This window comes from Anolis sagrei, chromosome 2, assembly GCF_037176765.1.
Source record: "Anolis sagrei isolate rAnoSag1 chromosome 2, rAnoSag1.mat, whole genome shotgun sequence".
In the NCBI taxonomy this organism is placed as follows: Eukaryota; Metazoa; Chordata; class Lepidosauria; order Squamata; family Dactyloidae; genus Anolis; species Anolis sagrei.
In genome coordinates, this window is record NC_090022.1 from 243,572,087 (window position 1) to 243,716,265 (window position 144,179).

Sequence of the window (144,179 nt, forward strand, 5' to 3'; positions counted from 1 at the left end):
TTTATAACCAGAATCATAGAATTATTGACTTGAAAGAAACCTCATGGGCCATCCAGTCCAACTCCCTGCCAAGAAGCTGAAAAATCATATTTAAAGCACCCTGACAGATGGCCATCCAGCCTCTGTTTAAAAGTCTCCAAAGAAGGAACCTCCACCACAATCTGGGACAGAGAGTTCCACTGCTGAACAGCTCTCGTAGTTCGGAAGTTCTTCCTCATGTTCAGGTGGAATCTCCTTTCCTGTAGTTTGACGCCATTATTACGCGCTCTAGTCTCCAAGGCAGCAGAAAACAAGATTGCTCCCTCCTCCCTATGACTTCCCCTCACATATTTATACATGACCATCATGTCTCCTCTTAGCCTTCTCTTCTGTAGGCTAAATTTACCCAGCTCTTTAAGCCGCTCCTCATAGGGCTTGTTCTCCAGACCCTTAATTAATTTAGTTGCCCTTCTCTGGATACATTCCAGCGTGTCAATATCTCACATCAATTGCATTGCCCAGAATTGGACACAGGATTCCAGGTGGGATCTGACCAAGGCAGAATAGAGGAGTAGCATGACCTCTCTGGATCTAGACACTAGACTCCTATTTATGGAGGCCAAAATCCCATTGGTTTTTTGTTTTTTTTTTGCTGCCGCATCACATTGTTGGCTCATGTTTAATTTGTTGTCCACAAGGACTCCAAGATCTTTTTCACACATACTGCTGTCGAGCCAGGCGTCCCCTGCAAAGTAGATCAGACTGTGTAGGTTGCATAATCACTGAAGGCTTATCTACACTATTTTTTTTAAAAAAATGTACTCACCTCATAGCAGTCTGGATCCTGACACACAAAGTACTGCTGCTTTAGCAATGAAAATGTTGCTTTTAGGCATTATTGTGATACACCAAAACTCACTCAACGAGGGTGAGATAAAGATATCAGATGGGTTCCTTAGGTGGGTGAGAGTGTCAAAACTGGGTCCCACTATGACACTAATACTAAATCTCTCCACATACCAGTGGTGGTCCATGGCTTCCCTATCAGAGGGTATATGCATCCACTCTGGGTTGTAGTCTGAACTTTGAAGGGGTTATTCAAATGCTGAACCCTTCCCACCACCCCCAACAAATGAGATCTATTTGGAGGATTCAGCATCTTGCATAGCTCCACTGAAGGCCAGACTAAATCACAGAGCAGATTCATTGCCTGTATGACATGGGAGCCATCATTCTCCATTGCATCTCCTTGAAGTTAGCTTTTTTGGAGTGTAAGATCAACCAGGTCATCTTAGTCCCAACAATTATTTTTATTTATTTGTTTATTTAAAACATTTATATTCTGCCCTTCTCACTTCGAAGGGGACTCAGGGCAGAGCACAACATACAAACGGCAAACATTCAATGCTGGGACATGAATAAATTATATGCATACATAAACATTGCAACAGTGAGCAAATATCAGTATTTTCCCTATTATATGTTTCTTTTTTTTATCTCACAACTTTTTTAAAGAAAATCAAGAAAGTTATTGATAGTGGAATGGTTTGCTTCATCACATCTAAGTATGCTACATGAGCCTTGCTTGCCAAAAAACAAAACAGAAACATATATATGGATTGAAATGGGACGTAAATTACAAACTACTTTAAACTTGTCAAATATTAGCTTACATTATCTTTTCTCAGTTCAATTTATTCATTCAAGCCAGACTCCAGATGGTCTTGAACAAAAATGCCAGTTGTTATGTATCATCCAACACGTCAGTCCAGATCAACCACACTGGTCCTAATAGAGATGCACTTACGGAAACTGAGCATTCAGTATGGCTGTTTACTGTCATTTCTGAACCACAGACACCTCCTCTCTCCTCCCACATTCAGTATGGTGTGAGCTCCTTTTCAAAAGGCCTAGAACTTAAAGAAGCCATTTATAATGGGCGACAAGTATACCGCTGTTTAGTGATGGTGGCTGTAAACTGTCCTGTGACATCTGTGAGTAAAGAGGATGTCTAGACTAGGGACCACTATGATGAAGTAGGACTTAGTTCTATATACTATCATGTGCCTTAGATGCTGCCATGCCGAGTATCTTTTTGTTTTAAAATATCTAGATGGCAAAGCATGGGACTGTTACTTCTTACGTTCAACTTCAAAAATTGCCTAATCTTTGACAGTGCTAGCTGGTGATTCAGTAAGTGGTGATTGAAGAGAATACAAGACAAATCTTATTAGGTCTCCCTCCGAAAGCTCGATGTCTTAGCCAGTATGTGGTCAATATGAGTCGGTATTATTGATGTGTCTCAGTATCAAGCATTAATCTCACTTTTTAATCTGGGTGAATACAAAAGAATATTACTAAATACTTGTAAGGTTTCCAATGCTGTTCTGCCTGAGGCTGATATTGGTGTTGTATTTTGCAAAAACAAACAAAAACAAAGCATTTCTTAAACTCAACAAAAGCTTATGGAAGGATGACCACACATATATCTGTAGTTTACGGATCACTGCAAAAATATCTCTGTATGGCAAAACTAATGGGAAATCTTTATCTTTATTCCAGGGCCCCTTTCTGGCAGAACATCCAGCCTTAGTCATCTTGATGCTTGAGACTGCTTGCAAATTTAATGCTAATTGATCATTTGGAGGAATCTTCTTTGCTCCCTCATTGAGCTAAACATGCTTATTTTTTATTGTTACAGTGTAAAGACCATTGATGCTCCTTCTGCATGTTAATGTTCTATAGCTATTATCTTATATAGAAGAGGATTTCATCCTCTCGAATGTGTTCCTCTTCTGAGGTTTGGATATTTCTAAAGTAAACTTCTTATTACCAAGAAATCCTGTTTTGGTTGTGTTTCTAATTTGCTCTTGGACTCCAGCACATCATCTTTTAATTTCTTTTTCTGCCTCTGTAGTTGGAGCATACATGTGAATTGTGGTTACATTGATGGGTTTTCCTTGATTTCTTGTTGACATGATTCAGTCAGACTGCATTATATCCTTCAACTGCTGCTCCATTTCTTCTCAGATTTTAATTTATTGAGAAAAACACTGTGCAATTATCTGACTAAAAATTTTCCATTTCTATCCTCTTTAGCTCACTCATCCCAGTATTGCCATATTTGTAAATTTTATTTTTTTTTTGTCTTGCAGTGTCTAACTTCCTCTGATTCATGCTTCTCACATTACATGTTCCTGTGTGTTTTGCATCTTAAACCAGGTAGGTGAAATGTTCCTCACACATTTCATTTATATCTTTACTTCTGTAAAGCAGTGGTTCTTAACCTGTGGACCATGGACCACCAGTGGGCCATGAGGACAAAAATCTGGTCTGTGAACCTGTATCCTCTTTATTGGTTTATTTTATTTATTTCCTCTCCTTTTGTGCTGCTTGCCACTCATTCCCTGTCGCTGATAATGCCATATATTCTGTATCAGAAACAAGAGCAGATGTGGTCTATCCAATGCAATTTTCTGAATCAGCACCCCAAACTGAATCTAAAGTTGACCAAAAACCTATTCATAACCCTTTTGGTACTAATGTTGGAGAGTGGTCCCTTGTCAAGTAGTCCCTAGTCAAAGTGGTCCCTTGTCCAAAAAAAAAAAGAGGTTGGGAACCATTGCTCTAAAGAGAGACTATCTTTAGACTCCCCTTGGGGAAAAAAAAAACCCCTTAGTGATTAACATGGAAAAGTGTAACAGAATGCCCGATCATGTATTCTGTTAGCCACACAGAGAAATAAATTCCCTTCATATCTTCTTTTTCTCACAAACACTTGGCTTGTTTGTGAATTGAACCTTTTCTCTGCCAAAATTATTCACTGGTGTTGATTTTCCATAGCAAAAGAAGAAAAAGTAAAAGGAAAGTGCCTGAAGATCAGAAACAGTCTTTAGGATTCTGAGAGTGATGTAAGTGATGACAATGATGAGCTGTTCGAATGTGGAATATGCTTCCATGAAGTGATGGAGCCTCCTTCTCTGGAGGCTTTTAAAGAGGCTGGGTGGCCATCAGTTGGGAATACTTCAATTGTTTATGCTCAGTTGGCAGGGGGTTGGATTGGATAGTCCTTGCACTCTTTTCCAACTCTGATTCTTTAACTTTTTGCCTGGATGTAAGGAAATAATTTATCACTCTATTTTGCACAATGCCACAGTTAATTGGCTTGTTCACATTTTGTGTGCCTGGTGATAGCTCCCAATTCCCTCATCCATTTCAGGTCTGTTTATAGAGTGTCTCAAGCCTGAAGAGCTCTGCCCATATGTTTGTATGGGGAAAGTTCTAAGACATTGCAATTATATCTGTCACTATATTGTACCCTTGCCATTGTTTAGCTGGTGTCTAGCTCGAAGCACAAACAATTAAAGTTTCCTCAAAAGGCAGCCATCCAATATTTATTACAATACTATGTTCACGGGTTTCAACAGCACTCAGAGCAATTTGGGAAAAGGTGATTTGGGTGAAGAAAACTGTTTTAAAAAACATCTTTTTCTCTCTCTGGGTGTTTCACTAGTAAAACATGTCTTACTTCTAATACAAATTAAAGAGATGACTGTGGTCTCTCAGCTCTCTCCTCCAGACCACCAGCATTGGAAAAATGAGGAGTAATGTCAAGGTAACCCCTACTGTAAGCAGAAAGGGACAGCTGCCTCCGGTAGTTGATTTCCAATGTCGCAAAAAGGCAGCAAATTGATTGTTATGAAATCTTATTGGGCTACGTCCAGTGTTTTGTTGGCAATGGCCACAGAACATTCCTTTCTTCCACTCTTTCCTACAGTTTTCTCCATCATGCCAAAACAGTTCTGGAGGGCTTCCCAGTTCTCCAAAGCTGGGGCAGAGTGTGAGATGTGGTAGACCTGCAGTGTGGAGGGGACACTCCCTCCCTGATTTTTCTGGAATCTGCTATTCCACCAGGAAAAAGTCCAGCAGTAGATATTGCTCACTATTAACTATTTTCACTGCTAAGGAGGGGAAGAGGTGCTTGTGGAGTATTCAGCTCAGCTGCTAAAATAACTTGACCAGTCTTAGGCAGGAGACACCATTAAGTCAACAGGACAAAGAGCAGGAAAATTGCTTGAGCCACATTTTGTTAACAGTACTTACTGAAAGTAGAAGCAGGGTGTACTTACTTAGGTGATCCCTCATAGCCCAATGGTGATGTTCTTCCAAGCGTAGTATTTTGCAATAAGTCCTTCACACATAGACCTAGTGTCTATGTGTGAAGAAAAACCTAATGAGTGGTAATTATCTTGTTCAGCTGGCTAAGTAGGTCAACCAGTAATCTTGTACCACATCCAAGGGGCTATAACTGTTTGAGTTTCTTTGAATACATTCTGGTTCACCAGCGTAGAGTTCCAGCAGGAGATGCTGAAGGAGAGAACCTGAGGGAGAGGTTCTGGAGAGCCTTTTCTCTGAGAAGACCTAAGGACAAAGGCTTGGCTCTGGGGAGCAGTTTGGAGAAACCACTCTGAGGAGGCTATGGTGAAATAGCTGTTTACTTCAGGTTTATTTTGATCTCTCATTTGCTGTAAAGATGAAGATGCCTTATTTTATGTTCCTTACAAAGACCTTGTAAATCTATTGCATACAAAAAACCAAGCAGTGCATCATTGCCAGCTTTTGTTTCAACTCTGTAAAGTAAAGAGTAAAGATATTACTGTTCACTTTGATTCCAGTCTGTGAGTCTTTTGCGTTTCGACTTTGGGTGCTGGGACGTCTGGCTAAAACACACGCTGTGTAACAGTTCCATAGGTGGCTGTGGAGACCTATTCTTGATCTGCAAGTTCTCTCAGTGAGAACATCAATTTCCAGGTGGAAGGCTGTCCCAGTCAGGATTGGTTTGGTGCGCCTTCCTCTTGGCATGTTTCTCCCTTTCATCCTCCATTCGTGCCTCTTTGAATTCTGCAGCACTGCTGGTCACAGCTGATTTCTAGTTAGAGCGCTCAAGGGTCAGGGCTTCCCAGTTCTCAGTGTCTATGCCATATTCCTTTTTCTGTTCTTGAGTTGGGAGTACAGTAATTGCTTTACTCCCAACTCATGATCGGGCATTCAGACAACGTGGCCAGTCCAGCGGAGTTGATGGTGTAAGAGCATTGCTTCAATGCTGGTGGTCTTTGCTTCTTCCAGCACAATAACATTTGTCCACCTGTCTTCCCATGAGATTTGTAGGATTTTTCAGAGACAAAGCTGATGGAATCATTCCGTGAGTTGAGTGTGACATCTGTAGACAGTCCACGTTTGACAGGCATATAGCAGAGTTGGAAGGACAATGACTTTGTAAATAACCTCCTTGGCCTCTGTAGTCCATAGGCTACATCGGTGTTTCTCAACCTTCTGAATGCTGCAGCCCCTTAATACAGTTCCTCACGTTGTGGCGACCCTCAACCATAACATTATTTTTGTTGCTACTTCAGAAGTGTAATTTTGCTACTGTTGTGAATCGTAATGCAAATATCTGATATGCAGGATGTATTTTCATTCACCGGACCAAATTTGGCACAAATACCCAATGCATCCAAATTTGAATACTGGTGGGGTGAGGGGGGGTTGATTTTGTCATTTTGGAGTTATAGTTGCTGGGATTTACAGTTCACCTGCCATCAAAGGGCATTCTGAACACCAAAAACTTGGCACACAGAACCCCCATGATCAACAGAAAATACTGGAATGGTTTGTTGGGCATTGACCTTGAGTTTTGGAGTTGTAGTTCACCTACATCCAGTGAGCACTGTGGACTGAAACAATGATGGATCTGGACCAAACTTGGCACGATTACTCAAGATGCCCAATTGTGAACACTGGTGGAGTTTGGGGAAAATAGACCTTGACATTTGGGAGTTGTAGTTGCTGGATTTATAGTTCACCTACAATCAAAGAGCATTCTGAACCCCACCAATGACAGAACTGAGAACTCCCACACAGAACTCCCATAAGCAACAGAAAATATGGTCTTTGGCGATCCCTCTGACACCCCCTTATGATCCCCCCCCCCCCAGGGGTCCTGACCCCCAGGTTGAGAAACTCTGGGCTACATGAAATTCACAGAATGTTTTCGGGGCCTTTGCATTCTCCAGACTTCCTGGATCATTCTTTGCCTGCTTAGGAAAAATAATGTTTTGGTGCAAATAATCTTAAGAGCAACCACTTAAATACTTGTCTTTGGTAAACAGATTAGGCACTTTTAAAGTGCAACTGTTGCACTCCAGGCCTGGAGCCACCTATGACTACACTAGCACACAAGAGTCCAGAGTATAAGCAAACCATTTGTTGTAAAAACTCATACAATATATGAAAAAAGCAAGAACAAAGAAAGGAGAGGAATAAAAAAGGTTAAACAATAGGTGATAATCATATAGGAATCCAAATGTCTCATAAGAACCCAAAGATAACACAGTCCAAGAATAGCTAAAACTCACAAGTACAGCAAAAGTCTATAAACAAAAGGTATACTTGGAAAACGTGAACAAGAATCATAAAACTTCCAGGATACTTGACTCCAAATCCCTTGACTTGACACAAGAACACAGGCCTGACTTTTTACTTGAAAGCCAACATTGCCTGAACTAGCTAGAATGTAAACTGTTAATAAGCAGTCATGAAATCATGTTGTTTACCATGGAATTTCTCTGTCTCTTTCCCAAGACGTCTCTCAGACCTATGGGACAGATTCTCTGCTCTAATCTTTAAACAAAGAGTTTTGCTTATTTCCGTAACTCCAGGTGCTTTCCCTTGAGAGTTTTCTGTGTCACTTAATACCTCCTCAGACCCCTTATCTAATGATATTGTTTCTGGCTCCGGTGACTGATCTTGGAGCTCAGTTTCATTTCTCTGGCCTGAATCTTCAATGTTTTGAACCTTGCCTGCATCAACACTTTGAACCGGGCTTGAATTTGCATCACTTTGAACCCCAGGAAATCCCACAATTCCTTCTGAATCATCAGTGAACTCATCAGCCCCTGGCTGAGCTACAACAGTAACTCTTCTCGTGGCCCACTCCTACCCCAAAGCTAACATTTAATTTTTTTTTCAAAAGCAGAAGTATACTTATAATCCTATCTGATTTGGATTGTTGGAGACCCAAGAGCCATTGCAGCTGCCCACTCTGCATAGCAGATTGCTGTAAGGATTATAGCCGCATAATTTAAAGTACTTAATGTTATACTTGCAAGCTCTATATAAATGCTAAACATTTTTTATGTTTCTACCACCCTATCAAAAATATGCACCAGCTTACCTCTGCATTAGTAGGGATCAGTTCACTCATCTCTCTGAATACAAAGTGCTGAGCATTTCCCTGTAGTATTTCTTTTCATCTTTCTAGCCCTCTTTTCCATGAAAAGTCCTAGATAGCAGTTTTGTTATAAACAACTTTAGTGGATTTGTGACTTTGGACAGAATAGAAAGAGATATCTACACTGAAATGTATGGATAGTTCAACTACCTTGGCTGCTGCATGATTCTCTTTTATTTTATAAACTACTTTGAGAAAGAACCATGGCATTCAGTAACTGCCAAATTATGTAGTCCATAGAGTTAAAAGCTATTAATTCTCCATTATGAATCAACAGTACTCCTTTGTTTGGTTTGAATTAAAAGCATATGATGAATAGAAATGGGCAGATGTTCACAATCTTTCCAAGGTTATTTTTCCAGCTGGAAATCTGTTGTGCCAATTCTATGATGATTTGCAGAAGAATGTGAGGGAAATTTATAAATTAAAAATCCCAAGCACCTGAACTGGTTTAACATAGACTTATGGACATGTAAATAAAAGCTTGGATGCAACTTTAAATAATCATAGTCACCTCAAAGATGTAGAGCCAGCAGACTCAAAAGGCTAAACGTAATGTTCTAGCTAAAGCAGATCCATGGATATAAACTATGATTAACAAATCTCATGCTCTAGACAGCATTGAGATTTGTCAGTCACAACTTGTATCCCAACTTGTCTACTTTTGCTCCAAACTCATGTTTTCTAGTTTTGTTAGTTTTTGACAGTAATGGAAGTGAAAGATGGGGAGTGGTCAGGTATGCTTATTTATATTCCAGATGTTATTTGGCAGCAGGTTTCTCCATCTATGCTGACAATCAAGCCATCACCACTCAAGCAGGGAGCTTTGAAATGGTTGAACAGAAGCTCTTTGAAGCTTTAGGTGCTCTTACTGCTTATTACAGGAAAAACCAACTGATTGGTAATCCATCTAAAATGCAGACGTGTGCTTTTCATCTTAAGAACAATCAACTCAAGCTCTGAGGATTACTTGGGAAGGAATCCCACTGGAGCACTGAAGTACACCAAAATATCTGGGAGTTATTCTGGACGGTGCTCTGACTTATAAGAAGCACTGCTTGAATACCAAGCAAAAAGTGGGTGTTAGAAAATCATTGTATGATAGCTGACTGGCACAACCTGGGGTTCACACCCAGACACAGTGAAGACATCTGCCCTTGCACTTTGCTAATCTGCTCCTGAGTATGCATGCCCAGTGTGGAATGTATTTCACCATGTTAAAAAAAGTGGATGTGGCATTTAATGAGACCTGCCACATTATTACAGGATGTCTATGCCCCAATACTGTTGGAGAAATTATACTGTTTAGCAGGTATTGCATCACCTGATATCTGTCAGGAAGAAGCAGCCTGTAATGAAAGGACCAAGGCATTGATATCTCCGGCCCATCCTCTGTTTGGATATCAGCCAGCAAGCCAATGTCTTAAATCAAGAAATAGCATCCTAAGATTTACAGAGACACTCGCAGGGACACCTCAGCAAGCAAGAGTCCAAAACTGGCAGACAAAAACCTAGAACCTCAATCAGTGGCTGATACCACATGAGAGACTCCTTCCTGGGCATACAGAAGACTGAGAAACTTGGAAGGCAAAAGATGCAAAGCTAACCTTAAGAAATGGGGCTACAAAGTGGACTCCACGACGTGTGGAGTCCACTTTGTGGAAAACAGCAAACCATAGACCACATACTACAATGCAATCTGATCCCTGCTACATGCTCAATGGAGGGCCTTATGACAACAATCCAGAGGCACTCCAAATGGCCAGCTTCTGGTCAAAGGACATTTAGCATGATGTCAAGTTTTTAACTTTGTTTGTGTTTTTAAATACATTATAACTGCATCCTCAATTCGCTTCTGACATAATAAAAAGTTTTTTTCATCTCTAATAATAAACTTCTTTTGATTTAGAACTGCTCAGAATTGCAGACTAACAATCCCTGGAAGATCACACTTTGCTCACCCTCTTTACAACTCCATCCCAAAGTTTTTCAGGTTCTGGGAAAACCTAACCAGAGCATAACCAGAGTATCAGGTGATATGAGCTTTTATTGCTGTACTTTAGAATTTGTACTGCTCTGCTTTCATTCATATGTTGCTGATCATTGCATGTATCTTGTTTCCCCCTCTCCTTTTCCAAGATATTTTGTCCCCAAGCGAAACTTCTTAAAAGAAAAGATGGAGACATTTGCTTATCACTAGACTTTCTTACTAATGATCAACTGTCTCACTCCAGTCCAGATGCTGAAGGGAAAGGGCATGAGGTGTGATTACTGGATTGCTAATCTCTCTGACGCCAGTTGCTGGATCCCTTCTCCATCCCATGGTAGATATCTAATCTTACAATCTCTTTCTCTGATCTTTCTTTCTTTCAGACCTCAAGAAATTATCTGCCATCCTCCTCCCTCCACTTGTCTCTCTCCCTCCTTCTCATCTGCACATTTGCCTCTCTCCTCTCCTCTTTCAATCCTCCCCTTATCTCCCTCTCCTCTCTCATATCTTTCAGTTATTGAGCTGCATTGGTGCAGTGGGTTAAACTCTTGTGCCAACTGAACTGCTGAACTGAAGGTCAGCAGTTTGAATTTGCAAGACGGGATGAGCTCACATCTGTCAGCTCTAGCTTCCCATGTGGGGACATGAGAGAAGCCTCCCAGAGGATGGTTAAACATGCAGGCGTTCCCTGGGCAATGTCTTTGCAGACAGCCAATTCTCTCACACCAGAAACAAGTTTCTCAAGTAGCTTCTGACACAGAAAAAAATCTTTCAGTTGTCCTACCTTTCACTTCCTCCCTCCAGTCTCTGTCCTTCTTCCCACTGATAGTAAGATTGTTGCATTTAAGGAGCAAACAAAGGCTTTGGAAGGAAAGGCTCTTTGGATACAGGAGGAAGCATTCCAAAGCACCATACTGTAGGCTGGTACAAGTCAGTTCAGAACAAATTCATAACTGGACGATCCAGAGAGAAAGAACACCAGCCTCTATTTTCTAGATTTTCTAGTTGAAATTCTAGAAAATACTGTAATACACACAGCTCCGCAATGTATACTATAGTATTCCATTATTACATGAAAGAACTACAGTGTGTTAATTGCAGAACTTGAAAGCAACTAATTACAAATAGAAGTTGCAATAAATTCAATTTTCTCATTTTAAAAGGTCCTTTTTGAATAACGTTTAGTAGTAATTGAGGGATAATTTCCACTCCTTTTTTTTTTTATGTGACCAGCATTTAGTGTAGCTCAGAATCATGATTATCATCAGGATTTCTTCTCTGCTCAATTGTGGTTTTGGGATGCTTTCAAATGTGTTGCTCATGCTTACTAGCCCAGTTTGTTTCTGAATAGGTGACTTGTAAACTCATAAATTTGATTTTGATAATGTCCTTTATTATTTCTTCTGAGTAAACAGATATGGAAAGAGTTTATTTTTTTCAACATGCCTTTTCTGAGTGAAAATATAGTTTTGAATAAACTAAAGAATAGACTTACAGCAAAAAAAAAACTATTCAAAAAGGTTTGTTTTGTTTTGTGTGCAGTGCTGTATTTCAAAAGCAGTGTTTGAACTATATTTTCACAATTTAAAAATATTTATGAAAATTATTCATAAGTATTATTACTAGCATGGGAAGGCAGTAGTTATGCCATTCTTTTATCAATTTGATTGATTTTTTAATATATTCTGTCCTAAAAGTACATTTTTATGTCTCATTCCAGCTATATTCCACTGTTGAAATGAAAAAAGTTTGCAGTAACTAGAAATGGAATTTGCTTAAGGACACTTAAAGCCAATTAGTGTATAAGGTAAAGGTATCCCTTGATATTAAGTCTAGTTGTGTCCAACTCTGGGGGCTGGTGCTCATCTCAATTTCTAAGCCGAAAAGCCAGAGTTGTCAGTAGACACTTCCAAGGTCATGAAGCAAGTATGACTGCATGGAGCACCATTACCTTCCTGCAGAAGCGGTACCTATTGATCTACTCACATTTTCATGTTTACGAGGTGCTAGGTTGGCAGATGCTGGGCCTAACAGCAGGAGCTCACCCCGCTCCCCAAATCTGAACTGCCAACATTTCGGTCAGCAAGTTCAGCAGCTCAGCGGTTTTGTGTATATGTTACACATTTATATTTGGAAGATCATGGTTTACTAATATGCATTCTCTTGTTTTCTTAGACCTTTATCTAATTTTTCATTTTAAGAGAAACATTAAACTGAGCAGCCCAAGTAGGCCTGTTTTTGGCTGAACATATTGATTCGCAGGTTAACATTTCTTGGGATCCACTAGTAGGTATCTTTTCTTCTTTGGCAGAAAACTGTATTGCATAACAAGAGGATCTTAGACCACATTGTTCTACTCATGATAACCAAACTAAACACAGACCGGGTGCCAATTCAGGGGATTTATTGAAAATAGCAGGGCATACTGTTTTTCCTTAACTATGAAAGAAAGATGTGATGAAAATGCTATTTTTATACTCCCCAAAACCAGAGGAATAACTCAAGGATCTGCAAACAAAGAAACGTAATTTTAGCTTTCTGCATTGCAGCCATTAATCTGTTTGGATTTCCGAACAAGAAATCTAAGGATGTTATTCAGCTCCGTGCATTCTAATTGGTTTCCTGTTCCAAATGAAAACAAACGGGAATGAAACACTTCCAATTTAGTTGAAACTAAAATGTTTGAAAGAATTATTATTCATTCTATTTGCTCTGCTATAACATCAGAAAAGAAAAAGAACCATACGATATTATCTTGTTTCTTAAAGTATTTAAATCTTTCACTGGAGAACCTACAAATCTTTTGGTGGGACCAAATCAGGCCCTGACACGGAAATATATATTTTCTCCTCATTCATTTAGCTGTTAGTTTGGAAGGATGATTAGACCCAAGAGCACTGGACCTTTTCATTTTCTTCCCAGAAAGAATTACTAAATCTCTCCAAATAGGGTTACAGCCTGTGTTGGATGGGGTTACACTCCCCCTGAAGACGCATGTTCGCAGCTTGGGTGTGATCCTGGACTCATCGCTGAGCTTGGAACCCCAGGTTTCAGCAGTGACCAGGGGAGCATTTGCACAGTTAAAACTTGTGCGCCAGCTGTGCCCGTACCTTGGGAAGTCTTACTTGGCCACAGTAGTCCACATAGTTACATCCCGTATAGATTACTGCAACGCGCTCTATGTGGGGTTGCCTTTGAAGACTGTCCGGAAGCTTCAAATGGTCCAACAAACGGCAGCTAGATTGGTAACAGGAGCAGCGCTCAGGGAGCATACAATCTTCTGTTGCGCCAGCTCCGCTGGCTGCCAGTCTGCTACCGGGCACAATTCAAAGTGCTGGCTTTAGCCTATAAAGCCCTAAATGGTTCTGGCCCAACTTACATGTCCGAACGCATCTCCCCTTATGAACCATCTAGGACCTTAAGATTGTCTGGGGAAGCCCTGCTCTCATTACCACCTTCGTCACGAGTACGTTTGGAGGAGACAAGAGACAGGGCCTCCTCAGTGGCGGCCCCTCAGCTATGGAACACCCTCCCTATAGATATTAGATTGGCCACCTCCCTTTTAACATTTCGGAAAAAGTCAAGACGTGGCTTTTTGAACAAGCGTTTGCAAATGCAGAGTAACCAACATAGGAAAATGGAATGATGAGACAATGAGTCCAGACAACAAGGAGACACTATGAATTTATATTTTATTGATTTGTTTAGTTTTCATTATATATATTTTTAGTTTTTATTATGTTATTTTTTAATTGTATTTATGACATTGTAAGCATTGAATTTTGCCGTTAACCACCTTGAGTTGTCTACGGGCTGAGAAAGGCGGTATATAAATACACTAAATAAATAAATAAATAAATAAATCAACATCTATTTATAATTGTCCTGTTTAAACCATAATGTTTTACGAATTAAGGCATGTTAAGAATTCACTTAAAAGCATTAAGGGAGGAAAACTATAAATGAAAAGGAAGCAAAATGGTAGTTTTCCTGGTAAGGAAGATTATTATGGAACTGATTGTGGCCAGGTTGTGGATGGGCCTTGAACAATCATTACCTCCCTGTTACTTACCTTACAGAGGAGTTGTAAGAAGATGATCTTGACTGCTACGTTGAGCACATTTGAGCAAAAGTTTGATTATTTCTTCTTGCTACTGAAATCCACACGGATATTATTTAGCCTGTTTCAGATTCTAACCTGTCCTGTTGTTATCCATTGGCATTTTTAAAACAACTTACTCTTATATAGTAGTAATAACAATAAAACAAAAACAAAACTCTTCCATTGGATAATCCAATGAGAAAAGTGGTTCTTACAATGCTGATCTTTCTACATGCTTTGGGTGGACACTAGTTTGGTACTAAGATTGACCCAGGATTTTAAGGCTGCCAGTCTGAAGATCTCTTTCCCTCCAAGGGCCCTTCCACACAGCCCTAAATCCCAGAATATCAAGGCAGAAAACCCCACATTATCTGCTTTGAACTGGGATATATGGCAGTGTGGATTCAGATAACCCAGTTCAAAGCAGTTATTGTGGGATTTGCTGCCTTAATGTTCTGGGTTATATGGCTGCATGGAAGGGTTGTAAGGCAGTCAGGTCCGTAGCCAGGCTGAGTCCGAGTGAAAGAGGGTCTACCCTAGCAAAACTTTTGTATCATTACCCCAATACCCCCATGCATATGGGATATATTGAGTAGGGTGATCAGATCATGATATGAATAAACATAACAGTTTAAATAATGCACCAGTAAGGCCTTTTCGCGAACCACCATGCTACTGCCTGAAGGCAGTGGTTCCCAACCTGTGGATTCCCAGGTAGTTTGGTCAACAACTCCCAGAAATCCCAGTCAGTTTACCAGCTGTTAGGATTTCTGGGAGTTGAAGGCCAAAACATCTGGGGACCCACAGGTTGAGAACCACTGCTCTAAGGGCCCTTCCATGCAGCCATATAAGCCAGAATATCAAGGCAGATAATCCACAATATCCGCTTCGAACTGGGTTATCTGAGTCCACACTGCTATATAATACAGCTCAAAGCAGATAATGTGGGATTTTATACAGCTGTGTGGAAGGGGGCTAAGAGGCTTATCTTGTTGATTCAGTAATGAAATAATAGATATCCAGAACATGCTCAAAATAGCCTTATATTCAGAGGGCTGCACTTCCTAACAATATGCAGAGAGAGATGTTAACTGGATTCCAGTCTTGAAATTATCAAACTAGTACCTTACATTTGGCAATAAGTATAACTCTTGTCCATTAGCCATGATTGATCTGGCATAAAACTAAGTAGGGGTGTATTTTGTTCTTTGTTGCAGAATGAATACTATCCTGTTTTATAATTCCCCCTTTCTCAAATTTCTGTCATTTTTCTGCTGTTTTCGACCTTCTACGTAGCTCTCCCTGCTTTATAAGTACCGCTGTGTATTTCTTCTTAGAAACTAGTGCAGAACCAAGTATCTCATCTGTCTGATTGAGAGTTAGATAATTTTGAACATTTGTCAGTAGGGACTGTGTTTGTTATTTGAAACACTTTAACACACTGATCACAAGACTAAATAAAATATACAATTATGGGTTCTGTTTAACAACCTAGGATATTATAGGATACTATACACATGAATTGTATATTCCTTTGTATTCAGGGTGGGCGGCAAAGCAAAAAATGTGATGGTAGCCCTTAGAAGTTTTACCAACAAGGGAAACAAATATAGCCGCAATGTAAATAGGAAAAGGAAGACAAGCAAAGCGGGAGTATATAATGTTCCCATTAGGCAAATCAGGGTAGGTTTATGATTCTGACCACCCACTTAGCGATAAAATTCATGAAAATAGTGAAAGAAGAAATTGCTAGGGATAAGACATCCAGGAGGTGATTAATGAATGAAACAGAGAAAGATGAAGAAAGAGTTTTGGCAAAAGTCTTGCGAAGAAGCTTAGCAGACAAGCTGGACAATATAAACAACGAGACAAGATCTTAAGCTTGTAACCAAACTGATCCACAGAATAACAATGCATTACACACTAACATGTTGACTTATAGAAATGTGTTAAAACAAAACCATCATGTGTAACTGATAACAACAGCAACAGCAAAAACAACAACTTTATTTTTGTATCTTGCCTCCATCTCCCCGAACGGCCTCGGGGCAGCTTACATGGGGACATGCCCATTCAACATAGTTAAAATCTAACACACTAAAATTCATAAAACAACATCCTAAAACAGGATAAAGCAACCACAACATAATATAGTATCAAACAACCATCAAACAAACCACCAGTGGCCTGAGTAGTAAACAGTTCCTGAGCTCGGGTGGGTGGTTTGGTGAAAATCAGTTGCAAGGACAGGGCTGATGGGTAAAGTGCAGACCCAGATAACAAAATTAGGAATGGAGGGCAATATGAAGTAGTACACTATATCTCTGGTTAGGAAACAGTGTTTCTTAATAAAGTGCAAGGACTAGATTTTGGGACATGGCTGGAGCCAAATTTGTCTGAGGGACTGTCTAATCAAAATATGCACATTTTTAGATCTTTACGGAAGATCTTTAGATCTTTACGGAAGGTGGACAGGGTGGGTACAAGTCTAATCTCCCTGGGGAGAGTGTTCCAGAGCCAGGGGACCACCACCAAGAAGGCCCCCTCTCTTGTCTCCACCAACCATGCTTGTGACAAAGGTGGGAGCAAGAGAAGAACCTCCCTAGAAGATCTTAGACATCATGCAGGTTTGTAGGACAAGATGCGGTCACGAAGATAGGCAGATCCGAACCGTTTAGGGCTTTATAGGTAATAACCTGCACCTTGAATTGAGACCGATATTGGCAGCCAGTGATGCTGTTTAAACAGGGAGGTTGACTGCTCCCTGTAATTCATTCCAGTTAACAACCTGGCTGCAGACCTTTGCACTAATTGCAGTTTTCAGGCTGTCTTCAAAGGCAAGATGAACTGTCCAGAATGGTTTCCAATAGGATAGTGCATTTGCTATAAAACGTAAGTTTAAAAACTCATAACTATTTTTGACAAAATAAAACAGATATTCGACCAGAGCAGTTCAAACCTAAACCAACAAAAGTCCTGCTAAGATTAAAAAATACAGCAATACAACAAATTCTATTTTAATGCGTAGGTGCCAAAGACTAGGTAGAATACAAAGATTGTAAGTGTAAAAAGAATTTAATTTTGTTACCTATTGAAAGGGGTCAGGGAGATCTGAATGCAAAAACATTTGGATGCAATTAAGTATGTATGTGGTTAGGAAACCATCTGGCCACATTTTATGGGGAAAGTTTGTTGTTACAGCTGAGGCATACAGACACCATTGCTTCAGAGATACAACTAGCTTGATGATTGGTAAAGTTTTGCCCTTGATGGTTATTACGTTTAGTAGTGAGGATTTATGGCTGGATTACTCGCAATGATGGAGTGAACGGAAAGTCAGACAACTGTTTGTGAATTAAGTCAATGGCTAAGAGGAGTTGAGGACGGCACTTGAAGCGGGAAACTGGGTGTGAAGAATACAAAAGATGTAAAAACTGTCCTTTTCCCTTTCTCATTCAGCAGAACCCTTATGATTCCACTGTGTATAGAAGTAAAACAGCCAGTTCAGGATTAGTACTGAGCCTCAAGTTTGTGTTTGAAAAGCTTTATTTGAGGATGGCTCAAGCCCTAAATATGACTACTAATTTCAAGAGATAAAGGTGTATTTGTGGTTTTGTGCTGGTCTACTTGTACAACCTTATATCCTTGATTTATCTTCCATTTGAACTTATACAGATCTCCTTCCTCTTCTTTACAAGGCTCTTTCATACCATTTCATATTTTAATGCAGGCATGAGGAAAAATACATCTTTTCTGAATTTGTTTATGTTATTATACGATTAAGTCAAGGAGCTTTCCAAGGCTTCAGAATATACTTTATTAACATAAGTATAACCAGGATGTTAAAACAGATATTCTGCCAACCTAGATAATATCTGCCTATCTTTCATGAAGTCGGCAATAGTCCACAAAATCATCAGGCAAATAACTTGTGTTAATATTCAAAGCATACTTGGTTTCCAGATGTTGTTGTACACCAGTTCTAGAGGCCCCGAGATTGGGAACCAATGTTTTTTGTTTATTTTTCAGTACCAGTCTACCATGGTTAATGCTACCTTTATCAACATAAAACTGAATCGATAGCATACCATACCAGCTGGATTCTTATAATTAATCCTGAAATAACATTTGTAGATTTATATCAGGGGCAGGTTTACATGATACTCTAAATAAAGCAAAGTATAGTTACTGATTGTGACAGAAAGCAGGTGAGAGGTGCCATCACCCCCCATGCAGGACTTGGGGCTGCTTCAAGGGTGAAGGGTAATGGGCAGGCTAGCCGAAGAAGCAAGACATGCAAGTAGGTTATTCTCTCATTTGGCCTTTGCATTGGTACTGAAACACCAGCACACTTTGAATGTTGGACAAAGTTCTTGGTGAGCTTTGTCATGTAAGAAGAATGGTCCAATCAAGGAACATTTTACAACGAGAGACAAACCATCTTTCGATAGGTATTATGTACATACCAATTTAAGACAACCTCCTGTTGTTCAGAGGTTAAAATCGTGTTAAAAGGCAAAGTTTATTTAAGTTCCAAGTGAAGAACTGATAAAAATCTATGCAATAAAAAACAAGTGTAATAATCCCAATGAGCACATTTTTTTTTAAAAAAAAGTGTTATCAGAACAAATTAGTTTTCAAATGTGCAAACGCTTTCTTGATAACGTAAACACACACTCAACACTTGTATTTCAAAATGTATTTATCTCAATCTGATGTTTAATAGTGGACTGGCAGCATTTCAACTGCTTATTAAAGAATGTAATTTCCCACTAATGCAATTTCCCCTCCTTGGTTTAGAGGATGAAGCCAGTGTGCTTGCTATCCTGGAACTATATGACAAGGATTGTGGAGTGAGGGGGTGTAATTCCAAGCCCATTTAGGGCAATTCAACCCCCACTCCTCCTTTTTGGATCTTGCTTGTCCCCTATTTACGGCTAGTTTTTTGGGGGGTGGGGCAGGGGGAGATACGAGTCGGTGAGCACCTTCCAGCACATATGATAAACAATGGGGATGCCCCAGAGTATCAACAATGGGAAATGCCCCAGAGTATCATATGATCAAGATGTTGTGGGTAAATTTCCTGTCCTTGAGGCTGGTCTCTGTTCCTCGCTAGGGGTCACATGCTGTGAGGGTTTACACCTCTGGCCAGCCTTCCTGTTTTCATAGCTGGTCTGGGAGTGTTCTGGGAGTGTTTTGCCATGGGGATGGCTGTAGTGTGTGTATAGACCTGCCACTCCCAAATCAGTTTTCTCCCCCCATTTAGCTTTGTGCATCATCAATAAACCTTACATAGGTATCAATGAATAAAGTTGCCCTTATTAGCCCAAACCTCTCATCTTGTGTCTTTATTCCTTTAGTGAGGAAGCAATCTCAGTGTATCAGGACAAGGCATTTTAGTCTCATAGAAACACATTTTGTTGTTGACACCATACAGAATGAGACCTACAAATGTAGGCACTTTGTAGTCTTGTTATCTGGGTAGTTGTAAATGATTCACCCCCAAACTTCCTAACATGCATACTTTTTAACAGAAAAACAAACAATGAAGACAAGCAAGGTTCAAAGCAAAGCCCTTGGCTACTGGGATGCTTTTTTGTCTGAGCTAATGCAACACACTGAGACTATAAAAAATCTATTGTTTTCCAGCACATCATGTTGCAGCAAAGTAGTTGATAAAAACATGGTGCCACTTAGGGCAAAGAGGCTTGGAATTCTCACTGTGAACAGTTACACCACAACATTAGCCCTAATCGTCTGTATACGGGAATTTTCATTGGGTTAGACTACATACCACAAATTACCATTGATTTTTTTTACAATCCTGATGCATAAGGATTAAATTATTTGAAGATTTGTGGTGTGAACGTCAACTGGAAACAATGTTTTATGTACCCAAACCCCCCAATAGGTCATGCAACAGATTGCTCAATCACAATGAACTAAGCCAGTGTCTGGTACTGAAGAAAATGCTTTTGTTTACAAGTGTGTGGGGAGGAAAAGAAGAAGAAAAAACATTTCAGAAGACCTTTGTATGCAGTCAAAATCCAGCCAGGAAAGCTTTATTTGAAACAGACTCTGAGACTAAGACATTTTACGCTTGTTTTTAATTATGCTCATCTAATTAAGCTCATTCCAGCTTTATCGAAACAGCTAGAAGAGTTTTTCAGTTATTGAACTTTTAGTTTTTCACCCTAGTACTAGAAATGCACCAAGAAACTCTACAGCATGTTCACTAAAGGGATTCCAGGATGTTTTCTCTTATTATTGTCTGTGCTTAAATAAACTTTACTAGGCTATAAAACTGCAAGTAAGAAATATACAGTAATTTACCTGTAACATAACTTGATACTTTATCATATGCTATCAAGATTGCAAGAGCTCATCACAAACAACAATTAAAAGAACGCCTACAAAAGTGCTTCAGGATTAAAAATTATAGACGCATAAATTCATTCCCAGATATAATCTGGTTCTTTAGGTTAGTTTTATGAAAGAACATACTAGTCTACTGACATGAATAACAGTGTGGCCCAAACAGATTAATCTGTATTTTTCACCTTTATGAAGTACTTAGTCAACAACCAAAAATGAGATACAGTCAGTGGAGAAAACGGGCACAGAATAGTTCAAATTGGAGTGATATGACATCAAAGCTGAAGAGTGTGACTGATCCCAATGCTAGATAAAAGACAACTAAGGTCTGTGAAGAAACCTGGCAAATCTGTCCAGAAGATAATTTGTAAATCCTTCTGAGGTTAGTTTCATAATAGTGGAAGAGAGAAAAACAACTTGAAGAAAGTTAAACAAAGAGGAAAAAGAAAGAGCAAAAGAACCTTCTAAAGGACAGAACATATTAAACACTTTAGGGACAGAAACTACAGAAAGGATGAGAAATGAAGACATATAAGAAAGTGATAGAACCAGAGACACAGGGTGTCTTATGAGAGTGGAGAGGATAGATGTAGGGAAGGAGGTCAAGTGATGAAAAATCACAATAGATTATTAGCTTTATGCTTAAAAGAAATACTTAGTAACAATTGGAAGAAAAGGCATGAAAGGATGTTGAATTTTATGTGGGAGAGGACAGGGCAGTGATAACCTATTGCACAGTAAAGTTTCTGGTGGTCAGGGTTTTATTACCAGTAGAATTATTTGCTAGTCCTCATAACTAGCAAAAGAAAAAAATATGCAAAGTATCCGTTCTGTTCATGATTCAACTATTCCTTGATGGAATATGGATTGATGTGTTATGAAACTTCCATTTATTTTCAAATATAAACCATCCTGGACTAGACAAGGGCATACCCGTTAAAGCAGTGGTGGGTCATGGACCACCAGTGGGCCACAAGGACAAAAACGTGGTCCACAAGTCCTTCCTATTTATTTATTTATTTTATTTCCGCTCCTTTCATGCCGCTTGCCACTCCTTCCCTGTTGCTGACCATGGCATATATTCTGTATCAGAAACAAGAGCTGATGTGGTCTATTCAATGCAATTTTCTGAATCAGCACTCCAAATTGAATCTAAAGTTGACCAAAACCTGATTCGTAACCCTTTTGGTACTAATGTTGGAGAGTGGTCCCTGGTCAAAGTGGTCCCTAGTCAAGTAGTCCCTGGTCAAGGTGGTTCCTGGTCAAAGTGGTCCCTAATCAAGTGGTCCCTGGTCAAAAAAACCACTGTGTCAAAGGAAAGGGAATTTATTCCTAACAGTGTAGATATGAAACAAATGCTTAAAGTCTAATTCATTACATCTTTATTGAAAAAGTACAGTTGAATACTATTGTGCAACATATACATATATTTTATGCATGACATATATCTGGATCTTAAATGTCCCAAAGAAATAGGATCAGGACTGCTATATTAATTACAGAACTTGTTCTATACAAAGAAAAACATGTTTCACAAACTAAAGAAATATTTTGAATTATTTTCCAGAAAATTACATGATTGTTTTAGACGTGATATGCTTAGTCGGACATTGGAATGTTAATGAGAAATCACAGATCATCCACTCTCTTTCAGTTCACTAATCAAAACAAAAATAATTACACATAGTTTATTTAAAGAATTCCTACACAGTACCTTCATCTTTTATTCAAATGACAAAACATTGGTTTGGTAAACATTTATGCAATCATCTTCTAGTTATTTTTCTTTTTTTTTACCTGGAGTGCACAAATTACTTAAAAGAGGGTAGGTTTGGCACTTTTATACTGATGTCACCAATATTAATATTTCTTGGGATCTCTGGAAGGTTCATATTCTTTACAGCTGAAACTGCCCGGGCTGGGGCTCCTGCTAAACCAGCCTGTATACAGAAGAAAAAGATTCTGCTAAAAGGATGTCCAGTGTAATCAACAATGTGCTACTAAGATATAGCTTTACTACAATACATCTTATAAGAAAGACATCAACACTAAGGTTAGAAAAACAGATGACATTTTGGGTTGGGATGAAATGAGATTATTCGGAAATATTTAACCAGAACAAGAGAAAAAAAGCAGTTCACACATTCTCTAAAATATGGTTAACACATGCAATGGTAGCTTGATAAAAAAAAATTAACATGTAGTCTGTAAAACAACCATACTGAGATTAAACATAAGGAAAGGCTCATGCTGACTTTGATTTCTACTGTTTCCAGGTTGCCTACATAAAGTATACCTGCCCCTAGCCTGGACTTGTACCATCTTAAAGCCATTGTGTTTAATCAGATGCCAAAATTGTATTACCATATATACTCAGGTATAAGCTGACCCTAATAAAAGTCAAGGCACTTAATTTTACCACAGAAAATTGGGAAAACCTATTGACTCGAGTGTAAGCCAAGGATGGGAAATGCAGCAGCTACTGGTAAATTTCAAAATAAAAATAGATACCAATAAAATTACATTAATTGAGGCATCAGTAGGTTAAATGTTTTGGAATATTTACATAAAACTGTAATTTAAGATAAGACTATCCAACTCTGATTAAACCTTTATTCTAACTTTCTTCAATGTTAATGTGCTTACGTATGCTTCCAATAATGAGTAAAATAATAAATACAACAATAATAACAATAATAATAATACAGTAAAATAATGGAAATGTAACAATAAAAATAAAAATAAATAGAGTAATATAATAAATGTAATAATAATAATAATAATAATAATGTAAAATGATAAATAACTTTGACTCAAGTATAAGCCAAGGGGGGCTTTTTCAGCCTAAAAGGGGGCTGAAAAACTCATCTTATACTCGCGTATATATGGTACATAAAAAAGCAAAGTTTTAACATTGGTTATTTAATGCCTATTTAATGCCTATTGTCTTACATGCTTTACAGAGGTGAACGGTGCATTCTCTTTAGATCTTTCCCCCATGCCATCTAGTACAAGGGACTTTCCAATAAAGAAACACTGAAAAACCTCAAAAGCTTATATACTAGATAGTGTTTTAAAATTATCTGAGTCTGCAAATAAAGAAGGCATACATTAAGTGTTTTCTTGGATAAGTTAAAGACAGACAAAAAGACACCTGAGTTTCCCACCTCCATCTTAGATCTGTTCTTTAGATTTAGAGGGGGAAATGCTCTAGAGTCTAAATTTATTAGATTGTTGTTGTTTATTTGTTGAGTTGTTCCTGACTCTTTGTAATCTCATGGACCAGCCCACGCCAGAGCTCCCTGTCGGCTGTTGCCACCCCCAACTCCTTCAATGTCAAGCCAGTCACTTCAAGGATACCATCCATCCATCTTGCCCTTGGTTAGCCCCTCTTCCTTTTTCTTTCCATTTTCCCCAGCATCATTGTCTTCTCTAAGCTTTCCTGTCTTCTCATTATGTGGCCAAAGTACTTCATCTCTGCCTCTAAATATTCTTCCCTCCAGTGAGCAGAAATTTATTAGATTGATAATCTCAAATGTAAAATGCTTCTCACACCCTCAATCCCCTTTTGGTCTTATGAACCTTACTAGATTATAAATCACATGCCCTACGTTTCTAGGAAGTAAAGGGATTTTCCTTTCAAAACTATCATTTTGAGAACACAAGGACAAAAGACAACCAAATATATCTGACACTAAGCTAGTATTTAGGCTAGGAAACATATGACACAAAAGTATTGTAAAGCCAGTACATTCAAGGGTCTTTTTTTGTATTTTTCCTGGAATCCTGAGAATTTCAATATTCACTAAAATAAATTGCTAGGTTTAGCAATTTATTTTATATTTAGCGAAATTTTTGAAAACATGTACAAATGCTAAAGCAAAAGATCATTAACGTTTTCATAATTAAATATTATAAATATATTTCTTTTACTTGTAGTTTGCTCTCTGGCACTTAAAATATGCAAATAATCCTATAAATTCAATTATATACTTTTAAAAGTCAGAGATCAGCTACAGATCTACAAATAGATTATACCCGCACTTGTCCATGATTTTAAGCAATGTTTATTTACTATTTTGCCACCATTGTCTCTTCTGTTAAATAGCAATATTGTATATAACACACTTTATGGGAGATCAAAGAACTTGGTACTGAATAGTTTTGGACCTTTTCACCCCCAGCTGCATTCTTGTATTTTGAAATAATGGATTCCAGAGGTTAACCAGGATTATGCAGGATTTTGAGTCTCTTCAAACAAAACTGTCTAGATTGCATAATCATTTCACTTACAGGCAGAGCAATCCAAGGGAGGGATAGGAAAGCCTGTAATGGACAAACCACAACTTCAAGAACAAATGTCTTGCTCTTTAAAAAGTTTGTTACAGATTTTACTCTATTTGGCAGGTATCGGCTACAAGCCATTTCAAGTGAACTAAATAATTTAAATGGAGTTGCTTGAATTTTAATCACACAAATTCTCAACACATTCCAGTAACATAATGTTCAGTAATTAAGAAGGATATTTGGCCCACATGCAGCCCATGGGGTTTCTGTTGTCTATCCCTGTCTTACATTGTCCTAGAATATTTGGATTACATTTTGTTTCAAAGAATAATCCACTGCATGCTTTCTCTTGAGTTTTTGTAGCAATGAGAAAGTTCATAGAACCATGAAATCATAGATTTGAAAGGGTCATTTAGTTCAAACCACTGCTATGCAGGAATACACAATCTGAGCACTCCTGACAGATAGTCTGTTTAAAAACTTCCCAAAAAGAAGATTCAATGCTTTGAGGCAGCAGATTATTCAACTGCCGGACATGTACAGAGTTAAATAAATATGAAGAATTGCTAAGTAAACTTAAAAAACAAGAAATATCTGGGGAAAGGATTAACTGGGAAAATATATAATGGATTAATAGGCGAGGATATAGAGTTGAAGTTGTTAGAAAAGGTATGGGAAGGAGACCTAGGGCCTCTGATGGATCTAGAATGGAAAAGGGTTCTAAAGTGGAGCGTGGTTAAGAATCTGTCAACAAGATTAAAAGAAAACTTGCATAAAGTCATAAAGAGATGGTATACCACACCGATTAAATTACACCAGATGGATAGGAAGCAAAGTAACCTCTGCTGGAAATGTGGCATGCACAAAGGGACATATTTCCATTTATGGTAGGAATGCCCAGAGCTGAAGAGTTTTTGGAACAATATATTTATTGAAATAAGTAATGTTATAGAATTAAACATTGTCCCAGATGCTAGGTTAGCATTACTAATGGATGCCACAAAGCTGAACTTAGAAATGGGGAAAAAAAACAACTAGTGATTATTTTACACAGTAGCGAGACATAATTGCAAGGAATTGGCAGATAGTAACCAATCTCATGCTGGAAGCATGGTATGCGGAGATATAGAACGTTGCCTTAAATGATAAAATATCAATGGAAATGAGGATGTTCAGGTGGGAAATTAAAAGATCAGAATTTGATTCATACTAGTCAGATTTCATTAAATATATTTTAGAGACTGATAAGGGAAAGCAATACAACCTTGTCTGGGTTTGACATTTGTTTACTAGTTGTCTCATAAATTTATGGCAAATGAAATGATACTTGTTCAGACCTTGGTGGCGGGATTATGTGTTTGTAAAATGTTCATTGCTTTGTGTTCTATTTACACTGTGTGGATTTGCTCTTTGATATAAATATTAAAACCTTTCTCTGCTTAATCTATAATATTTCTAAATATCCTATAGTTTTAAAAATTATCCAGGTTAAGAAAACAAATGCTTATTTGAATGCCAATGAACTTTCTATAAAGAAAGTTATTGGAAAGGACTGTACATTCCCACCTTTTTCCTAATCAGCTCTGCTTGAAGACAGGGCACATTGAATCAGCAAGTTTAGCTTCTGAGTAAACATACTTAGGATTGGCTTGTTAGTTAAGAACCATGTTAGGAAAAAAATACAAATGCTTTTCCGTTTTTATCTTCTGCTACTAAAATTATTTTTCCAAAAGCAACTTTGACATTTTAAATACACTCAACTAAATAAATACTCATTTTTGGCAAGGACAATTTAGTCCTTACAAGTTTCCTTTACAAAAGTGCATAAAAGCAACATAACACTGCCTAGATTTAACTGGAAGCGATAAACAAAGGAAAATATCTACCTTTTAATATGGGAAGGAATGCATATTTAAATCTAGGTCCTCCAGCATTATGGTTAACTTCTGCTGGAGCTTGACCATATAATGTTTCAATGAAACCCATAAATAAATCTACAAAAGTCAAACTTGTAATTATGGAGGGCCAACTGTAGTGCTTTTGCAGCATTTGACACTTCTGGCCCTATAGTCAGTTTTAGGGGCCGGGGGAGCTATTTTCCAGAAAATATAGGAAGACCCTTGTTTATATAATGCCATACATAAACAAGAAAGCCAGAATGTCCTTTATATATATTATTTTACTACTAAGCTTCAAAAGAGTATAATCTATTGTAAGGTGGAGGATTTCCCACCCGCATTTCATTTTCTCTATAAACCTCTAGATGAGGGCTGGAAAACTCTTCAGATTCTATTTTCAGTACTAGAAAGATCTATAGACCAAAATAACGTAATGCTGCCATGAGCATTATAGTACTTTTAAAAAGTCAATGTAAAGGCCCGTAGAGCATTTAAAATGCTTATACTTATTCAGATAATTCCACGGCACATGTAATAAATACTGGCATGTAATGGGGAGTAATATAGTATAGGTAAGATTCATTTTTGCTGGGATAACTTGTGTAGTGAGTCTGTGGTGCTAAATGTCCAACCAACCAAGTCCAATGTGCAAATTATTGACACACAGGACTACAGTCTTAAGAATAGAATTATGATGATGTCAGACTTATAAAGTGGGCCCATAATATCCATGGGCTCAGGGTCCATGGATTTGACCAACTGCATTACCGAGCACAAGACTTTGCACAGCATGAGCAGTACTTTGTTGTGATTATGTATCTTCAAGTCATTTCTGATTTGTGGCAAATCTACTACAAGGTTTTCTAGGCAAGACTTGCTTTTACCTCTTAGACTGTAAACTGTGTGTCATGCTCAAGGCTACTCATTCACTAGCCTGGCTGAGTAGGGATTCAAGCCCTGGTGTTGAGAATCTTGAGCTCTATTCACACTGACAGTTTAATGCAGTTCAAAGCTAACTTCAAACTCTGGAGGAGGCCAGACAACAAACTCCCTCAAAAAAAAAAAAAAAAAAAAAGGAAAGAAGGCCCTTAATGTGCATCCACTGTCTGCCATTTGTGTAATCACCATCCAGGCCTCAACCTGGTTCCATTCCTGAAGAATGTGACCGGGTCTTGCTGCTGGCCTATGCCATTTAATTAACATGGATCCCAGTATCTGCATTTTCTGCTATCTCTGGAGGGTCTGGAGACCAAACCCAAAGAACTGCCAAGGACCCATACAATCACTTATTGAATCAAAAAAATGAAGAAAGGATAGCTTCTTTTGCTACAAATGGGACATATATTTTGTAAACGATGAGAACTTAAAAATAAAGTATAGTACCTCACCGCTCCTTTATATCCAAAACAGGATAAATGTTTTCAATGTGAAAGTATAGTGAATTTGTATCTGTTAAAACCAGGGGTCCTCAAACCAAGGCCCAAGGGCAGGATAGGCCTTCCAAAATCATTTACCCGGCCCTCGTTCAGGGTCCACCTAAGTCTGAAATGACTTGAAAGTACACAACAACAACCCTATCTCATTAGCCAAAAGCAGACCCACGCTTCCCACTGAAATACCAATAAGTTTATATTTGTTAAAAATGTTCTTCATTTTAATTATTATATTGTTTTTACGTGGGTTTTTTTGCACTACAAATAAGATATGTGCAGTGTGCATAGGAATTCATTCATGTTTTTTTCACATTTTAATCTGACCCTCCAACAGTTTGAGGAACTGTGACCTGACCCTCTGTTTAAAACGTTTGAGTATCCCTGGTAAAAACCCTTTGTCCATTAGTTTAATGGCTGACAAGCCTTCTCCAGCCTTTATTTTGATGAAGTCTATGGATCTTCTCACTTCACCAGTGGTCTCCTTGACAGCAGACACTTTCTGCCAGTGCAGGATTTGAGGTAACAGTTGGAAGTTGCTAGAAAGCCCAAAATATATGATGATTCATGCACTCAAGACATATGATTCTAAAGAACTAGAGGCAAAAAACTGATAAAATGAAAAGAAAAGAAAAAGCTGCAAACAGGACCAAATGAGGCTCCAAACTGATCTATCAATGCAGTGGAAGGGGTGGTAATCTGATTATGAATAGAAAGAAAAGGCAGACAAGGGCCAGCCAATACACTTATGGTTAAAAACATAATTTGATAAGGTACTTTGCAAAGGATAGCTTCAAGACAGGTAGTAGAGTGAGAATTATGAAGATGCCCTATGTGCACCAGTTATCTCAAACGTAGCACTTGATACCATAACATCAATAGCAAAACACTTCACACTTTCAACTGCTGGCTTCTGACTACAAGCCTGATCATGTCAACATTTCAAGGATTTTCTTGAACTATAAAGTCAATCTCTATTCCAAAATCTGCCTGGTTTTTGACATATTAGTGGTAAGCACTGGCTTAATCAGTTTATTAAACTCCAAAACAATATATTCCCCTCCATATTAAGATGACAAACAGGGCATGTGAAGGCAAAAGAAGCAAAGCGTTTTAGAGCTCCTTTTAGTGATGTTAAAACACCATTTTAACATAAGAAGTAAAACTCTTAAATTCAACTTATAAATATGTATTTTAGCTTAAGAAAATAGCATTCTACATTTTTAAAAGAAAACAAATCATGAGGAATTACTGTGGCTAGACACCATAATTACACTTCAGTTAATAAAGACACTGGGTTTATTTTATGATTTTCGCAACAAGACCTTAATGGAAAAATACTTATTTTTTGTTCTTCCCATTTTCCACTATGGACAATATATTTATCTATATATCACTATTAGAAAAAAAAAATACAAAAACCTTATTTTAGTTTGGTGAACATATCATCAAAACATTTAAATTTAAATACCCGATTTATCAAACATCAAAACTTTAGGCACAAAATATAAATCACAGAGTACTTCTAAGACACAGTGAACATTTTCAGAATGATACTTTAAATTCTCTTTAATCTAATTTTTTTTCAATTCCCAGTTCACATCTGACACAGCCTCTGCCTATGATTCCCCAAATCCCCCAGTTACAACAAAAATGAGAACACTACCAAGCACTCTGTTCTGATATTAGAGCAGAAACAGCTAAAGAAACAGTCAAGGTAGATAAGGATTATTATTAGCGCGGGGGGGGGGGGGCGGACAGACATATCTCTTATCTATGCATTTCTTGTAATGATAGATAGATCTCATCTACTCTACAGGTTTCTATGTCAAATAGTTATGTAGAAAAAGATTCTCCCATCTTGTTGCAGCACAAATTCTGTGAGCTAAAATAATTGATAGTATGCTTACATCAAAAAGTAATCACTTTCCTTTCATATTTTACAAAAGAAATTAATCATAATCCATGGTGTTTCTGAAATCTAATCACCCGCAAACAACTGAAGAGCTTATTTCTGGGATTCTTGGTCACCTCAATAAGGAACAATCAGTCCTGATACTTCGTACAGAGTACAAGAGGACAAGAATGTCCAGAAGGTTTTAGAAGTACAGTATGAGCTCACAGACAGCTAGAATTACAATTAACCAGACAATACATTGGCCCAGCTGCTTTGCAATCTCAGTTTAAATGAACACACGAGTTGTATGAGTCACTGAAAGGCATTGGGTTAGATCCATTGTAACACCTGCAGAAAAAGAAGATTGATAGAAAACTAATTTTTTTCGCAACCTCTTCTCTACAGCAACTTTTCTTGGATGGATATGTGGGTTCCTCTGACTTAATTTCTACAATCCCACATTTACATTCAGCCATCCACTCAAAACAGCCCTTTTCCAAGCCCCCAAAAAGCTTTTGAAGAACCTCAGGCCACTGCTGGTTACAGGAATATAAGGAAAGCCATTTTCTATTGACCTCTTTTTGTGGGTGTTCCTCTGGATCTAACCTATACTCTTAAGGCCTTCAGCGACACTGGCTTGTGGCTACAAATTGAGAACTCCAACATATACAGATATATATGCTGTGGTAACACTTAATGTTAACTACATTCACCCAGTTAACAGCTGTCAGAAAGCCATGTTCCTTCAAGTTACCAAAAAAAGCAGAAATAGAAAGTATATTTCAGGACACGATTTAGTAATATGGAAGCTCTACGTTTTCCTTTGATTATCAAAAGTGCTTTAGTTGTGGTCTCTTATGAAACCTTAAATTATTCTCCAAATGACAGATAGTTGAGCTTCCCAAGAGACCGTGCTCATTATAAAAGGCAATTTCTTTTATATGCACCTATCTTCCAGTATATATTTAATGTGTGGCTAACATAGCTGCTGGTATTTTATATCAACCCTTCTTCCTAGAACAAGTATGATTCAAAGCAGCAGGGTTATGAATAGGATGGGAGGATGCAGTACAGAATATAAAAAATGGTCATGTTCTCTTCTCATGAGGGTAAATAAATGAACAGAATTAGAGAAAAAACAAAATGAGGTCTGCAAGTATATCAAAATGCCAAACAGATAGAAGACTTAAGACATACTTTTTGAAATTTCAAGCACTTGGATCACAGCGATAATAATGGATGGGCATGATTTCTCAGAATTTGTTTATTATAGTCTTTAAATTGCCAGACCCAAAAATAAAAACAGAATATGTACAAGCAAAACGTAAAATAGAGCAATACTACTTTAAAAAAAAGAAACACAAATTTAAAACCCTTTTCTTACACTTTGAAACATTTCTGTAGTTTGGGGAAACAGGCAAAGAGAAAGACATGAACTGATCGGACCACTATTCTGTACATTATGGTTCCTGTAAGAATCTAAAACCATTATCTAATTTTGTCACTGAACCCTGAATAGTATAAAATATAATGCCATTCTAACTGGAAGCAACATTTGGCTTCCTGGGACATTTTTGGTATACTCTAAAAATTATATGTTCAATTCTTTATATAATTTCATTCTATTAGAACATAGTGTAATCTGAAGTTCATTTCCCTTCATAGCTAGTGATGACGCAATAGACTGCTATGTGATTTTATTGCTTACCAAATTAGCCAAGGTTTACAAAGCATGTAATATATAGAGAGCTATGGATGCAAACTTCTGCTTTCTGGGCTCTTCTGAACACTGCACTCCTAATTTGTTAAGTTTTTTTCTAAAGTCTTCTAAGGAGTGCCAAAGAGGGACACAAAACCTTTCTGGACAACTATAACACCATCCATGTGAGACACACTGTGTGCCAATTTCCCTTTCTACTTTAATTAGAATATTCTAATTAACTGGCCCCTAAAAGGTGGTGCAGCTAGGTTATTTGGTGTCTTAGACCACCCCCACTTTTACACAATGATTCATAGCACTTGAAATAGTGTCCATCCTTCTTCTCTTCCCTCCTATTCCATTCTAGAAGCTAACACACATAAAGTCTTATCCTGCCAGCATGGTTTGTCAGCCCTGCCAAGGAAAACAAAATTATGTGCATATGTAGCTTTACTTTACAAAGTTACACAAATCCTTCATGGTTACAGGAATAAAATAGACCTTGCTACCCTTATGCTGCTTAATTTCATTTAATAATAAGCATATTAGAAATATGCTTATTAGTAAAAGGATGTAATAGTAAAGAATATAATTTATAATTTTCAGAATAAATGAACATCTGCACACATACAAATGTCCACAGATTACTAAACATTTTTTAAATAAGATGGAAGCTACAAGCGTCTGTCTGAAAAGTATCTGTCTCATAATTTGCTATTCTCTGTGTGATCATCTGGGGACTCTGGACTTTGGCCTCAAGGTCTAACCCTAGCTGCACCACCAAGTATTCTCTTAATGATTTTTAACTTTTGGAGATTTTGACTGCTTGCAATGCCCACAAATATCTATCTAGAGACAATTTTAGATAACACGCAGTTAAATTTCAAGTCTTCTTCTGATCCTATAATAACTTCATGGAACTATTTCCGAGTATAAAATAAAAATAAAACAGTTGTACTATGGAGAATTCTGATAAATATTCTGTTCATTCCTATTCTAAAAATCATTTTTGGGAGAATTCCTAGATGAAAGGTTGGCTGACAAAACTGAGGAAATCCAAGATGTCAACTCCTTGCATAACAAGAAATTGCCTTTGGTTGCACAAAATGTCATTAGTCATGTCTTTGGAGTTACCCGTGTTTATAGACCATTAAATTTTCTGCAGTTTTTATTAGTGTAGTGGTTCTCAACCTGTGTGTCCCCAGATGTTTTGCCTTACAATTCCCAGAAATCCCAGCCAGTTTACCAGCTGTTAGGATTTCTGGTAGTTGAAGGCCAAAATATTTGGAGACTCACAGGTTGAGAACCACTGTGATTAGTGCATCCTTAGCCAAGGATACATAGATCGATAGCCCTATGCCACAACAAAGCAAATGGAAGTGGGTTATGGGATGATTACTCCCTTCTTCTTCCCCTTCTGAAGCATGCTATCATCTTCCTCAGTTTTAAATGTTACATTGACAATGATGTTTCCTGCATTTAAGAATAGCCAGGGTTTCTACTTCTCCAGGATTCGCAATCGAAGTGGAAACATATTTTAAAATCCTGGTGAAGAAAAACTCCTAGAAAGCATAAACTACTTGCAACGAAATTGTTGACATGACTTAATTATCGTTTAGCCTAGTTGTAGGGGCTTATGTCTCAAGAGAGAACTGAAGGAGAAGGGAGGTGGGGAGGCCAACAAAGCCCTATACACTTTGCTGAAGTGCAGTTCTGCATTCTACCTGTACCAGCTAAATGAGATTTTTTTCATAATGCATTTTAAAGATATAAATCTCAAAGCTGAATGCTAATGAAAGGAAGAAAAAAATGAAATATAATGAAGTTAATGACAATCTAGAAAATACACTACAGGCAATAAAAGATGAGGGAAACTATCACAAAAAGTAGGCTACAAAGACTAGTATGGGTTTATCAACACATAATTTTTGAGTCTGGCCTAATATGTTTATTGCCTTTGACATCATTTTGCTTTCCCTTTATTAAATAGAAGCACAAATTGGCAATACCTGGATCTACCTGTCCTGTCTGGGAGACTGAAAGATAAAGGTCTGTAAAGAGAAGAATGGAAAGAACTAGAAAAGATCAGGTGGTTTGAAAAAATGAGGACTGGCTTAAACAACCAAAATGACACCCATCTGAACACTACACAAACACCACAGTTTTTCCAGAGGACACCTTCCATGTCACTTATAGTGCCTGACAAACCCACATCCATTTTTTCCTCTTTCAATCCTTTTAGTAAATGCCTAGAACGTTAGCTTTCTTTTTTTTCTTTTTCTTTTTTTGCATGATTGACACATCTTTAATTGTAGGAGCTAAAACTGTTCATAGTTTGCAATGAAAGAAATCAAAGTTGGGAATGCTTCATATCCTACAAATTCATTTTGTAGATACTATCTCTTGAGTAGAAAAGAACAATGAATCATTTACAGTAGCATGGGTCCGTTCACGTTTGTCAAAGTCATTGATAGATGCATAGTCTCTGTAGTAGAGTAAAACTGCCTAAAATCTGTTGAAAGTGCTCTGGAGTTTCTTGGAACTTTTGTGTTGAAAATGAACATACAATCCACAGAGCCAATGCCTTGCTGTCCATGTTTTAGAAAGCATTATGTGTACATTAATTTGAGCTAAGGCAAATTCACAGAAAAAGAAGTTAACTGGGATCCAAAGAACCACATATACTGCTCTTTGTGTGCACCAAGGCTTTCTCACACACTTCTTCCCACCCTGCAAATTCTTGATGTAGTATCTTTGAGTGATGGATGGCCCTAGAATAATGTACAACCATGAATGGGGAGTTATGGTTAAAGATGGAATTAAGTAGGCATACACCATGGACACAAGTAGAGGGGAAACTTTGGATCACAGCCAACATTTGGGATTAGAAGTTCACATGGAAACGTTCAAAATGTCCAAACAGCTTGAAAAGAGCCAATTAGTGTACTCAGATACACTTTGTCTTGCTTCCTTTTGGTTCTCTAATATGAAATGATATCCCAGCACGCACAGCCCAAGTCACAATGCCCACTACTTGTCTGTTACCTATCTTTAAAGTTTCCTGTTAAAAAACCAAGAAAAAAAATTCACCAAGGAGATGATTTAATGGAAATTGAATTTAACTTGATCTATTTCACTGAAGTAGCCTCCTCATTTGAAATCTCAAGGTGTAGGTTAATCATTCAAACCAGAAGTTTAAGAAGTTTAAGATTTTTAAAATTTAAAAAAAATTGTGATAAATAGCCTATTGAGTTGGGTTGCTGTGAGTTTTCTGGGCTGTATGGCCATGTTCCAGAAGCATTCTCTCCTGATGTTTTGTCTGCATCTATGGCAGACATCCTCAGAGGTTGTGAGGTCTGTTGGAAACTAGGTAAGTGTGGTTTATATACCTGTGGAATGTCCAGAATGGGAGAAAGATCTCTTGTTTGAGGCAAGTGTGAATGTTGCAAATGGCCACCTTGATTAGTATTTAATGGCTTTGCTGCTTCAAAGCCTGGCTGATTGCTGTCTGGGGGATCCTTTGTTTGGAGGTGTTCTCTACACTGAGAATCCAATGAAATCCACAAGCATGTGGACAATTTTAACAGAAAGGAGAAAACTACAAAAATGAACAAAATCTTGCTACCGTTTTTTAAAAAAACGGTCTAAAATCAGGACAGTAAATAAAGAGCAAACCTCAAAAAGCAGAATTCCAGACAAGAGTCAATCAGAGCAAGCTAACCCCTCCCAACACAGGATCCCCCAGGCAGCAATCAACCAGGCTTCAAAGCTGCAAAGCCATTAAATGCTAATCAAGATGGCCAATTACAACATTCACACTTATCTCAAACAGACAAGAGTTCTTTCTCCCATCCTGAACATTCCACAGGTATATAAACCCCACTAGCCTAGTTTCCAACAGACCCCTCAACGTCTAAGGATGTCTGCCTTAGATGTGGGCAAAACGTCAGGAGAGAATGCTTCTGAAACATGGCCATACATCCTGTAAAACTCACAGTAACCCAGTGATTCTGGCCATGGAAGCCTTCGAAAAGCCTACTGGGTTCTTCTGAACGTTTTACAGTTCAAGTTGGTTTCCAATTTTCTTTCATATCTTTATTGATATTATTGCACTAGCATATTGCCATGCATCGTTTAATGTGCTATACCATTTCTGTACTTCTCAGCCAATGCTGTCCATATTGCAAATTAGAAAAAAAAATATTGTGAAGATTGAGTCAAACAGCAAATTTTAACAGCATATTAACTGGCAAAATCGATTTCCTTTGTTGATAAAACATGAATGAATCATATTCTATCTTCTTATTTGGGAGAAGTAAAATGGGACATGAAATTCAACATTAACACTACAATTGCTCGAGAAAAGAGTCGCATTTACAGTAGTGCTCTTGCTGGATCATATACTAACCTGGGGGGGGGGGGGGCAATGAACGAAGGAAAGTTTCAAAACTCAATTGCCTATGGCTAACTGCTTTTTATTTAAAGTAATACTCCAAAATAATTTGATGAACTCATTAAATTTTATTTTAAGAGCTTAGAGTTGTGATAATTTATAGGACCTCCAATACTCTCAATCATTTTATGTGTGGGGAAAAGGTCATATCAGTTTCTAAATGCCCTCAGTACAAAAAAGTTATTTTAATAACCCCAGAAATACTGGTTTATTTTGTTAGGAATGAAACACTCATTCTAGGACATGATGGCACCAGCTCCCAAATTCATCAGTTACAAAGAACCAAGAGAGGTACTTAAATTATTTGAATTTTGGATTAGACAAAGTTTTTCATTTCTTACCCAAACTTTGGCCGTTGTATTGCAAATTACACATATATTTTCTATTTATAACTCTTCATAGGTGTGCTATAAAGTAAACACTAAATAAAGATCCTCTGAGAGTAAAGACATGCTGCAGAAGACAGAAGCCTTGACTGAAGGAAGCTCAGAAATGTCTCTAAACAGATGCCAATGGCAGATGTGAGTTTGACAGAAGGGGAATGTTGAGCTAATTAAGCAATCAAGGAAGGCTTTTACATGCCACACACTACATGTTTTTTTTTAGCAATACAGGTAGCGGAATATAAAGCAATACTAAAAGATAAAGGACGATTTCACGTCATGCAGGTTCCATGATCATGCTCTAGTTGGCTTGAATGCTTGTCATTCTTACCTCAGATTTTTCCAGTTTATTCTGAGCATCAATTTGGGTGACAATTTCATTCATATTAGTCTCCAAAACCATTCCACCCATCACCATTTCAGCCAGAATATTATGAACCTAAAAAAATAACAAAATAAACTAAAAACATATCAATTAAAACAATACATCACAAACATCAACTAAGGGACATTTTTCTTAAATTAGCTTCTTCAATGTAAAATCAGTAACACATCAAATACTTAAGTGAGAGATGCCTAAGACTTAATCAGGCCCTCGGTGGTGCAGCAGATTAAACCACTGCTGCTGCACTTGCTGACCTAAAAGTTGGCGGTTCAAATCCGGGAGGCGGGGTGAGTTCCCGCTGTTGGCCCCAGTTTCTGGCAACCTAGCAGTTCGAAAACATGCAAATGTGAATAGATCTATAGGTACCGATTCTGAGGGAAGGTAACAGAACTCCATGCAGTCATGCTGGCCACATGACCTTGGAGGTGTCTATGGACAATGCCAGCTCTTCGGCATAGAAATGGAGATGAGTCTGGCACGACTAGACTTAATGTCAGGGGAAACCTTTACCTGTACCTTCTAACACTTAATACTTGTCAATGCTCCATAGCTGTAAAAACCTATGGAGCATTGACATTGAGGATGAACTGACTTTAATTCCAGTCAGTTCATCCTCAATAGAAATGTGTAGCTATTATGAGATTTATAATATGAATGGCAATCCTAATCATCTACAGTGATTGCATTATGGTTACAGACATCATTTTTATTTTTACAAGCTTTTCTACTGCTGGAAATGTTTTTCATAGTTGCATAAACATCAGAGCTTGTATAACACTGAACACTGTTTTTCTAACAGCATTTGACAGCACAATGGAAACAATCAAGGAAAGAACAACTTTTAAAAATACTTTTTTCCAGTTCAAGAAACTGCTGTGCTGAAGATTTTCCAACAGAGTAAGGGCCTCACATTGTAGAGTAACAACTATAATTATGTTAAGTCTTCATAATTATAATCAAGAGCCTTAAAAGCTTTTACCCAAGGACAATATAGTACATACATGAATAGTTATGTGAGCTGTCGTATCTGCTTTCAGTGCTATTGTACAACATATGCATATGCAACTGAACACGTAATCCATTTAGAGCAGTGGTTCCAATCCTTTGGGCCTCCAGGTGTTTTGGACTTCATCTCCCAGAAATCCCAGGCAGCTTACCAGCTGTTAGGAATTGTGGGAGCTGAAGTCCAAAACACCTGGAGGCCCAAAGGTTGGGAACCACTGATTTAGCACATTCATGTGCCAAGGCTTTTGCTTAGGGTTTTATGTTCAGAAATGATGCAAATCTACATATATGCACTTCTCTACATGATGCACCCTATCAGCAATGGTTTCTTATATTTCAAAATAATTTGGCAAAAACCCTATTTGTAGAAATCTAGAAGGTGCAAGGTATAAGCTATGGACGGAGGTTTGGCCTATAAGGTTAATGAATCTCATGACAAAAAGCATCTCAGCTTCAAGGAAGAAGCAAGTTCATATTTCAAAAAGCCTTTTTCAAAATAATAATAATAACAATAATAATGTACAAGGGCAAAATTCACTCATTTATTCACCCGCCTCAAAATCCAGATGTGGATCAGTACTTTGTAAGAGGAAAAAGACTTTCCTTGGGAAAATGGGAGGGGGGCAGGAGGAGGAGATTTTCTTGTTTGCCTTTATAAGTATTCAATGTTCCAGTCAAAGCGTGCATTCTTGGAAAAAATTACAATAGTCCCCAAGCAACCTTCAGAGGTGTCAAACAGAGAAGGGGTTGCACATACAAGGGGAAAAGTTCAGCTAAGGTTTCCAGAGAAGTTGTTTCTGGTTTCTCTAACAAATCGCTCCTCCACAACAAAATCATTATAAACTTGGCAACAGAAATTCTTCACAAAGCCACGCACATATGGGAGGAAAATTCCTTCACAATCATTAAAAGTGGCTTTTCTGTTCTTTATACAAACATGTGGCTTGCATCATTTCCTAATGAAGACTGAAGCTACTTACTCCCTCTAATGACTTGTTCTCTAAGCATCTATCAAGCCGTAATACTACTGAGGGGCAAGCATTTCTGAACTTATTTCCATATAATTTGCCTTAGGTTTCCCGTTTTAACTGTGTAGCTTGTTTTCACTGAACTCATCCGCATGGTCTGGACACATGTGTTATTGAAGGCTTTCATGGCCAGAAACAATGTTGTGAGAAGGTACTTTTTAGAAATAGACCCAACCAAAATTAAGTAGTTTTTCCAAATTGCCAGTTTCCAAGATAGTCTAACTATGTCCAGACTGGGTTGCTGTGAGTTTTCCGAGCTGTATGGTCATGGTCCAGAAGCATTCTCTCCTTAAGTTTCCCCCACATCTATGGTAGGCATCCTCAGAGGTTGTGAGGTTTGTTGGAAACTAGGCAAGGGGTGTTTAAATCCAACAAAGGATTCCCCCAGGCAGGAAGCAGACAGAGTTTGAAGCTGCAAGGCTGTTCAATGCTAATCAAGGTGACTAATTGCAACACGCATACTTGCCTCAAACAGGCAAGAGTTCTCTCTCCCACCGTGGACATTCCAGACATATAAACCCCACTTGCCTAGTTTTCAACAGACCTCACAACCTCTGAGGATGCTTGCCAGGAGAGAATGCTTCTGGAACATGACCATACAGCCTGGAAAACTCACAACAAATACACTACATTAATCTAACAGAATTGAAAGCACGAAGTCACCTACAATTTTGAAAAGCCATTTATATTTCAGAATAAGGAGGGTTTCTTCTTGACACTGACCTAGGCTCTTTATAGAATTATTCACGCTTACTAAGAAATTACAATGTGTTCCATAGATTACTGGAAGAAAGGTATACACCAGATTGCAGACTGAGGTCTAAATCCAATGTGATGCTGATGCTACATACACCACAAGTGTGGTGGAACTTGCTTCTATTCATCTTATTAGTGGTCTCCTATCTGCATACTTACCGGAGCTGTTTATCTTCCAATATCAGGCAGGATCAGGTGGCTTCAGACCATTTAACCCATGTCTTGAATACTACACTTACTTTTACTCCTTGTAATTTAACAATTGTTAAACTAAAAACAACTGGTTGGTTTATTGACAACAAAATAAACTCTAGTACAAATATTTTTGCCTGCAGAATAATTTCAGTTCACAGTACAGCAGATAACCCAAGTACCTTGTCTACATGGAAAATTAAATCCAGTTCACAGACGTTCTCAAAACACTTGTCTAATGTCTCTACAAATACCTGTGGGGAGAAAAGATTGCAAAAAGTCAAAGATTAATCAACCATTTTGTTAAGGAAAACTGAAATGTGTCACACAGAACACAGACAACTCCTGGGAATCCTGGAAATCTTATGTATCTGCACAACATGTGGAGTTAATTCTGGGGATTATCTAGCACAATCCAGCTGCACTATGAAATATCAGATTTTGCTGACATGCTTGGCATTCCTTCTCCTTCGAGTAACGTAACATATTTCTAACGAAACTCACATTCTGACAATCCTTTTATCATCTTAAATATTTTATACTCCAAGGCACTTTACAACTCCTCATTAGTAACCATGGGATAAGTGTGAGCCATTTTCTTCTAGATTTATTAGACACTCCTCTCTTCATGGAACAGGATTAATGGAAATAAAGTAATGGAATCAAGCTGTTTCTGTTGTATTTTAATTACATTTATTTTAAGCTCCAAAGATGAAATCTTAGTAAACAACATTATAAATTAGGATTTGTTTTTTTTTTTTAAAAAAAAGTCACAGTTTATTGTTTACAAGGATAAACTGCTGGGTTCATATACTCCCCTTTTCCTTCTTCTCTTTCACAATGGCAGGAAACATTTCTTTTATATTAGCAACAGTTTAATATAACATTAGCATTAATATTCTGAGCTATGTTTAACCTTAACCATAGCTTGATGAAACCGATTTGTCAGTGTTGGGTGGCAAAGCAAATCAAAAACAAAAAGGAGTTCCCCTTTGCCACCCCCACAGCATGGAGAAATATGAGCCTATCTTAGCTCATTTTTCTAGAGATTTAATTCAAAGTTGAAGCCAGCCTATAACATGATGATACAAGAATCACCATATTTAAAAGTTTCACTGACCAATAACTGTCCTTTAAAAGCAATCTAGAAAAAAATATGGCCTATGAAATCACATACAGATTGTGTGTGCAAGTACCTTGAAATCACCTGTTGACCTATGATGACCGAATGAATTTCATAGGGTTTTCTTAAGTAAGGGATATTCAAGGGTGGTTTTCTCAGTTCCTTCCCCTGAAATATAGCACACAGCATCTGGTATTTTTTGGCAGTCTCCCAACAAAATCAGGATTGACCTGGCTTAGCTTCCAAGATCAGAGGGGATCTACTGCTGTTGGGGCACACACGTATCACAGCCCTAATTCGCTTTACACCAATTTCAATGCCATTTCAAATTTATACACTTGAGTAACAAAAGCTATATTTGGATTTTGCTGTGGAAAGCCCTTGTCTTGTGAAATGTGTCCCTTGTGTTATTTATTGCATCTCACTTATCTACCACAAAGTTCAGGTGGGTATTTTACTCTTTTAACAGCTTTGCAGGCTAGAACATGACTTTCACAAACCTACCCTGTGAGCTTCATACCTACTGCTTTTAACTTTCATCTCTCACATGAATTCTTTCTTTCCGTAGAAATAGTGGAAGATGAAGAAAACGTAAAAGCAATAGTCTTGCGCTCTAGAAAGTGCATTCAATGGTTCTTATTCAACCTCCAGGGAAGTGTAATTATAGAAATCAAAAAGAATAAATAGCAAGTAAAAAATAAGATTCAATTTTTAAAAACTGCATGAGCTACTAAACATTCTCTGATACAGTTACACAAAATGTTCGTCAGCTAGCAGACTGATCAGTGTCAAATAGACACGTCTTCACTTGAATATTTTTAAAACACAGATATTAATGGCAGATTAAGTGATGGCATACAAGAATTTGATTTCAGCTGGAATGGCAGCCACAGAAAGCTTTGTGGTAAGATTTTTACAGGAAAAAAACATTAAATTTTGCTGGCACCATTGAATTAAAAGGAGTATTTGTTTTTGACGATGGAAACTTTGATATTTTTAAATATTCAAAAAAATTGAGTGATTTTATAGCTCCCTCTCCTGTTGTATTTTGAGATTTACACAGTGATATTTTTATGCAGGAAAATAGCTTTCATCTCAGAATCCAGTTCTTCTGAGCCTTACATAATTCTCTTATAGCCCATTGTTGTATATATTAAACTAATAACGCACTGTCTAACATATGCCCTGAACAGCTGAAGTATTTGTGAAATACATAATGTCTAAAGATGTTGGGTTGAGTTTAGAGTACAACAAAATTCATAACATTAGTTTCTCTTCTTTTGATGGGAATCACATCCAATTTAGTTTGGTTTTGACTCCTCTGTTATCTTAATGTTCATAAAAACAGCTGAAAGTTCAGAAGTTTTGCTGCTGTTCCTAATTGAAAATTGAAAAAGAATTCAAGACCATTGGTGTTATCATTTCAGAGAAACACCATGGCAATTGCCCAGTTCCTCTGCATTAATTTGAGATGTAATGGAACAGACACAAGACAAAGAAGAGTGGATTATTTATAGTTAAGGTAAGGAACCTACGGCTATCATATCAGATCCAGCCTGCAAAGTTATGATTCTGAAAAACAACAATAAATATTACATATTATCTGGAAATTTTACTTTTTCATATAACTTCCACAGCCAACATAGTAGCTAGTAAGTGTTAAGAAAAAACTGAAAATATTTTCCTCACATTTTTTAAAAAATATATTTGAGTAGATTCACTGTATGATTTCGGACAGCCTACCAAAACACACCAAATATCCCCAAGAAGCCTTTTGCAATCCAAATAGCATAGTCTCTAGTGATTGTTATCTACTTTACACCCCAGTGACAGATATTTTGAAGTATTACTTTACTTGCTCTTGATGTAAAAACATATCTCCTTCTCTTACATATGTTTTGCATTGTACAAATGGATGTTTTCTATCCCTCAAGCCATTATATTAGATGTTCACAAGCTGATCGTCTGACTTCATTTTATATACATGTTCATTGTTACGAAAAGTGAAAGGACAGTGAAATCGTACGCATGGTCATTCAGAAGTATGTCCCACTGAATTCAGCACTGCTTATTCCAAATGGGCATATCTGTTTTAGCAAAAAGTTTGTTGAGAGCAAAAGCATCTACACTGCAAATGATAGTAACTCACACCAAATCCAATATTACAGATTCTCTGTGTGCACAGCAGAAAGAGGTTCCTCTCATAAAGAATTTGCATATTACTTTTGTCTAAAGCCCAACAATCATTGACTAGTGCAATTTTTCAGTGGGAAATCTTTTCCATATTGTTATAGCTATTAAACATCACCAGTCTATAATTACTAGAAAGATTTTGTCTAACAGGTCGCTTTCTAAACTGTGAGTCTAGCCTACAGAGAAAAGTCCATGCCTCCATTTGAAGCACCAAACAGAAAACTTGGTAGTCATTTACATATACTCCTTGATGACTGTCATTGTTTAAAAATATATTATGCTTACATTAACACTGAGAATTATGTAGCATTAATACTAAAAAAATGTTCCATGGCTAAAAAGCAAAAATACAATGATAGGTTTAAGGATCGCTCTGATAAAACTCTCTTAGCAAAAGAAATATTTCTTTCAAGGTCTCATTAGTTTGCATGAGAAAGGATAAAATGCAGTCTCAGATGTTGCTGGGGTACAACTTCCACCAGACTTAGCTAGCATAAGGGGCATTCTGGAAGCTGCACTCCATCAATCTCAGGAAAGGCTATGCTGCCCTCTGTGGCTTACATCTAATAAGATTAGTCTGCTTCACTAAATAATAACAATAAAACCTGAATAAGCAACCGTTCAAAACTGTACGAATTCATCTATAGATTACTTACTTGTATTAAATCTAAAATGCCAAGTTCACTTTCTGAAGAATCAACACAGAAGACAAAATACAATGTAGCATAGTGTCGATATATCAATTTGTTATCGGAGCCACCTATTAATCTAAAATAGAACAAAAAAAGACAAAACAATCAAAAGCAACATTCCAATTTGACTTGGTTAAATCTACATTTAAAAAAATAGGGAAGAAATGTCATTGTGACAAAGAACAGTTATGCAACCCATTTAAATTAAAACTATTTAAGTCACATCAGTAGATAATGAATTTCTCTTAAATAAGCCGATATATAGCATAGCAGTACATGATGTGCAATGATTCACCCGTACTGCTGCTGAATGGGACAGTTCGAGATCAAGTATGCTGATCATAATTACAGCACTGAAATAAATATTACTATAGAATGATGTGGAAAAATAATTTAGCTAATGATAAAGGCACAAATACTACTTGAATGGATAAGAAGTTTAATAATATGAACATTTATCTTTGTGGTAGCAGGCTTATTTACAGTTACAAGCTTCTTACATGCAGGTTGTGGTAAATCAAAGAATTTGTCATTTTGCTTCTTTGCAAACACAGTAAGGATTGTTAGGCACTTTTATTTTTTCTCTGTTAATCTTCAGATATTTCTCACCGAAGAAATGCAACTGGTGCCAAGACATCACTGACGATTCCAGCAATCAACAACTACCGTATTTACATAATTCTAATGTGCACCTTTTTCACAAACTTGCTTAGCCAAAATTGGGGTGCACATTATATTCGATGGCACACTAGAATCGCGCCTAAACTGGGGATGAGCAAGGCAGCAAGGAGATGAGCGAAGGAGCGAGCACACAGACAAGGGAGCAAGGGAGCCAGTGAGCGAGGGAACAAGCAAAGGGGCAGGTGAGCTGGCAAAGGAGCCTACGAAGGGGTGACTAAAGAAGGGGCAAGGGAGCCAGCGAGGGCCGAGCGGATGAGCAAGGAGGCTAACAAAGGGCAAGCCAGCAAAGCAGCAAGCCAGGAGCCAAGAAGGAAGAGGCATACAACCAGTGAAGGCACTGCAGCCGCTTTCATATCTTCCTCCTTGGCTTGCCAGGGCTGCTGCCTTGCCAGCCGTAGGCCCTGAAACTAAGGAAGAGGCGGCAGCTTTCTTTGCCCTGGCTCGCTAGTGCCTCCCGCTCAGCAGAGCTGGCCTTGACATGATGCCACAAGAATGTAAATGCATATTACTGTTGTTTTGAACTGCTTATTTTATGATGTTTTATACTTATTATCAATGTATTGTTTACATGATTTTAATATGTTGTAAGCTGCTTTGGGTCCTGTGAGGGAGAAAAGCAGGATATAAATCAAGATTTCTTGTTATTATTATTATTGGTTCCACTGACACAGAGCTCCTTTCCTTCTTCCTCTCTCCTTTTCATTCTTCTTTCTCTCTGCCTTTAATTTCTTGTACCTTCTTTATATTCTCTCTCTCTCCCCCCCACCCCTCTGCCTTTTCTTCCAAGGTTTATTTCTCCCTTTCTTTCTTGTATCTTCTTTCTATTCTTTTTCTCTTTTTCTGCCTTTTCTTTCAAGGCTCCTTTCTTTCATTCCTTCTTGAACCTTCTTTCTATTCTATTTCCGCTGTGCATTACATTTGGCTGCAAATTCTTTTCTTTTTTTGGTTTCAGGGTCTTGAAAACTGAGGGGCACATCAGAGTCAATGGTGCACTAGATTTGAATAAATATCGCAGCACTATACACAGAAACCTATATTTTCTGGAAAGAAATGCTACATTTTCTCTTGCTGTACAAAGGACCAATATTTATCTGTTCATATGAATGCCCTTTCAAAATGATGTATTATTCAATGCAAAATCCTACTTCTGTACAAACCTCTACTACACAAAGCAGTTTCGAAATCAGTAATACTTACAACCCTCCTTCTAGGAAGTTACAAACATTTTCATCCCGTTTTGACACTAAATGAAATGTTTCTCTGATAATTTGTTGCTGTGTATCTTCACTCTGCAAAAAATTAAAACAAATTAAGATAGTAATGCAGGGATATACAATTTGTTTTTTTATAAAAAGAGTGATATAACATAAAACTATTTCATCATCACCCACAAGCAAAAAGGCCATTGAGTTCAAACACTTTAGGATCTATAGATTGAGTCTCCATTATCCCGAATGGTTGTAATCGGAGGGTTTCCTAATTTTGGGACATCACTATTTACATATACATAGTGACTGAGAGATAGTGAGGAAAGGAAGCTAGTCATACAACCATTGCCGGCTGAGCAATTCTCCATCAAGGGGGGAGGACTCTGTTTATCTAAGGCACAAACAAACAAAAAATCCCTGCTGCTTCCCCATCTGTCAGAAAACATTTGCCTGTTTAGCAAAATGACCAGGAAGGGAGGGGGAAATCCCCCTGCCCCATGAATCATTTTTATTCTCTCTGGGAGGGATACAGGTCAAAGGGGCCGCTCTCTGCTTGCCCTTGTGGTCCATTACCCGGGTGCCCACACTGCCATTGGCTAGTCTGAAGATGAGCACAAAAGCATCAGGGACATCCGCTTTTTACAGTGTCCTTGTGTAAACTAAATCCTCCCTGCCTTCCACCTGATCCCTTTTCCCCTCAAGAGCTTCTTGAGAAAAAATTCAGCAGGCACTGGACATGTACAAGTCCCTACCACAGAAGTGGGTGGTTGACTGGTATAAAAATGTTTTGTTTCAGATGTGTGCCTTTGGACTATGGAAGCCATTGTGGTGTAGATGTTAATATCTTCCTAGGAATAGGAGACCCAATATCAAATTCTCAATAAATAATCATGAAGCTTACTAAGTGATTTTGGGCCAGTCATCAACTCAATCTAATGCAAATGCACAAAACTTTAGACATTTGCAATGTTGAGTCCATGTCCATCAGCCCCACAGAAATGAACTAGCCAACTGCTAACCCTCAACTGTCGCACACATACAATCTCAACTTTCTACACGAAACCAAGTTTGTGTACACTGAAACCTTAGAAAAAAGAGGCATCACTATCTTAGCCAGGTGGATGATTCGAGTATTTAGATTTTTGGAATTCCAGATAAGGGATGCTCAATCTGTATAGTCTGTCTCACTGTATGTGCATGGGGACAATCTGGATGAATTGACAGAAACACATATGACAAAACAGACATGGGAAGTCACTCTTTGTTTCTTATTGACAACTATTCATGTTCCATTATGTCCCAATACACCTGTCAAATGTTGCTGATGCTACATTGGCACTAATCTACCAGGATCAAAAGCTCTCATGCCAAAGCCTGGGTAAGTATCACATATCACTAGTGAGTGAAAAAGGCTCAGGTATCAGGCAACATGAGAACCCATCAACGTGCAGCTATTGTCTCCTGCTTCTCCAATTAAGACAGCTTTACTACTTCTCCTCTCTCTTGGCCCTTTTTTCCTTTATTCCTTTATCTGATTTGTTGTCAATCCACTTCTTTGGGCTTCATGCAAATCTACCATTTGTCAAAATATATGATCCTTTTCCATTTCCAATCTTTTCCACTTCTGGCTGAATAGCTTAAATTTGGATAATATTTTGACTTTGGTTATTTAGCAATTATATTTTGTGGTAGTGTCGTTCGGGCTGTTGTGACCCTATAGATGCTTGTCCTTCCATCAGTTCCGGGGCTCAATTCTAACTGCCCGGAGCCAGGACACGATTGAGCCATGTCTTTCTAACTGCCCCCTCTTCACTCTGTGGCCCCATCCCATCAAAAATATTCCTTTACAACACAACTCTCCAACCTATCTCTTTCTTTCATGATATCCTGAAATAAGCTCAGCTTGGAGAAAGAACAATAACTCAGTTATTGCAGAGGATGCGTAACACACAGACCCTGGTGAAAAATGTAGCATTTTGCAGAAGCTTTACAGAGCTTCTCAGCATAGACAACACTGAGCCAGATAAAGCAGGATATGGCTCAATATAATAACAGTTCATATGCACAAAAAGGAGGATGGTTTTCCTTCCTACCCAACCATCAAAGTGAGTAGCGAGCCACCTCCTCCAAGGCCTCCCACAAAAGCAGTTCTGAGCTCAGAAGACAGGAAAGTAATGTTGCTGCAAAAAGCCTGCCATAGATGCAGAAATGCCTGCCATAGATGCAGGCGAAACGCCAGGAGAGAATGCTTCTGGAACATGGCCATACAGCCCGAAAAATTTACAGCAACCCACTGCCTGTATATCATTTCTTCTGATGCAATGCATACTGGGTAAAGGTGGTTGAATCAAACGAAGGGGGAGCACAGGGAGGGATGAGGCGTGAAACCGCGTTAATTCCCCCGTGTGGCCCAAGACTGCCCCCTCCTCCCTCCCTCCCTCCCTCCCTCCCTTCCTTTGGAGACTCACGTAGCGCTGGTAGAATTTGGAGAGGCGCGGCTTGCCATGGTTGTTGAAGATGAGGATGGCTTTGATCATGGCGACGAAGGAAGAGAGGCCGAGGAGCCCCTGAAAGAGACGCCGAAGAAGGGGAAGCGGTCTGCCTCGGCCTCCCCTTCTGAGGCGCTGAAGCAGCCTCCCCTTCCTTCCTTCCTCGCCGGGTCCCTTCTTCCCTCTGCTTCAGAGCCCCTCAATTCAGAGACGCGGCGTCACGTGATGACGTAAAACCGGATAGAAGCCGAGGAAAAGGGAAAAGACGCTCGGCTTACGGCAGCTCACGAGGGACAATCCCCGCAGGTCACGTGCTCGCGGTCCGCGTCTATAAAAAGGGCGGGGAAAAGGGGCCTGCTTCCGCATTCGAGAAGCGGCTATGTCCGAGGAAGGGTCGCTGCCGTTGCCTCAGGATGGAGGCGGTGGGGAGGAGACGCCGGAAAGTGGAGCCGCGGCGGAGGCTGCAGACGAGGCCCCTCTCCCTCCTCCCGCTTCGGTTTCCCCGGTGGCCGAGGAACCCGCCGGAGACGCCAGGAAGAAAAGTAAACAAGGAAAGGGGAACCCTCACTGCGGGAAGGGCTGCGGCCTCGTGTCCGGCTTCCAAACAGGGCCCGCCTTCGCCCGCTGCTTCTGACAGGCGGAGGAGCTTTAATCCCAATGTTTCCCACACTTTGAGTTTCTGCTTGTTTGGGACTTCAGTTCCCAGAATCCCCTGTCATTGAGCAAGGCAGCTGAGGCTACTGGGTACTGAGGTGCAAGGGTTATTTTTATTTATCGTGTCAGGAGCAACCAGACAGTTGTATTACATTTTTAACAAAACAAACTGTAAATGCAGCCTCTGTGTTTCCCAAAATCTGATCTTTGTGTTTTGGGCATAAGCCACCAGAATCTATTCATTCACCAAGGCAGCTTAGATTTTTGGAAATTGAACTGCACTACAAGGAATGAGGTTCAGCACCAATTTAACTGCCACAGTTTAATGCTATGGAGAGATATTGACAAACTGGAATGTGTCCAGAGGAGGGCGACTAAAATGATCAAGGGTCTGGAGAACAAGCCCTATGAGGAGCGGCTTAAGGAGCTGGGCATGTTTAGCCTGAAAAAGAGAAGGCTGAGAGGAGATACGATAGCCATGTATAAATATGTGGGAGGAAGCCACAGGGAGGAGGGAACAAGTTTGTTTTCTGCTTCCTTGGAGACTAGGACACGAAACAATGGCTTCAAACTACATGAAAGGAGATTCCATCTGAACATGAGGAAGAACTTCCTGACTGTGAGAACGGTTCAGCAGTGGAACTCTCTGCCCCGGAGTGTGGTGGAGGCTCCTTCTTTGGAAGCTTTTAAACAGAGGTTGGATGGCCACCTGTCGGGGGTGATTTGAATGCAATATTCCTGCTTCTTGGCAGGGGGTTGGACTGGATGGCCCATGATGTGTCTTCCAACTCTTTGATTCTATGATTCTATGAATCATAGTAATTGTTTTAGGAAGACTTTAGCTTTCACTGCTCCTAAAGTTCTAGTGCCTCACCAAACTACAGCTCCCAAGATTTTATAGCAAGTGTTGTTAAACTGCATTAATACTCTAGTGTAGTTGCATCTCCAGTGGTTTCTAAACTCTAGTCTTCCAGGTGTTTTGGACTTCAGCTCCCAGGTTCCCTTCTCATTGGCCAAGGCTGCTGAGTCCTCTGGGAGTTCACCCAAAAAACCTAGAATTATTGAATGGAGGTGGCAACCTTTGTCTCCCAGAATCCTAGTCCAGCAGTGAAACCAATAGACAAAATTGATTCTCAGGGGGGAAAATGTTGCTTTTTGTGAGCCATCTGTAGCAGAAAACTTCCATAAGTATTCCGTCATCCACATTTGGACCTAATCTGATCCTATTAAGTCAGTGGTTCCCAGCCTGTGGCCCACAAGAACAAAAATATGGTCCGCAGCCTCACCATTACTACACTGTTGCCTCGAAACCACGCAGCAATGAGAGCGACTGGTCTTGCTAAACCCTCTTATAGTGCTGAGGCAATGGGGATGTTGGGAGGAGAGAGGCTGACTACCCACAAAAGCTTACTAGTATCACCACATCAGCTCTACATTATTAAATGTGGTTTTCTGTGGGCAAGGAGATAGCAACTACTGGATGGCTACCAGAAACTAGAGCTGATGTGGTCTATCCAATGCAATTTTCTGAATCAGCAACCCAAATAAACTGAATCTAAAGTTGACCAAAAACTGATTCGTAACTTTTGGTACTAATGTTGGAGAGTGGTCCCTGGTGAAGAAGAAGGTCGAGAACCACTGTATTAAACAAATATATTGCACTGTGATTACTACTGTAGAACTATAGATGGAGCTCATAAATAACACTTTGCCTCCAGTAGATAAAATTGGACATAAATGGCTCTTCCTAGATATCTGAGGTATTTCTGTAAAATAGGAATGCTTTAGCTCTCCCCCATTTAATTTGTATAGCTTTGATGATATTTTCCTTCGTTTTAATGATGCAATCTGTTCTGTTTCCATATCCAATGTGCTCTGCTTTCCAGTTGATGTTTTGCTCAAAGCTGTTGGAGATACCCCTATAATGAAGACCAAGAAATGGACAGTAGAAAGAACCCGCACAATCCAAGGCCTCATTGACTTCATCAAAAAGTTTCTTAAACTGTTAGCCTCAGAACAGCTGGTATGTGATTTTTTTTTTAAAAAAAAACAAACAAACTAGTTACATTGTTGAAGTTTAATGTATCACTATATATAGGGACAATTCCTTCTCTGGTTTTGTTTTTCTGCTGACAAACAAAGAAGAATTCCAAAAGGTGTCCATTTATCTGGACTTTCATGCATATATAACACTTTAAAATGAAGAAGCAAAGTTTCCACTGCAACTGGACATAATTAGGCAGTACTGATCAGCTTGGGTTCTTATACATCTCTGGTTTATCATGTCTCAAGTTCTATAATGTTAACTCAATCATGCTAACCTAATCATTATGAAATGATTATCTCAAAATTAAATATTTTAGTGGGTCCTTTGCACACAGGCGAATGAGTATCCAGAAAGATCAGTTTGCTCATAATTCTGCAAACAAGAGGCAGATGATAAGTGATGTCAACAGTGCATTGTTATCAAAGCAGTTCACAAAAACAAAAAGTACAACGACAACATTTAGAATGCATTAACATCATATAACAATGATGTTCAAATGAGCATCATACATACCAATAGGCTAGGTAACAGTACCTGTAATATCCATGTAATTCTGCTTATGCAATTCACTAAGCTATTGCTGTTAAGAAAACCCAAAATTACATACCTTTTCCACACTAAATGAGGGACATATTAACTAAATGATCACAAAGCATTTCAAAGAACCCACTCTTAAGGGTCAAAAGGCTTCTCAAAGAACAAAAGGTTCTCACAGCATCCCTTTATGCTCAACCTAAAAAGGCCCCACTCATTCCCATGGTTGCTGCTCTCACAAAAACAGAGACAAAATTCTTTGATGTCCCAATTTAAAGGGATAGGCTCAACACATACTTTCGCATACAACAAAAGACGCTAAAGCTCCCTTTTGAAGATGGGGCTGTAAAAGAATGATTGATCCAGAACCATAGACTCAAAAACTTTGGATTTGAGGGATTTTAGTGCAATTCATTGGCTTAATTTTGATACTTTTAGAGAGGTTTAAACTATTTCATGTTCTACAGTTAGTTTCCCATTGTTTTCCCCAACTTTTTCTTGCTGAAAAAAGTCTGTGAAGTAGGGTGTTGCTCTCCAGGACAGGAAAAGCACTCTTGACTTTAAACACCACATGTTGAATAAGAAAACAGTTGTTTTATTGGAGATAGTTAAAAAGCAGCAAAGTAAAAAAAAAGCACTTAAAAGAAATAGGTAAATACAATTGGGTAAGAAGATAAGCAGGAACAAAATAGTCCAGGGACAAGTTCAGCAAAGTGCAAAGTCCGCACTTCTCTAATATAATCTAGAAAACCAGGAAACATTAATCCAAGTCATGAGTATGCAGACATGAAATCCAAGAATCAAAACCATGAAACAAGAAATACTTAAGCATGAATCTTCCAAGCTAGGCTTCCATGAAACAAAGACGAGAACTTAACTTGATTCCAAACTATGCGTCATCTGGCTACATTTCCTGTACTCGAGACTTTTATCCCCTCATTAAGCTATACCAAGCACTCAGAAATTGGTTTCGCTTCAGTTGAGATTCCCTTATTTTTTTCTGTCAGAGCCTGGCAGAACGCCGAAGCCACTGTTCGGCTTGTCTGTTTTGACTAATCTCCTGCTGTCTATTTGCTCATTAACTTTTGCAGCTGGGCCAGGTGCCAAGATGTTTTCAAGCCCCAAATCCTGGGAACTCTCTGGTAGGAATTCAGGGAGTACACCATCATCCCCACACACCTCAGGGACATTCTCATGGGAAACTACACTTTGAACAGGGATCTCCTGGTCATTCTCTGCATCAATATCATTGACCAAACCATTGCCATCTTGAAACTCATTGACATCACTCCCCACATCCAAAGCACCCTGATCCTGAAACACAATCACAGGCTGAGCTCCAACACGGGGTGGGGGAATACAATACCTTTAGAATGACCACTGGGAAATTTATTTAATTTTTCACACACACACACATTCCAAATCTCTTGCAGATATCCTTTTCGGTACCAATTCAGAAGCTGCAGTTACCTTATAGTTCTTAAAGATACAGAGAGAGACAGATTGGAAGCCAGTGGATCTAAACAAGTGGTTCTCAACCTATGGATCCCCAGGTGTTTTGGCCTACAACTCCCAGAAAACCCAGACATTTTAACAGCTGTTAGTGTTTCTGGGAGTTGAAGGCCAAAATATCTTGGGACCCACAGGTTGAGAACCACTGATCTAAACTGTAGTCGAAATGGAGAAAGTTGCAATATCTAGTAACTCTAATTTCAGTAATTCAATACTTGAGTAACCAGCAATTGAGTGCAGAGTATCTTCCACCTTTTACAGCTGCAATGCTACTTAAAGAACATGGTCAACAAATAACTGGTCCTCTAGCTTTGCAGATGGAAGTAGGATTCCCTTCAATCTGCAGTCATAATGCCTGGGATTCTAAGGCCCTGTGGAAGATAACTGTTCAGCAGTGACTCTTATTTTGTCCATGTTGTGTTGTTCATGAGCCTTCAAATTATTTCTGACTTGAGCTGGTCCTAAGGCAAATCCATTCCAGGGTTTTCTTGTCAAGATTTATTCAGAGAGGGTTTACTATTGCCTTCCTTCAGGATGAGAGAGTGTGACCTGCCCAAGGTCCCCCAGTGGGTTTCCATGGCTAAACAAGAATTTGAACTCTGATCCAGCAGAATCCCAGTGCAATAACATTACACCACTCGGACTTGCCATTTTCACTATATTGAATTATTTCAGAAGGAATGTAAAAGGTTATAATTGGCATGGGACATTTTGCAGGTACAATATGTAATACATGAGGAAAGAATATCTTAAAATTTGATAGAATGCTTTTGTTTAGAATAGAGATCATCTTTCTCTACAACATATTCAAATAAACTTATTAGTATGTTTCTTTTTTCCATGCAGTTTATTTATGTGAACCAGTCTTTTGCTCCTTCACCAGACCAAGAAGTTGGAACATTATATGAGGTGATTACTAGTTTTTATCTATTATTTTTTATGCTTTTTGGATTTCTGAAATGAAGGCACTGGTTCAGTGTTTCAGAGTGCCTGAGATACTGTATTTGTAAAACTTTCTTGCAGCAACTTACCAATAGGTGGCAGCATTTCATTTTAAAAACCTTACTGTGATCTTAGGGTTGATTCAATCCAACTGAACATGGCATTGTTCGTTTATGTTTTTTCTCTTTTTCATATTTGCTTACAGTGTTTTGGAAGTGATGGAAAGCTTGTCCTGCACTATTGTAAATCTCAGGCTTGGGGATGAAATTAGAATCGGCATCACTTCAAATTGCTGGAAAATGAATGGGCAACAATGATCTTCAAAGACATTCCCCGTGGATAAACTGAAGAAATGTTTTAATTGTTGCCCATAGAATTCACTTTGTTCTTTTTCCTGTTTTCTTTGTGCCCATGTGGAAGATAAATATAAGAACTATCTAGGTTTCTCAGCCTGAGATTTTACTTCATATGATGACTTCTTGCAGAAACAATTGTGCACGTGCCATCGGTTCCCCTGAATCTGCCTATTGTTGCTCCAGCATTTTGGAGATTTTTTTTCTAAAAAAAAGAATTGAGGAACACATGGACCATAATTGAATCAGGTTGTTTGGAAGATACAGCCTGGCTCTTGGAATGATATTTATTGTGCATTATCAGCTGTATGATATACATCTGAGATAAATAGCTACATTTTTCTATTTACTTTTGCCTGTGTCTCTTTATTTTAAGTCCAGTACATGATATTCAACCTTGATTTCCATGAAGCCAAAGAGATATTGAGATGGTATTACTCATCCAGTAGCCCTTGCTTTTCTCTGATCTTTCCATCTTTTCTCTAAACAGTAGGATATAAGGTTTTTCACTTAATAAAATCTGCTTTTAATCTTATCTCCAGTATCATCTGTCTGTAGAGCCCAATTTTTGATGTTGTTTACTACTTTTAAGAATATATATTATGGACCCCCAAAAATCCATAAGGACTCCACCCCACTCAGACCCATCGTGAGTGCCATTGGATCCCCCACATACGACCTAGCAAAATTTCTTGCTGCACAGTTACAAAGCCATATTGGGCTCACTACACACTACATCAAGGACTCAGCCCACTTCATAGAAAAAATCAGCAATCTCAAGCTAAATACAAACGACAAACTGATCAGCTTCGATGTGGTATCTCTATTTACCATGGTCCCAGTAGCAGACACCATGGCACTCATCAACCAGAGGTTCCCAGAAGACATCACGGCTCTGTTTCACCATTGCCTCACCACCAGTTACTTTCAGTGGGACAGTGAATTCTACGAACAGAAAGATGGAGTAGCTATGGGGAGCCCTCTCAGCCCGGTCATAGCTAACTTCTACATGGAACACTTTGAAGAACAAGCCCTGGAGACAGCAACCAAAAAGCCCATGATATGGTTCAGATATGTGGATGACACCTTCACCATTTGGAGCCATGGAGAAGAAGAACTCAACAGGTTCCTGGACCATCTTAACAGCATCCACCCAAACATCCAGTTCACCATGGAAAAAGAAAATGAAGGAAGACTGCCTTTTCTAGATGTCCTAGTCATCCGCAAACCAGATCAACAATTGGGTCACACCGTCTACAGAAAACCCACACACACAGATAGATATCTACATAAAAACTCCAACCATCACCCAAGTAAAAAAAGAAGCACCATTAAAGCCTTGGCAGACCGTGCAAAAAGAATCTGCGAACCCCACCTCCTCCAAGATGAACTGAACCACCTCAACTGGGCTCTCCAGGCCAATGGATACTCCACCTCAGACATCAGAAGAGCTGCAAGACCAAGAACAAGCCACGAGAGTGAAGATGAAGATCCACCCAGAGGAAAGGTGTTCCTGCCATACATCAAGGGAACCACTGACCGCATAGGGAAGCTGATGAGGAAACACAACATACAAACAATCTACAAACCCACCAAGAAAATCCAACAAATGCTACGTTCAGCAAAGGACAAGAGGGATCCTCTCGCTTCTGCAGGAGTCTACCGTGTACCATGCAGCTGTGGACAAGTCTACATAGGGACCACTAAACGCAGCGCCCAGACACGCATCAAGGAACATGAAAGGCACTGCAGACTACTTCAACCAGAGAAGTCAGCCATAGCAGAGCACCTGATGAACCAGCCTGGACACAGCATATTATTTGAGAACACAGAAATGCTGGACCACACCAACAACCACCATGTCAGACTACACAGAAAAGCCATTGAAATCCACAAGCAGGTGGACAATTTCAACAGAAAGGAAGAGACCATGAAAATGAACAAAATCTGGCTACCAGTATTAAAAAACTCTAAAATTATAACAGCTAAACAACAGAGAGGAAAAAAACAGGCACAGATTAACACCTCCCAGCAACAGATTTTCCCAGGCTCAGGCAGACCTTCAAATGCTAATGAAGGTGATCAGCTAAACATTCACACCTAACTGCAGCAGGGAAGAGCTCCTTGCCCCACCCACCCCAGCCATTCCACAGATATATAAACCCATTGTCCTAATTCCAACAGACCTCACACCTCTGAGGATGCTTGCCATAGATGCAGGCGAAACGTCAGAAGAAATGCCTCTAGAACATGGCTCTTTAGCCCGAAAAAACCCACAAGAACCTAGTGATTCCAGCCATGAAAGCCTTCGACAATAATATATATTTATCTCAGAGTGTATATGTCAAGCCACTCTGTTTTCTTGTAAGAGCTGTTAACCTTTACATTTATTTTAAACTACCTTGGGTACCCAGCATTGCCAGAGTTATTTGTAAAAGTCAATTTTTTATTTTACAAAATGCACAAGGTTGTGGGTGAACTACAACCCACATCATGCGAAGTGGACCCCCTGAAACTCCCATCAGTTTTTAAAGTTGGTCATGTTGCGCAAGTTTGCTCTCTAGATGCATAATCGGCGGGGTCCGGGTGGTCTATGCTGCAGGATGAACTACAGCCCCCACTATGATGAGTCAGTCCCCTCAAACTCTTCCAGTATGTTCAGTTGGTCATGGGGGCTCTGTGTGCCAAGTTTGATTCAGGTCCATCGTTGGTGGGGATCACAGTTTCTCTGGTTGTAGGTGAACTATAACTCCCAAAACTCATGATCCATCTCTCCCAAACCCTTCCAGTAATCAAATTTTGTCTTATTGAGTATTTGTGCCAAGTTTGGTCCAGATCCATCAGCTTTTGGGTTCATAGTGCTCTCTGGATGTAGGTGAACTACCACTCCTATAAATTGCTCCAAAGACCTCCAGTATTTTTGTTGGTCTTGAGGGTTCTGTGTGCCAAGTTAGTTGCAGGTCTATCATTGGTGAGGTTCAGAGGGCTCTTTGATTGTGGGTGAACTATAAATTCTAGTACCTACAATTCCTATAAACCAAGATTAATTCCTCCCAAACCTCTTCAATATTTTTAGTTTGTCATGTGGGTTCTGTGTGCCAAATGAGGTCTAGGCCCATTGTCAGCAGTGCTTTGCCTTGATGCAGGCTGAACTAAAACTTCCATCATGTTGAGTCAAGTCCCCAACCCCCTCCAGTATGAGCAGTTGCTGATCAGTTCCTCTGTGTTTTCTGTGTGTTATAGGAAAAAGTAGGAAAGGGTTATAGGAGAGGCAGTGGGACCGGTCATGGAAATTCCACACCAGTGGAGAGAGAGAAATACTGGGATGTCTGTAGTGGAGGAAAAGCATAAAATCTAGAAAGAAATGGCTCCTGTACGAAAGCCTTCACTTGGATGTTGGGCAGTATTGTGTTTGTGGAGGACATTGGCAGGGCTCTTGGACACATTCATGGCGCTCACTATAATCCACAATGTCATCGCAGGGGAGGGCCCTTGGTGTCTCCTGAGTAGTGGGAACTATAACTGTTTGTGGAGGCTGGAGCTTGTCTAAGTGGACATCCCAGCCTCACACACACATATTTTCACTTTTATTATGTGTATAGATTTCTATCATTTTCAACAAGTTTCTTGAAGTGAAGCATGTGTCATCATGCTTCATTGTTCAGATGAATGAATCATTACCAGCATTCAAAGTGTTCATGTGGAAATTGGAAGTGGAGTCTAAACACACCAGATCCTATCAGATCTTGGAAGCTAAGCTAGGGCAATTCTGAGTACTCCTTGTCAAATGAAAACCTACTGGAAAAAACTATCATTTATCCACAGGCAACTTGAAAACACAGACACAAAGATATATAATGTATTAGTTTTGCTCACCTTTAAGTTAGTGAGGTGAGGTAGCAACTATTATTTATTTATTTATTTATTATATCCCATCCTATCTCAACCTCAACAGAGGGACTCAGGACCTACTAGTAATTCACAGCTTATGCATGTCCCAAATATTTCAAAAGTGAAAATATTTAAAATGCCATCTTAGAGTAATGTTTCTTTGTTCCTTCCTTTTATTTTTTATATTTTTATTTGCATATTTTCTGATTAAATATAGCAAATTGTGGAGGCTAATAATTATTTAAATATTTGTCTTAATTTCTGCAGTGTTTGATCTTGAGTGTCATAACATTAAAGCTCCATATTGACCATAAAGCATAAACAAGCTGCCTTCTCATATGGTCATCTGTATGCTACATACCTGAGGCAGAATAACAAAATTGGGACCAAAATATTATTCATCCATTTTGAGTTGCAAGTAAGATGATTCTCCCGTCATCACAACTGTATAGGTCAGACTCGTGATGGTGACAAATACTGGAATAGGGATGACAATGCAAGTATCTGAATAAATCAGGTTGTTGCAAATGAGAAAAACCAATGTCTTTCTGAAATAATTGACTAGCAAAAACATCATAATATCTCAGTGCTCTACAAACGGTCACAGAAATGCAATGTCATCATTTATCAACTTCTGTAAATCAATATAAAAGATTTTGATTGCTTTCTACTTGAGAAATGCTTTGCATATTGAGTCTAGCCCAGGCATGGGCAAACTTAAGGCCAGCTGTTAGGAATTGTGGGAGTTGAAGTCGAAACACCAAGAGGGCCAAAGTGTGCCCATGTCTGGTCTAGCCCTTCAAATGTAAGAAAGTAAAATTCTGTGAGTTGGCAAATGAACCATATTGTAGATGTTACTGCAATGAATACTAGGACTCGTTGGAGATTGAATGAATACTTTACCTTTTTTATTCTCCTTTTGTGACCGATTAGTATTTTACTAAATATCTGAAAGATTTTATCCACATTCTGAGTGAATTGCACAACCTTCCGTGTGTCATTACAGTTAGAAACAGTATGTGTGTGTGTTACTATTACCTAACGCATACCTAGATCAAAAGGCAAAGCAGAAGTATGCAAGACATGGTGCCAATTGTAATTAGTTTGGAATGAGAATTTTGAAAACTCATTCTGTCTGGAATGCAAAATGAAATGGCTCTCTATTTGGGGACCCTGAACTGGAGTCCAGGTCCACCTGACTTGCTCCCGGTGAAGTAATTAAGGATATTAACCCGTTTGAGATCATATTTGGAATCTGTGCCTGCTCATGTACTCACTTGAATATTTAGTTTGTTTCCTTCAAGATCTTTCAATTTTATTTGTACATTTTCTGGTGAAACACAGGAGATTGTAGAGACTGATATTTCTGCAATTATAATGTTCAGGGTCACAACATCAAATCTCCATGGAGAATGAGAATGTATTGCTGCTTTCTTGTGAGCTTGACTGTGGACTTCTCATATTGGCCTCTATGTGCTACTTACCCAAGATAAAATAACAATAACAACAGGGACCAAAATACTGTTGACCACATAGGGAATCTTATGCAGAAACACAACCTACAAACTATCCACAGACCCACTAAGAAAATCTAACAAATACTGTGTTCAGCAAAGGACAAGAGGGATCCTCTCACATCTGCAGGAGTCTACCGTATGCCATGCAGCTGCGGACAAGTCTACATAGGGACCACCAAATGCAGCATTGCCCAAAAACAAATCAAGGAACGTGAAAGGCACTTCTGGCTAATTCAACCAGACAAGTCAGCCATAGCAGAGCATCTGATGAACCAATTTGGACACAGCATGCTATCCGAGAACATAGAAATGCTGGACCACTATGTCAGACTACAGAGAGAAGCCACTGAAATCCACAAGCATGTGGACAAGTTCAACAGAAAGGAGGAAACCATGAAAATGAACAAAATCTGGCTACCAGTATTTAAAAAATCTCTAAAATTGAGACAGTAAATAAGAACAACACTAAAAATGGGAAATCCAGACAAGAAACAATCAGAGCCAGCAAATCACCTCCCAACAAAGGATTTCCCCAGGAAGGAAACAGCCAAGCTTTGAAGCTGCAAGGCCATTCAATGCTAATCAAGGTGGCCAACTGCAACACTCACACTTGCCTCAAACACAAAGGTTCTTTCTCCCATCCTGGACATTTCAGAGATATATAAACCTCACTTGCCTAGTTTCTAACAGACCTCGCAACTTCTGAGGATGCTTGCCATAGATGTGGGCAGAACAAGGAGAGAATGATTCTGAAACATGGCCATACAGCCTGGAAAACTCACAGCAACCCAAAATACACTGTCAGCCCTAGCTTCTGCCAACCTAGCAGTTCGAAAACATGCAAAATGTGAGTAGATCACCGCTCCGGTGGGAAGGTAACGGCGCACCATGCAGTCATGCCGGCCACAGTCATGCCGGACAACGCTGGCTCTACGGCTTAGAAATGGAGATGAGCACCACACCTCAGAGTCAGACATGACTGGACTTAATGTCAGGGGACAACCTTTACCTTTACCTATCAGTTTTGAGTTGCAAGTAAAATAGTTATCCAGTCATCCTAACTGCAAAGGTCAGACTCATGATGATGATAAGGATGATGACAGTGACAAAGATGAGGATGTCAGGAGACACATATATCTGAATAATTTAGGCAAATGCAGATAAAAGCCCAAGGTGACATTTAACATGGTGAAATAAAATGTCACAAAGTAGTGAGCAAACCTTAAGAATTCTTATTCAGGTAGGATGTTGGAAAAAACAATGCACAGAGCATGATCATCTTTAACTCCCATTCTTCTTTGTTTCTATTTGCTTGTTTTAATATCTAGCTCAGGCATGAGCAAACTTTGGCCCTCCAAGTGTTTTGGACTTGAACTCCCACAATTCCTAACAGCCGTAGGTATATGTGTATATAGGAACCCCCGGTAATGCAGTGGGTTAAACCCCTGTGCCAGCAGGACTAAAGACCGAAAGGTTGCAGGTTTGAATCCGAGGAGAGTACCGATGAGCTTCCTCTATCAGCTCCAGCTTCCCATGCGTGGACATGAGAGAAGCCTCCCACAAGGACGGTAAAACATCAAAAAAAACACCCGGGCATCCCCTGGGCAATGTCCTTGCAGACAGGCAATTCTCTCACACCAGAAGTGACTTGCAGTTTCTCAAGTCACTCCTGACATGACAAAAATGTATATATGTGTGTTTGTGTATATATATGGTTTTGCGCATGCGTTGTAATATATTTTTTATTTTCTGGCTTTTTACGTCTCTCCTGCTGTATTTTTCAGTGTTTTGTGAGTGATGGTCACTCATTGGCCTGATAGGTGTATTGTGTCCAAATTTGGTGTCAATTTGTCCAGTGGTTTTTGAGTTATGTTAATCCCACAAACGAACATTATATTTTTATTTATATAGACTAGCCGCCCCCTGCCATGCGTTGCTGTGACCCAGTCTGTGTATATGTGTTTTGTGTGTATATATGTGTGTATGTGTGTATTTGTGTATATGTGTACATATGTTGTTTTGTACATGCAATGTAATGTAATTTTTCTTTTTTTTCTTTTTAAGTCTCTTTTGGTGTGTTTTTCAGTGTTTTTATGAGTGATGATCACTTGTTGGCCTGAGAGAGGTGTATTGTGTCCAAATTTGGTGTCAGTTCGTCCAGTGGTTTTTGAGTTATGTTAATCCCACAAATGAACATTACATTTTTGTTTATATAGATTATTTATTTATTTATTTATTTATTTACTTACTTTATTTCTATACCGCTTTTCTCAGCCCTCAGGCGACTCAAAGCGGTGAACAACATCAGTACAAAATATCACAAAACAAGTATAGGGCAATTAAAAACAATTATGGGATATCCAGGGTGGGGGAAAGAACTCTTTGTCTGTTTGAGGTAGGTGTAAATGTTGCAATTGGCCACCTATCTCAAACAGACAAGAGAACACTTAGAAAATGGGAATTCCAGACAAGAAACAATAAGGGCCAGCTAACACCACCCAACAAAGAATTCCCCCAGGCAGGAAGCAGCCAGGCTTTGAATTTGCAATGCCATTTAATGCTAATTGCATCATTCACACTTGCCTCAAGCAGACAAGTGTTCTTTCTCTCACCTTGGCCATTTTCCTAGTTTCCAACAGAGCTCACAACCTCTGAGGATGCCTGTCATAGATCCGGGTAAAACGTCAGGAGAGAATGCTTCTGGAACATGGCCATACAGCCTGGAAAACTCACAACAACCCAGCCTGACATTGTCTCATCAGACATGAATATACATTTCTAAGTGTAACTCCAGCCACAGGTATGTATGTATGTGTGTGTGTTTGTGTGTATGTGGAGTTACATTGTAGACAAGTATGTGCATCCTTGATGAGGCCATGAGAGGCAGGTGCTGCTGAGTGTGGCAAAGCCAAGGAGGCGGGCAGCGTGGGTCCGTCCATTGTGACTCCTTTCCCACCCACCCCTTTTGTGCTGAGGCATAATAGAGGCTGGGCCCCTTAAGGAGGGCGAGGAGGGGGAGCGCAAATACAGAAGCCTCATTGAGGGGCTTTGGGAAGGCGGAACTCCTCCCTGAATGGGGGGGTGTGCCCTTGGAAGAAGCCTATGGGCAGCCAGAGCGGCTCCCGCGGGCCCTCCCTCCGCGGCCACTTGGTACGTTCCCAATCGCTCTGCCAGGGATAAATAGCGGCGGGGCGCAGCGTTGGGTCCTCGAATTCCTCGCCTGCTGGAGGGGCCGCTGAGTGTCAGGAGCGGAAGATGGACCCCCCCGAGCAGACCGAGCTGTGCAAAGCCCACTCGCTGGAGGAGCTGATCCGCATCCTGCACCAGTTGTTCGCCGGAGACAAAGTCAATGTGGACGAAGTGCAGACCCTGATGGAGTCCTACGAGAGCAACCCCGAGGAGTGGAGCCAGTATGCCCAGTTCGACCAGTTCAGGTACCGGACGGAAAGGAAGAACAAGGTCTGAACAAGCTTCGGGGTGCGTCTGCACTGTAGAGTTAATGCGGTTTAAACCCTGGCTCAATGGGAGTTGCAACTTTGCCATTTTTTAATAGCCGCCTCTGTCAAAAAAGTACTAACCAAACTTACAACTCCCAGGATTCCAGGGCAGTTCAAAGCGATGTCAAACTGCAATAATTCTGTAGTGTAGAAGCACCCAATGAGGATGAATCTGCTTCCTGGGAAGTTGTCGCGCTAGCTTTTTGTAGGCATTCGGGTCCATCTGTGCCGTAGAAATCTTGCAGTTGGGTCGTTGTGAGTATTCCGGGCTGTCTGGCCATGTTCCAGAAGCATTTTCTCCTGACGTTTCGCCTGCATCTTTGGCAGGCATCCTCAGAGTTTGAGAGGTCTATTGGAAACTAGGAAAATGGGGTTTATATATCTGTGGAATATCCAGGGTGGGAGAAAGAACTCTTGTCTGCTTGAGGCAAGTGTGAATGTTGCAATTGTCCAGCTTGATTAGCATTGAATAGCCTCGCAGCTTCAAAGCCTGACTGTTTCCTGCCTGAGGACAGAAAACCTCGCAGTTACAATGGCCTCGCAGTTACAAGGTCTCGCTTCTTCCTGCCAGGGGAATCCTTTGTTGGGAGGTGATTAGCTGGTCCTTTCTTTTCCTGCCCTGGAATTAAAATGGCATCATGGGATTTGCAGTTTTTCAAGCCTTTTCTGCACAAAGTGCTCTTGCATCACCAAGAAACACATTCCAGGATTTCATTGCATTGAGCCAATATAATAATAATAATAATAATAATAATAATAATAATCTTTATTTATACCCCACCACCATCTCTCCGATGGGGACTCGGAGCAGCTTACATGAGGCCAAGCTCAAACAACAAATTACAATAAAATAGAACCAAAAATCCAAACAATAAACAACAACATAATTACATAGAACGTGTGAAAACATAGCAGTATAAAATTACAATAGGCACAGTCACAATGACAATGGGCGGGCTACATGTAATGGTTAAAAGAGAGACTGTCAAGTGGTGTCAAACTGTGTTCATGGTACAGTGTAGGTGCAGCCAAAGTAATATTAGGGAGGGGGAAAAGAATATGGACCCTCTTGAAAGCAGTGATGCTGCTGCTGCTGCTACTTAGGCTGGCTCTCTTTCCTTCATTCTTAAACCACAGTTTCATTCATACTGCAACCACTAAAATTTCCTTTTGGGCTCAGTTCGTTTGAAGCTTGGCTGTGTGGTCTTTTCTTTTCAGACTGCTGCAATTACAAATTTGCTTTCTACAGAGAAAGTGGGTCCTTTTGTAATAATTTGGCTACAGATCGCTGGGCGGAGAAGGTTTCCCCTTCTTGCTTGGAGTGAGGCTAAAGCTGCTTGGAGCTTATTGGCAGTTGAAAGATCTGGTTCAAAGCCAGGGAGTCAAAGCCAGCCACTTGTGGGTTTTTTTCAGGGATTCTTGTGTGCACCTACATTGTAGAATTAATGCAGCTTGACACCACTTTAACTGCCATCTTGATCCATCGCAGTCTGGTTTCAGGTCACAGAACAGAGCTAGACAGGGGATGTGTGTCCTCGTTGGTCCTCTTAGACATCTCAGTGGCTTTCAATACCATCAACCATGATATCCTTTTGGGACAGTCGCCAGAGTGGGTCTTGGGGGCACTGCGCTGCGTGGCTCTGCTCCTTCCTGGAGGATAGTACCCAAATAGTGATGCTGGGGGACACCTGCTCAGATCCCTGGGGTCCCACAAGGTTCTTCTTCTTTCCCCTATCCTCTGTAACATCTACATGAAACTGCTGGACGAGGTCATCTGAAGTTTTGGAGTTGGGTGTCATCTCAGATGACACACACCTCTCCTACTCTTTTTCATCCCATTCCAAGGAAGCTCCCCAGATCCTGGACTGGTGTCTTGCAGCTGTGATTGACTGGATTTTTTGTGTGTCAGGAGTGACTTGAGAAACTGCAAGTCGCTTCTGATGTGAGAGATCTGGCCATCTGCAAGGATGTTTTGATATTTTACCATCCTTGTGGGAGGCTTATCTCATGTCCCTGCATGAAGAACTGGAGCTGACAGAGGGAGCTCATCCACACTCTTCCCAGATTCAAACCTCTGACCTGTCAATCTTCAGTCCTGCCAGCACAAGGATTTAACCCAGTGGTTCCCAAACTTATTTGGTCTACTCCCTGGAAATTTATTTTTCTAAACCTCTTCTTTTTTTTATGCTTTTACCGCCCCCTTACAGTTCTTCATCGCCCCCAAATGCACCTGTGGCCATTACGCCCCCCCCCCATCACTGCAGTGATCACCAGGGGGCGGTAACACCCACTTTGGGAATCACTGGTTTAACCCATTACGCCACTGGGGTTACTGATGAACCAGATGAGGGCGAACAAACTGAGGCTTAATCCAGACAAGACAGAGGCCCTTCTGGTCAGTCATGAGGCCGATCGGGTGGCAGCCTGTGCTCGATGGGGTTACACGTCCCCTGAGGTCACAGATCCACAGTCTGGGGGTCCTCCTGGACTCCTCACTGATGCTTGAAGCACAGGTGTCAGCAGTGGCCGGGAGGGCCTTCACACAGTTACAATTTGTGCACCAACCGTGACCATACCTTGAAAAACCTGACTTGGCCATCGTGGTCCATGTCTTAGTTACAACCAGAATGGACTACTGCAATGGATTCTACATGCGGCTGCCTTTGAAGACTGCTCAGAAACTGCAGTTAGTGCAAAAATCAGCAGCCAGATTAACAGCTACCTATAGGGAGCATACCACACCCCTTTTGAAGCAGCGCCACTGGCTGCTGACAAGTTTCCGGGTCCAATTCAAAGTGAAGGTTATTAGCTACAAACCCTATACGCTTTGGGTCCAACTTATCTTCAGAACCACATCTCCTCCTATGAACCGGTATGGGCCTTGAGATCTGTTGGGGAGGCCCTTCTCTCGGTCCCACCACCGTCACAGATGTTCTTGGTAGGAACAAGAGAGAGGACCTTCTCAATGGTGGCTCCCTTGCTCCAGTATGCCTTCCCTAGAGAGATTAGTTTAGCACTGTGATGGTGAACCTATGACATGCGTGTCAGCACTGACACGCATGGCTATTTTTGATGACACGCTGACACATGTGGCCACATACAGAGAAATACACCTTATAAGAGCCAATCTAATTCCATCCTTAAATTTGTAAAAGGCTCTAGAAATTTAACATATGCATGTTTGAGCATTGTTCACTCCATAACTCAGCATGGATTATACATTTTTCTTATTTAAACTATAAATATTGCAAAATTATGGGGTTTTTTCTTGAAATGACACTCCACTCAAGTTATGCTCAGGTTTTTGATAAATTTTGACACACCAAGCTCAAAAGGTTGCCCATCACTGGTTTAGCATCTACTCTCCAAGCTTTTCGGTCTAGTATAAAAACATGGCTTTTTAGACAGACCTTTGACCTTGAGTAGATTTTAATGGTTAGACTCGAGGACTTAATGGTTTTTCACTCCAGCACTTGGATTGTTAATTGAAGATAGTCAGTTCTATCTGCAGGCACTGCTGCATTTATGAATTTTAAAAAAAATATTACATGATGTTTTATGTGTGTTTGCTGTTGTGAATTTTTGTCGTCATTATGTTGTTTATAGGCTTACGTATTGTTTGTTTTATGTCCGGCACTTGGAGTGCTTCTGTGCACTTCAGCCAACCTAGCAGTTTGAAAACATGCAAATGTGAGTAGATCAATAGGTACTGCTTTGGTGGGAAGATAATGGTGCTCCATGCAGTTTATTTTATTTATTTGCTTTATTTTTATACCGCATTTTTCAGCCTAATTCAGCGACTCAATGCAGTTATGCTGGCAACATGACCTTGGAGGTGTCTATGGACAATGCTGACTCTTTGGCTTAGAAATGGAGATGAGCACCACCCCCAGAGTCAGACATGATTAGACTTAATGTCAGGGGAAACCTTTACCTTTACTTTACCTAGTTAGATGAGGCAGCAGCATTCTTCGGCAGAGAAGGCTAAACACCTTATATAGCTGCAGCTCCTGTGCTTCCTTAGCAATGAGTCATGACTGTTGAAGTGGTGTCAGACTGCATTAATTCTGATGCATCCTCTATGTACACTAATTATCGGTACCTGTATACATCAACCCTTCATTCTTACTTAGAAGTCAGATTCATATTGTTGAATGCATTTCAACAAATCAGACATTTAAATTAGTTGGAGCTGCTTCACAAACCAGAGTGGAATGGTGACTTGAACAATGGACTAAGACTCAGGAGACCGGGTTTTGAATCCAGGCTCAGACACGGAAAGCCACTGGGTAGCCTTAACTAAGTGACCCTTTCCAAAAAGCCAAATTTCACCAAGAAAACTCCATGAGAGGGTCACTCTAAGTTAGAAATGACTTGAAGGCACACAGCAACAACATGGTTTGAAGATGTGCTTCAATGCAAAAAGATCCGGGTTCCATTTGGGTGCCATGTGGGTCTTCCAGATTGCACAAGAAGACTTAACATCAGCACTTGTAGGAACGAATTATAAATATATCATAGAATGCAGCAAACAAGACTACATTGGGACAGGGAATGTGAAATATTTTCAGCAGCATGAACTCTAGGCCATGCCGCAATGTCTTTTTATATCAATGAGCATCCATTCAGCTCATCCGTAGCTTAATTAGGCTTTTTACCCAAGAGTAAGAATTACAAATAATCACTTCACCTACATTCACACTTCTGAAAGTACTTCTGGCTCCTTTTCTTGGAGAATGAGTGGGCAGGTTATAAAAATAACCTGTTATTGTAACGTTCACTCAACTTTTCTAAGTGTATTTGTGGAGGAGGGACTCAGATGACTCCCGTCGTAACAACAACTGTTGTAGTGATAACAACCTGACACAGAACTGCTCTTTTGTCATTCTATGATGAAAGAGGTATTCAGGTGCACCATTGCCCAAAGTGATTATGAATACAGATAATAAACATCAACAAAATAGCAGAAGATTGACTCAGAGGAACGTAACAGGATTGGTTCAAGACGGGGGTTGACGACTGCAAGGAAATGTATGCTTTTGTGGCTAGACAGCTGCAACATCCTGCTATTCCATAGCAAATTGTATGTAGTACTTTGAATTTGTCTTCCCTGACCTAGTGTGCCCCATATGTGCCAATCTGTAGCCTCCATAATTCCTGACAAACATGCCCAAATGTCACATGGGTGTGCATGGTGGACCTTATCCTTGTTTTTCAATTGCTTTATACATATATGTAATAAGGTACCATGTACTGAATAAGACTGGAGGCAGTTTAGCCTGCTGATGTCCACAAACATAGGGAGCAGATCTTTAAGGGTTTTCCCAACTCACCCTGGAGATGTTAAGGATTGAAATGGGGCACTTCTCCATGCAAAGCATTTGCTTTGTCACTTTTTTTTCGTGTCAGGAGTGACTTAAGAAACTGCAAGTTGCTTCTGGTGGGAGAGAATTGGCCGTCTGCAAGGACATTACCCAGGGGACGCCCAGATGTTTTTTCATCCTATGGGAAGCTTCTCTCATGTTGCCGCATGAGAAGCTGGAGCTGATAGGTGGGAGCTCACCTCCTCCCCAGATTCGAACCACCAGTTTTTCAGTCAGCAGTCCTGCCAGCGCAAGGGTTACCAGAGTGAAAACTGAAGAGAGCTCCAGTACCCTTCATGTATAGAAGAGAGGATTGCAGCTAGTTGTGTGCTGAAATACCCATTTCTATACAACCATTAAGGAGAGGGTTAAAGTGCTGAGCTGCGGAACTTGTTAGCCAAAAGGTTGCAGGTTAGAATGCGGGGAGCAATGTGAGCTCCCGCTGTTAGCCCCAGCTTCTGCCAACCTAGCAGTTCGAACACATGCAAATGTGAGTAGATCAATGGGTACCGCTCTGGCAGGAAAGTAACAGCACTCCATGAAGTCATGCTAGCCACATGACTTTGGAGGTGTCTATGGACAATGGTGGCTCTTCGGCTTAGAAATGGAGATGAGCACCAACCCCCAGAGTTGGACATGACTGGACTTAATGTCAGGGGAAAATCTTTACCTTTACCTATACAAGCATTAGAGGTAAAAGAATTCCCTCTGGTTTTCATTCTGTCAACCCTACCTGTCCCAGACCAGGTGCTCTTTCTTCTAGGGCTGTTGGCTTGTTTATTCCTCACTGATAAATCTCCATGCAGTTGTGCTTTCTAAGTATAACAACAACGCTCAATAAAACAGTCATTATTAAACAGTGCAGCCACCACAAGTGGACTGAGTGAAATAGAAATCAATGTTTTCACTCCTTTCCACTGTGCTCCTCTTGAATTCACGTTAGCCTTGTTTGCTCACAGCCAAGGGAAGAGAATAGCTTATTCAAGGGTGAGGGGGTGATGCCCACCTCCCTTTCCCTGCCCATTTGCGCTCCTCCCATTTTCTGACATCTCCCGGCTTCTCCTCCAAAGTGCCACGCAGCAGCCCAGCATGGGAGGCAAGGAGAGGGCTGGGATCCCATAAACCAATCGTCGCTGCCTTGGAGCAACACCTCCAAAGGGAGAGACCAATGAGAGCTGGGCCAAGGGAAAAGCCTGCTTGAATTACCCAAGACAGCTAGTACTTGTTTCTGTGCTTCCACAGAAATCGATTGAGGGGCGTTGGCTAGCCTAGTGGAAAATATATAATTTAGAGATGGGCAGAAACTACATGTAGAAGTGCTAGTGGCTCTGGATTTGCTCGCAATCAGACAGTGATTATGACTACACTGTGTAACACGATTTTTTATTCCTGAGTTATAAATGTCATTTCCTAATTGGTTCTATCACAAAAACATGGAAAAGTTTATTAAACTGTGAAAACTTTGTATTGTCGAAGGCTTTAATGGCTGGAATCACTGGGTTGTTGTAGGTTTTTCGGGCTCTATGGCCATGTTCTAGAAGCATTCTCTCCTGACGTTTTGCCTGCATCTATGGCAAGCATCCTCAGAGGATGTGAAAACTTTGTTTTTGTGGACATCTTGCAGCATATTTTGCAATAGTTTTTCAACAACTATCTCATAGAATCTCAGCCAATTCAACATAGTTTGTGGCAGCCACAAAATCTAGGTTTTGGGGGTGTAATAATTAATTTCAAATTAAGTACCACACAATTAAACATGAAATAACATTTTCAAACTAGGAACAGAAACAAAATTCAAATTGTGGTACATAGTGTAATCAAAGGATGAACAAGAGCCATAACACACACACTCTCTCTCTCTCTCAAATGAAGCTAACGAAATCAAGAAAAGTTATGTAGAAAATGAGATCTTTAAGAACTTAGGACTACAACTCCCAGAATCCTCAGTCAAGATGGCCAGTGGGTTACAGCTAACAAAAAGAGTTGGTGACCCTGTTGGATAGGGTATTTCGGGGATTGTCATCCAAAGCAGTTAGCTCAGAGCAGGAGTAAAATGTGTGTTTGTTTGTGTGCATATAACCCCCAGTCCTAGGAACAAGAAAAAAAATGACCAGGTGACCATGTTGAAAGGCACCTTGTTCCTCAACTCTGCCTTCCTCCCAGAGTCACTTTGATTTTACCTGCCTCTACATTCATTGCTACTTATCTTGTGTTATATAATGTTATCACTGATTAGATAAGAGGAACAAATGGCTAGCTAGTAAAAATCAGGTTTTATGTTTCTAGATCTCTTGATAGGTTACTGTGGTTTCTAAGAAATGTTGAGTCTGTTGCAATATCTTTGACAAATAAGGGATTCCCCCCCCTTCCAATTTCAGTCCTCCATTTTTCATTTGGAACCGTCTCTTTACCAATCTCTGATAACAATCTCAGTTTGCAAGCTTGCCTTCATGTTTGGATTGAGCACTAGTTCAAACCTGTATGCATGCACCTGTTAGCATTTTTAGAAAGAGATAGCACCATCTAGTAAAAATACTTTAGCTGGGTGTGTTTAAAAATTAAGTTTTTATTTTCTGGGTGTGCATTTTGAAATGAATACAGCTGACCCTCCATCTCCACAGGTTCTGTATCCATAAATTCAACCAACCACAGCTCTAATAGATATATAAAAATCCTAAAAGTAACTCTAGATTTTTGCCGCATACTGAGCCCTACACTGATTTATAGGCATACCCTGCCCTTTCACAGATACTCAAGCTCTCTCCAGCAGTCCTTCACCATTTTATGGAAGTGACACTATTTTACTATGCCATGGAGCCCCTGGTGGTGCAGTGGGTTAAACCCCTGAGCTGCTGAGCTTGTTGATTGAAAGGTCACAGGTTCGAATCCGGGGAGCAGTGTGAGCTTTCTCTGTCAGCCCCAGCTTCTGCCAACCTAGCAGTTCAAAAGCATGCAAATGTGAGTAGATCAATAGGTACTGCTCCGGTGGGAAGGTAATGGTGCTCCATGAAGTCATGCCGGCCACATGACCTTGGAGGTGTCTACAGACAACGCTGGCTCTTTGGCTTAGAAATGGAGATGAACACCAACCCCCAGAGTCGGACACATCTGGATAATGTCAGGGAAAAACCTTTACTATAGATAATTGGACTGGAGCATTCATGGGTTTGGGTATCCATGAGACCAAAGCCCAGCAGATACCAAGGGGCCACTGTATCCTTTTACCACTTGTTTTCTTATCCAGACTTTCCATGGGGATAATCATTGTAGCTTGTCATTCAAACAACAACAACAAATAGTTTGTGATGCCTTAAAAGACTAAAGAGTTTTATTTGATGTATTTTTATGAAGTGCTGTGCATTTCATCAAATGAATTTTTTCTTACACTATGTTTCCTAATCTTGGATTAGGCAAGGGATTCTGTTGAAGTCCTGGGCGATCTCTGGAATGGGGAAATGACCATGGCAGCAGACACAATTGCTCCAAATGATCCCTTCTCACAAAGTAGAGCTAAATCATCCCCTGGTTTACTAAGGAGCTGGCAGCAATTAAATGGGCAAGATGAAGACTGGAGTAAGAGTGGCTGAAAAGGTCCATCTGAAGTACTATTGTGGAGTAATAAAGCAGGAAAAATGCATTTTTCACCAATACCATGGCTTTGGCATGGAACCAATCAGTAGAGCTGTTTCGTGTGATTACGGCTCTAGTATAGTGGTTCTAAACCTATGGGTCCCCAGATGTTTTGGTCTTCAACTCCCAGAAATCCTACCAGCTGGTAAACTGGCTGGGAGAACCACTATTCTATAGTATAATCGGAACTAAAAGAGAATGTAACTCATGCAAGAGCCTATGATTTTGCAAATATGATCACTCAGATTCCCTCTGACTTAGACGCTACAGTTGATAGCTCTGGTAGATATAACCTCGACTCCTTCTTGTCTAATGTTGATGGAGGCTTTTCAATTTCTACAGCTTTACAAAGGTGAGGGCCTCCACATGTTCTCTAAACCCCTACCCTTCCTGGCTCATAAAACAGGCCAGAGGGGGACTGGTGGAGTGAGTCAGGGAAGTGATTAATGCATTGTTACATGCATCAAGGAGTCTGTGATAAGACCTTTTCCTTGGACCCTATTGTACTTGACAACAACAGACCAATCTCCTAGGCAAGGTAGTGGAGTGTGTGTTAGCTTCTCAACACCAAGAACTCCTGAGTGAGATAGATTATCTAGATCAGGCATGTGCAAACTTCAGCCCTCCAGGTGTTTTGGACTTCAGCTCTCACAATTCAGGCTGCTTGCCAGTAGGCTGTTAGGAATTGTGGGAGTTGAAGTCCAAAACTCCTGGAGGGCTAGAGTTTGCCCATTTCTTATCTTCATCAATTTCAGTCTGATTTCAGGCCTGGTTATAGACAGAGACAGATTTGGTTGCCTTGGTGAATGACCTACGCAGAGAACTGCTGGCTCTGCTGGACCTTTTGGTGGCTTTTGATACCATTATCCATTGTATCCTTCTGAGTCGCATTTCTGGAACAGGGCTTTGAGGTGTTGTTCCTCAGTTGCTCTGAATGGGCTGTTTTGGTGCAATGAGTTGAACTGCTGATCTGAAGGTTGGCAATTCAAATCCATGGGATGGGGTGAACTCCCCCTGTTGCCCTAGCTCCTGGCTAACTCCTTCCAACCTATGAGTAGATAAATAGTTACCGCTTTGGGGGGAAGGCATAAGATGCTCCAAGCAGTCACGCCAGTCACACAACCATGAGGTGACAATGCAGGCTCCTCAGCTTGGAAATGGAGAACAGCACCTCCCCTTGAGCCAGAGATGAGCACCGTCTCCAAAGCCAGAAATGAAAGGAGAAGCCTTTGATGTGTTTGTTTGTCTCCTTGTATTGTAACAAGGCATTGAATATTTGCGGTATCTGTTTACACTGTAATCCTCTCTGAGTCCCCACAGGAAGGAGGGTGGAATATGAATAAAGTGTTGTTGGTATTATTATTATTCTGGTGGGATGGTTTTAGAAAGTGGTGCTGGTCGATTCCTGTTCAGTTCCTTGGCCACAGGCTTGTGGAGTTTCTCAGGGTTCAGTTCAGTCCCGTCCCCTATGCTACTGAATATCTAAATGAAGCCTCTGGGAGAAGTCATCCAGAGTTTTGGGATAGAGAATAGGTGTCCCAAAATCAAGCAGAAGTCATCCTTCAAAGAGGCCCTTTTAGAGTTCTGCTTGTTAAAATATTAGATTATTTTAAGGTCTGTGTTGATATTTTTTAATGAACATCTCTTTTTTTACTGTTTCAGATACACAAGAAATCTTGTGGATAAAGGAAATGGAAAGTTCAATCTCATGATCCTATGCTGGGGGGAAGGCCATGGCAGGTAGGTGGCTTCGAATGGATAGATAAACAGACATGTCATACTGTGGGGAATGTAAATCTTCTCTGTCAGAACAAGCTGCTTGTAGAGCCATTTGGTGACTTCCTTCTTTGTGCTTTCTTACAATGGAGACAGGTTTTTCATTGTTCTAGACACTCAGGGTTTTGACTGAAGAGACACTGTGTTTCCCCTGCCTCTGTGGCAGCACTTGCAAAGGTCCTCTTCCTTTCACTTTTTCTAATATGCAGTGATTTCAGATCCCTACATATTTTCTCCAAGAATCCCCAGACAGTCTACAGCAGGGGTCCTCAAACTATGGCCTGAGGGCCGGATACGGTCCTCCAATGTCATTTACCCAGCCCTTGCTCAGGGTCAACCTAAGTCTGAAATGACTTGAAAGCACACAACAACAACAACAACAATCCTATCTCATTAGCCAAAAGCAGGCCCACACTTCCCACTGAAATACTAATAAGTTTATATTTGTTAAAATTATTCTTCATTTTAATTATTGTATTGTTTTTAAGTGTTTTTTGCACTACAAATAAGATACGTGCAGTGTGCATAGGAATTCATTCATGTTTTTTGCAAATTCTAATCTGGCCCTCCAACACTTTGAGGGACTGTGACCTGGCCCTCTGTTTAAAAAGTTTGAAAACCCCTTCTCTACAGAATGTATCACTGATATTGTTTTCAGTAGCCACTCCACTGCAGCTGTGGAGGTGGGGACTACGTCCAGAAACAACTGTAGTAGCCCTTTGAGAGAAAATATCCATATATTGATAATAATTCTGCTGTTGACACAGATAACTACTGTGACTTTCTCTAACATGATACTTAAAGGCTCTAGGCCCTAGACTACAACTGAAAAAAAACCCATATTCTGCTGCTTAGTCCCTGCATTGATGAGAAGCAATAAAGTAAAGTTGCTCCTTTACTTTGAGATTTATAATTAGCTCAGTATTTAGTGAGATCCCCCGGTAGTGCAGTGAGTTAGACCCTTGTGCCAGTAGGACTGAAGACTGACAGGTCAGAGGTTCGAATCTGGAGAGAGCACAGATGAGTTCCCTCTGTCACCTCCAGCTCATGAGAGAAGCCCCCCACAAGGATGGTAAAACATCAAAACATCCAGGCATCCGCAGGCAGTGTCCTTGCAGATGGCCAATTCTCTCACATTAGAAGTGACTTGCAGTTTCTCAAGTCACTCCTGACATGGAAAAAAAGTACTCAGTGACTAATTTGGGTCTTGGACCTAAATCTCACACTCTAACAGTCGCAATTTGGCAAGAAGAATACCAGTTAAGATGCTGTCATCCCACTTTTTCAGCCACTTTTAAAATGTCTCAGTTTGGTTTCCCCTTCCCATTTTTTCTCTTTGTCCATAGCTTTCTCAAATTACTGCAAACTGAGTTCAAAAATATAAAAGAGTTTTGCTTCCATTAAGTCATGGTGTGGAGAGGACAGGGGTGGTTCAAGCAAAATTCAATTGCTGCATCCTCTCTTAGCTTGTGTGTGCTTTCTCAACCAAAATCTTTGCCATCTCAACCAGTACCTGATGTTGCTTGGCCACTTGTGTCCCAGCATTTATTGTTAAACATTAGTGGATATGCACCAATGTGCCCAGCAGTGATTTGTGGAAAGAACTGGAAGATCTAAAAGACTTCAATATTGGCAGTGATAAAGACATCAGTGTCAAAATACCACTAGCCTTTGTTCTAATATTAGCTTCTTTGTTGCTGGAATCATTAATCTTCTACGAATGAAAAGGTTCATGCCCAATGGACCTTCATGTCTATAGTACTTTTAGTGCTACAAAGCTGCATGGGTTATCCATTTAATACCAACCACTGATTGTGGTTTTACTAGAAACAGATATTTTTCAATTAATTTGTAATATATTATTTTTATTATTTATTTACTGACTCAGTTGGTTTGTTACTAATCTGTTTTATAGTCAGGTTCTACATCCCTCACCCACCCCCCCCCCCCCCCCCAATTTCTTGTTGTTATATGAATTATGGGGAGGTAGAGATCAATGGCTCATTCCCATGATGGTTTAATGAATTTTCTCAAAATGTGGTCCTCCAGATGTTTTGAACTTCAGCTCCCAAAATCCTAACAGCTGATAAGATGGTTGGGATTTCTGGGAGCTGAAGTCCAAAACACCTGGAGAAGCACAGTTTGAAAAACACTGGTTTAATGTTACAGCCAAACCTGGGTATTGACTATTTCCCTTCAATTTCTTTTTTCTTGGTTGATAACTTAGACCAGTGCTTCTCAACCTGGGGTCCCCAGATGTTTTTGGTCTTCAACTCCCAGAAATCCTAGCGGCTGGTAAACTGGCTGGGATTTCTGGGAGTTGTAGGCCAAAAACATCTGGGGACCCCAGGTTGAGAACCACTGACTTAGACTGATAATAATAAGAGAGAGCTTATAGTATTTATTTATTATTTATTTACCATATTTGTATCCCACCCTTCTCAACCCCAAGAGGAACTCAGAGCAGCCTCACATATTGGCAACAATTCAATGCCTTAAAATAACATACAATTGGCAAACATCTACATTAAAAAGCAGAGAGTTAAAACATCTAAAAACAATTACATCAATTATTAAAATCACCTAAGCCAAAATCATAATCCAGGGCCATTCTGAATGTCATTGCATAGATTCTATGCACTGCAGTTATGCTCCAAAAGCTTGGTTCCAAAGTCATGTTTTAACTCTCTTTCTGAAGGCTAGAAGGGGAGAAGCTGATCCAATATCATTGGGGAGGGAGTTCCATAGTTAAGGGGCCACCACTGAGAAGGCCCTGTCTCTCGTCCCTGCCAATCACACCTGTGAACCTTCCTAGAAGATCTTAATCTCTGCGTACATACATCATGAATCCGGCACACCCAAACCTAAGCATGGATGCTTAATATTTGCTACAGATGTGCCTCTCAAGATTATGGATTTTTTTTTCCAAAAAGAGATTAATGAATTTTACTTAATCATTTTCTGTTTGGAGCCTGAAATGCTCAATTCACTGATCCCACTCTATAAAGAAAGCTAGAGGTCCAGGAGATTCATTTCTCCACAGAATTTTGAACAATTCTAGTTGTCACTCTTTTCTCTAGGACCTACCATTTTTTTTCAAACAGTCCAGAAAGAGACAGAAAATTTCCAAGAAGAAGGAAAGCCTGGACTAGTTTGGGGAAGTATGCAGGGGGAATATGGAGAAAGAGTGCAGAAAGAGTAGAAGGAGGGAGAGAGAATGAGGGAGGGAGGGAGTGAACAAAAAGGGGATGGGTACTAAGAGGATCTAAAATGGTATTTCTTCTAGTTAAAAATAAAAGACCATTGTCTGTTTAAATTTGTTGCACATGCAGAAGCAAATAGCCAACAATTCAGCTGATTCTGAAGGGAGAAGTGACAAAGTAGCATTCATTTCCTACTCCCAAACTCTGACGTGCCTATTTTCCATTGAAACTGAGCAAAGAATTTTTAATCTAACCTTTCCAATTTGTATCAAAAGTGATAGATAAGCTTTTGCACATTGTTTTCTTTTTAGAGTCTTAGAAGACAAGAAAAGCACATTTTACCATCAGTCAGTATTTTTAAATAGAAATTAAGCTCAGTTGGGAGGGATAGCTAATACTCAAGAAGAGAGAAGCAGAATTCAAAACAATCTTAACAGATTAGAGAGAGGGGCCAAAACTAGCAAAATAAAGTTCAGCAGTGACAAATGCCAGATACTTCACTTAGGCAGAAAAAAAGGAAATGCAAAGATACAGAATGAGGGACAGCAGTATGTGCGAAAAAGATCTTGGAGTCCTCGAGGACAGGAAGATTAACATGAGCCAACAATGTGATGTGGCAGCTAAAAAGCCAATGGGATTTTGGCCTGCAGAAATAGAGGTGTAGTGTCTAGATCCAGGGAAGTCATGCTACCCCTCTGTTCTGCTTTGGTCAGACCACACCTAGAATCACACTCTGTCCAATTCTGGGCACCGCAATTGAAGGGAGATGTTGATAAGCTGGAATGTGTCCAGAAGAGGCTGATTAAGCTGATCAAGGGTCTGAGGACAAGCTCTGTGAGGAGCAGCTCAAAGAGCTGGGCACGTTTTGCCTGCAGAAGGGAGGACTAAGAAGAGGCGGCTCAACCCATTACGCAAAGTAAGCATTTGCAGTATAGTTGATTTTGCCCAAGGGCACTCTTGAGGCGCTCTTTAGGGGAAAATAGACCTTGACATATGCGAGTTGTAGTTACTGTGATGTATAGTTCACCTACAATCAAATAGCATTCTGAACTCCACCAATGATGGAATTGAACTAAATATGGCACACAGAACTCCCACGATGAAAAGAAAATATATATCAGTGATTGGGTTTGGGGGGGGGGGGGCTCCAAAATCAGTGATTGGTTTTGGGGAGGGGTGCCCAATTACCTAGGGCTGCCTCTGGACATGATGACCATGTTTAAATATGTGAGGGGAAGTCATAAGGAGGAGGGAGCAAGCTTGTTTTCTGCTGCCCTGGAGACTAGGACACAGAACAATGGCTTCAAACTACAGGAAAGGAGATTCCACCTAAACATTAGGAAGAACTTCCTAACTGTGAGAACTCCCTGCCCCGGAGTGCGGCGGAGGTTTGTTTATTGGAGGCTTTTAAACAGAAGCTGAATGGCCATCTGTCGGGGGTGCTTTGAATGCAGTTTTCTTGCATCTTGGCAGAGGGTTGTACTGGATGGCCCACGAGGTCTCTTCCAATTCTATGATATTATGAACTGCAATCATTACAGGAATTTGAAGACAAAGCAGGTTTTAAGATCTGTATGTATGTATCTTGCAGCAGTTGGTGGGTTCAAAGTCAGTGAAGCAGTGCATGCAGCAAGCAAACCAGGTTTTGGTCCTGGTTTGCTATCCTGTATACTGAACCCTGCCTAACTTATTTTGAAGACAGGTTTTAGCACCTTGTATAGTTCCTTTAAAATTGGAAGCAAAATGTGAAAAAGCTGGACTTTGGATCCACCAACTGTTCACCTGCAAGGAATTCAAAATCTGCTATCATTCCTAGTTATGATTATTATGGACTAGTAATACAGCACCAGCAGCCACATCCCCATTCCTGTTAACATAATTCACTGCGCTCTTTTCCTTGAGGTGCAATTTTCTGCTAGTTTTTCAGGTCACTGATAAATATTTTGATCAAAATGGTCCAGCCCACGTTTGTCTTCTAGTCAGACACTTTTGGTGGTTAATAATATTCATAATAATATTCAATTAATCATAATAATATTCAATGAATTTCTTGGACATGTGATAAGAGTGCATCCTTTTATTATATGGTGCATTTGTAGTACTATAAAGAAGTCTTCCCACCCTACTGACTTCCTCTATTTTTGTGTATGTCCATATATAGCAGCATCCACGATCACACAGACTCTCATTGCTTCATGAAGATCCTTCAAGGAAATCTCAAAGAAACATTATTTGCGTGGCCAGACAAAAAGGGGGTTGGAGAGATGCAGAAGAAGTCAGAAAGGGTTTTGAAGGAAAATCGGTGTGCCTACATTAATGGTAAGTCAAAGATTCCAAAGTTAATCTTACATGAAGGATTATAATGCTTTTCAGTCCATTGCATTTAAAGAAAAAAATGTTCGAGGAGTGTTGGGTTTTTTAAAAGCCACATGGGGACATTTCTGTTAAGTTGTAGATGTAATTCTGTTTAACCTTCCTGCTTACCTAAAAGCCAATTCACTTCTTTGTTATGATTTAATTGCAAGGAAAAGTGATTCCATCTATATATTGGGAACAGGATCTAAATTGATATGAATTAATTTATTTACAGTATTTATATTCTGCTCTTTTCACTCCAAAGAAGACTCAGGGTGGATCACAGAACACATATACAGCACACATTCAATGCCGTTATATACTGACAGGACAGACACAACACATAGCTAGAGGTATATAGGCTTTTCCCATTTTCGGTGTCTTGGAGGTTTTGCTCGATTCCGACCATGTGGGGTGCTGTCACTCCATTCACTGTGCTGAAGAGCCCTATTCCCAGACTTCCTCCTTTTTGATAGAATTGCCAGCATTTTTCTGGTGTTTACTTATGGCGCCATTAAAATACCCCTCTGCTTTTAAAGTGGTACCTATTTATCTACTCACAGCTGTTTTCAATCTGCTAGCTGGGCAGTGAGCTGGGCTGAAAGGTTGGGTGTTTATCCCTGATCCGGGCTTCGAACTGCCAATCTTTTGATTGGCAAGATTTATTGCAGCTAGTGGTTACCCTGCTGTGCTAAAGCCCGACCCAAAGCGAAGCTTCATTGTTACAAAAACAAAGCAGTGGTGCTTGTCAGTGGAAAAACTTCCAACCTTTGTCTCTCATGCCTCTTCTACACTGCCATATAAAATCCAGATTATCTGCTTTAAATTGGATTATATGGCAATGTAGACCCATATAATCCAGTTCAAAGCAGATGTGGACTATTTGCTTTGATAATCTTGATTATATGGCAGTGTAGAAGAAGCCTCAGTCAATTTCTATCTATTTATTTATAATTATGGATAGTTTATAGTGCTGCCTTTCCTGAATTTTCTAGTGACTATACTTTTCAAGCTTTCTAGTTACCCCTCTGCTTCATCTGTGATTGCACCATATTACAATGGCACTTAAGGTGCCCTTAAGTGAACTTGGCTGAGTGTTTTTCATTTGCAGGGAAATCTTGTACATTAATTCATAAGAATACTCTTCCATCTATTTCCCTGAGGAAATAACTGAGAGTTCAATACTTGGCAAGCAGCTATCACTAGGAATTAGAACTTCTGCCATGTTTTCTTGCCTAGACACCCCAATTTGGAAAGGAATCAAAAAGAAAATGTGTGCACGCACATGAGCCTGAACCACGCTCCCCAGTTTAGACTAGGGAAGGAGTGGATGATCTTAGTTAGCTCAGAGAAAAATAATATTTAAAAATCAGGACAAAAAGGTTTTGTAAAATTGTGTTATTTTTCATGTTTTAAAGGAGGTGAGAGGCTCATACCACAAGCTGTGTGTTACCCACATTGGTCTAGTACAGTGGTTCCCAACCTTTTTTTGAAGAGGGACCACTTTGACCAGGGACCACTCTCCAATATTCGTACCAAAAGGGTTACGAATCAGTTTTTGGTCAACTTTAGTTCAGTTATTTGGGATGCTGATTCAGAAAATTCCATTAGATAGACCACATCTGCTCTAGTTTCTGATATAGAACATATGCCATCCACTCACCCACAGAAAACCATATTTAAGAATCCAGTGCCTCAAACCTTATTTTAGGTCTTGTGGCCAACCAGTAGGCTGCAGCCCACAGGTTGGGAACTACTGGTCTAGTGTAATGCATTGTTTGTGGGACTTCAAAAACAGTCCACAATATGTAGTGTTTAATTATATCTCTGCAGGATCATAAACAAAACATTTCATTTGTTTTGTGACCATATATTTTCAGTTGCATGCACTTCTAATTGATTTTTAGTTCCAATTAAAAGAAATTAGATTTAACTATTAAGACCTGCTTTCCCAGCCCAAGGAAGCATTCAAATGTGTTAGATTAAAATGCCCATCATCCTGAATGAGCAACCAGGCTAAAGAAGGATGTCTTATTGCCATGAAAATAGGTTACATGAAAAATCATGTACATTCACATGTGTGCATGTATGTGTGTGTGTTACTCTTTGGAAATTAAGCATGTGTGAGTTGCTATGTTAGGACTAACCCAGACCCTGAGATTTCCAGGCCAAAGCCTAAGATCAAGTATATGTGATGTTACTGGACCCCAGTGAAGTCCCAAGGGCCAGCCCTTGGTGGTGGCATTAAGCATGGTATCTTAAACATTAATTACATCAACAAATGGGGGAAAATACACAATTCTCTTCACAACTTTAAGGCAGCACTTTCATCTTGAGATTCCTTTCTTTTCGCTTTAGCAGCAGCGAAGGCAAGCCAGGGGCAAGCCAGGGGAAAATGTTTACTTTTTTCCTACAAAAAAAAGCATCCTATGGGCAGTTTTGCCCTATTTAAAGCCCAAGATGTCTTTCTTCAAACAGGAAGTAACGTGCACTTTGTACCCATAATCTCTGCTTTTGTTTCTTGTATTCTGTAGACAGCATTGGCTTGCATCGAGTGGAGAACCCAAGCCATACTGAAACAGCTGTTAGTCTCCATTTGTACAGCCCACCTTTTGCATCCTGCTATACTTTTGACCAAAGAACTGGACACAAACAGAAAGTGAAAATGACCTTCTTTAGTCAATTTGGAGAAAGAACACCATATGTAAGTATTAGGATTTGTTATAGAAAGATATTTTTAATATGCTTGCTGTAGCATATTATTAAAAATTAGCATCAGTGAATACTTCATAGAAGCTAAAACTACTAAAATAAAAGACTCAAAAGAGTTGCACAATGCACACATTTAAAAGTGGTTTAGGCCACAAAGGCTTTCATAAAATGTATGTTTTGATCTGGTGACAACAATAGATGAGGATTGGCACCAGTCAGGTCTCCAAGAAGAGGACATTCTTCAAGTGGGATGTCAGAGCTAAGAAGGCCACATAGTAGAGATAGTGTATGAGTGAACCAGCTTAAATTATACATCATGCGAGCATCCATCCAACAGTTGCAGGAAGTTCATGCCCTTGTATTATAAGATCTGAGTAGAATCTCTAACAGTGGTGATGTCATTCTCTTGGGTCCTGAAATTGAAATATGTATTTCTTTGTCTTCAGTTTTCATCATTTGATGTTACTTCTACTGTTTTACATCGTACAGTCATATCAAAACCTCTTTAAAACCCCTATCCTAAATAAGTATTTAGCAACTCTTTCATGTTCCTGTCTTGAGTCTTAAGCCCATCAGAGAATATCAAATTTAGAAAGGATATTGGAAGAAATCTCACCTATCCATTCTGTTTAATGCAGAATTCTTTCCGGTGCATAAGACAATCAGACCATCCCTGATCAATGGCTGTCCAGTATATGTTTAAAAACCTTCAGTAAATGAAAACCCATTGCTTCTTCGGGAATTGTATTCTTCTATGTGTTGTCGAAGGCCTTCATGGCCAAAATTACTGGGTTGCTGTGAGTTTTCTGGGCTGTATGGTCATGTTCCAGAAGAATAGAATCATTGAGTTGGAAGAGATCTCATGGGCCATCCAGTCCAACCCCCTACCAAGAAGCAGGAAAATCACCTTCAAAGCACCCCCAACAGATGGCCATCCAGCCTCTATTTAAAAGCCTCCAAAGAAGGAGCCTCCACCACATTCCAGGGCAGGGAGTTGCACTGCTGAACAGTTCTCACAGTTAGGAAGTTCTTCCTAATATCCAAGTAGAAACCCCTTTTCTGTAGTTTGAAGCCATTGCTCCACATCCTAGTCTCCAGGGCAGCAGAAAACAAGCCTCCTCCCTATGACTTCCCCTCACATATTTATGCATAGCATTCTCTCCTGATGTTTCACCCACATCTATGGCAGGCATCCTCAGAGGCTGCATTCTTTTTGTCAGACAACACAGAGAGGCCATTGAAATCCACAAGCATGTAGATAATTTCAACAGAAAGGAATATATTATGAAAATGAACAAAATCTGGCTACCAGTATTTTTAAAAACTCTAAAATCAGGACAGTAAATAAAGAGGAACACTAAAAAAAACAGGGGCATTCCTGACATGAAACAATAAGGGCCATCTAACACCTCCCAACAAAGGATTCTCCCAGGCATGAAGCAGCCAGCTTTGAAGCTGCAAGGCCATTAAATGCTAATCAAAGTGACCAATTGCAACATTCACACTTGCCTCAAACAGACAAGAGTTCTTTCTCCCATTCTGGACATTGTTCCACAGAAACATAAACCCCACTTGCCTAGTTTCCAACAGACCTCACAACTTCTGAGGATGCCTGCCATAGATGCAGACAAAACATCAGGAGAGAATGCTTCTGGAACATGGCCATACAGCCCAGAAAACTCACAGCAACCCAACTCAATGTCAGGAGAGGATGCTTCTGGAACATGGCCATACCTCCCAGAAAACTTGCAGCTATCCACTGTATTCTTCTACTTTTCCTTTTGGGAGATTTCCTCCTTACAATGGTTAGCAGTTTATAAACCTGCAGTTTATTCTTTCTTCAGTTCCCATATTCTTCTTTAGAGGTCCTTTCCTCTATTCATTAAGATGAATGATGGTAAATGGTGACAGAGACTTTAATTTGCTTTTTTATATTAATTATAGAGCTTTTTGAATATTCTTTTGTTTTTAAATTCTTTCTTCATTATGCTGAGATTCCAATCTATTCTGCTTTATTTTATTTTGTTTTTCAGTAATAAGTAAACATCCAGCCATCCCCACATTCGGACAGTGTGTCAAAAAGTCTTGGAACACATGACCAACCATGATAACATTGTTAAATTGGGAGCCATGAATATAATCTCCTTGTCCTTTTCTCACTTGCATAATCAGTTTATATTTTGTATCACAGCTGTATTGGATATAATTGAAACCCTCCTGACAATAACTACACTTCTTTTTCTCTAGACAACATCAGTTTCACAAGAGAACAACTGAGAAGAGCCCAAGATCTGCAGAACTGTGCTTTTTTTTGGAACAGAAGAAGAATTGTACAGTTGGACCAAGTTGTGTCCGAATAATTTTTACCTAGGACTACAGTAGGAAAGCTTCATGGTCACGTAGATTCCTCTTATTTCTTGGACACTAAAAGGGGTAATGTCATGGACAACTGCGGGATGGACATAACAATATAATTGGGGTTCCTTTGCCACCCCTTCTCAGTTCTGCATTTGAAAGTGTTCACACAAGTCCAGCTTTTAATATGACTTCCCTCTTAGCAGCCCCAGCTGTATGAATTATGCCAACCTGAACTAGTAATGTAAATGGTTAAACTCTGGTCGACATTAACTTGAATTCATTAAGCTCAAAGATGGTCAACCTGCGGACTTCAATACTGTTGGATTGCAGCTTCCATCAGGCCTAACCAGAATAGCCAATGGGGAAGAACAATGGAAATTGCAGTCCACCATTGTTCCTCATTCTCTAGGGTCACATGTTACCCACTCCAACCTAGAGCATAATGCAACAGCATTGTTTTATCACGAGTTTACCACTCCAACCTAGAGCATAATGCAACAGCATTGTTTTATCATGAGTTTAATTATCTATTAGAAATTTTAAATCATTTATGTTTTTTAAAAAATTTCATGTCAAAGTCTGGAATATTTTTTAAATGGGAACAATAATGAACGTCTTGTACAATGTTGTTTTTGTTCTGGAGAAAACAGTCTGTAAAAATTGTTAATGATGTTCAGTGTGGGGGAATCAGCATCTTGTTTTTAAAACCCACCCAACAACTTAATTAAACCTGAATTTTGGGCACAAATGTTAAAACGAAGTGTTCTTCTATTCAGTATAAGGGATAAATCTGGTCAATGGGAAATACTGTGTCAGAGTTGCCAGATGCCTACCTTTAAAGTTGGGGGCGCCAGGAGGGCAGACCTTCTAGGCAAGGACTTCTTGGGGGTTGGAAGTTCCAGAGCCTCAGCCAATGAGGATGTGCCCAGGCCAGCTGGTAGTGTGGCAGCAGGTTTTCTTGGCAACTACTGCTGCCACCACCCTGCCATGCACTCACCACTGGACCAGGCCCAGGCACACACTTATTGGCCTCACACTGGTGCCAAAGCCCACCCCAGCCTTCCGACCTGCCCTTTGATTGAATTGGAATTGTAATGCCTCTGGTCAATGTAATACGCAAGACCAGTTGAAATGCGCAAGGCCAGTAGGGTAGAGGTGAGCCCCATTGGCCTTGCACTGGGCCAGAACCCCCACCTTTCTAGCCTTCCCTTTCAATCTGGCACCAAGGGGTAGGCCTTGGTGCCAGTGCGATTGGCCCAAAGGAGTGTGTTGCAGGCACTGCTGCTGGGTAAGAGAGGTGGGGTGGGGGCAATACTACCTGAAATACAGGACATGAAGAGCAAGAAGGACACAGAATTTTGGCTTGAAAATAAGGGTAAAGGTAAAAATTTCTCCTGGCATTGAGTCTAGTTGTGTTCAACTCTGGGTGGTGGTGCTCATCTCCATTTCTAAGCCAAAGAGCCAGAGTTGTCCATAGACACCTCTAAGGTCATGAATCAAGTATGACTTCTGCCGCCATTGCCTTCCTGCTGAACCGGTACCTATTGATCAACTCACATTTGCATGTTTTCAAAACTGCTAGGTTGGCAGAATCTAGGGCTAACAGCGGGAGCACACCCCACTACCTGGATTCGAATTGCCAACCTTTTGGTCAGCAAGTTCAGTAGCTCAGCGGTTTAACCCACTGCATCACCAGGAGGCCCAGAAATAAGGGACTATCCCTTAAAATATAGGATGCACGGCAATGCTGCATAGCAGTGGCCAATGGGAAGGAGACAGGAAATAAAATGAGTGAAATTAGACTTTCATTAAAACCGGGAAGCTGCCATCATATTCCAGTGAACAAGAATAGGACAACATTGCAACAAGCAAAAAAAATGTGGGAAGTCTATATAGATAGAGTCTATATATTTACTTAGTGTGTCCCCCCCCCCCCCCCCCGTCCCCCAGTTGTTGTAGTGCAAGCGCTCAGCTAACTAAAAGCAAATAGACCTGGTCACATGTTCCTTATTTTGCCTCCCAAAGTAAGTGTTTGTGAATAATCCTTTCATGTGGAAGCAGCCCCTTCAGCTATGATTTCTGTCTTAATTTTCAAACAGAAAAATGTATTCTTGGTGTGTGCTTGAATGACAAGCTGTGACTGTAATTGGTTCTTAATACTTAATGACATCGCCAGGACTGTCCCTAGGTCTCCTGTTCTGGCCCCAGGGCTTGGAACAATTCTTAACTGGTATCCCTAGAGCAGCATTTCTCAAACTGTGCTCCTCCAGGTGTCTTGGATTTCAGCTCCCCAAAATCCCAGAATTGTGGGAGTTAAAGTCCAAAACATCTGGAGGAGCACAGTTTGAGAAACTCTGTTCTAAGTTTGTATATTGCCTTGAACTCATGGAAGGGAAGGCACAATATAATATAATTGAGAAAAGAAAACCCTGCCACAGAGAGAACAAAAGCCCTCTGAAAGATAGACCCTCTGGCAATTATTGTCACATGAAACATCCTAGGTTAATCTGAAGAGTTTAGATAACATCTGGGGGTATCTCCCCAGATGTCAACACGTTGTATGTGAAGAGTTAATTAACTCCAGGAATGTCTTGTGCTATTGTGCCCCATAGGAGAGATCATCCTAAGGCTAGGAAAAACCCAGCTTTTTCTTTGGTATCTCTATCCTATACTTCCATTGTAGTTATTTTTATGGGGGTGGATGGAAGTGTGGATTTCTTACGTCTGTAACTTTCCACTAGGTACGGCTGGTGGAGATTACCACGAGAGGGGCTTCTCTAGCCCGTGCAATGTTTGACTGGTGCTTGTTTGCTTTTCTCTAATCTGTTTCCATTCTCTAAGCAATGGCATGTGTGCAGGTGGAGAATGATTTGTATGCCCTTAGTCAGCAAACACAAAATACATAAGGAGATACTCTTAACATCCATCTCTTCTGCTTACCTCTTTTGTCCTTGGCAGTGGGTTGGGGAAACAGGATTACTCTGCCTGGAGCCTAGTGAAGTGCATTTCCTCCCCCTTAATACTAAAAGCTCCATCCAGAACAGCATGGATACATGCTGTACACACTGTTCTTTTTGCTCACTCTTTTAAGTTATTTTTGTGCCTCTCCCCAAGCCTGGGAGAAAGCTGTTTGTTCTGCCAGGGTGTAACCCTTCCAAGGTTAGAGCATGTCGTCTGCTTGCGATTACCCTTTGGCATGAGATTTCTTTGTTTATTGCTTTTTTTGGGGGGGGGGGGGATAAAGACACTGACTAAAGCAAAGGTGGGCAGCTTCTATGGCTCCTCTTATTGTTGGATTACAACTCTCATCAATCCGAAGCAGGATAATGGTCAAGGACAGTGGGACTTGCAACCAAAAACATCTGGAGGACTATAATCTGGTGCCTACTCAATCCTGAAGAGTGAATATTTTGAAACTCAAAACAGGATGCAATTCTGCATCACCTTGCCACTGGGTGAGGCTGTTATATTGAGCACAATCATTCATGGCAAACATGCCAGAAACAATATACAGCATACTGTATATCCTTTGGGATATACAGGTATGCTGACATAAGATGTTTCATTGCCCTGCGTGATACTAGGCAGATTTATGATGTTGACTGTAAACAAGGGCATGAATTCTAGCAATGGCTGTTTTATTTTGAATATGTGGCTGTTTGTCTCCAATAGTTGTCACAGGCCACAAAGTGAACTGTATCCAAGAGACTGGAAAACTCTTTTTTTCCTATACTCTGATGATGCTTGACCATTGAGAAATAAACTCAGTCCTGGGCATGCTTGCTCGAAAGTAAGTCCTACTGAGTTATGTGGTGTATACACCCATTAAGGTAAGATGATTATAATAGGAATTCACAATAAGGGCAAGGATACAGCTACTGCAAGAGTATATGTTTATGTGTTATTTATTTTTTTTGCAATGCTGCCCAAAATCTATGAGCCATGGGAAAGATTGAGGAGCTTGAAAGGGGCTCCTTTCTTTTAGTGCTGCCTTCTTTTAGCAACAGGGAAGTGAAAGGAACTGCACACAGCAAAACTACATTCATGGTGGCAGGTGGTAGGTAAAGGTAAAGGTTTTCCCCTGACATTAAGTCCAGTCATGTCCCACTCTGGGGGTTGGTGCTCATCTCCATTTCTAAGCCGAAGAGCCAGCGTTGTCCATAGACACCTCCAAGGTCGTGGCCGGCGAGGCTGCATGGAGCACCATTACAGGGCAGGTGGTAGAGAAAGAGAAATAATTACAGTTTTGAGCTGCACTTCCTCTTTTTCTGAGTGTTGAAGAGATGGCTAATATGTGGATGTACAAATGTCAAACAAGGAATTGTATACATGTCAGAAGACAGATCCCATTTTCCCTGACAACTGGATGAGTTGACTGAGTCTGACAAGAGCATTGGTGCAAAGAAGACCACAAGAACAGCTTGGCCTATAACTCTGGGAAGGTCCTATAGACTGTAATTTGCGAACTTCCATTCACAACTGGATACAGCTCGTGAGAGTGCAAGAAAAGGGAGACAGTGGAAATGGCATGTAGAAATAAAAACACTTGCGATAACTGCTCTTACATGGAACTAAGTGAAATCGCATCAAAAAACCATGAATCTATTCCTGTGATGCATGTAAACAGCGTTATACAGAGTGTAACTGTTGTGTAAAGAGGGAGGGGCCTAGACCAGTGGTGCACAACCTGTGGTCCTCCAGATGTTTTGGACTTCAGCTCCCAGAATTCTTGATCATTGGACAAGTTGGCTAAGGCTTATGAGAGTTGGGAGTCCCGAACATCTGGAGTGCCACAGGTCGTGCACCACTGGTCTAGACCAACCCCGACGATTGGGCAACTCCTGCCAAGAATCCTTTGCATCCACAGTACATCATCAGTGTTCATTGATTGTAAGGAGGAGGCTGTGGGAGAGTCCACACATCCAATTCCCTCCTTCATGGTAGGTGCACAGTTGTAAAATAAACTCACTCTCTGTTCAGGAGAGGACTGCTGTCTGTAATCATTAAATGCAATATGGTCAAACAAATCATTAGTAGAAAGCTCTGGAAATGAATCCAGAATGTTTCATTAGCAGTTTTGTTGTTAGGACTTATGTTCTTGATCTTGAGAATGTATAAAACAGTTTGGTAACTTGGTAAAGGGCAAAGAAATACACTTGGCTGGAGTTATATCTGACTAAAGTACTAATCTGCAAATATGTGTTTTGTATCTTTGTGCTTGGTTTGCTCATTGGCCAAGAGAACATCAGATAATACTTGCTGGCATAAACGTATGTTCTGTTGTCACACATAACCTTTCATTTGAGGGAAGAGTGAATAGCAGTTTGCCAAAGCTGGAGCCTAATCAATCACAACCCAGCAAGAATGTACTTGTTTAGTTGCAGAGAGAATTCACTGCCAACTTAAGTACATCTGATTCTTAGTATTATTGGGCCCAATGAATTCTTACATGCTTCTTCTTTGTAACAAAGATAGAAATACTACATTGATATCTGAAAAGAATGGGTAATTCTGGGGATTGACAGGTATAAAAGTGACATGCACAATTGTACATCTTGTGTTATCACTGGTATCTTTCCAGTCATCCCATTTCCCTCTCATCTGTGGTTCTTTTCACATGAAGTTTTCTACCATTGCAGAATATGGGTGATTTTGCACAGGCAAGTAGGGAGACTTTTTGTACATTGGGTTGCTGTGAGGTTTCCGGGCTGTATGGCCATGATCCAGAAGCATTCTCTCCTGATGTTTCACCCACATCTATGGCAGGCACCCTCGGTTGTGAGGTTTGTTGGAAATGAGGCAAGTGAGGTTTATATATCTGTGGAATATCTAGGGTGGGAGAAAAACTCTTGTCTGCTTGAGGCAAGTGTGAATGTTGCAATTGGCCACCTTGATTAGCATTTAATGACCTTGCAGCTTCAAATCCTGGCTGGTGGCTGACTGGGGGAATCCTTTGTTGGAAGTTGTTCGCTGGCCCTGATTGTTTCCTGTCTGGAATTCCCCTGTTGTTTGCGTGTTACTCTTTATTCACTGTCCTGATTCTAGAGTTTTCAAAATACTGTTAGTCAGATTTGTTCATTATCACGGTTTACACCTTTCTGTTGAAACTGTTCACATGCTTCACTGTGTAGTCTGACATGGTGGTTGTTAGACTGCATTTCTGTGTTCTCAAATAACAGCATTTCTGTCTTCTCAAATAATATGCTGTGTCCAGGTTTGTTTTTGAACATGGTTATTCTTTCTTCTTTATTATTTCCAACATTTCTACCCCATCCTTCTCAACCCGAGGGGGGACTCAGGGAGGCTTACACCGGCAACAATTCGATGCTGCAATGTACAGACAAATATAACAAATATAACAGCAATTTAAAACAATAGATAAAACATTAAGTTTAAACAATTTAAAACAGTGGAATCCCGAGGTTTTTTTTTAAAGTACAAATAAGCCAAATGTCAGATCAGGTCACAATATTACTCTTGAGGGTTTTTAAAAAAATTAGTCCAAAAGGTCCCTTCCAAAAGTATCTTGATTTAGGAAGCTGAGGAGTGGGTTGTGGTTTGAACAGTTTATGTGGTTTATGCAATATAACCTCCCACATTTCCCACATTAAAAACCTGGACATGTTTGGCCAAACAGCATCAGAGTGGCATCACAGTTGCAAAAAGTATTAATGAAGAAGAACAAACTGGGAGAAGCTGCAGCAGTTTCCTTTTGCTGGAGACTATTGTGAAAAGCATGTTTTGGTCACACTTCTTTTTCTTCTTCTGACTCCTGCTGAGTTAATGAATACAAACCAGTTTTGCACTTTGAATTCCATTTGCAGCCATTCAGCTAAGTGAAGGACAAAGGGAGAATGTGGGAGAATGTGACAGAAATGGAACATTATCAAAAGAGCATAAAATGTGCAACTACAGACGATTAATCAGTGCTGCTCCTATCAAAACAGGGCAGTTAGAGCATGTAGTCCAAGGTTTGCCCCAGCCCACCATTCTTTCTTTGTTTGCAGGAGGAAAGATGGAAGGAAGAATGGTTTACACTAAGGACAAAGTCTTTCCTGGAGGTTTTCATCGTCTTCTTTAAGGCATCTGTGGTACTTTGCCACTACAGCAAGAGAAACCATTGGAGCATATTGAAAGAATGCCAAATTAGCACAAATACAGGGACAGAAGTCTTTTACAATAAAATTCAAGAAATGCAGATGGGGAAAGTGATACCAGACTCGTAGGAAATATTGAGGGCCTAGAAAACATCTGTGGAGGAAGTACTCGATACCCATCCAAAATAGCCTCCAATGTAACAAAGTTGAAGTGGAAGCAGATATTATGAGCATGGGACCCAACCTGATGCATGAAAGGGGCATTACAATTTCCAGTAACATGGTAATAGTATGCTTCTGCATAGAAGATAGTGTGAAAGGGGCCAGTGTTGTTTCAAAACCAAAGCTTGAAAAATTAGGTTTTAGAAGTAATTCATTCCTGTTCCTGGTACAGTATTCAAAAAGTAGCCTATTAATGTTATTCACAGTGGTGAATAATAACCTCGTATAAAACTTTTTTTGGAGGTTGTTATCTTTCTATTACTTTCTCCAATATTCATGAAATACTGGCACAAACATGAAAAGAAATTGTCAAAATGCTTTGCAATTCACTAACAGTTTTTTTGCACCCAACTGTAACTTATTGCATCCCACCACCACATCCCAAATTAGTTATTAGTTTCAGAGAAGTATGTTGTGCCCAATTTGTTTCTCTAAATTCCACTCAACACAAGCCTTCTTTGAAGTAGCTAAATCATCTTGTGAAGTTACATAAGAATTCCTCAACACAGGGCAAAAAACAGAAAGATTTACTTAGGAAAACAGAATACAATTTTGGACAAAATGAACTCCTGAGAACATAGCATTCTGTCTGGTACTTAGTTTAGAATGTTATGGACACAGATCAGGGCTAAAATACCAGAGCCTTCATACATTTTAATAATCCCTTAAGAAAGGGAGGAATGTTTTCATTATAATGATGTCAGATCTCTTTTGAGCCAAAATCAACAGCTAGGCATTGGTTTCAATTTTTCCAGTGAGCAACTGACATTTAGATCTCACATAACCAGAAAAAATGTGGTTAACACAGCCAAATATTTAGACATGTCATCAGAACAGTTTGGAGGAATCCATAGAATCATAGAGTTGGAAGAGACTACATGGCTCATCTGCCATGCAGGAAAAGCACAATCAAAGTATCTCCGACAGATGTCCATCACATCTCTGTTTAAAAGCCTTCAAAGAAGAAGCTTTCACCACACACAGCAGAGGGTTCTGCTGTTGAAGTTCTTCCTAATGTTCAAGTGGAATCTCCTTTCCTATCATTTGAACCCATGGCTCCATTGGGTCCTATTCTCCAAAACAGTAAAAAAACAAGCCTGCTCCCTTATGACATCCTTTCACATATTTATATATGGATATCATGACTCCTCTCAATCTTCTCTTCTGCAAGCTAGACAAACCCAACTAGGAATACCAAGTAAAGAAAGAGCAGGGATCAGAGATGTCCTTTGGTCCTCTCCCCAGGCTCCAGATTTAAAAAAAGCAGAATAATTCAAAAGCATACCCCCTGAGGTCTCTGCATTTTATGATCCTCTCAACCATTTGAAATATCAAAAGCAAAAAATAAAATAAAATCACCAATACTGGTGACTAAATTTCACTTCTAGTTCTGTAGAAACTGAATGTACAGTCTGTGAAAAGTTAAGAGGAGCCTGAAATGGTTTTTGCAATTTTTATGTGTCCACTCCCAGTCTAAGTATATCCAAGGTAATAATTTGTAACATGTCCCAGTTTCACTCATGTTCAGTTTTTTAATTCAAAGGATTCAACACACTATCCAGTCCACAGTCATATCATATTAGGAATAGACATGTCATATCTTTAACTATATACATATCACTTCTTGAATGAGTTTCAAACAGCTGTAACCTTGAGCGGCTGTCTTCAGTTGGCTTGACTCTGTTTGCTACATGATAAAAACTGTGTTGCAACCAGTGTTGGAAAAGAGTACAGCAAATAAATTGTGCCCGTGTAAGGTACTGCTGAAGAGTTAGGATAGGTGCCAATATACAGACTCATAGCCAGAAAAAAGGTTTGGGGAGGGTTGGAACAATTTTTTTTAAGCAAATTACGAAGAGTAGGTCCAAAAAACAAAATAATGTAAACTCCACGATTCATTCTATATTTTTATATAAACTTAATTAATTCAAATTTCTATTTTAGCTACAAAGTTTCAGATCTAAAGATCTAAAAATAAACTGAAAATGACTTTTAATTGTTAATTTAGTGGTTACAAAAGAATACTATAAAACCTGTTGGAAACACATGAAAATAATGTCAAAACACTTTGATAGACTCAATCAATTAACTTTGGTGGACACTCTCTAGTACAAGTCCAGTCAGTCTCTCTTGCGCCATTGTACTTCTTATGTATGTTTTCAAATGTTTAAGAGTTCAAAACGACCTTTCATTTGTAGCTGTTGACATCAGCAATGTTGCAGAAATCTGAAGAAGTTTCTTCATGTTTGGAAAAAAATGTCTATCACAGAAAAGATCCATTTGATGGTTTTTCTGCAGGTGTAATATTTTTCCTTTTTCTATCCCCAGGTCAAACTCTTCTGTCAGTGTGTCAGTATCTTGAAGACATTTACTGTAAAGTTCTCTGCACTTGTTCAATTTTGATTTGAAATGGCCACAATTAATAGGGAGTAACACTTGCAATTCTTGAACTACTTCCCTGTGCCTTGTAAACCTTTCTTGAAACCGACTGCAGAAAAAGTCTAGAAATGGGATGTACACACTTAGCTTATAATATTTCATTGGTGTTGGTGAAGTTGCCTGGATATTGCATTGACAAGTCTGCCTTGAACAGATGCTAGGAATCCTAACTTGTCCACCCACAGATTTTCATGAAATTTTTCACAGATTCTGTGCACGTCTCCCTGGCTTTTTCTAAGAGATTGTCGACATGTTGCAAACTACAGAAAGTATCCATATCTACTTTTTGTAATGTTTTGCTAAGCTGAAGGGATGATGACAGAAGCTTACATAGTATGTGCATAGTTACTACAAATTCAGCATTTAGAACAGCTAAAAGAAAGTGTCCATCTCAAGAAGAAGTCTCACTGTTGTATAGAGGACTCTTTTAGTTCTTCAAGTATTCTCACCACTACACTGCACAGTTCAACAAAATGTAAACTGCATCATGTCGCTCAGCCCAACAGGTTTTGCAAAGTGGCAACAGGATGTTTGCTCTAGATTTAGTGAGTGAGCACAACAATGGATGTAGACAGCCATTGGATACTTCTGCAATATAATTGTCTATGCACCGCTAGTATGACCACTCATATTAACAGGTCCTTGTGGCACAATGGGTTAATTTATGTATTTATTTACAGTGTTTATATTCCACCCTTCTCACCCTGCAGGGGACTCAGGGCAGATTACAATGTACATATATGGCAAACATTCAATGCCAATTTTGACATACAACGTATACAGACATACACAGAGGCTATTTAACTTTTTCTGGCCCCCAGGGGAGCTGTCGCTTTCATCGTCCATCTGCGACACTGATGAAGTACTTCCACATTCCCTGCATGCTTTTTGCTGGAGTGCTTTGCTGGAGTCTTTTTTATGGCCTCATAAATTAGTTAATTTAGCCTCCCCACACAAGGTGGTACCTAATTTTCCTACTTGACAGATGCAACTGTCTTTTGGGTTGCAAAGGTCGACAACAGGCTACACAATTGGTTGGAAGCCCACTCCAACCCGGGCTGGTTTCGAACTCATGACCTTTTGGTCAGAGTGATCTTAATGCAGCTGATACTCAGCCAGCTGCACCACAATCCCGGTGCGCCTTGTGTTAAACCCTTGTGCCAGTAGGACTGCTAACCGAAAGGTCAGTGGTTCAAATCTAGACAGCAGGGTGAGCTCCCATCTGTCAACTCCAGCTCCTCATGCAGGGACTTGAGAGAAGCCTCCCACAGGATGGTAAAACATCCGGGTGTCCCCTGGATAACATACTTGCTGACAGCCAGTTCTCTCACACCAGAAGCAACTTGCAGTTTCTCAAGTCATTCCTGACATGAAAAAGCGGCTCCATTATAGCCCTGTCCACACAAGTATTGCAAGTTCAGTCCAACCAGTGACTAGTAAATATATTTACATGGTGTAAAAAACAAATGAAACTAAATAATAAAATCTATAAATGTGTTCAAATTTCACCAAAAATTTTTTATTGGAATCAGAGAGACAGCATCTTGAAAGATCTCTCTTATACATATCTTTTAACTTTAAATTGGAATATCTAAAAATCAGGATCTATTTTATTTTATTTATTTATTTACCATATTTATACCCACCTTTCTAACCCCACAGGGGACTTAAAGCAGCTTACATATATAGGTAGTGATTCCATGCCATACAAACATACATAGCAAAAGAAACATATGCATTAAACAATAATTAAACACATCAAAGCCTTAAAACCACTTATTTAAAATCACATAATCCAATATCATAGTCTGCAGGCGTTCCAAATTGTCATTGCATTGTTCCATATTCTTTTACTGCACTTACTAGCTGAACACTTGGTCCCACATCCATTACACTTTTAGAAACTACATAAAAATACTTTTAATCTTGTACCTAGTTATTAAAAGAAGAATTCAAAATATAAACTTTTAAAGCAAGCACAAGTTATCATTGTTGTTTTATATCTGGAAACATCATAAATTGTTTCTTATGGAGTTTAACCAGGGGAGACTGATTCTGATGTCAGTTTCAATGAATTACATAATCTTCACATTGAAAATGTTAATTAAACATCTGAGATGTCAAAACTTGGTCGCTTCCACTTTGAGCCTCATCACACTAGAGACTGAATCCACTTGAAATCTGGTTGCTGTCTCCTATAGAATTCTGGGGTTTGTAGTTTAGGGAGGAGCCTTTAACAGCCTCACTAAACTACAAACCTCAGAATTCTGCAGCATGCAGAAACTGGATTTAAACTGGATTCATTCTTTAGTGTGATAAAGTAGTATATCAGCTATTGCTATGTTCTGCAGAAACCCTATTTCTTCCTTCTCATAGACTTACCATGGGAATTTAGTTAATCACTTAAAATTCATGAGCAAATCAGGGTTTTTTAACCTGAAAAAAAAATCAGGGGGGATTTTTCTTGTTCTCCATCACTAAACTTCCCTTGGCTATGGGCTTTCTATTATGCCTTGGACCCTGGAATGCACAAGGCCACCCAGCCCTAGATAAATACACTCCATTGAATCTATCAGCTTGGACTAGAGGGAACTTGTGACTCGTATAGAAGTTTAGAAATAGCTACACAATTGGGAAGCTGTCCTTCAATGTATCTTTTAGCACAACAAATACTAAATTCAAGCTCATTTTATTATAACATTTAATAATGACTTGAGGACTCTTTGTAAGTGATAACATGAACTGGGGCATGATATTGCAGTGAGTGCATTTTGAAATACAATGTGGTGACAGAGAACTAGAAAAATCCTTGGCTACTATGAAATTTTATCCTCCCATGAGTAACTACTTTGTGAATAAAAGCTACTTTGTCACCCCACTCTCATGTAAATGTACAGGATGTCATGACTTACAAACATCTGATTTACAAATGACTCATAGTTGAGAACGAAATGAGACAAAAGGCAGTGAGAGAAATCTGCCCCGGGAAGGTAAATTCACTCCTAAAAGAGTTATCATGGGGAAAAGGGGTCTCCACTGAGGCTTTCTCACCAATCTTTGCTTCTACAGCAAGCCATTTTTTCTCAAAATCCATTTATCACAGGGACAAAAAGTAAAGTAAAATCTTCTGAACAAGGGCACAGACAACAAAAGAAACACCACAGGCAGGCCTGTAGCGGGGGGGGGGGGGGGGGGGTAGGGGTTTAACCTCCCCCCCCCCCCGAAATGGTTCAGATTTTTTTTTTAAAAAAAACTGGTTTACTCATGAATTTTAACTGGTTAACCAAATCCCCATCCTAAGTCTATGAGATGCAAAAAGTCAAGAGTCCCTCCAGAACTGCAAGCACTATCTCAAGCAAATATTAGCAATTTATTCACACTGTCATTACTTGCAGCAATAGCCGATGTAGTTGTTCTGGTACAGCTGTACCAGGAGCTCCAACTTTATTTGCTTTGTATTAAATATTTGCTTGCAGTCCTAGGTTTCAGGGACTCTGCAGATAGGTGACTTATTTGGTTGAAGTCATAGGGCAAGTCACCTCTCCATCATTGTTAAGTTTTGGTCCTGCCCCTTGCTCAGGGCATTTGGGAAGGGAAGGGAGCCATTTTTAGTTAGTCTCAGCAAGGTAAGCTTATGTATAGGATGTGTGCAAGCTTCCCCTGTACAAAAGCTTCAACCCTTAAGACCTTCCGGGAGAGAAAGGTCTTAAGAGTCTCCAAAGAATTTCCAGGAAAACAGCCCTAAAGACCAAAGAGCTCCAGCTGGAGAACATCTACTGCCTTGCTGGTAGGTCCACTCGGCGTTCGAGACGCAGTTCGACCCAGTAGCGGAGCCCACATCAGTAAGGGTTAGTTTACAGTCACCCTGGGAGAAGTTAAAACGGAGATTTTCCTTTAAAGAAGAAGTTATTGAAGACAGTTACCTGTCCTTCGTGGGCAAGATTAGGAATTCACCAGTTGCCTAAAAGCTTGGAATCATTTGCTTAACTTTACTGAAGACAAGAGAAGTTTCTGTTTGATTGTTCATTAATAAAAGACTTTGTTGTACTTCTCAAGCCATCCAAAGACTGTTTGTGGTGGAAACCTCTGAGAACTTCTCTTTAGGCCGCCTGGCTTCCCGCTGGGCAAAGGTTGCACATCCTGTTCTAAAGACAATTATTTACAGGCCCAGCGCATGACAGAACAGTAGTGATGCAACCAAGTGGGGAGGGGGGGGTTGAATGCTCTCATTAAGGAGGCCAGACTTGGTGGAGGTGGTTGACAAGGGCGGAGCTGCAGGCTATTGAAGGGTGCTCTGCCCCCTGCTGTGCTCTTTGCTTCAACGTGAGCTAGTAGGCAGGTTTCAACCCCCCCCCCGAAAATTTTTCAACCCCCCCCCCCCCCCGAAAATTTTAACCCCTCCCAAAAAAAATTTCTGGCTACGGCCCTGACCACAGGGGGTCTCAATTCTTCCCTGTGCTATCCAAAGCTAAATATATACATATAAATGTTTGGCTGGAGTTACACTTGAATATGTACTTGTTCTGACTTACATACAAATTCAACTTAAGAACAAACCTACAGAACCTATTTTGTCTATAACTGTCGGTATTCTTCTACTCTAAACAAAGAAATCTTTGAGATTAAGGATATTATCACACCAGCCTGTTCTCTGGCAGATACTGAAACAATCACTATCACATTTCTCTGCAACTGTGCTAAATGCTGCTTTGGTGATGCAAGGTCCTGTGACAATTCTTCCACAATACTTCACTATTTCACTTTCCTTCCTGTATATGCTTTACCCTGCACATGTGTGCCTTTCCATTTTAAATTTATTTTTCTTACAATTGAGCAATTACAGCAAAACAATAAAAATAATGAAGATAAATATTTTAAAAACAGAAAAATTGCATAAAACCAGCTTTATCCTTCAGATGAGCATGAAGGAGAGAAGAAGAATTATGCAGTCACACCATGTGACTGCTGTAATGTCAGAACTATAGATCACACCAAAAGCAGTATTGGAATAGCAGTGAAACTGAGAACTACTCAGCTATCCCCCCATCAATGAAAAGAAGCACTCCTTTAACAACCGAAAAGCAAAGTAACATCAGGAGAGACTTGAGGCCCTTGTACACTGACAATATAATGCAGATCAAAACTGACCTGAGGCTGCGGTGGCCACAAAATGCATGCTGCCAATGTGTGATGCTATATGAATCAAGGGTGATACAGCACTTAAAAAAAAGTTCTAGGAAAGTCTGAGTTTCAGCCAAACATGTGCTGTAGATCCTACACTCACGAGAAAAATCAGCTATGCAAAATGTTGATTTCAATGTATACACCTGCTCCTGTTGAAGTGCAGCAAAGAATCCCAAAGGGGGCTGCCAAAAATGCCCAAGAATAGGTCTGGGCAGCAGGGGCTAACTGAGCTTTGGACGGGGGAATCAATGACTTTGGCTCCTACATGTCACTTTCCCTTGTCTTTTTCCACCTCCTATACCTCTGGTGTACTGATGCGTACCACTTCAGGAAATGGGGGGGGGGGGGGGAAGCAGTTTGAGGTCAGATTTTGTGTTCAATGTAATCACCTTCCTGGTCTCAAACCAGTTCTAGACCTATCGATCTAATCACCCTGCAGTGAAACTGGTTCATTTTGAACCAGTTCCAAGCTGGATTAGTGTTAGTATAGAAGTACTCTCAAACATGACAATATCCTGCTGCCACTGCAATTTAACTTGTGATTAGGTCCTAATGAGAGAAAGAAGTTGGCAGTATAAGCTTTTATAATCACTTCCATCAGATGCATCTTAAAGGACACATCTTCAATGGATATGGGGTAAATTATAAAGCTAACCATGAAAGGCTACATACAGTTGGGTTATTTTTGAAACAGAAAAAAATAGCGCTAGCTAACTATCAAGTTATATCCTCCAGACTTTGTTTTACTTGGCTGTTGAGTCTTTAAAAATGTGGCATCAGATTTCTTATAATTGCATAAAAATGTAATGTCCTGACACTTTTTTCCTGGCATTCTGTGAGAGATTTCATAATACACCACAATAAAACAGCAAGATGGTTCTGTTACCTGGTGGAGATGGTGTTTCAGGAAATATTGTTTTCATTCTCTAATTATAAGGGCTTCTGTTTAAGAAACGTATTCCACAAAAACAAACCAGATAGTAAAGATGAGGTATGCAAACTCACTGGGTGACTTTGGGCAAGTATTACTGTCTCAGGTTTAGAGGAATGACAAATCTCCTCTGCATAAACACTGTAAAAAAACCCTCTCAGATCTGGTTGCCAGAAGTATGAACTTGAAGGGACATCACAACAAAGCATAAAATTACTTGAATGGATTAGAAAAACAAGGTTTCTTTTGAGATGATTCTGGGATTTTGTTTGTGTTTTAGTACCCTAAAGGCCCCAAATTCTGTCTAATCTTGGAGCTTAATCGTGGCCAGAACTGATTTGTACTCGGTCGGTGATCATCAATGAAGACCTGATGCAGTGGGCTATATTTGACTTTAATGGTTTCAATGATTCATTTTTAGATAGTTTCAGGCTTAATTCTTTTGTAATGTTTATAGTCCTTAGGATTTAAACTGCATATTGTTTTTAATCACTGTTCACTGCTTTAGTCTCTTTCAGAGGAAAAAGCAGCATATAAATGGTAGTAGTAGTAGTAACAGAGAAGAAGGCAAATCACCTCCAAGTATGTGTTGCCTAAGAAAATCCTATGGAATTTACCGGAGCGCCATAAATTGACAGACGACTTGAAGACACACACATATACACTGCCATAGCTGTTCAAGAATGCAGCAAAACAAGTGCTATTTGTTGTTGGAAATGATTCAGGAGAGTATCTTGGACTTATAATCCTTACTGTTTAAGGCTATTTATAGATTTAAAGGGGTCATGTAAAAGTTACTTTTTTGGACTACAACTCCCAGAATTTCCAGGACAGCAGACTATTGGCTTAATCATTCTTGAAGTTGTAATAAAAAAGGAACTTTCCCAAACTTGAGAAATAACTGCAGTGTGCACTGATGGGGGCATGTAAGAATCCACGAGGCTGGTAACCTTCTGATTATTCCAATTTGTCAGGGATTAATTCTCTCTTATATTTCCAGCTGTTTTTAAAACATCTGTTTCTCCTCATCCTTATTCCTCCTTCTTGTCTTCATCATATGCAGTTCCTACAAACTGAATTCAAAGTGCAAAGGTGGTTTACATCAAATGAGATCAGCAGGAAGTAAAGGAGAGGGGATGGGATCTTGCCCTTCCCAATAAGTTCAGATAAAAGCAAAGTGCTGCAGCCTTTCTTGGCTGGTGTGTTCTTTCTCATTAGGAACTTTTGCCATCTTAAACACACTCTGCCTATGGGAAATTTTGGGTTTTCTTAGTATGGCAATCTTCATACACTCTAACATTTATTAGATGAAAGCTACTATATACGTGGCCAAGCAACATCATGATTTTGAGATTGCCATACTAAGAAACCCACAATTTTCCACAGGTAAATTGTTGCTCAACCTAGGAGGGGGCATATTTTTCAACTCTTATCTAGGCAGAAATAATGCTTCCCTCAAGGAGAAGATTAGGCGGAACCTGTTTAGGTGGTCTGGCAGGTTTCCTCTGAGGTGTTGAGGTATTCAGCAAAGCACTGCTTAGCATTATGAAAATAAGAGCGACGAAAGAAAATAAGTAATTTATATTCATAGCATACTCTATGTAACTAACCTTCAAGGAATTTTTATGGGCTTTGTTGTTATAACTCTCTAACAACCATCTTCTTAATCTCACCCATCTGACCTATTCTGAGCCATATTGTTTGAACCCGTACCTCATGAAATGTTAGTGATAGGAAAATAGATGTTTAATACAAATGCCATGCAGGGAAATATTGCTACTGGGTTTTATGTTAAAGATGAAGAGATTATTTGAAACCTTTACTAGAAAATGCACAGAGGAATCATTGCATTGCAAAATGAATGCCAGATATATTTCCCTTCAGTTATAAGTATCCGCCAGCAGCCATAACTGTTGAATAAGATGCTTTCTATGATGTTTCAGACCTCTAAATCAATTCTATCGAGGTTTTGTGCATTCCTCCAAGACAGTTTCTAGTCAAGCCTTCCATTCACTATTTCTCGAATAAATTCAGTTTAGGTTATGAGACCAGATCAAAGGCACATGTGAATGCAAGACAGAACTATGTGTCACATTAGTTTTCGATGTGTTTCTTCCACTGCCATTTCTATTGAAATGGCTCCCTGCTAGGTTTGCATCATGTTATTTTTTCTCTACCCATAACCGCTTTTGCTATTAAGTGGATCTTCAGAAAGCTACGAAGGGGAAACATTGTGTTGCAAGTAATTATGTTACTTGTAACATATCAGATGAAATCCCATTAATGGCACATATGCACTTAAATGTGGCTTACACATGTGCATATCTGTTTTGTTTGTTTGTTTGTTTTTGGGATGTGGCGTATTCTGTACACTGTATCCCCAACAACTTTCAAACTTGGGAAGGTGCCACTGTTGCTGCTTACCTGTGTGAAGATGAAAGAAAGGAGTGACAATTCTGGTGATGAAGCTGTGGCTGGTCTGGTGTCCAAGGTGTGGGAGGACAGAAGAGTCACGCTACTCATAGTTGAGTCTGTCTTTCCCTTCTCCCCAGAGACCAACTGCACTTTCAACATCAGACTCCCCACACCACCCCCACACCACCCCACTCCACTCTCCGTCCCTTCCCTACTGCTAGACAGCTGCTGCTGCCCTTCCCAAGTCTTGAAAGCTGACTAGGCATAGAGAGGATACAGAACCATACAGGCGGATCATGACACTTCATCTTGAGGGTGTGGGATCTTGCTCCTAACATTTTCAACAGTAATGTTATTAATATTATAACTGGTAACAATAGTGGACAGTGATTAAGATTGACTGATTCCCCATACTTGTTGTTGAAGGGAGATCATTTGTATATGGTTGATAGTATTAAAACCCTTTACTAAATCTAGCAGAACCAACAGAGAAAGACTCCTCCTGCCCAGTTCTCTGCATAGGTTGTCCGTTAGTACAAACAAAACTGTCTCTAGGCAGTCCCTGAAAAGCCACAACATGCTCTAATGTCTTGTCTCATAATGGAAGGTTAGCGATTGGCCTATGGTTATCTAGAAGTGTAGTATCCAAGGAGGATTTTTTTTGAAGAAGATACCTTACAACAAAAATGCCCAAGATCAGGTCTGGGCAGCAGGGGCTAATTGACTCTTGGGAGGGGGAATCAATTGCCTTGGCTCCTACATGTCACTTTCCCTTGTCTTTTCCCATATCTCCTATACCTCTGGTGCACTGATGCACACCACTTCAGGAAATGGGGAGGGGGGCAGTCAATGTAATCACCTTCCTGATCTCAAACCAGTTCTAGACCTGTCAATCTAATCACCCCTCAGTGAAACCAGTTCCTTTTGAACCAGTTCCTAGCTGTATTATAGTGTCACTATTGAGGCACTCTCACACATGGTGATGTACTTTTGTCCATTTCTACAATGATCCTCTGGGTTCTGAGCTATCACACAGACAAGTGTAGTAGATCCATGCCACTTCTTTCTTTCTTTTTAATTAAAAAAGGGAAAACCTTGGAACTGTGGAAGTCCGAAATCTAGGTCTAAAAAGAAGGGGAAATACCTAAAGCAAATTGGTAAGATATTGACATTGCACAATTCCTGAACAATAAATTATTTTTAAAAATTACTATAAAAGTTTCATGTAAGAGGAGAATGGTGAGGAAAGGAGATCGAGGCATATTTTGAAAACACCTACAGGAATGCCCACATGTTGTTGTCAGTACATCCCACATTAAAATAAGCACATTTAGCCATTTCTGCGTGAATCGGGCGCTTCGAAGACAATTGCTCATTGACTCCATAGCCTCAGTTTCTAAACACCTCAAAACTTTTTAAAAGATGGATTTCCACAGGGAACCACCAGAAGTAGTCTTGCATCATATGATGGGCTCCATGTAGGAACTGGAACTGGGGCGGGGGGGGGGGGGGTGGGGGGAGGAGAGAGACCCTGTGTCTCATGAGGTCGTAAGTAAAGATCTCTGTGAAGTGATAGGCTGCTGAAATACATTTTCTTTCCCACATAGTAATCTTGTAATAATTAACAAAATCCTAGCATGTATTTCTCAGCCCTTATCCTTCGTAACGTGGGCTTTCTCTGGCGTCATTCTCTCCCAACCATGGTGCCATCTAGATGTGTCGGACTATCTCACCCTCAATCCCATACTCTGTAGAATCATAGGAACTCAGCTCCAATACATATGCATGACATTGTGGTGGGGAAGACTGCTATATGATTTCTTTCTCCCACCCACCCCCACCCCCAAATCTATTTTGTATGCCATAATTAAGGTTTGCACCTTAATTTCAGGCTACTGACTGATGTTTACATGTCACTTCAGGTTAAATGCTGTCTTTCAATGTCATTTGGAGGAGAATAGCTGTACACCAGAATCAAAACCTATGCATTTCTACATAAGGATAAAGCTATTAAATCGATGCAACTACCGGTAATTTCAAGACAAATTTATGTAGGATTTCCTTGCAGCTAAGCTTTAACCTGAGTTGAATTAAACAGGACATATGTTTAGAATCAAATCTTTAAACTCACTGAAATCAACAATTTTAGGAGCATTTTAACACTCTGTTGAATTCTGGCTCCTGGCTCCTATTTTCTATTTTTGAAATTCTCTGGAGGATAAAAAATAAATGTTTTGAAAATATTTTTGTTGAGTAATCTGATCTCTTTATATGAATAAATCTCTATATTATCACATCTTCAGTATGGACTTCTCAAACAATGCTGATCAAAGAGTGATCCATTAAATTCCGAAAAGCTTCTAGTCATTGTTACAGAAATAGATTTGCTGTTGTAGGAACTGTAGTGGAAAAACACTGCTTAAAAAAACAAAGTCATGCCTCCTCTAGTTTTTAGTTCTGTCAAATTTTGGTTTGTTCTTTGTATGTCTGAAGCTACACATTTACCAACACAAACTAATAAAAAATTCAGATTCCCTCCTCCTCCTTCAGAACATGTATTTTAACATTATTCCAGTCTTACTCCTCAAATCAGGGGTAGCTTTGCTTTTCCATTTGCTTTTCTAGACTTGATAAATGTTGTGGATCAACTCTAACCTTTGGTAGATCAAGTCCAATTTTTCTACATATTTGTTGTTGTTGGTCTCCATCTTTTCCCCAATTTGGGTCTCTAAAACATACTTAAAATGCCATGTACAGTTTTTAGTTCATAACCAGTACTTTGAATTGTTCCTGGAAATAGGCTGGCAGCCAATTGAGCTGTTGCAACAAGAGAGTTGTGTCTTTCCCCAGTTAATAGTCTGTCTGCAGCTCTTTGGACCAGTTGAAGCTTTCAAACACTCTTCAAAGGCAATCCCATGTAGAGTGTGTCACAGTAACCCCAAGGAAGATGTAACTAAGGTATGTTATCACAATGGCCAGGTCAGATGGAGCCTTCGTAAGATGTAACTGTAAGCAAAGCGAAATCTATAAAGTCAAAACCAATTATTATTCTCACTGGTTAAAAGAGTTATCCATTCATCATTAACATTAATGTAACATGAAGTTTAACAACTTATCAGCATACATTTCTGCCATCAATTTAAAATGTCTTTGTTAGCCCAAGTATTTTGCGGATCACTATGCTTGAAATTCTAATGAATTGTTTTATTGTTTGTTCTTTTTATTAGTATTTATTGTTTCTGTTGTAGTTTGTTAGCTTTCCTTTCTCTAACCACTTTGAGATTTTGTGATAGAAAGCACAAGCAAAATATTAATCAATAACTGGTTAGAAACTGAGTCCATAAAACTTTTAAAAAGGTGACGTAGAAAAACATATGTGACCAATAATTATCCTTTATTGTTTCCTCTCTTTCTGGTGGAGTTGATGAAGCAGGGATCAAATGGGGAAATGCCAAATGGAGACTGATGGCCCTTCCACACTGACCCTTTGTCCCAGGATATGATCTCAGATTACCTGCTTTAAACTGGAATATACGAGTCCTAACTGCCAGATAATCTGTGATAAACAGAGATAATCTAGGATCAGATCCTGGGATAAAGGTGCAGTGTAGAAGGGCCCTGAGTTGCAGCTTAGGAATAGCAGGATTTGTGCAGATTTATGTTTCAGTAGGAGCATTCAGTGAACATCTGGAAGGCTGTATTCTTTGGGAGACTGAATATGCAATTCTAGATATATCTATGGGTGTGTGTGGCAAAGGTGTTCACTTACACAGACAGCCCCGCCTCCACAAACAGGCCATAGTTCCATGTGCTAAGAAGCCTCCAAAGTCACTCCCTCAACTTACATTGAAGGTTACAGCAAGCGCCATGAACATGAAGCCCAAACACTGCCAATGTCCTCCCCAAACACTACAGCCCACCACTCAAGGAATGCTTTCATTTGGGGAGAATTTCATCCTAGATTTTATGTGTTTCCTCTACCACAGGCAGGCATCCCAGGGTTCTTTGTGTGGAATTTGCATGACCCGCCCACTGCCTCTCCCTTAACCCTCTCCTACCCTTTCCTATGGCACACAGCAAACACAGAGGAACTGATCAGCAACTTAACAGACTAGAGGAGTTTGGGGGACTGATTCAACAGGATGGAAGTTGTAGTTCACCCTGCTTCAAGGCAGAGAACTATGACCCTCTTTGATAATGGACCTGGACCACATTTGGCACACAGAACTCCCATGACCAGGTTTGGAGGAATTGACCTTGATTTTTAGGAGTTGTAGTTCACCTATACCCAGAGAGCACTGTGAATCCAACCAACGATGGATCTGGACCAAACTTGCCACAGACGATGGGACTTGCAGTACCTTCACTCAGTTTCAGAAACCACTACAACACCCACGCATGATGGCTCTGGACCAAACTTGCCACACAGAATCTCCATGATGCACTTTATGTCCTGGTGAGGGTTAGGGGAGGATGAACCACAGACAATGGGATTTGCAGTACCTTCACACACTTCCACAGACCCCTACAAATGACAGGCCTGGATCAAACTTGGCACACAGACCCAACATGGGTAGCTGTGCGTAATGTCTGGGTTTGGGGATGATTGCCCTGGGAATTTGGGAGTTGTAGTTCACCCTTATTCAGAGAACACTGAACCTGGCCGACGACGGATCTGAACTAAACAGAACGAACATGGCCAACTGTGAATACTAGCTGGGTTTGGGGGTGATTGCCCTGGGAATCTGGGAGTTGTAGTTTACCCTTATCCAGAGAGCACAGAATCCAGCTGATATTGGATTTGGACCAAACTTGGCACGCAGACCCAACAAGGCCAATTCTGAATAATGACAGGGTTTTGGAAGGATTGACCCACAATTATGGGAATTGTAATTAACCTACATCCTTATGCTTTTTTGAATAAGAGCATTCATAAAAAAAACAAAAGGAAAGACAGGCTTTTTTTCCCTAATAAGTAGTGATATACATTACCAAACTAATATACCAAACTTCAAAAAACAACCAATGCCTTTCTCAAATAAATTGAGCACTGCCGGGTCCCCAAGCTAGTAAGAAATAAAATCTAGCTTCAGTTTCTCAAGGTCAGAGTCACACTGCTGCAAGCATCATCAGCTACACAAAATGGGGACACAGCCAAAAAAAACACTGGGGTATGAATGGAGCCTTTCTGAATGGTCTCTTGTGTACGCTTTTGGGGGTATATAGAGCAGAAGCAAAACAGAAAGAAGAAAAACAAAACTAAACGTTTTCAATAACCTAGCTTAACTAATCGACACACATCTTTCTTTCCAGTGAAATCCAGCTCCTCATTGTACTTAGGGGGAAATGCTCTAAGATCTAGGTTTCCTTGAACCCAAAGGAGATTTTAAAAGTATAATGCAGCCCCCATTGTAAGTCCTTTAATATTAACATGTCCTATGAGGAACAACAAGGCCAAAAACAGAGATTTAGAAAGTTACTTTTGTGGATGATGAATTGATTCACAAAGCACATGCATACACACAGAAGTAAGCAAGCAAGCTGCTTCTAGAAAGTTACAGCACTAGAGGAGATAAAATTAGTTGACAAAGCTTGAAAGCCCAACCAATTCCCTTGAAAACATTCCTCCCTTTAACAATTTTATAATCTAAGGCACAATACAGAATGGATGACAGTCACACTCCTACCTAAATTGTAAAGAACGATGAATGGACATTGTATACTTTTTTACATGTTATTTTTTAATGTTATCTTATTTATTGCAATTTTTGGAGATATCCAGGCCTGGTACATTTCTTAGCAGGTGCTGAGGACAGATAATGTCCTTCCTGGCCTGCCAGACTTTCCTATCCTTGATCAGACATTACAGCCACCCCTACTTGGCCTTCCAACATGAGCAGCAAATGATAGAGAAGATCTAAATGGCAATTGTTAATATATTTAAATGATGCTTTGGTGTACTTTTCAATCACTATCATTAAAAACAACAACACATTTTCACTTTTCCATTTGATAAGGGGTCTCAAGTTCAATATTTAAAATAAATTCATAAGTGATAACATCACATTAAAACTATAAAATAAAAAACAGTTGCAGAATCACAGGAAGGATGATAGAAAATCAGACAGAAAACAACAAGAAAAGAAAAGAAAAAAAGGAAATGTAGGACCTGACTACAGCAGAGAAAGAAATAAGAATATGTATGTACATTATTTACTGGGATAAATTTAGAATTTTTAATCAAAACATCAACCAAAAATAGTACGAGATTTAGAGGGTCAATGTAAGTACTGTATATTCTCTTATTTTAAAAAGGAACCATCCCCTTCTCTGATCAGGGAATTCTGGATTATATGAGTCTACATTGCCAGATAATCTCAAATTTAAATAGCAGTGTAGATGGGGCCTTAGGGTTGCCATAAGTCAGAAGTGACTTGAAGGCACACCACAATATATTTATTTTATTATCAGCTTCATATATTTTGTCAACAACCAAAAAAAAGATTAACAGATAAATGCAAATTCTAAAACTGGTGAATTTCCAAAGTAAAGATAATAAAATACTAGGCCTGGGTAACAACGGAAAAATTTGTTTCTAAAATCGATTCGTTTTTTGGTGTTTTTTGCGTTTCGATATTTAAAAGAATTCCGAAAAAAAAATTGAAAAAAAGTTCGATATTTACGAAATTTCGTAAATGGTAAAAAATTACAAAACAATAACGAAACAATAACGAATCGATTCGTTAAAGGCGGATGCGACCGCGCAATACGCTAAAAAACCTCCAAATGGGACAGGGGGAACTTCTGAAGCTTCCCTCTCCCTCTGTTATTGACTGTTGGTGTGATATTATAATTTTTTTTCACTAATTAAACAAAAAACAACTATAAAACTTGCCCCAGACATGCAGAAATAATAATGAAACGACCTCAAACCAATAACGAAACGAATACATAACGAAATACGAAGCATTTACGAAACGAATTGAAAAATTCGTTTCGTTTTTAAGCTGCTCCAGAATGGTTCGTTATCGCTTCGTTAAAAAAAATAACGAATTTTTAACGAATTACGAATTAACGAAATGAAACCGCCCAGCCCTATAAAATACCATCGATCTAAACTCTTTTCTCTATCTTTATGGTTTATAATAACCCCAGAACACTTTGCACAGCCAATCTTTTGCAAATCAGAACCACAGCTGCTTGACAGAGCACATTCTTTGCACACCACACTAGGTTTAGTTTCCAGTTACAGGGCCCTCAGGTAGCAGGCTGTAAAAGATCTCTACATGAAACCTTGGAAAACTACTGCCATATTAGAATAGTAGGCAGTGATGAACTAAAGGTGCATCAACACTGTAGAATTTATGCAGTTTGACACCAGTTTAATTGCCATGGCTCAATGCTATGGATTTGTGGCATTTGTAATTTGGTGAGGCAGCAGAGTTATTTGGGCAATAAGGCTAAAGACACTGTAAAATTACAACTCCCATGATCCCATAGCCTTGAGCCATAGTATCACACTGCATTAATTCTACAGTGTAGATGCATCCTAAATGTATTCAAACTGAGCAGGGGAGTTTTATATAGCCAAATGGTGTGAAACATACCAGTATTTTCTCCCATTCCATTCCCCTTTCTCAAGCTCTCTAGTTTTTATTGAACTGCTAACTGGACTCCAACTCCCAGATGTGCATGTGAGCTAGAGCTTCCTCTGGAGAAAATTGGTCAATTGAATACAGTTTTAACAAGCCTGGATGGGTACCAACAGTGGAGCACGAGACCCTATATGCCTATCCCAGCAGCTGCCATGGATACTTCACAAGTGCTGTTTGTGGCTGACAGATGGCTCGGGGAGGGGGCAGAGCACTCACTCCACATCTCTGCAAATTACATCCACCTTCTCCCTATGATCCTCTGTAAACAACAGTTGGGGAATCTGTGTCTTTCCATATGTTGACTAACTCTATTTCCTATCAACCTGGGGGGAAGGAGGTGCAGAAGGTGCAGAAGGCTATGAGCAAAAATTTGTTGACACTAGAAGGCCACTGGTTTTCTAATTCCTATTCAAAGCCATTGGTCTTTTTATTCTGTTTCATGTAAACAAGAGATCAAAAGTTCAAGTCCTAAAACAAGTGGCTTGTCATTTCTTTTGCTTTCAAATACCAGCGTTTCTCAACCTGGGGGTCGGGACCCCTGGAGGGGTCGCAAGGGGGCATCAGAGGGGTCACCAAAGACCATCAGAAAACACTGTATTTTCTGTTGGTTAAGGGGGTTCTGTGTGTCAAGTTTAGCCCAATTCTATCATTGGTGGAGTTCAGAATACTCTTTGATTGCAGGCAAACTATAAATCCCAGTAATTACAACTCCCTAAGATCAAGGTCTATTTTCCCCAAACTCCACCAGTGTTCACATTTGGGCATATGGAGTATTCTTGCCAAGTATGGTCCAGATCCACCATTGTTTGAGTCCACAGTGCTCTCTGGATGTAGGTGAACTACAACTCCAAGACTCAAGGTCAATGCCCACCAAACCCTGCCAGTATTTTCTCTTGGATCTTGGGAGTTATGTGTGCTAAATTTGGTTCAATTCCATCATTGGTGGAGTTCAGGATGCTCTTTGATTGCAGCTGAACTATAAATCCCAGCAACTATAACTCCCAAATGACAGAATCAATCCCCCCAACCCCACCAGTATTCAGATTAGGGTGTATTGGGTATTTGTGCCCAGATTGGTCCAGTGAATGAAAATACACCCAGCATATCAGATATTTACATTACAATACATAACAATAACAAAATTACAGTTATGAAGTAGCAACGAAAATAATTTTATGGTTGGGGGTCACTACCACATGAGGAACTGTATTACGGGGTCGCGGCATTAGGAAGGTTGAGAACCACTGCTCTATACAGTATGATCCCCATTTTCATGTGGGATAGACACACAGTGGATTTTCGAAACTGTTGATAATAGCAAACATATTTTAACTCCATTTGAGATGGAAGCATGCATTGGAGGACCTAGGCCTCCTCTAGAATACCATATAATCCAGATTATCAAGGCAGATAATCAACATTATCTGCTTTGAACTGGATTATATGAGTCTACAGTCATATCCAGTTCAAAGTAGATAATCTGGATTTTACATGGCAGTGCACAAACCATTCCCAGAGGGAGGGGGTTATTTTTTTGAAGTGCTGCCAGGAAAAACTATGGAAATTGAATCCATGAATAAGGAGTTCATATTTTACCATTATAATAGCCTGCAAAACAGATACCTGATTGGGAGGAAAACGTTTTTCTATATTTGTCTTCTTCCTTTATGATTCCATTGTTCATTGTTCTTGGTCACGTTATAGACTAAATACACCAGTTTTACACAGCTCTGTGTGCAGAGGGGTGTTTCTTTATTAGTTCAGTCCAAGTAACAGTTTTACTTAAGAGTCATGCCATGTTGATTTTACTATGCCTTATTTCCAGATTTGGTTACTTCGCATTGATGGTGCTGTTTGCACCCATTGGAAGTCAGATGAAGAATAAATCCGGACGATCGCTGTACAAGATATCCTTAATACTGATGGATGATACTGTAGCAGTTGAATCAGCCCTTATTGGAATACAGCCAGAAAGCTTTACAAATATTGAGCTTTGCTACCTCCCATGTTATTAGACTTAAGGGAAACTATTCTGATTCAAGGACTCCCTCTAGCGTTTGATAGAAATGATGGCTTTGTTTCCCAAACATAATTAGCAATAAACAGGAGCGGGAATCTCATTTACTGTCTCGGATGCTGTTGGACTGAAATTGCCAGCCTTCTTCCCTAAGATGCTGGCTCTAGATGATGGGACTTGAAGTCCAACAACATCTGGAAGACCACAACACTACAATTGACCTTGCATTGTGTACTTTTTAATTTTCTTGATTATCTGGCGTCTCTTCCACTAATGGACTTTAAGCAGAGGTTACATAGTCACCTCACAGGAGTGGTTTAGTTGCGTCTTCCTACATTTCAGTAGATTGTGATCCTTCTAGTTCTATGAGTCTATGATTTAATTAGGCTCTGATTTTTATCTTGGTACCAAGATATGGATAATATCTGCATCAATCAACCTTGAAGTTTAAACTTCTGGCACTATCGCTCCTTTCATTTTGGATTGTCTCATCATGTGGCTGATGTGATAAAAGGTATTCAGTGTGGAAAATCCTTTGGCATACAAACCAAAGGATTTTGAACCTCACTCTCCATTTGAGAAAGCTCCCGGTGTGACTTAGAAATAAGCTCTCGCTATTATAATATGTAGGACACAACAGGAAATAAAAAGTATCAGGAAGATGGGGGAAAGGGAACAGTCTGACACTAATTCCTAAAATGAAGAGTCACTTGGAAAGAATCAGTTCAAAAAGGAGCCAAAAGTAGGCACTCTCGAAATTGAGCTGAAAATTGAGCTAGAAGGGGCCCAAATTATACTGCAGTTCCTACCACTCCTCACTATGGGATACTATGCAGATAATTGCAATCTTTTGAAAGCAGAAATGGAAATGGATGCCACATCCTGAAAAAGTTAGCAACTGCTAAAAGGAATTTCTCAACTTTACAGAGATACAGTGTTAGAGATACATTAGCCGTTATCAGCAACAGCCTGAGCAGATCCCCATGTGTTATTGTTGATAGCTGTCGAAGTCATTTCTAGTCTATGGAGACTCTTGGGCCCTTCCAAGCAGCCATATAACCCAGAATACCAAGGCAGATAATTCACAACATCTGCTTTGAACTGGATTATCTGAGTCCACACTGCTATATAATCTAGTTCATTGTGGATTTTATACTGCTGTGTGGAAGGTTCCTAAGATATCACAGGGTTTCATGAGGGAGCCAGGATTCAAACCCTGGTCTCAAGAGTTATAATCCAGCATGTAGGCCCCTTCACCAAAGCCTTCCAAACATTTCATTTTTAGATATTATATATCATTCTGCAACACAATAATTCAGTTTTACAAGCAAACCAGAGGTCATTAAACATAAGAGATACAAAGATATAAATTGTTATAATGAAATGTATGGGGACACAACAGATCTCATGAAAATATTCCATTTTTTTAAAAAAAATATGATTTATTGCTGACGTCACACAGTCAGGGCTACAAAATGCAGCTAACACAAGGAGGTTCTGCCTGAAACTACACTGCAATATAATGCAGATCATCAAATACGACAATCCACATTATCTGCTTTGAACTGGATTATCCAAGTCAATACTGCCATATAATCCAGTTCGAAAAAAGCAGATAATCTGGATTTTCTATTGCAGTGTTGAAGGGGCCTCACTGGTACATTTCACCTAAGAGCTCCCTTTGGCCCCTTCTACACTGCCATATAAAATCCAGATTATCTGCTTTGATAATCTGAATTATATGGCAGTGTAGTATGGGCCATTATGATCAAAATTTCTACTGAGAGTGCATCTACACTGTAAAATAAATGCAGTTTGACACTTTAACTGCGATGGCTCAATAGAATCCTGGGAGTTATAGTTTGGTGAGGCACCAGCGATCTTTGGCAAAGAAGGCAAAGGCCCTTTCTACAATGCCATATAATCCAGATTATCAAAGTAGATAATCCACTATTGGATGGTCACATAACCAAATGGGGGATTATGAACTGTTAGGATCATAACCTATTGGATTATGACCAATTGGGAAAACCATAATCTTTATAAGAAAAGAAATGCTATCCATACGTATTTATGCTTGGCAATTGGTTTCCATCTGTTAGACTGATTTCCAAGTGACACTGAACTATTAGGAACAGAAAATATGCCAATGCACTATCTATCTATCTATCTATCTATCTATCTATAATCTTCAGAAATGTTGTTTAGTGTTCAAAAACATCTACCCTCCCATAATTATCCTGTTTCTATTTCATGCTCTCAGGAGACAAAATTCAAGTAGACTTCTTTAAAATAAACATGTTTGCTTTACTCACAACTCCATGTATTTAAATATACAGACAGTTTAAACTTTAGTTTAAACTTTAAAACATTTTGGTTTGTGTCTTTAATGCTCAGTCTTAATAATAATAATAATAATAATAATAACTTAATTTTTATACCCCGCATCATCTCTCCAAGGGGATTTGGGACGGCTTACATGGGGCCAAGCCACACAGAACAGTCATCCCTCAACTGTCACCTTTTAACTGTGTTCTAAACAGCCCCTTCAGGCACATGGTCTGCAGCCCCTCCCACAATTTCAAGAACATAGAGTTAAGAAAGCTGCATACAAAGAACACATATACACGTCAGTATTGAAACAGCATATTATATACAGACAAATCATCAAACAGAGGAGAAAGTTGCCTATTTCCAACATCCACACTATATGTGCTGAACTGGATTATATGAGTCTACACTGCCAAATAATCCAGCTCAAAATAGATAATTTGGATTTTAGGGTTTGGATACACACAGATTTGGACACACGCAAACCATTAAACAGAGGAGGCTTGAGAAAGTTGCCTATTTCCAACATAATATTAATATAATAATAATAACTTTATTTTTATACCCCGCCAACCATCTCCCCTAGGGAACTTGGGGCGGCTTACAAGGGATACGCCCAAGATTACAATTAAAATACACATGTAAAATAATAATAATAATAAACTTTATTTATACCCCGCTACCATCTCTCAAGGGACTCGGTGCGGCTTACATGAGGCCGAGCCCACAATACATCAGTAATAAAAACAATAAAATCAGTAATACAAACAATAAAATAAAACTCATCACAGAAATAAGCAATAAACATTAACAGAACACAACGACGTTTAAAAAACCTATGGCTGGGCCCAATGTAGTATTTAAAATTAAAAATAATGCTGCGCGTGAACAGGTAAAATGTGACTAGGATAGAGTTTTCGGAGAATGATGGGGCGTCCAGACAATCCTAGATCATTAATAAAGTGCATTTAAGGACATATTGCTGGGAGTTTTAATTGGTTAAAACACTTTAACCAATTAAAACATCAGATAAAGCAAATAACAACACAATTGAAGCAATATAAAAACAATGAGGCTGAAAGAAACATAGCTGAGGTACAGATTCAATGAGTGCAATACATTTTTACAGGAACATCTACACTCTATGCCATGTATGGTCAAACTTCAGCCCTCCAGGTGTTTTGGACTTCAACTCCCACAATTCCTAACAGCCTACCGGTTGTTAGGAATTGTGGGAGTTGAAGTCCAAAACACCTGGAGGGCCGAAGTTTGCTCATGCCTGCTCTATGCGTTGAACTGGATTATATGAGTTCTTGTGGGTTTTTTCGGGCTATATGGCCATGTTCTAGAGGCATTTCTCCTGACGTTTCGCCTGCATCTATGGCAAGCATCCTCAGAGGTGAGTTCACCTCTGAGGATGCTTGCCATAGATGCAGGCGAAACGTCAGGAGAAATGCCTCTAGAACATGGCCATATAGCCCGAAAAAACCCACAAGAACTTAGTGATTCTAGCCATGAAAGCCTTCGACAATACATTGGATTATATGAGTCTACACTGCCAAATAATCCTGTTCAAAGCAGATAATTTGGATTTTATATGGCAGTGTAGAAGGGGCCTAAAGACCTTGTGAACCCTCCTGGACTCCATAGCCTTGAGCCGCCATGGCAGTTAAAGCGGGGGTCAAAGTAATTAATTCTCCTGTAGAGACGCGCCCTCAGCCAGGCCAAACCTCCGCCGCGTCGTTTCCGCACTCTTCTCCGTAACCGCCGTCGCCTAGCAACAGCCTACCGCGCGCGGCGCCCTTGAAGAGCCAATGAGAACCCCCGCCACTCACGCACACACACACACACTAAGCCCCGCCTCTTTCCCGTTCTGGTCTCCGCCTCCTGCCTCCAAAGAACACCACGTCTACAAATGACAACTCACCCGGAAGTTGTTTCTCCTCGCGCAAGGTGGAACCCGGTCACTTCCGGTCGTCGGTTCCGCTTGGTGTTCCCTCCTTTCCTTCGAGCCACGCCGCAGGTAGGAGCTGCCTCCCGCTCAGGTGAGGCATCCGTCGGCTTGGAGAAGGCCTCCGCTTCCTCGAGGGCGCCCCCCACGGAGTCCCGTTCCTCTCCCGCAGGCGCCTCGTCCCCTTTGCGCGCTTGGCGATGCTGCTGCGGAGCCGGCAAGGCCCTGGAACCTCGGCGTCAATGCTGCCCCTCTTCCCGCTTCTCCTCCTCCTCCTCGGCGTGGCCTGGGCCTCGGAGATCACCTTCGAGCTGCCGGACAACGCCAAGCAGTGCTTCTACGAGGAGATCGCGCAGGGCACCAAGTGCACCCTGGAGTTCCAGGTGAGGCCTTCGCCTCTTCCCCCCTTCCCCTGGGCCTCAGGGGCAGAAGCCCACCCTTGGGTGGATGGAGTATTCTAGGAGATGCGCCACTAAGGCGGCAACGTCATAGAATCATAGAGTTGGAAGAGACCTCATGGGCCATCCAGTCCAACCCCCTGCCAAGAAGCAGGAATATTGCATTCAAATCACCCCTGACAGATGGCCATCCAGCCTCTGCTTAAAAGCTTCCAAAGAAGGAGCCTCCACCGCACTCCTGGGCCAGAGAGTTCCACTGCTGAACGGCTCTCACAGTCAGGAAGTTCTTCCTCATGTTCAGATGGAATCTTCTTTCTTGTAGTTTTAAGCCATTGTTCCGCGTCCTAGTCTCCAGGGAAGCAGAAAACAATCCTCCTCCCTGTGACTTCCTCTCACATATTTATACATGGCTATCATATCTCCTCTCAGCCTTCTCTTCTTCAGGCTTAACATGCCCAGCTCCTTAAGCCACTCCTCATAGGGCTTGTTCTCCAGACCCTTGATCATTTTAGTCGCCCTCCTCTGGACACATTCCAGCTTGACAATATCTTTCTTGAATTGTGGTGCCCAGAATTGGACACAATATTCCAGGTGTGGTCTAACCAAAGCAGAATAGAGGGGTAGCATGACTTCCCTAGATCTAGACACTATGCTCCTATTGATGCAGGCCAAAATCCCATTGGCTTTTTTTGCCGCCACATCACATTGTTGGCTCATGTTTAACTTGTTGTCCACGAGGACTCCAAGATCTTTTTCACACGTACTGCTCTTGAGCCAGGCGTCCCCCATTCTGTATCTTGCCGTTTGGTACCACTTTACATGGGTCAAGGCTGTGGCATCCATGGAGTTGTAATCCCACTGGGTCTTTAGCCTTCTCAGCCAAAGAGTGCTGGTGCCCAAGTACAAATCCCAGGATCCCACAGCATTGACCCACAGGCAGTTACAGTGCTGTCAATTACATTAGTTTGACTGTGTAGATCAGCCGAAAGGCTGTTAAGAATTGTGGGGGTTGAAGTCCAAAACACCCAGAAGGCCAAAGTTTGCCCATGCCTGGGCTACTGGCTGTTAGGAATTGTGTGAGTTGAGGTCCAAAGCACCAGGAGGACCAAAGTTTGCCCATGCCTGGTGTCGATGCACCCCTTGACTCAAAAAGTTGAGCAATCCTTATCAGAAATGTTTGGGTATTTGGCATATTTTTGAATTTTGATATACCTTGCTATCCGCTGAGATTTGGTTCCAGGACCATCCAAGAAGCCTCGGATACCAAAATCCATGAAAGCTCAAGCCCCATAATAAACAATGGTGTAGTAAAATGACAAAATGAAGCCTCTTCCCCCCCCCCTACCCCATTATTACTATTATTATTTATATTGAATCTATGGCTAGTGAGGTCACATACATGATGAGATAGCTTGGAGATGGAACAAACATCTAGAAACAAATTTGTTTTACATTTCATGTCATATACATTAAACACATATCCTGGAAGTGATTTTATACACCGCATGTTTTATCATTTCATCCATGAAACAAATTTTTTGTGCGCTGAACCATCAGAGAGCAAAGGTATCACTATCACTGTCTCAAGTCACCCATATGGACAGTTTTGGAGCATTTCTGATTTCTAGATAAGGGATACTCATCCTGTATGTTCTGATGGAAGGAAACTAGTGCTAATTGTATTCCTTTAGCCTATAGCAGATTTTTTTTTAAAGGGAATTGTCACACTTTGCTGTGGTTTAACTGAGTAAATAGAAGTGGCTGCTCTGCTGGGGTCTTGTGTGCTTCAGTCTGCACAATGTGGCTGCTTACTGCTGCATTTTTGCTCTCACTTTAAATCTCTTACTTAGTATTAGTCAACCTGGTCACTTGCCATCACTTACTATGTACTGATTCTGCCAAAGTGTTCATCTTTTATTTTCCCTGTAACCATATCTCATTAGGTGTTTGTGTGTGAATCTCTGGGGTAGTCTAAAGAACTAACTTTTCCACAAATCTGCTTAAAATATTAGAAAATCCTTACCACACAAACTGAATGCTGAATCATTCAATTGTTAAATGGAAACAAAGGGAACACTGCCACCATTTAGCCAATTGTGTTAGGTGCTGCCTCTACTGGGAAGACATACAATGTCATACTATTTAGCAACATCAAACTGCCATGCTACCTACTTCCTCATTTGCTTCAGTCAGGTGGTGTAATTTGTCTCGTATCTTTTTCTTTCTTCCACTCCTACTTATGATGTGATGAATTAAAACAGCATTCAGGTGCAAGGATTGATAAGAGGTGGTACATTATCCCCAAAGCTCAATAGTGGCACAAGCCTTTTCTTCTCTTTTTTTGACTCCTCATTCCACCACTACTGAATGATCTAGCCATAGAATCTCATGTAGGTGGTAGTGAATGAGCAATGGATGTAAACTGCAGGAAAAGATATAACACCTAAACATTAGGAAGAACTTCCTGATGGTAAGAACTATCTGGCAATGGAATATATTACTGACTTGGAGAATGATTGAGTGTCCTTCTCTGGAGGTTTTAAAATAGAGACTGGATGGACATCTGTCAGGAATGCTTTGATTTGCATTCATGCATGGGAGGGGGTTAGACTGGATGTCACTGGTGGTTTCGTCCAGCTCTATGAGTCTATGAAAGTGGGGAAAGTCTGGAAGGAATATTGGATATTTGCAGTTGAAATCTGTGAAGACCAATGACTTCACTTGGATACCCATTTTCCTCTATGGGGAGCAACTGTGTGATGGGCATATAATTTGTTTGATTACTCCTTCATTATCTGTTGGTTATTTTCCAAAGGGCATTGGTAGTCATCAGCCATCTTCCAATTCATTCAGCCCAGCTATGTGCTTTGTTACACTTGAAGAAATGGGGAATTTAGACTTTTTAGGAGAATTAATCTTCCCCTGCCCCCACTTTCTTACCTGTGTTTACCATCACGATGAAGGTAATTGAGGTAAGTAACAAAAGAGATCCTCTGTCAGCCTTCCTGCACCTGCTATCTTCAAGCTATGTTGAATATCGCATCCCATTATCTTTGGGAAATGTGTTGTAGTACACCTTGAGGGTACTAGGTTGGGAGTACTACTACATATTAATCTTTGATAGAAAATGTACTATTTAAAGTCACACCACAATTACCTGCTTTGATTGTGTGCCATTCAAAATTATGTAATATCTAGGGAGGACTTATTGTAGTGCTGCAATTTATGTCATCAATGTACCAGTAAAATTTGAAGGTCTTCTTAGGCAATGGACTTGCAAGGCTATGTTGAGCTGGCCTGATGTAAAGATAGCATTGCACCATGTGATCTCCTATATTCTAGTCATTAACTAAAGTCTCACAGTGTGATTCATTGTGACATAATTTGTGCACAACATCAAAATTTGTAAAAGCTTAAAAAAAATCTAGGAGAAAAGTTGAAAGGGTTGGACTTAGACCAGAACCTAAAATCTGATCATACTCCTTAGGTAGAGCAGGTGGTGGAGGATCAGGAGAGAAAGAGAATAGAGCCCTTCATTTTGTAGGTTATGAAGTTTGGCTCCATCTCAATGGTTTGCTTGTATTTGTGATGCACAGTGGTGGGATTATAAATTCAAGACCAAGATTTTAGGGATCTCTCATTTTGTCCTATCTAGGTGTGGATCTTTGTGTAAATCTAGGTTGTGGTGATGGGAACAGTTCAAACCTATTTTCTTGGGTCGGTATACATCAATATATTTCTGATACTGCAACTATTTTAATAATGGTGTATGGCGTGTTTATTGTATCTCAGTCCTTGGTTCTGCCATGATGTTTGTCTTGTTTGCTACTAATGGTGGTACAACCAACAGCTGTTCTAAATCCTAGTATTTTTGTGCTACAGGTGATCACTGGAGGACACTATGATGTTGACTGTCGATTGGAAGATCCAGATGGAGTTGTGCTTTACAAAGAGATGAAAAAACAGTATGATAGTTTTACTTTTACTGCGTCCAGAAATGGAACATACAAGTTTTGTTTCAGCAATGAGTTCTCTACCTTCACACACAAAACAGTGTACTTCGACTTCCAAGTTGGAGATGAACCACCTCTATTTCCTAGTGAAAATAGAGTTACTGCACTTACTCAGGTATGGTCGCTTCAAAAATCACTTTCATCATATAGTAAACACAAGCTTACTTAATCAGATTATAAATATATACCAGTATTATTTTTGTCCAGTTTCCTCTTTCTTGTTTCAATAAATTGAATGAAGCATATCATTTTTAAATTACTGACTTTAAAAAAATGCATTCAAAAGGAATCCGTTATATATAATCATGTTCCAATATAAATAATAAGATCATCATCTGAAGTCCACACATAATTGCACAGTTGAGTTTAGATAAAGAATACAGTATAAGCTTACTCATACTGTTGATTAGAATGTGCATTTTCTTGTATTTAGGAAGACTTGGTTGTATACTTTAAGGTCTATTGGTCACAGATATATTCATTTGTGTGCTCTGTTGATGAGGCATGTTCCGGCTATTTTTTCTTTACAAGAGAAATGTGAGCAAATGGATCACTGCATTAAGGGGAGGAAATCCCATTAGTATAGAATGTTACCATGTGCCAATACTGTACAATGTTCTCACACTGGACTGGGCCTCCCTATATTTTTCAATTAAGTATATGATGCTTTATTTTTCATTATCTGAAGGATGCTTATTGCAGAATTCTAATATTTGTAAATGCTCACATAAATTGTGCAACCGTTTTAACAATTACATTGACTTCTGTAAATAAAACTTACCATGTTGCATATTCTAGCCAAGTGTAGAATCCACTGTTTAATAAAAAAGCTGCTCACCAGCCCTCTTTTTTCCCTCTTTCTCTAGATGGAGTCAGCCTGTGTTTCAATTCATGAGGCCCTGAAGTCTGTCATTGACTACCAGACTCATTTTCGGTTGAGGGAAGCACAAGGCCGCAGCAGAGCAGAAGACTTAAACACTCGGGTGGCCTATTGGTCAATAGGAGAAGCTATCATCCTTCTTGTAGTTAGCATTGGGCAGGTATTTCTTCTCAAGAGCTTCTTCTCAGACAAAAGAACCACCACAACTCGTGTTGGATCATAACTCATGTTGAGAAAATACTTCAACCCACTATTTGTAAAAGAGAGAGAGAGAGAGAGAAAAGAAAAGTGTTCTTCATATGTCTAGTTACAGAACAGTTAAATGGGGAACATTTTAAGTACCTTTGCCCTTTCCTTTCCAGTTAAAATTGAAAAATACATATTTCCCAAAAGCTGTGGGGGAAAGGCAGCTTTTTTATTTGTGTTGTTTGGATTTTTCCTTCTGTTCATATCTTCTGAGACACCTAACTTAAGGTTGCTATTTTTTTAAAAAAAAACTAATGAGATTATCTGGTAGGAACATAGTGCTTTAAATAAATTCTTTAAATTGTGGTTTTGAAATTTTCCTGGGCGCAGTCTGGTTTCTCAAATTTGGGAGGTGTAGGAATAGGAGGCAAACATTAGGTCCAATGCCTTGTACTGCAATGTTTTGTTTTGCTATGGAAATTCTAGTCATTTTCTTACTGAACCATTTCAGCAGTTCTTATTTTTACAATACCAACTTTTGGATTAAACTATGGAGAAATCTATCCTCTGTATATTGGCAAAAGTCTTTTTAAATGAAATAAATGGGGAGAACACTTTCTAATTCTTGAAGCTGAGTCTTTGAGCTTGTGGTGCTGCTGCTCTGAAGAACTGAAATATCAACTGGCTGTGACATAAACCATCTAAACGTTTCAACTCCTCAGTCTTTTAGTAAGAAATTAAGTCATTAAGACTAAGCTGAAGTACAGTGAGTTATATAGTTTGTTACTAAGTTAATCTTACAACTTCCTCATTACCAATGTCAGTAGCCCTATGGGACCTCATTGACATATGTTGTTTTGCAGGTTGTAAAGTAAATAATTGGCTTACTAAACAATACGTCTCCAAATACAGGACACAATTGCATAGTATTTGTACATGTATTAACATTTGCTTATTTAAATCTAGTAACTTGGAAAATTCTTTCTGATGGCTATCAAACAGAAATGTGTTGCTTTCTCCTGGTCATTCGCATGTTTGAACAGAAGCACCATTTGGGTATATTTGGGGCAACAGATTTCTTGCCATATAGCAGTGGAGGGGAACCTTTAACCCTCCAGATGTTTTAAGACTCCATTTTCCACAATTCTTAATCCTTGCCCTTGCTAGATGATTCTGATGGGAGTTGAAGACAAAAACATCTGTAGGACTAAAAGTTCTTATTTCCCACTTCGGTTGTTTGTTTATTTTGATGACTCCTAATAGAAAATGTCTTGTATACACTTGTAGAGACGTGGGCTTGCACAGGCTACTGTACTTTGAAGTAACCAAACTGAAATTAGTATCACCACCATAATCATAAAACACATCTGTTTGAAAGTAAACCTTATTAAGTATAGCTTCTAAATACATATTATTTAATTGGAGAATGTGGCCTTTCAGAGACAGTGGAGCCAATTTTTGCACTGTTTGAACATGAAAATACCACTATGTTCAAAGACTTACAATGGTAAAAATGCAGTCTTTGGTGAACTGTTTTTTCATTCAAAGCTGACACTTTGTGAGGCTGTTGTAGATAATCAGTCCTGGGAAAATCTATCCATTGCACTGTGTCTTATACTAAAGTCCTCAGCATGAATCTAGGCCAGGCCTGCATAACCTGTGGCTCTCCAGGTTTTTGGGACTCCCATCTCCCAGAAGCCTTAAGACAGCTTGTCCAGTGGTCAGGAATTCAGGGAACTGAAGTCCATAAGTCCTGAAGGACCATGGCTTGTGCTGATCTGATTTAGGCTGTGATATTTAAGTGCTGGTATGGTATTCAAGGTATAGAAATACTCCCATCACTGAGTGGCTCAGCTTTTTAATTTGTTAAACCCTTGGTTCAGCTAGTTATTCAAGTAGTTGAAAATGTTAACTGCTTGAATAAAAATGTCACATAGTGTATTCAGCTTTTTAGAAGATACAACATGAATGTGTTTTAGGGACAAAGAACATTACTGTTGTACTGTTTAAAATCCTGTAGAAATAACTTGGTGTACAATGTTATTGTTTCCCCAATGGAATTTGCGTAAAATAAATGTCTTGACTGTACTTGTCCATTTCTTGCAAAACTCATGCCATTGAAGAGGATAGTTTTCAGAAAAGAACACTTATTAATTCTGGAATCCTAGACCACTGCCACTTCGATTCCCGTTACCAAAAGATATAAGCAGGAGTGCCATATAAACTCTGTAGATAGAGAGAAGTAGAGTCACAATTACGAGAAAACACAATGACGTCCCTCTGTTCAGAATAAAATTCTAAACTGCTTGTGAGTAGATCTGTCAAGCTTTTCAGATTGCCTAATCAGTCCAAATTTAGGTATCTGTGGCTATATTATTATATTTATATGGCAGGTAAATCCTAAATATCATTGGTCATCTGAAAAGCTTTGAACTGAGTCTTCTGTAAAATATGACTACAGCTGCTATCTGTCAGATTTCTCTAAGTGACTGCCATGACACTTGAGTCCTCCCAACCTCAGTTATTAATATCTGTTTTGATTTTTCTGGCGTAGTATTTCTGACTTTAAACAAAAGAAGCTGTGTTGAATCCAAATCATCTTACTGTGTAATTTGCAGTGTATTTTTAATATATTCTCTTCATACATTGCAAACATTTCAGGGTACCTTTTTAGCATCCCATCTTATGTTAATAGTAGAGAACCAGTAGACACACACAATCAAACAAACACTACAATAGTTTTCCGCATTTATGTAGAGAGCCATTCCTAACAGTCAAGCAGTAGTCTTTTGTTGCACCTCTGTGTTTGAAGTACAGCTGAGTCCTGCCATGATGCTGAATTTCTGGATATGATTTGCTTGAAATCTCCATGATGTGAAGTGTTCAGTTTCTGATATAACTTTCAAACTTGGTTCTTGATGTTAATAAGACAAAGCTGGCCTGTGAAAACTATATGAGAAAATATATTAAGATAAGGTTCTGTTGCGGTGGTTCCTTATTTGGAAACTTTCCTAACTTTTGAATGTTCTCAAAAATCAATATGGGGAAGCATTATATCTTTATTTGTATTGCTGAGTTGGGATGAGGGAGGCTGTAGTCCAAAACATCTGGACAGCACTATGTTGGGCACATTCTATCTTTTAGCATTAAAGACTGAAAGCTGATCAAGAGCCTGCTGTTTGTGTTTTTACTTGGAAGACTGTCCAGTTTTACTGGGTACAAGAATTCTATGCAAGTATGCAGAGTGTGCTTACTGCAAATTTCAAAGCCAAGCCTGTAGTTGGATTGGCATTGAAATCACATCGGATAAGGGACAGAATCCCTGCTAGGGTACTATTTTAGCATAAAATTTACCCAGAAATTACGGCAATTTGTCAGAGGTTATATATGCAGTTCCTAGTACACCCAATTGTTTCATTAGGTGCACACGCAGCCCTCTTTCCCTTCTGACATTTTGGATGGGGAGCTAATTGGCCATTGCCCAGCAAGTTTATCCCTTGGACCAGGGCTTGCTAAACTCCCACTTGGGGCCCTTTTGACCTGATAAATGTTTATGTGACCCCAGGTATATAGATACATCAAATAGGTATACAAATAAAACATTTAGTGATAACACCATTTGTAAGATTTGCTAAACCAGTGGCTCAACGGACCAGCTTGTGGTCCGTTGACCACCAGTGGTCCGCAGGAACGAAAATATAGTCTGCGGCCTCATCATTACTACACCGTTGCCTCAAAACCATGCGGCAACGAGAGGGACTGGTTTCACAAAACCCTCTTATAGTGCCGAGGCAATGGGGGTGTTGGGATGGGAGAGGCTGACTACCCACAAAAGATTACTACTCCCATATCAGCTCTAGATTATTAAATATGGTTTTCTGTGGGTGAGCAGGTGGCGACTACTGGATGCCATAGGTTCTATATCAGAAACTAGAGCTGATGTGATCTATCCAATGCAATTTTCTGAATAAGCACCCCAAATAACCAAACTGAATCTAAAGTTGACCAAAAACTAATTTGTAACCCTTTTGCTACTAATGTTGGAGAGTGGTTTCTGGTCAAAGTGGTCCCTGGTCAAAAAAAGGTTGGGAACCACTAGGCTAAACAGACTGGTTTGCCTTTTTATGAAGTACAGCAGAAGCATCTGCAAAGTCCACTGTAAAACACTGCACAACGGTTTCATGTAATTGTTCAGAACAGCCACTAGGTGACAATCAGAAAACTTTTACTGCTGCCAAATTTTTCAGAACCCCAGCATTGAGCTAGAGGGACTTCATTTGGGATCGACCAGAAGTTTAAGAAGCAGTACTTTAGACACTTGACATTTCAATTTGTTACTTGAAACAGCTGTTAACTTAATTATCATTTTTATTACTGCAAATGATGATGTGCCATTTGGTGGTTGCATTTGCGAAGTGCTATGTTAAATATACAGCATGCAGTAAGGATCCTACCTTCTTCTCTTTTTTTTTTACACTAACATAATGCACAATCACGACCCAGTTTGGGACTATGCCATGGCATTAGGGCAGGCTTAAATCTTCATTTGGGTTTTATTTCAACTCCCTGTCCTTGTGATTAATTGAGCCTCAAAAAAATGTCAATGCCACTAGTGTAAGCAGGTACAATTGAAATTTTAAAATTGGCTTTAAAAATCAACACAAGCAGCATTTGTTTTAGTCCTTTGGCAGTGCAAACTCTGGCCAGCCACAGGCTTAAGGTGAAAGATGACAAGCCGGGGGGGGGGGGGGGGGGGAGAGGAGCTCTATTTTTGTGGCAGAGAAGGAAGTGAAGCAGAGAAGGATTGGGAAATGGTGTGTTTAGCAAATTGTTGAAGCAGCGGAAACTCCATATGCTGTCTACTGGAAATCATGTGACTTCATTTCCATAATTAAAATAGCTTTCAAGTAAAATACCACACTGTCAAAACTGAGGAAAGTTGTAAGGACCGGTCTCAATAGAGAACTGTCTGAAAATATTAATTTCTTGGGTATGAGGTAAAAGACCTAAATCCCATTGTTAGTCCCGAGATTGAGCCAATGTATAAATAATGAAAAGCTTACCCTTGATTCAGTGTGTCTTCTCCTGTTGGGAATAGCTATAGCATTTATGCCATTCTTCAAGGCAAATGCACAACAAAAACATGGTTCAGCAGAGAAAATTGTTGTTTTAACATATAAAACCATTCATTGAAAGTGAAGAGGGGCAAGCTTGCAAATGAATATTAAGCCTAAGAAAGTTAGGATACTGTGGTAAATTGTAAAGGGCATATAGTCAATGGATAGATATTTGCGTACATGTTGAAAGTGGCAAGAGAAGATGGGAATGTAGAACATAACAAGAAGGGGAAAGGTACCTGGTACCTTTTGCATTTTCATTTCTTTTATCTCATCCAGTATATAAATATCTGCCATCGGAGACTACACTGAATGTATTTGATGGAAAGGGGTGGAGTCAAAAGAAACAGCCAAGTTTTTCAGGTATCTCACTACTCCCAATTGTTTTTGATGCATCAAGTAATCAGCCATCTGTATCTATGGATTTATTGATCCATGGCTTGGATCCCCCAAAGCAAACCTAGATGTTATCATTTTATATGAGGGACACCATTTTACTATGCCATTGTAAATAATAATAATAATAATAATAATAATAATAATAATAATAATAATAATAATACACTGGGTGCAGTGTCTAAAGACCTTGGCCTGCACTTAAACACAATCGGCGCTGACAAAATTACCATCTGCCAGCTGCAAAAGGCCACCTTACTGGGATCTGCATGCATTATTCGCCGATACATCACAGTCCTAGACATTTGGGAAGTGTCCGACATGTGATCCAATTCAACAGCCAGCAGATAATGTTCTGTGGACTCATCTTGTTGTGTTTCAAATCATAATAATACACTGGGTGCAGTGCCTAAAGACCTTGGACTGCACTTAAACACAATCGGCGCTGGCAAAATTACCATCTGTCAGCTGCAAAAGGCCATCCAACTCAGATCTACACGCATTATTCACTGATACATCACACTGTCCTAGACACTTGGGAAGTGTCCGACGTGTGATCCAATACAACAGCCAGCAGAGTGATCTTGTTTGCTGTGTACTAATCTTGTGTTTCAAATTATTATTATTATTATTATTATTATTATTATTATTATTATTATTTGTATACCATCCTATCTCCCTGAAGGGACTTGGTAGTTTCCAATATATGAGGCAAACATTCAATTGCTAGAAAGGAAACCATACAGACAATTACATCAACATAAACTCATTCGACAATATAACACAACCTAATTTAACTTAACAAACAAAATAACAGCAACTAAAAGCATCATAAAATTAAAATAAAACACACTAAAATAAAAATATTTAAAACTAATTTCATTGAAGCTCCATCTGTAGAGGTTCAACAAACCAATGGCCAGGATTACAAAATGAACGTGGCCAACTATAAAGGGGTAGGGCAAGGAAAAGTGCAACAGTGTGGGGCTTCCATATTGACAGACTTTGATATTGGAGTGGAGGAGTGGGTCTGGAACAAAATCTCCTGAAATGCTGGGGCGCGCTATAACATAGCCTTTTTCCTGCCCGTCTCCAATGCCTGAAGTGAAATCTAACTTCAGAAGATGGAAATTCTCATACTGCCTTGTATAGGATATTCCCTTTGGTTTCGGCTTGCATTGCATGAGGGCATATGCAAAGTTTAGCAGCCAATTGGCTTGACCAGCACTCCCACATCCCATATTATTTTTAGCAGCTGAAACACTGCAGCCCACTAACCACAGAGTGGCAGCTTTCCAGATGTTTGCAAATGATTCTCTATTTTGTAGTTCTAGTTAACAAAAAGATGTATGGGGCTCGTAGGAAGCCACCATGCATGAATCATAGGTTGCATCAAACCATCATGTATAAGTTGTTTATTCATTCAGTCACTTCTGACTCTTCGTGACCTCATAGACCAGCCGATGCCAGAGCTCCCTGTCAGTTGTGGCTACTCCCAACTTCTTCAAGGTCAAGCCAGTCACGTCAAGGATAACATCCATCCATCTTGCCCTTGGTCTGCTCATCTTCCTTTTTCCTTCCATTTTCCCCAACATCATTATCTTCTTCAAGCTTTCCTGTCTTTGACCAAAGTACTTCATCTTTGCCTCTAATACCTTTCCCTACAGTGAACAATGAGGCTTTATTTCCCTACAGTGAACAATGAGGCTTTATTTCCTGAAGTATGGACTGGTTGGATCTTCTTGCAGTCCAAGTCACTCTCAGAATTTTCCTCCAGTATCACAGTTCAAAAGTGTCTATCTTCCTTCACTCAGCCTTATGGTCCAGCTATCGCATCCATAGGTGACTACAGGGAATACCATTGCTTTAACTATGTGGATCTTCATTGCCAGTGTGATGTCTCTACTCTTAACTATTTTATCGAGATTGGTCATTACTCTCCTCCCAAGAAGTAAACGTCTTCTGACTTCCTGGCTGCAGTCTGTGTCTGCAGTAATTTTCGTGCCTAGAAATATAACGTCTGTCACTGCCTCCATGTTTTCTCCCTCTATTTGCCAGTTATCAATCAGTCTGGTTGCCATAATCTTGTTTTTTTATGTTTAACTGCAACCCAGCATTTGCACTTTCTTCTTTCGCCTTGGTTAAAAGGCTCCTCGGCTCCTCCTCACTTTTGGCCATCAAAGTGGTATCATCTGCATACCTAAGGTTGTTAATGTTTCTTCTAGCAATTTTAACTCCAACCTTGGATTCGTCAAGCCCAGCACATCGCATTATGTGTTCTGCATACAAGTTGAATAGGTCGGGTGAGAGTACACAGCCTTGCCGTACTCCTTTCCCAATCTTGAACCAGTTGGTCAGTTCTTACTGTTGCTACTTGTTCGTTATACAGATTCCTCAGGAGACAGACAAGGTGACTTGGTATCCCCATAATACCAAGAACTCACTACAATTTATTATGATCCACACGGTCAAAGTCTTTAGTAGTCAATAAAACAGAAATAGATGTTTTTTCTGAAACTCCCTGCCTTTCTCCATTCTCTAGCGGATATTGGCAATTTGGTCTCTCCTTCCTCTGTCTTTTCTAAACCCAGCTTGTACATCTGACAACTCTCTCTCAGTGTATTGCTGGAGGATCTTGAGCATTACCTTACTGGCATGTGAAATAAGTGCTGCTGTACAAAAGTTTGAGCATTCTTTTGCATTTCCCTTTTTTTTTTGTATGGAGATATAAGTGGATCCCCCCCCCCCCCCCCAATCTGATGGCCGTTCTTGTGTTTTCCATATTTGCTGGCATATGGCATGCATCACCCTGAGAGCACACTCTTTCAAGATCGTGGGGTGGATTCAAACAAGGGCTGCTTTGAAGTCTTACGTCTTTTACAACATGGAATAAGCAAGACAGTGTGTCCTTACATTCTTCCTGTAGTTTGTGGGATGTTTTGACAAGCTCATAAAAAAGATCTCTGGAATTAGATGTTTAATGTGGGTTCTATTTCTGATTTCTGAAAGGTAATTTAACACCCATTCAGCTCACTGGTGTGCAATGAAACAGGGCTGATATATGTAAAAGTGGAAAACTTGGGCCCTCCAGGTGTTTTGGACTTCAACTCCCACCATTCCTAACAGTCTCAGGCCCCTTTCTTTACCCCCTTTCATGGGGGGGGGGGGGTTGAAACCTGCCTCCTAGCTCACGCTGAAGCAAAGAGCACAACAGGGGGCAGAGCAGCCTTCAATACCCTGCAGCTCTGCCCTTGTCAACCACCTCCACCAAGTCTGGCCTCCTTAATGAGAGCATTCAACATCCCCCACCCCAACTTGGTTGCATCACTACTGTTCTGTCATGCGCTGGGCCTGTAAATAATTGTCTTTAGAACAGGATGTGCAACCTTTGCCCAGCAGGAAGCCAGGGGGGCTAAAGAGAAGTTCTCAGAGGTTTCCACCACAAACAGTCTTTAGATGGCTTGTGAAGTACAACAAAGTCTTTTATTAATGAACAATCAAACAGAAACTTCTCTTGGCTTCAGTAAAGTTTAGCAAATGATTCCAAGCTTTTAGGCAATTGGTGAATTCCTAATCTTGCCCACGAAGAATAAGCAACTGTCTTCAATAACTTCTTCTTTAAAGGAAAATCCCCTTTTTAACTTCTCCCAGGGTGACTGTAATCTAACCCTTACTGATGTGGGCTCCGCTACCGGGCTGAACTGCGTCTCGAATGTCGAGTGAACCTACTAGCAAGGCAGTAGATGTTCTCCAGCTGGAGCTCTTTGGTCTTTAGGGCTGTTTTCCTGGAAATTCTTTGGAGACTCTTAAGGCCGTTCTCCCCTGGAAGGTCTTAAGGGTTGAAGCTTTTGTACAGGGGAAGCTTGCACACATCCTATACATAAGCTTACCTTGCTGAGACTAACTAAAAATGGCTCCCTCCCCAATTGCGCTGAGCAAGGGGCGGGACCAAAATTTAACAATGATGGACAGGTGACTTGCCCTATGACTGCAACCAAAGAAGCCACCTATCTGCAGAGTCCCTGAAACCTAGGACTGCAAGCAAATATTTAATACAAAGCAAATAAAGTTGGAGCTCCTGGTACAGCTGTACCAGAACAACTACATCGGCTATTGCTGCAAGTAAGGACAGTGTGAATAAATTGCCAATATTTGCTTGAGATAGTGCTTGCAGTTCTGGAGGGGCTCTTAATTTTTTGCATCTCATAGACTTAGCATGGGGATTTGGTTAACCAGTTAAAATTCATGAGTAAACCAGGTTTTTTAAAAAAATCTGAAACATTTCGGGGGGGGGGGGGTTGAACCCCTAACCCCCCCCCCCCTCGCTACAGGCCTGCCTGAGGCTGTTAGGAATGGTGGGAGTTGAAGTCCAAAACAGTCCAAAACAGCTGGAGGGCCCAATTTTGCCCATGCCTGCTCTAGGTGCCCCCTAAGACTCTTCCCTGGGAAGATGCTGGCGCCCTCCTCCCTCCTTTGACCCTCGCCTGCCAAGGAAGGGGCTTCTTGAGCAGAGAAGGAACTTGCCAAGAGACAGGGGAAAACCCCACCTCAGCTTCTCCTTTCTAGCCCGCCAAGGGATAAATTCCCCTTTCCCACGCCAGTCGCTTCAGAAGGGCTGCCCAGACTCCGGAGGTGCCTTCCTTCTCCCTTCGGGCGAGCATCTTGGGCGGCCGGGCCACCGGCACTTCTCCAAGCCCCGTCGGGGGTGGGCAGAGGGGGCAGCCAAGCCCGAAGCCCTTCTAAGAAGCCACTCGCCCCTTCTGTCGCCATTGGGTAAGAGCGACACCCCACCCAACCCCGTCTCAAGTCCTCTTAGGCTGTGCCTTCGCCCTGGAATGAATGCAGTTCAGTTGAGCTGCCCTGACTCCAGGCTATGCCAATCTTAGAGATATGGCTTTATACCTGTCAGAGTGGATGTGTGTCCATCTTTTAGAAGAAAGATACAGGCAAGAATCCTATTAAGGACTTATATCTTTGGTTTCATCTATGCTGCCATATAATGCAGTTCCTAAGGGTCAGTGCAGACTCATATAAAGCCCTTCAATACCCTTTAAGCAGCTATACACACACACACCAGAAGCGACTTGCAGTTTCTCATGTTGCTCCTGACTCTCTCTCTCTCTCTCTCTGTGTGTATATATATATATGTATGTGTGTGTGTGTGTGTGTGTGTGTGTGTGTATAGGTTCCCCCTAAGATTCTTCCCTGGGAAAGAGCCCCCAGTGGGGCAGTGGGTTAAAGCGCTGAGCTGCTGAGCTTGTTGACCGAAAAGTCAACACTGTCAGCGTCAGCTTCCACTGTGAGCGCCAGCTTCTGCCAACCTAGCAGTTCGAAAACATGCAAATGTGAGTAGATCAATAGGTACCGCTTAAATGGTTGTGCATTTAAGTAACGTGATCAGATCTAATTTGCCAAATAGTCACTGTTGTATGTTTATATGTTGAATGTTTTTATACTGTGTAAATGCTATTTTATATTGTAAGTCGCTCGGAGCACCTTGGTGGAGAGCGACTATTTAAGAAATGAAGTGAAGTGAAGTTAAGTAACGGTGCTCCATGCAGTCATGCTGGCCACATGAAGTGTCTATGGACAATGCCGGCTCTTTGGCTTAGAAATGGAGATGAGCACCACACCCCAGAGTCGGATACACTGCAACTCACTTGTGGTGTGAGAGAACTGGTCATCTGCAGACGTTGCCCAGGGACGCCCAAATGTTTGATGTTTTAATTTTGTGTCTATATGTTGGGTTGTTTAAATTTTGTTAGTATGGATATATTGTTGTATTCGGGAATTGTATGTATCTTTGCCTTTTATGTTTGGAATCCGTCCTGAGTCCCTCCGGGGAGATAGAGCGGAATATAAATCAAGTATTATTATCCTTGTGGGAGACTTCTCTCATGTCCCTGCATGGAGAGCTGGCACTGACAGAGGGAGCTCAACCTCCTCTCCCTGGATTCGAACTGCTGACCCAGTGTTTCTCAACCTTCCTAATGCCACGACTCTTTAATACAGTTCCTCATGTTGTAGTGACTCCCAACCATGAAATTATATTCGTTGCTGCTTCATAACTGTAATCTTGCTACTATTCTGAATCGTCATGTAAATATCTGATATGCAGGATGTATTTTCATTCACTGGACCAAATTTGGCACAAATACCCAATACACCCAAATTTCAGTACTGTGCTGGTGGGGTTAGGGGGGGATTGATTCTGTCATTTGGGAGTTGTAGTTGCTGGGATTTATAGTTCACCTACAATCAAAGAGCATTCTGAACTCCACCAACGTTGGCATTGAACCAAACTTGGCACACAGAATTCCCATGATCAACAGAAAATACTGGAAGGGTTTGGTGGGCATTGATCCTGAGTTTTAGAGTTGTAATTCACCCACATCCAGAGAGCACTGTGGACTCAAGCAATGATGGATCTGGACCAAGCTTGGTACAAATACTCAATATTTCCAAATGTGAATGCTGGTGGAGTTTGGGGAAAATAGACTTTGATGTTTGGGAATTGTAGTTGCTAAGATTTATAGTTAACCTACAATGTAACTCCAGAAATCTATCTATCTATCTATCTATCTATCTATCTATCTATCTATCTCTCTATCTCTGAAGTTACACTTGGGCGCTGCTTGTATACATAAAGTCACAGAGAGCATGGTAGATGATCCCAGCCATGTTTCTTGTACCCATTAAACATGATACCAGCACAAATGAATGAAACAGTGTATGGGATTCATCACATAAGGGTACAAATTAGAAAGGATTTTCAAAATAGTTCATCTACTCTATACATCTGAGCTAAACATGTTCTTTTGTAGAGAGCATGAGAGAAGTAGCTGGGTGAAAAGGTCTTGGAGTTCCCCGCTGCCTGTATGCAATTCCCAGACAACATGACATTTCTTTGGTTTCTCTTTTAGTGGCCAGAAATAAGAGGAATTTGGTTTTTCTATTTTGAAAGACAGTAATAGTTGTGACTGTAAGTTCCTCCCATGAGATGTTTCCAGCGGTATATGCAATTATAGTATGCAGTAACTGGTTTTTGCACAGTACTGGAGCACATCAATCTTAAACATGGAAATGCTTTTAGCCAAATGGACGACTCTTCGTGACTTGCCTCACTGAAAAGTCTACATGCAACTAAGTACTAAGCGATTGTCTATTTCCTTTTTCGCACTTTTTTGAGAATCCGAAATAACAGGATACTCTAGATTTCACAGTGTATCTTAGCATACAAAAAACGTTTGGACCTCCCATCTCTTGTTTTGCCTCAAACATTCACAGTGAAAAAGATAGTATGCAGCTCAGAAGGCTGTATGTTGCACCTTTGAACCATAGGTAAAGGTAAAGGTAGTCCCCTGACATTAAGTCCAGTCATGTCTGACTCTGGGGTGTGGTGCTCATCTCCATTTCTAAGCCGAAGAGCCAGCGTTGTCCGTAGACACCTCCAAGGTCATGTGGCCGGCATGACTGCATGGAGCGCCGTTACCTTCCCGCCGGAGCGGTACCTATTGATCTACTCACATTTGCATGTTTTCGAACTGCTAGGTTGGCAGAAGCTAGGGCTGACAGCGGAAGCTCACGCCGCTCCCCGGAATTGAACCTGCGACCTTTCGATCAACAAGCTCAGCAGCTCAATGCTTTAACCCACTGCGTCACCGGGGGCCCCTTTGAACCATAACTAGACTATTTTTAAAAAATGACCTATTTTTCTTCTTATTTTTTTCCCATACCAAATCTCAGAATAATTGATGCAAATCATCAGAAAATCCAATATACAGATTAAAATGCACGTGAACACACAGTTGTTCTGGAAAGACTGCTTAGAGTCAAATAATAGAAGAATCTGAAAGAACCTGTCTGTTGTGTAGTGTCTGGACTGCAAGAATTGGAAACTGTGAATCACTGTGTCCTTCCATTACCTAAAATCAGAGTTGTCAGGAAACATCTCAAGGAGAATGCTAGGGCAGGACCAACTCATTGAAGAGCTTCTTGAGTTGGACAAGAGATGAAGCTTTGTTTCAGTGTGTTTTGGGTAAGTTGTTGTGTATCTTCATGCTATTTCTGACTTAGGACAAATCTAAGACGAAACTGTCCTGGGGTTTACTTGGGAAGATTTATTCACAGGAATGCAATGTGTCCAAGGTTACCCGGTGGGTTTCCATGACTGAAACTTGAATCTCGAGAGTCATAGGGGGCCATGGTTAAAAACCGCCAGTTACAGAAAATCTTGCTGATCAGAAGGTTGGTAGTTCAACCGACGGGTGGGGTGAGCTGTAGCATTCTGCTTACCTATCAGTTCAAAAACAGTAATGGGAGTAGATAAATAGGTACTGCTGTACAGGGAGGTGAAAGGCACCCCTGAACACATACTGGCAATTTGATCAGGAGGGACATGAGGCTCCTTGGTGTGGAAAAATGGAACAACAGCACCTCCCTATGACCGTGTTGAGCACAGCTTCCAGATGCCAGAAATGAAAAAGAGGGAAGCCTTGCCTCTGTCTATGTGCTGTCTGTCTTTGTTTGTAAATTGTTTGCCATAAATGTATTCTGTAATCTGCTGAGTCCGCTTGGGGAGATAGTGGAAGATAAATAAAGTTTATTATTATTATTATTATTATTATTATTATTATTAGCTACATACTGTAGATTTAATGCAGTTTGATGCCACTTCAACTGCCATGGCTCAATAATATAGATTCATGGGAATTGTAGTTGTTGAGACACCAGCACTCTTAGGCAAAGAAGGCTGAAGACCTTGGAAAACTACAGTTCCCATGATTCCATAGCATTGAGCCAGGGCAGATAAAGCAGTGCCAACTGCATTGATTCTACAGTGTATATGACCCATAGTTCAATGTTCAAATCATGATACCATGCTGGCTCTTTTGATACGTATTTACCCAAATTCACCAACGTTTTCTTGTTTAGGGTGGAAAGAAGATGAGATTACAACAGTTAAAGTGTTGTAATCTGATAGATCTGATTACCCAGGCTCAGGGCTTTTCAGTACTATATACTTCATCACACTAGAGAATGAATCCACTTTAAATCCGGTTTCTACCTCCTGCAGAATTCTGGGGTTTGTAGTTTAGTGATGCTGTTAAAGGCTCCTTCCTAAACTACAAATCCCAGAATTCTGCAGGAAGCTGCAACCGGATTTAAAGTGAATTCATTCTCTAGTGTGATGAGGCCCTATGGCCCTAATGTCTAGTGTGATCAGGCCCTAATCTGCTTTTGAATTCTTGCGTATCAACCATGTTAGTGCTGAATTAGAGATGCCAGTTCTTCTTATTCTTTTTTTATCACCTAAATGGCAGACAGGTATAACATGGCCCCTTCTGTGCTTGGAGTTGTCATGTCTTCTGAAGTTGGAGGGAATTTAATTACAGTTTGCTTTTGAAGATTTCCACTCCTCCCCGAATAGGAAATTTCTTCATGTTCAAACCAGAAGGAACTTGAGATTTCAAAATGGCAAATATGGGAGGATATGGAACTGCTAGCTTTGCCTTTACATCTCTACTCTGGACTATGTTTCTTGGAATTTTCACTCTCTGACCAGCGCCGCTTTGTGCTGAATCAAATCTGGTTAATCATGGATGGGGAATTCCATCTCATACATATTTAGGCTGATTTTTTTTTTCTGTATCCCTGGAATGAAAAACTCAATAGTTGTGTAACTGGACCAGGGCCAGCTTTTAATTAATATTTAAAACGAGAATAAAGACAAAGATTCTCCCAGAGGAAAAGTGTTCTTACCATATATCAAGGGAACCACTGACTGCATAGGGAAGCTGATGAAGAAACACAACTTACAAACTTTCTACAGGCCCACTAAGAAAATCCAACAAATGCTATGTTCAGCAAAGGACAAGAGGGATCCACACACCTCTGCAGGAGTCTGCTGTATACCATGCAGCTCTGGACAAGTCTACATAGGGACCACCAAAAGCAGCAGCATTGCCCAAACACGAACCAAGGACCATGAAAGGCACTGCAGACTAAATCAACCTGAGAAGTCAGCTATAGCAGAGCACCTGATGAACCAATCAGGACACAGCATATTATTCGAAAATACATAAATGCTGGACCCCTCTAACACTACCATGTCAGACTACACAGGAAGCCACTGAAATACACAAGCATGTGGACAATTTCAATAGAAAGGAGGAAAGCATGAACATGAAGAAAATCTTGCTACCAGTATTTAAAAAACTCAAAAATCAGCATAATAAATAAAGAACACCCAGATCGCCCCCAACAAAGGATCCCTCAGCAGGAAGCAACCAGGCTTTGAAACTGCAAGGCTATTCAATGCTAATCAAAGTTGTCAATTGTAACATTCATACTTGCCTCAAACAGACAAGAGTTTTTTCTCCCACCCTGGACATTCCACAGATATAGAAACCTACCTGCCTACTTTTCCAACAGACCTCACAACCTCTGAGGATGTCTACCATATTTGTGGCTGAAACGTCAGGAGAGAATGCTTCTAGAACATGGCCATACAGCCTGGAAAACTCACAGCAACGCAGTGATTCCGGCACTGAAGGCCTTTGATAACACAATATTTAAAATGATGTTAAAAGTGTATGCATGTATGTTTTCCGGAGTCATGATTGAATCCCGTTTCAGCCTTGAAAACCCATTGGGTGGCCTTGGGCAAGGCACACACTCTCAGTCTCAGAAAACTCCATGGTAGGTTTACCTTTTAGGGTTGGTGTGTGTGTGTGTGAAGAATGACTTGAGAAACTGCAAGTTGCTTCTGGTGTGAGAGAATTGGTCATCTGCAAGGACATCGCCCAGGAGATTCCTGGATGTTTTGATGTTTTATCATCCTTGCGTGCGGATTCTCCATGTCCCCACATGGGAAGCTGGATTTGAACCTCCGACCTGTTGGTCAGTAGTCCTGCCCGCAAAAGGGTTTAACCCACAGCACTATATAGGCTCCATAAATTGGAAATAACTTGAAGGCACACAAACCAACAAAGTCTACCAGTGCCATAAGGTGGTGCTGTTCCTCCAGTCAAATCTTCTACTTGTATCTGAACTAGTATTGACCAGCATTCCATGAAGAAATGTATTAGCTTCACTGGATAGCTTTTTTGTTGTATGCATGAAGTATTTTTCACTCCTCATTCCTTTTCCCCCCAGGATTATTGCGAAGCAATGATCTTCTATCATGCAACTTTTAGTCTCCTTGCCTCAGGCCCTTGTTCTTCCTGCCAAAATATCCATATAAACAGATTTGAAAGCTGCAGAGAAACCATGAGAACGGTGTGCAACACAGCAAGAGTAGACAGTCTGCAGCATTTTGTAGTGAATCCTGAGATCAACTCATGCAATATTTATACGTGTTTGTTTGTGTGTGTATATATTAGAATTCATGTCAAGTCCCAACATTTAACCCAGATCACAGTCTTTCCATATCAACTGCAGCCGTACTTACTCCACGCTGGCTATCTTTCAGTGATGTACTTAAGTTCAGAAGACAATAATTTTATTGTTGCTGTTGTCAAACAACAATCTACTATATCCTAGGGAGAGACCGACCACAGCTTCTGCCTACCCTGGCATAAGGAAATATAATTTAGAGGGGAAACTGGTGACACTCCTAATATGGACTATAGCGAGAGATTTCCAATTGTACACTGGGTACGTTGGGTCCCATCTTGTGTTGGGTTTGGAGGGCAAAATCAGAACACTCGTTAAAAAATGAGCCCTTTGAGCATATCTGAAGATTGGGGGAGGACGGCAGGACTAGTTTGCTCAGTTACATTTCCTTTAGAAAAAAAAGGACCACAGTAGATGCTGCTGATTCTGGACATCTATCAACAAATGGGCTACAGAATCAAAATACAAATGAACAATCTCAGAAACGGCAGAAATATACAATGCCAGAAAACCGCACTATTTATTTATTTATTTATTTATTTATTTATTTATTTATTTGTGGTATTTCTATCCTGCCTTTCTCAATTTTTCAAAGAGCCTGGTTTTTACTTTTTTTGGAAAGTCAGGAGGGAGAGGGCTGATCTAATATCCCTAGATATTAGAGGGAATGCCACAGCTGAGGGCCTACCACTGAGAAGGCCCTGTCTCTCGTCCCCGCCAGACGCACCCAGATGACCTTAAGTTCCTAGATGTGTCATAAGGGGATATATGTTTGGACAGGTAAGCTGGGCCGGAATTGTTTAGGGCTTTATAGACTAAAGCCAGCACTTTGAATTGTGCCTGGTAGCAAACAGGCAGCCAGTGGAGTTGGCACAACAGAGGGGTTGTGTGCTCCCTGAGCGCTGCTCCCGTTAGTAACCTGGGTTGCTGCCTGCTGGACCATTTGAAGCTTCCAAACAGTCTTCAAAGGCAACCCCACGTAGAGTATATTGCAGTAGTCTATACAGGATGTAACCAGAGTGTGGACTACCATGGCCAAGTCAGACTTTTCAAGGTACGAGTGCAGCTGGCACACAAGCTTTAACCCCTGGTCACCTCTGAGACCTGGGGTTCCAGGCTCAATGATGAATTATCATTATCATTATCATTATTATCATTATAGAAGCTGTAATACCTTCCTCTCCTTCCCCTGCCTAACTGTTTTTTTTTCCTGTTTTTTTTTAAATAGACTGGAAGAATGAGAATACTTCATTGTCTCTAAATGTGCATGTTTCACCATCATGGGAAACAAAAATACCAAAAGAGCCTCTTCTTTTTCTCAAAGGAACAGCATGGACAATTATACAAATACATGGCAAGAAGATTTGAGGAAAAAGCCAAAATTATGTGATCTGTCACTGGGCACAGAAACCAATTGCCATATCAGTATCCAAGAACCTCACAACATTGATGAAGATGTTGGGGATATATTTTATAGGTTTGTGATTCTTCATGCTGACGGTGATGTAGAGGAAGCCGTTAGGGTCCAAGACATCCTACAAAATGAGTTTTATATTAAACCAGGGATAATCTTTGCTGAAATGCCTAGTGGGAAGCATCTTCTAGAAAATTTAAATGATGCGTTGAGCAGCTCTGCATGGACAATTATTCTGTTAACTGAAAACTTCTTAAATGAGCTTTGGTATGAATTTCAGTCATACACATCTTTGTTCGGTGCGTTGACCTTACCCAATAAACAAAACACAGTCATCCCAATGAGGCCGAGGAATAACCCACTCCCCTGGGAGAGGACGCCTTTCATTCTCCGGTCCATCAATGCTCTGCAGGAAGACAGCCCTGGATTTGCCAAACAAGTGAAGAAAATCTTCCAGGAAGCTAGATATAAGCAACAAAAGGCAACATGGGCATACAGAAAGAAGAATCAAGAGGCATCAGGACTGTTTGGCTGGTGAATATATGGAAATTGCTTTATTTGAGCAGAGAGGCTGCAATATCCTAGTTTCTCCCTGCTTTGTTCATCATATCCCAGATGCTCCAGACAGCTGCTCGGATGGGAATTTATTCTTCAGATGACTAATGCTGAGTGTTAACCTCCAAAAGGCCACTGTTCTCATATTGTCATCCCACCCTCCTTGTGTTAAGAGCTGATTCTTTGATATTCTGGTTCATGGTGTACAGAAGGTCCCAGGTCAAATCCCTGGCATCTCCAGTTAAAGACACTTTGGATACAGGGCTGGAAAGCCTTTGAGGAAGTAGTGACAGGCAGAAGAGAATATACTGGGTGGTGCAGTGGGTTAAACTGCTGAGCTGCTGAATTTGTTGACTGAAAGGTCAGTGGTTTGAATCCGGGGAGTGGGGTGAGCTCCCACTATTAATCCCACTTTGTGCCAACCTGGCACTTCAAAAACATGCAAATGTGAATAGATCAATAGGTACCGCTTCTGCGGGAAGCTAATAGCACTCCATGCAATCATGTCAGCCACATGACCTTGGAGACGTCTACGGACAACGCCAGCTCTTCGGCTTAGAAATGGAGATGAACACTACCCCAGAGTAGGACAAAACTAGACTTAATGTCAAGTGTAAACCTTTAACTTTAGATAGACAAATAGCAGAGTACTGGGCTAGATGGAAAAAGTGGTCTGATTAATACAGTCTTTGTTATCCAGAAATCCAAAAACATCCAAAACCAGAAACCTTTTGCTGCCAGTCACCCAATTCCACCTTTGAGATGTCAGGGGTTGCAGCATCCAACATACAAAATATGTCTGTCTTGAGCATTTTGGATAAGGGAGGCTCAATGTGTACCATATAAGGCAACTTCCATAGGAAATAATGTTTTTTGTTTCTCCAGTTACAGAAAATTTGAAGAAGGGACAATTATTTGTAATGAACTCTCTCATCCTATGTCCATATTTGGTAAACAGGTTTTGCAGGGTTTTGTGTTATGTTGCTTAAGCATACTCAAGAATGGGCTAAAAGAAAATGTGTCGTTGTGGATATTCAAATCCATGACACTGAATAGGATCCCCCTCTCTACTTTCCTAAAAGCAATTGTTGATGTCAGTCTCAATATGAAATTTGAGGCAATGTAGAGAAGAGACAAAATCTCAACATGTTGAAAAAAAAAACATTGTATTCACATAAAAAAGCCCAATGGATTTTGGCCTAGAAATATTAATGGCCTTCAGGGAAGTACAACTTCAAAATCACCTGCAGGGAATTCAAAAAGAGTGTCTGACAGCTGCCTTGGACTATTTATAAGAAGAAAATTATCTATTCAACACCTCGAAGATTTATCTTTTCTGAACGTCTGTTTTATTGGTGCTACCAGTCCTTTTTGTCTTTTAGATATGAGATTTGCCAGGACCTTTGTCTTCCTAAAAGAGTTGGTAGCACATGTACTGGTTACCTTGAAGCTGGACTTTTGCAGTGCGCTGTAGGGTGGGCCACCTTTGTACAAAGTTTGGGTGGGCTACCTTTGTACCAACAAGTCCAAAATATGGATGCCAGATGAGTTACAGGTACACTCAGGAGTGAATATATCACACCTGTATTAAAATCATTCCACTCACTAACAGTTACAACCTGTTCACACTTACCTTTTTCTGGTGGCAGTTATAGAAGTCTGCAACTTCAGCCACGGAGCCTAATGGCTCCCATTACACCCCAGAGAACTGCTTCTGGGGCGGCCCTGTGACTGAGGTTGAAACTCCTGTTATTGAAAAAAGGTAAATGTGAAGAGGAAAACAATGGCAGGTTCTGCTGAAAAAAGGATTCCCCCTATGTGATGGGGTAGGAGAAAGCTGCAACAGAGCAGGGTATAGGGCGACAGGTCCTCATGCCCCCTGCGTGACTGCAGCCAAGGCACAGCGAGACCTTTTCATTCCAGCAGCATGTCTGACAAAATCCTTAGTTGCTAGCAAAGTATGAAGTCTTGGTTATTAACCATAAAGCCCTACACAGACTGTGTCCAGGTAATCTGCCTTCTCCCATACAATCCACCCATATAACTTGGGTCCTGTACAGACATTAATTTCAACCTGACAGCACTCAGCTGGCCATTGGCATCCAGAGGAATGGGCAGGTGGAAGAGATACATACTTTTATGTCTATTTAACTTTGTTTTAACTGGACAAATGTTCCATTTGATTATGTTCTTATTTTAATTGTGTTTTTGTTTGATGAATTGTTTATTGCCTTATGGACATTTGGTCCCATATAAGCCACCCCGAATCTGTTTGGGAAGATGGTGGTGGGGAATAAAAATAAAGTTGTTGTTATTTTTATTTAACAACTAAACACACTGTCAGGATTTTTAAAAAATAAGATAAAATAAAGACCTATCTTTTAAAGCAGGTTAATCCAGTTAGTTTTTAACTATGGATTTTAAACTGACATTTTATTGGTTTGCATTATTTTATTGTGTATTTTAATCTTATGTCTATCTGATTCAATCTTTATTTTTGTCTATTGCATTTTAATTATGTTGTGACCTGCCTTGAACTTTGGGGAGAGGTGGATAAGATTAATATGTGTATAATATGTTTATTATAGCATTATTAATTATCTGTAGTCATCAGGTTACCTTGATCTTGCAGAGGTTTACAGAAGCAGAGGGCATTAGTTCTGCATTTGGCTTCAAACATCTGAGGCCCTTGCCATGGTACA

At 40.1% G+C, this 144,179-nt stretch overlaps 5 protein-coding genes across 6 annotated transcripts in view; 4 read left to right on the forward strand and 1 right to left on the reverse strand.

The window, feature by feature from the left end:
• Positions 1 to 22,101: 22,101 nt before the first annotated feature.
• AP3S1 (adaptor related protein complex 3 subunit sigma 1) lies at positions 22,102 to 48,788 on the reverse strand. Of its 2 annotated transcripts, XM_060761935.2 has the most exons (7): positions 48,515 to 48,788; positions 46,036 to 46,127; positions 44,122 to 44,233; positions 40,332 to 40,403; positions 37,115 to 37,222; positions 33,957 to 33,998; positions 22,514 to 22,676 (listed from the first exon to the last, which is right to left on the reverse strand). In XM_060761935.2, exons 1-6 carry the CDS (start codon positions 48,581 to 48,583, stop codon positions 33,963 to 33,965), a joined length of 489 nt encoding a protein of 162 aa, XP_060617918.1. In that variant the 5' UTR covers positions 48,584 to 48,788; the 3' UTR covers positions 22,514 to 22,676; positions 33,957 to 33,962. The 2 variants fall into 2 exon arrangements, with proteins under 2 accessions (XP_060617917.1, XP_060617918.1); XM_060761934.2 differs by lacking the exon at positions 33,957 to 33,998 and having other exon boundaries at positions 22,102 to 22,676.
• An 83-nt stretch (positions 48,789 to 48,871) lies between these two features.
• Positions 48,872 to 54,926, forward strand: ATG12 (autophagy related 12). The gene is made up of 4 exons (XM_060761936.2): positions 48,872 to 49,077; positions 51,076 to 51,212; positions 54,129 to 54,191; positions 54,430 to 54,926. Exons 1-4 carry the CDS (start codon positions 48,915 to 48,917, stop codon positions 54,487 to 54,489), a joined length of 423 nt encoding a protein of 140 aa, XP_060617919.1. The 5' UTR covers positions 48,872 to 48,914; the 3' UTR covers positions 54,490 to 54,926.
• An 8,219-nt stretch (positions 54,927 to 63,145) lies between these two features.
• Positions 63,146 to 85,627, forward strand: CDO1 (cysteine dioxygenase type 1). The gene is made up of 5 exons (XM_060761933.2): positions 63,146 to 63,419; positions 74,138 to 74,215; positions 79,616 to 79,773; positions 82,344 to 82,513; positions 84,769 to 85,627. Exons 1-5 carry the CDS (start codon positions 63,241 to 63,243, stop codon positions 84,796 to 84,798), a joined length of 615 nt encoding a protein of 204 aa, XP_060617916.2. The 5' UTR covers positions 63,146 to 63,240; the 3' UTR covers positions 84,799 to 85,627.
• A 31,532-nt stretch (positions 85,628 to 117,159) lies between these two features.
• Positions 117,160 to 125,768, forward strand: TMED7 (transmembrane p24 trafficking protein 7). The gene is made up of 3 exons (XM_060761932.2): positions 117,160 to 117,504; positions 121,402 to 121,647; positions 122,399 to 125,768. The coding sequence occupies exons 1-3, from the start codon at positions 117,322 to 117,324 to the stop codon at positions 122,633 to 122,635; spliced, it is 666 nt and encodes a 221-aa protein (XP_060617915.2). The 5' UTR covers positions 117,160 to 117,321; the 3' UTR covers positions 122,636 to 125,768.
• A 6,964-nt stretch (positions 125,769 to 132,732) lies between these two features.
• Positions 132,733 to 144,179, forward strand: part of TICAM2 (TIR domain containing adaptor molecule 2) — an 11,517-nt gene continuing 70 nt past the window's right edge. The window contains exons 1-2 of the mRNA XM_060761931.2: positions 132,733 to 132,884; positions 140,737 to 144,179. The exon at positions 140,737 to 144,179 is cut by the window's right edge and continues 70 nt beyond it. Coding sequence (XP_060617914.2) covers positions 140,789 to 141,460 — 672 coding nt within the window. The 5' untranslated portion in view covers positions 132,733 to 132,884; positions 140,737 to 140,788 and the 3' untranslated portion in view covers positions 141,461 to 144,179. The remainder of the gene's footprint in view (positions 132,885 to 140,736) is intronic.

Excerpts from the sequence above, each read along its gene's own strand:
- CDO1 (XM_060761933.2), top strand. The coding sequence starts at position 63,241 with ATGGACCCCCCCGAGCAGACCGAGCTGTGCAAAGCCCACTCGCTGGAG. Across the intron at positions 74,216-79,615 it reads TGGGGGGAAGGCCATGGCAG|CAGCATCCACGATCACACAG; the intron begins GTAGGTGGCTTC and ends GTCCATATATAG. Across the intron at positions 82,514-84,768 it reads TTGGAGAAAGAACACCATAT|ACAACATCAGTTTCACAAGA; the intron begins GTAAGTATTAGG and ends CTTTTTCTCTAG.
- ATG12 (XM_060761936.2), top strand. The coding sequence starts at position 48,915 with ATGTCCGAGGAAGGGTCGCTGCCGTTGCCTCAGGATGGAGGCGGTGGG. Across the intron at positions 51,213-54,128 it reads TGTTAGCCTCAGAACAGCTG|TTTATTTATGTGAACCAGTC; the intron begins GTATGTGATTTT and ends TTTTCCATGCAG. Across the intron at positions 54,192-54,429 it reads AAGTTGGAACATTATATGAG|TGTTTTGGAAGTGATGGAAA; the intron begins GTGATTACTAGT and ends ATTTGCTTACAG.
- TMED7 (XM_060761932.2), top strand. The coding sequence starts at position 117,322 with ATGCTGCTGCGGAGCCGGCAAGGCCCTGGAACCTCGGCGTCAATGCTG. Across the intron at positions 117,505-121,401 it reads AGTGCACCCTGGAGTTCCAG|GTGATCACTGGAGGACACTA; the intron begins GTGAGGCCTTCG and ends TTTGTGCTACAG. Across the intron at positions 121,648-122,398 it reads GAGTTACTGCACTTACTCAG|ATGGAGTCAGCCTGTGTTTC; the intron begins GTATGGTCGCTT and ends CTCTTTCTCTAG.
- AP3S1 (XM_060761934.2), bottom strand. The coding sequence starts at position 48,583 with ATGATCAAAGCCATCCTCATCTTCAACAACCATGGCAAGCCGCGCCTC. Across the intron at positions 40,404-44,121 it reads GCATTTTAGATTTAATACAA|GTATTTGTAGAGACATTAGA; the intron begins GTAAGTAATCTA and ends TTCTCCCCACAG. Across the intron at positions 22,677-37,114 it reads ATAAACTGGAAAAATCTGAG|GCTGGTTTAGCAGGAGCCCC; the intron begins GTAAGAATGACA and ends TTCTGTATACAG.